The following is a 142,979-nucleotide window of genomic DNA, read 5'->3' on the forward strand; positions in this document are numbered from 1 at the left end:
CTGGAAGGCTAATTTGCCCTTAACTGACACAAAATCAGAGAATTAACATCCCAGCCGCTCTACGCCAATAGCAGATGCATTATTTCATTGCACAGCAGGGTTTTTAACTAAACTCTTAACTGTAGAAATATTGATCTATTCTTCTGTGAAATGATGAAATTGGAATTTTTTAAAAGGACGTCTTAAATTATGGCGGCGGCAGTGACATTTGCTTTCACATTCCCATGCCTGCCTCCAGAGCAGATGTAGCCAAAGAAGTTTCGGCAGGCTCCTACCTGCATCTTTGGGACCTGACTCAGAGCGAGAGGAAAGAAGACTTATCTGGAGAGCAAATGCTGGCATGAAACCAACCGTGTGAAAATGAGAACTTGTCTTTGTGGACCCATATTTCTTAAACATCCAGCCCACAAATCCATTTACTTTGCAGGCTAGTTAGTGCTCCCAATTCGCTTTGAGTACACCATCACCCCTAACCAGTGGTATTCTTAAATTTCAAGTACAAAGTAAGCAATGACAGGTAGCATAGGAAGATATTGAAAGGCCTAGAGATCCTTACAAGAGACAAGTATAAAGTGAGAGACACTGTACAACTCGGTTTTGGTGTAATCAATCCATCTCTTGATTCAACCTATATTTATTTACTGAGTATCTGCAGAGTGGAATGAACCACACTGTGCTGTAGTGGCTAATTATTGTTTCCATCAAATAATGTAATATGATAGTCGATTTCTTTAACCATCAAAATTTATCTTGCTCTGAAATACCCCCAATACACCTGTGCTAACTGTAGATACTTTGAAATGTCACAACTCAGGAATTAAGAAGAAAATCAAGCAATGTAGTGACAGACACAACTGACACCTCATGTGTATCTGTGTTTGACACTTTGTGTTAACGTCCTTGTGTGCATGCACATGTGCACTCATGCATGTACGTGCACACACACACACACACACACACACACACACACACACACACACACACACACACAGCAGCAGCAGCAGCAGCAGCAGCAGCAATAGCAGAAACAGCAGCAAAGTCAATTCTTTATGCCTGAGGAGACCAAACCCACTTAATTCAACAAGTCTATATTCTGTCACATGACCAAGGCCTGGTGTGGAAAATAAATAGATACATTTTGATCAGCCCAGAGGGCCAGTGGTTTCCAATCCTAACTGACAGTGAATGGCAGAGGGACACTCTTTCTTAACTGAATTGGGACAATCTATTTCTTTCTTTTTGTTTCGGTTCTAGAGCTTGGACTCAGGACTTCACAGTCTTGCTCGACTTTTCACTCACAGCTGGCACTCTACCACTTAAGCCACACCTCCAGTTCTTAGTATCACTATTTCTGTTTTTCTTTCTGGGTGAGGGGCAGGAGGGTGCTGGAGCTTGAAATCAGGGTACTGGAGCTTGAACTCAGGGCTTGGGCACTGTGCTTTAGCTTTTTTACTCAAGGCTAGTGCTCTACCACTTCAGCCATAGCTCCTCTTCAGCTTTTTGGTAGTTAATTGGTGATAAGAGTCTCACAGACTTTCTTACCAGGACTGGCTTTGAACTACAATGTTCAGATCTCAACCTCCTGAGCAGCTAGGGTTACAGGAGTAAGCAACTGGCTCCCAGCTTATTATCATTCCTGGGGTTTGTTCATTTGTTTGTTTTGGTTGTAAGGCTTGAACTCAGAGCCTGGGCACTGTCCTTGAGCTTTTATGCTAAAGGCTAATGCTATATTAACTGGAGACAAGAGTCTTATGGACTTTCCTGCCAGAACTGGCTTTGAACAACCATCCTCAGATTTCAGCTTCCTGAGTAGTTAGGATTACAGGCATGAGCCACCAGCACCCAGCTATCATTTCTTAAAGTCAGCCTAAGTGACTATAAGCTTGAAGACCACTGCTGTGGACACATACAATAAAACAAGTTTCACAGCCTATGCTCAGAACTGGAGGCTCTGATGATGGCCTGCTGATTCGTATCTGAACAGAAGCCAGCACAGAGGGTTGGTGGTAGACAGTTTTCACAAAAGAACAAGAATCAGACACCTTGAAAATTGTATACAATAAATTCCATCCCCTGCCCTGAGTGGAGGAGCTTAATCCACCACATGTAAACCCAATAAACATCTCATCTTCTCTTCAGTTTTTTTAAGGATTTTTTTTTTTTGTCGGTTATGGGCCTTAAACTCTGGGCCTGGGCGCTGTCCCTCAGCTCTTCAGCTCAAGGTGAGCGCTCTACCACTTGAGCCACAGCATCACTTCCAGTTTTCTGGTGGTTAATTGGAGATAAGAGTCTCACGGACTTTCCTGCTGGGCTGGCTTTGAACTGAGATCTGCTCAGATCTTAGCCTCCTGAGTAGCTAGGATTACAGGCATGAGCCACAGGCACCCGGCTTAAGGATTTTTTTTTTAAAGATGCATGTCTCTATATTGTTAATTATAAAAAGGATACATATTCATTTACTCTAGAAAAATTGGAAGACACTTAATATGGTTAAAAAAATAAAAAGTACTGTGATTTTTTTTCAAACTGATGTTATTTTAAAGGAATACAAGAATTGATCTATTTCAGAACATCCTAAAATTGGTTGCTGAAGCATGTCTGAAGATCTTCTCTTTTGAAAAAGTGAGTTTAGTAAAGAAGAAGGGAAGCTTCTTATTTTCATTTTCAATTCTGCTATTACTAGTGAAGGTTTCTGGTTTGTCATGAGTTTGGCCCCTTCTACTTGGGATGTCTGTACCACATACTAATATCTTTTCCTCGTTTAATTTTGGAAGGTATTCCTTACTGATTTGTAAAAGTGTATGAAAAATATTCACTTTGTCAATTACACAGAGCAAACATTTTCCCTTTGTTTTTCTTGTTTTGTTTATAGTACATTTTGACAGAAAGAAGCTTCTCATTTGTATGCACACACACACACACACACACACACACACACACACACACACACACACACACACACACACACACACACACACAATTTTCAAAATTGCCTCATGTAAGTCTTCCCAACCCTTGAGGTAACAGCTGGAGATAGCCAGGGTCAGATGACCCACACACACTCACAAGCTGTGGCATTTAGAGGAAAGCCATTTTCTGCTTTTCCCCCTCTATATGGCAACTTTGGTCAAGATGAAATTCATGCCACACTATAATGCAAGGACTTTGCTATATTACTCTCTGATGTTTCTGTACACCCTACTACAGAACTTTGTATCCATAACAACCAATAAATACCTGTTGAATGAGTGACCAAACAGTTAGCCTGGACCAGTGTCTAAAGCAGAAAATCAGTACGTTAGCTGAACCTCACTGCCCTCCACAACAAGCCCAGGCTAGCAGTCTTCTTGGGTCAGAAGTTCTCTCAGTCCTGCGGCTTACACTGCTCCCATCCGCCCAATAGACTGAGTGTGCTGCGGGAGCCCAGCCCTGTGCTCAGCACCCATGATGGAGAAGAGAGCTAGTGCCCAGACCTTGCCCTTCACCTAGTAATGGCCTTTCATCAAACAGGGCTTTGTTACACATACAACAGAATTGAAAGAAGAAATGAGCCAGGAGTGGCAGTGTACACCTGCAATGCTAGCACTTGGGAGGCAGAGGCTTGAGGCTCACCAGTTTTAGGCCATCCTGGATTATAAATTCCAAGCCAACCTGAGATACAGAGTAAAAGACTCATCTCAAAAAAAAAAAAAAAAAAAAAAAAAGCCAGGTGCCAGTGACTCACCCTGTAATCCTAGCTACTCAGGAGGCTGAGATCTGAGGATTGCAGTTCAAAGCCACCCCAGGCAGGAAAGTCTGCAAGACTCCTATCTCCAACTAACCACCAGAAAACTAGAAGTGGAGCTGTGGCTCAAAGTGGTAGACCACAAGCCTTGAGTGTAAAAGCTCAGGGACAGCAGCCAGACTCAGAGTTCAAGCACCACAACCAACAATAAATAAATAAATAGTCAGGTGCCAGTGGCTCACATCTATAATCCTACTTACTCAGGAAGCTGAGATCTCAGGATTTTCCAGATCTCAGGTTTGTCAGTCCAAGTGGACAAATCTGAGAGACTCTTACCTATAATTAACCAGCAAAATGCTAGACTAGAAGAATGTCTCAAGTGGTAGAGTGACAGTCTTAAACAAGAAAGCTGAAGGAAAGTGATAGGCCCTGAGTTCAAGTCCTGGTGTTAGCACAAAAGAAATGAGGGCCATCTTACTAAGAAGTGAGATGAGAAAGGAAAAAGTGGAGCCAGGGGTCAGAGTCATAAAAGACTGACTCCAGTGGTAGAATACTGGAAACATGTCAGATATATGAAGGAGATTGGCAAGCCACACAGGAAACACATCACCTAGGTTTGCTTTTCTCCTACACTACTGTTTAATGTCCTACTTGACCACAAGGCAGTTATGTAGTATGATCATGGTTTCTTTCACCCAAGCTATTTCACTTGCTCATTGACACTTGTGCCATATGCTAATGTATGAGTTTCAAGAAAAGCTCTCCTTTTATAGTTTTTACATACATAAGGGGCAGAATTGGAAACCCTGGGGAAAAGTGTGAGATCCAGAACATGCAGCCAAATCCAATTTTGAATTTCTATTCTAAATAAGGCTCCTTAAATGGCTTATGTTCAAATTCCCTGGTTCCTCACCTTTTTGGATGCAGAGAAAGTTCACTTTCCCTCTGTCCAGTTGGCACATATAATAGTGCCCACAAACTCCAGAGCTCTCAGAAACTCTGGACACCATCCATTGACTCTTCAGCTTACTTGACGAACCCCTTGCCTTAGAAGCTTGTTGGCCTGAAAAGTATCCAGAAAACCTCAAGACATCAAATCCAGTACTCATAATCTCCTTGCCCTGAGAAACTGGTTTGTGTGTTTGTGTTGTGTTTTACCACTTGTCACAGACACCATTATCTTTCAGGCTCATTTCTCCACAAAGATTTTTTTTCTCTCTCACTACAGGCCTGAGGTCACACATGACCCACAGTGTATAGAACATGGAGCTGTGTGTGTGTTTGTGTGTGTTATGATAAGACTCGCTGCTATAACAAATAAAACTCAGAAGCTCAAAGACTCACCATCAGAGATATCCCTGTACACATCAGACCAAGGCAAGTGCTTCCAGTCAGTGGATGAGATCCACAATGTGATCCAAGAATCCAGAGACCTTCTATGTCAAAATCACTATGCTCACCTGCAACACTCTGGCTGGAGGGAGAGAGTGTGGAGGACCATGCTGGGTATTTACTCAGACACTATTGCTAGAACTTGGGCAGTCATCCTTGATTTCAAGGGAGGTTGGAAATGTAATCCTTGTGCTAAAGAAGAAAAGAAAGTTGGTCTGACAACCAGGTGTCTGACTTTTGGTGGTAAAGCTACTCTCTGAGTTGTTCAGTCTTCAAGTAGCCATTCTCCTTATTTTGTAGATTCAGCCTGCTTCTTTTCTCACCAAGAAGCAGAAGACCTTGGCTCAGACAGATACGACTTCAAATCCAGTCTTTGCCAATAAAACTGGAAATATGCTCTCCTAGGTTTCCCCTCCTTGGTGCCTCCCTTGTCTCATCTGTAAAATGAACCCCAATAAAAGCTCCAATCTCATACCATTAAGTGGATGAGAAGGCACCAATAAAGATCTTAGGGAAAAACCCATGAGTTGTAAACATTCAAACACTAGTACTACTTATGCTGTTATTACCATTATAAATTGGCTATGATTTGTGTGTACACATGCATGCACACTCATGCATATGCACTGCTACTGAGGCTTGAACTCAGGACTTCACACTCTAGCTTGGCTTTTTTGATCAAGGATGGCTAATCTACCTCTGAGCCAACACATCTACTTCTTTTTTCTTTTTTTCAGCACTAAAAATTGAGCCCAGAAACTTTGACTTGCTAGGCAGGTATTCTAACACTTGAGTTATTTCCTCCAGCTCTTTTGTTTACATTTTGTTTTTGTAACAGGTTCCTACTATGTTTCTCCCCTGGGTGACTTCAAACTCCAGATCCTCCTGCCTGTATCTCTGAAGTAACTGGGATTATAGGTGTGCATTAACCATACCTGGATTAGATTTTTTTTTTAAAGAATCTAAGGTAAACAAGCATTGAGACTCCTACAAGAATTAAGAAAATGATAATGGCATAGACTGAGGGGGAGTAAAAATAATACAAGCAGTTTTTCAACAATTATCTTGGTCTAAAAAAGAATCAAGAAGTTGGGTGCTGGTAGCTCACATCTGTGAGCTACTCAGGAGGCTGAGATCTGAGGATTGCAGTTTGAAACCAGCTCAGGCAGGAAAGTTCAGGAGACTCTTATCTCCAATAAAAACTATGCACAAAAAGCTGGAAATAGCACTGTGTCCCAAGTGGTAGAGTGCTAGCCTTGAGCATAAAAAGCTCAGGGACATTATCCAGACCCTTAGTTCAAGCACCAGGACTGACACCAAAGAAAAAAAAAGAATCAAGAATAATTCATTTGACTTAATACCATGAACACAGACAGTCAAGGTCCTAGATCTCTAGTTTGAAGGTCTTTCAAGGTCATCAATAATCCTAGGCAAAATTAAGGTATGTTATTCATTATCCCATAAATCTCTGTACTGCATTTCAAAGGTAAGCATTTCATCCTATCGACTTGGATTGCTTCTTCTCTGCAAAGCTCATTCTAACCTTTCTCTCAGCTGTCTCCCTCCACTGCTTAACCACAGCCCTTCCTAAGGCTTACTTTTGCCCATTCCAACTTCAAAGCTCAGTTTGCATATAGTGCTTACCTGGTCTCCAACTCAGCCTCCTTTTCCTCCAACTAGCCTCATCACTTCACTTGTCACAGGACACTCCTGCTAGGATCAAGGGAACCGAGTCTCTAAAAGTGATTCCTCTTACAAAATAGCCTGCTTTTCTCAACAATCAAATCCATGCAAAGACTATCACAGTGAATGCAGTGTAGCAGAGAGTGCTACAATGGAGCATAACATCATCTCCATGCTTGGAAAGAGCCAACAGCTCCATTTCCAAAGTCAAGACAAATATCAGAGACTATAGGCTCATTTCTCAATCCATCTTCTAAAGCTGTAGAGCCAGTGCCTTTTCTGGAACCAAGCCTGAAAGAAGAGAATTCCAACACTGTTTTTTTGAATAAGATAATCCAACAAATTAACATTCCCTTCTCAGCTGGCTCATTACCTGGAACACAAAGTTTGCATGGCAACTTGAATAGAGACAAGAAAGTAGATAGGGGAAGGATGAGATATGTGCAATTTACTGTGTGCCAGCACCTACTTGTTTTTGAAAGAAAAGCAGAAAGCATATTGTAGAAGATTAAATCTTTAAAGCCCACCCTTCCTTTGTTTCTGCAGGTTAGGGTAATAAACCAAATTAATCATCTCCCATGTGCCTTCTGGTATGTGGTCAGTCTAGTTCAAAAGATGCTTTATAAAGTGGTAAGCATCTTTAGGCAGACATCGCAACACCTTGAGTGTAATGATTAGGCACTTTGTTTTTTTGGGTTTTTGTTGTTGTTCCGGTTGTGGGGCCTGAACTCTGGGCCTGGGCGCTGTCCCTCAGCTCTTCAGCTCAAGGTTAGCGCTCTACCACTTGAGCCACAGTGCCACTTCCGGCTTTTTTCCTTTTTGCTTATGTGGTGCTGAGGAATCGAACCCAGGGCCTCATGCATGCGAGGCAAGCGCTCTACCACTGAGCCATCTTCCCAGCCCTGATTAGGCACTTTGAAATGGGAAAAAGAACGGTTTCCTGTTATTCAGTCTCTTATACTAATAGCCACTTGCCATTTTCCCAGTTACGTATTAAACAAGCCTGAAAATGCATTGGTGTATCTATTCCCTCTGACGTTAATTTGCCTTTGCAGAACAAAGGTAGTTAAGGATTGGAGAGCCATGATGTGGCTCTAGAAGAAAAGCCAATACTATGGAAGGGACCTAGTGCCGCAGCCTTCTGTGTATCCTACTTCTTAACCCAGAGTGAAATAGTTGTACCAAACTTCACTTAAGACAAACCAAAGTGAACAAAGCCACTATTCTTGTTTAAATATGCAGTATTTCCTTCTACGGCAGTCTGTAAGGCGCACGTGCACACACACACACCCCTTAGAGAGCAAGAAGTTCTGCCTGCTATTGGGATGTGAATGGAGCCTGTCTTCTTACCATCCCTTTGGAACTCCATATAGTAAATGGTGATATGATTTTTACCCTAGCAACTCCTTGCTAAAAAGAGAAAACAGCCAACTGCTCCTCTTCTATTTAAATGTTTCAAATCACTGCTGAATATCATCCCAGAGGAAATAACTTCAGAAATTCTTTGTACCTCTCAGGTGTGCACTTGATAGTACCTACGATCCCAACTTTCAGAACGCAGAAGACAGAAAGCTGCAATACATAATACAACACCGCCACCTAGAGGCAAAAAGTTAAGAAACAGGACACCACAGATGAGACAATGCTGCCCGGACCAACAAGGCACCTCCTTTCTTTCTTTTCTTTTTCCAGTACTGAAGTTTGAGCTCACAGCCTTCCACTTACTAAATAGGTTCTTTACTGCTTGATAAAATCCCAAGGCCTTTTGCTCCTTAGCCATTCACATTTTTACCCAGGGCCAGCCTTGAATTACAAACCTATACCCCATGCAGACTTATTTGTTGGGACAGGATCTCACTAACTTTTTACCTGGGCTAAACTTAACCTTCAACTATGCGTCCTGGGTAGCTGATAATACAAACTACCATACTCTGCACTTGCTACCAAAACCTAATTACATAATCTGGGGTTTTTTGTTTGTTTTTTGTCGTGGGGCTTGAACTTCAGGCCTGGATGTTGTCCCTCAGCTCTTCAGCTCAAGGCGAGCACTCTACCACTTGAGCAACAGTGCCACTTCTGGTTTTCTAAGTGGTTTATTGGAGATAAGAGTCTTACAGACTTTCCTGCTTGGGCTGGCATTTATTGGGCCTTATGTACCAGCTGGATTATTATTGATCTTTTTTGGAGAGATGCAGGGGCAGAGTAGGGGGATGTGGACAAGGTTAGCCTTATTCTTGGGCTCTAGTAAACCTCCTGCCTTAGCCTTCCATGTAGCTATGATTATAGTCATATAGCACAGCACCTATACTATACATGACTTTAAGTAACATCTCCATTTAACCAATGGAGGCCTGAAGCCAGATGTGAGGAAAGCCAGCACAAAGCTGCCAGATCTGGAGTACAAATTCGTTTTTTAAAATTTTTTGTGCCAGCCCTGGGGCTTGAATTTAGGGCTTGAAAGCTGTCCCTGAACATTTTTGCTCAAGGCTATTGCTCTAGTACTTGGGTTCCACTTCTGCCTTTTTGGAAGTTAAGCAGAGATACAAGTTTCACAGACTTTATTGCCGAGACTGGCTTCAACCCATGATCCTCAGATTTCAGCTTCTTGAGTAGCTAGGATTTTAAGCATTAGCCAGTACTGGGCCAAATCCAATTTTGCCACTAGCCATACCCATGACTAGCTTAACCACCCTTGGCTTACCTGGGATAGTGTCAGTTTGTACTTGCTGTTCAGGAATAACAGCATCCCTTCCACTCTCCAGTACCCTGACTTGGATTTTACACCAAACACCAACCAGCCTATCTACAGCCCTCAGAAGAGCTCTTACTTCTCTAGACTTGTTTCTATCACATTAAAAAGGATTCTTTTTGGAGAGGGGGGGGGGGGGGGCTGGTCGTGGGGCCTGAACTCTGGGCCTGGGTGCTGTCCCTCAGCTTTTCAGCTCAAGGCTAGCGCTCTACCACTTGAGCCACAGTGCCACTTCCAGCTTTTTTCTTTTTGCTTATGTGGTGCTGAGGAATCGAACCCAGGAGCTCATGCATGCAAGGCAAGCGCTCTACCACTGAGCCACCTTCCCAGCCCCTATCGCATTAAAAAGGATACAGAATCAAGAGGCTGAGATCTGAGGATCGTAGTTCAAATTCAGCCTAAGCAGGAAAAATCTCAAGGCTCTTATCTCCAACTACCTACACCCATTAAATAAATAAATAAATAAATAAATAAATAAATAAATAAATAAATAAATAAATAAAGCTGGAAGTCCAACTGTGGCTCAAAGTGGTACAGCACCAGCCTTGAGCAAAAACAGCTCAGGATAGCACACAGGCCCTAAGTTCAAGCCCCAGGAAAAGCACCAAAAAAAGGATATTTATCTTATTTAAGGAGGTTTTTTTCACATTGATTTTGTGATGTCCATTTCAAGAGTTTTAAATTTTAGCTTCTAAAGCAGTCCCAATGATTTAACTAAATAACTTTCAAACTCTACCTCCTAGATGATAAACTAGTGAAGACATTTCACCTATCAACTTAGATGCCAACCACCAACGTATTTCCATAAACATTTAAAGATTAACAAACACAACCAAACTGGAATTGGTACTCTCTACTTAGTCCTGTTCTACTTATCTTCTTACTCCTTAGCTTAGACACATCAGCCATGCTAGGCTTTGACATTCCCCATCCAGGAATGAAGACTCTTGATAACAAACACTGAGCCAAAACACATTTTCACCTGGGCAAGGGAAGATGTCTACACACAAGACCATGGAACTGCCAGGCACCAGTGGCTCACGCCTATAATCCTTGCTACTCAAGAGGCTGAGATATGAGGATCAAGGTTCAAAACCAGCCAGGGCAGGAAAAGTCCATGAGATTCTTATCTCCAATAAATCACTCAGAAAACCAGAAGTGGCACTGTGGCTCTAGTGGTAGAGCACTAGCCTTGAGCTGAAGAGCTGAGGGACAGCACCCAGGCCCAGAGTTCAAGCCCCATGACTGACCAAAAAAAAAAAAAAAAAAAAGACCATGGGATTCTCAGAACCTTAAAGTCCTGAAACAGAAATATTGTTAACCACACAAGGTAGCAAAAGAACAGGAAATGGAAAACGAAAGTGAGACAACCCAATATTCTATCATGTCACCCTCCCATATTAGGCAAGGATGAAAACTGATTTTGGAGTAAATACATTTATTGATACCCATTTTATATATAGTTCAATGAAATAATCTATAAATATAAAAGCATTTTCTTTTGGATATCACTATGGTCCATGTAAATACTCAACAGTCAGAGTCATTTGCAGGAAGCACTCCAAGTCACACTGTTAGGTTACAGACCTGAATATATAGATCTCATTCAACAGTGGCACTTATGTACTCAAGTGGTCCAGTGGCTTTGGAATATACATGACTGAGCAGGTGGAATAAAAATAATGTGTTTAAGTTTAAATCAATGGAGGGGGTATCAACCATCAACAAAAAGGAACAGTTATTGAATTCAAACTCTAGGCAAACAAAGTACCACAGTTGTTGACACGTGGTGTCAAAATACTGGAGACAAAGTGTAAAACAACACAAGTTGTGGCACCACACTCTCTCCAACCCCAGTGGACAGTCCACCAGTGCCATAGGGCCATTCCTGGTCAACAAACAGCAGTTCTTAAAAGAATCTAGATAGCTCACAATGAAGGGATGCAGAAGTTGCTATCAAGGTTAAAAGAAAATGGGCTGAATATTTCAGGGACATGAGTTTCTCCCCTATAAGAGGACTGTGGGAAAACTACTTTGTCTTAAATTCCCTTTGTTTACATTGTGAATGGTCACTTATCAAGTGCAGGAGAACCCACACATCTGGTACCCAAAACACAGGTGCAAAAATTTTCTTGTTTCAAAGTTTTTTCTCAACACTTCCAGGAGAACCAATGCAGCCAGTGCTGAGCCTTGCTCTCCACCCGATGCGGCACAGAAATCTCCTCTCATTCCTTCCTCACAAATACAGGAATGTCCTTTGCTTCAGACGACGCATCTTCTGAGTGAGCAAGTGAATGAATTTAAAAGGTCTTACATATACAATTCCCAAACTGAGATCTGAGAGGCAGTGTTAGAAGGTAAGCAAAGCAGGGTTTTTAGAAACTAATTAAATGAAAAAACTTAAGGGAAGCACATAAAATTCAGGGTTTTTTTCTATTATTTTCAGCTGGAATTGACAGCAGTATTCCCTGAAAAGGATAGGTAACTGGTGTTATCTCCAGGTCCAAAATATCCAATTACTTGAAGTAGGACCAAAAAAAGAAAGACCTATTTGAGTTCTGAGGCCTCAAAAAATAAAAAACTAAAAAATTTTTTAAAAGAAGGAAAGAAAGGAAGGAAGGAAAGAAGGAAGGAAGGAAAGAAGGAAGGAAGGAAGGAACGAAGGAAGGAACGAAGGAACGAAGGAACGAAGGAAGGAAGGAAGAGTAGCTTCAGTTAGTACACTGCCGACTGAAAAAAGGTTTTCATCCAAATAAGACACTCTATGCCTCGTCTCTAGTGAGACCGGCATTAGGCTCCCACAAGCAGCAGCTCCCATGTCCTGTAGCATGTGGCATCTGAACCTGGAGTGAGGAGTAAGCTGGCACCAAGCCTCAGCTGCTGAGATTCAGACTAGATGGCATTCCGTGGTGTGCCATTGTGTGCCAATGCTTTCAGGCTGGGGACACTGCTCTGGTGAACACAGCTCCTGTGAGAAGTCACACCCACTTCAAAAACCTCATGAATAGCTTTTCGGAAGCAGTGGAAGTTGTAATCTATCAGACCTGCAAGAGGAAGAAAAAAAAAAAAAAATCACCCGTCTTGAATGTAGACTGTGAACACATCCACCAGGAAATAAATATTCAGTGACAGAAAAGACATACACCCACACCTGAGGAATTCTCTACACTGGGAAAATTATAAAGCACATAGAAAATTATTAAAACTGTTTTTTGTTTTTTGGGGGGGTTTTTTTGTCAGTTGTGGGGCCTGAACTCTGGGCCTGAGAGCTTAAGCTCAAGACTAGTGATCTACCACTTGAGCCACAGTGCCGCTTCCAGCTTTTTCTGCTTATGTGGTGCTGAGGAATCAAACCCAGGGCCTCATGCATGCAAGGCAAGTGCTCTACCACTGGCCAACCTTCCCAGTCCCTAAAACTGGTTTCTTTAGGGCCTCAGGGTGTACATGGAGGACAATTAATCTAACAGAGCTACTAAAAAGGTAAATATACTAAGTTTACAATAAACCCCAGAGTCAAAGAAAAATACTTTTTGAATTATAAACTCCCTTTTACCACTCTTCAGGCAGCCATTAAAGGACTGAAAAAAACAAGCAGTCAACCTAGCAAAACTGCTGAGTAGTGGTAAGCAGCAGAGACTGTCAGAGTTCTAAGTGGCCTGCAATGCCTCTTCAGGAAGGGCAGTTTATCAGTTCTGTGTAAGGTTTTTTTGTTTTGTTTTTGTTGTTGTTGGTCTGAGAGCTTGAACTCTGGGCCTGGGTGCTGTCCCTCAGCTCGTCAGCTCAAGGCAAGCACTCTACCACTTCAGCCACAGCACTACTTCCAGTTTTCTGGTGGTTTACTGGAGACAAGAGTCTCACATGGGCTGGGAAGGTGGCTCAGTGGTAGAGCGCTTGCCTTGCATGCATGAGGCCCTGGGTTCGATTCCTCAGCACCACATAAGCAAAAAGAAAAAAGTCGGAAGTGGCGCTGTGGCTCAAGTGGTAGAGCACTAGCCTTGAGCTGAAGAGCTGAGGGATAGCGCCCAGGCCCAGAGTTCAGGCCCCACGACCGGACCCCAAAAAAAAAGTCTCACAGACTTTCCTGCCCAGGCTGGCTTTCAACCATGATCCTCAGATCTCAGCCTCCTGAGTAGCTAGGATTACAGGTGTGAGCCACCAGCGCCCGGCTCCATGTCAGGTTTTTGATGGACAAGTGTTAATTTGAGACAAAAATAGCTTAGCTGCCTACCAACTCTAACTCTATCTCCTTTCTTCTCTTAGAAGCAGAACCCTAATTTTGAATGAACATACTGGTGCCAAGCTAAAATGCAATTCCCAGCCTTCCGTGCACTTTGTAATTAAGTACAGCCAAATGGCCAATTATGGCCACTGCAGTAAGTATAAATTTTATAGGTCATCTGTGAACTCTCTGTAAGGGGAAAAGGATGCATTCATTCCTTTTTCCACCTCTATTCTTCTTTCTTAAAGTCTAGAATAGGGGTAATATGGCTGGAGCTCCTTTCTGGAACAGGGTGACATTTCATTATGCTAAGAAGGGCAAGACAGGAAGAGAAGTTGCCTAGCTGCACTAGACTGTCAATCTCCAAGCTTCTTTAAAGGTGAAAGAGACATAAACTTCCATTTTATTTAAGCCTCCATTACTTGGATTTGCAGCCAAGGTTAATAAAATGTTAGCAATTCTTAAACTCCCAAAGTAGAGCTGTGGCTCAAAGTGGTACAGTGCTAGCCTTGAGCAAAAAAATCTCAGAGACAGCACCCAGGACCTGAGTTCAAGCCCTGTGACTGACAAAAAAAAGACAAACAAAAATATAAATACTTTGCCAGGTGCCAGTGGCTAACGCCTATAATCCTACCTACTTAGGAGGCTGAGATCTGAGGATCATAGTTTGAAGTCAGCTAAATCAGAAAAGTCCATATGAGACTCTTATCACCAATTAACCACTCAAAAACCAGAAGTAGTGTTTGGCTTAAGTGGTAGAACACTAGTATTGAACACAAATGGGCTCAGGGACAGCGGCCAGGCCCTGAATTCAAGTCCCACAACCGACAAAAAAAAAAACTTACACTCCAACTAAGAGCTAGGTTGTCATGTATATCTACCATCACAGCATCCTTCTGTGTGAACCACAATGCGCAATCTGACTGCCACCTTGACCAAATTAACAGCCTTGTCATCAAACTTTCAAATCACAAAATTCATATTCAAAAAAAGTAAAATATAAAAATACATTGTGTGGTCTAAACACAGTGTGATCTTCCAATAATTTACATTCAATTTGATGAACGTCATTAAACACTGAACAGTATGACAGAGGGTACAATGTGTCAGAACCAGCAGATATGATCTAGCCTTCAAGGATGTGCTAGCTGCAGCATAAGGCCAACACATAAGAAACAAATCAAAACAATCTGGTGTCAATTAATCACAAATGTGAAAAACGTCCAATGAAGAGAGAGACAACTACAGGGCAAAGTTGTCAATGAAAGCTTCACAGCTTCACAGATCCCAACTCTGAACTGGCACCAAATATTCAAATCACTCAATTCACATTCAGAAAAAGTAAAATATGAAAATACATGGTATGACTAAACTTTTGAGTATACCAGCAAGACTTTAATTATGCAGAACAGGAAGAAAAATTCCAAGAAAACCACAGGGAAGCTGGGCACCGAACGCTCACACCTATAATCCTTGCTACTCAGGAGGCTGAGATCTGAGGACTTAGGATCTCAATTCAAAGCCAGCTCTGGCAGGAAAGTCCATCAGACTCTTATCTCCAATTAACCACCAGAAAACTGGAAGTGGCTCAAGTGGTAGAGCGCTGGCCTTGAGCTGAAGAGCTGAGGAAGGGTGCCCAGGGCCCACAGTTCAAGTCCTGGACAGACAGAAAAGGAAGGCAGGAAGGCAGGAAATAACAGGAGTTAGGCTCCGATAGCTCATGCATATAATCCGAGCTACTGAGGAAATAGAAATCTGAGGATAGCAATTCAAAGCCAACCTGGGCTCCAATCACCAAATCTCCAATTCACCACCAAAAAGCCAGAAGTGAAGGTATGGCTCAAGTAGTAGAGCACTAGCATTGAATGAAAAAGCTAAGGGAGGGTGGGAAGGTGGCTCAGTGGTAGAGTGCTTGCCTTGCATGCATGATGCCCTAGGTTCTATTCCTCAGCACCACATAAGCGGAAAAAGCCAGGAGTGGCGCTGTGGCTCAAGTGGTGGAGTGCTAGTCTTGAGCTGAAGAGCTGAGGGACAGCACCCAGGCCAGAGTTCAGGCCCCACAACTGACAACAAAAAAAAAAAAAAAAGAGAGAGAGAAAAGAAAAGAAAAAGCTAAAGGACAGTATCCAGGTCCTGAGGTTCAAGGCCCAGAACTGGCACACAAGAAAGGAAAGAAGGGGAGGGGGGAGGAGAAGAGAAGGGAGAGGAGGGGAGAAGAGAGGGGAAGAGGGAGAGAGGGAGAGGAGAGAGGGAGAGAGAAAGAGGAGAAAGGGAGAGAGGGAAGAAGGGAGGGAAAGAAAGAAAGAGGGAGAGAGAGAGAGGTAAAGAGAGGGAGGAAAGGAAGAAAAAAGGACACAAGAAAAATGGCTTAACTTGTGACAGAAGTTAGATGGCCAAATCATGAAATGTCATGAAACATCTGTCCACGTTTGCCACAGTGATCACCACACCAAATATTTAAATGAAGATGTCTTACTAATAGCTCCAAATACAGGAATGGAACATGAGCTCAAGGGAGAGCTGTAGATGTAAATTTTTTAGTCACAAACAGATTAACCCAAACCATGGACTAGAAAAACTGACCTCAGAAAAAGTAACAATTGGGGGACTGGGAAGTGGCTTAGTGGTAGAGTGCTTGCCTAGCACGCATGAGGCCCTGGGTTCAATTCCTCAGTACCATATAAACAGAAAAAGCCAGAAGTGGTGCTGTGGCTCAAGTGGTATAGTGCTAGCCTTGAGCAAACAAGCCGAGGGACAGTGCCGGGGCCCTCAGTCCAAGCCCTATTAACTGGCCAAAAGAAAAGATAAAATAACAACTGGGAAGATAACTCTGAAGAACATAGAACTAGGAGAAAAATAAAGCAGCTAGAGAAAAAGGAGAGACAGACAGAAATCCAAACACAAAATGATCCAGATAGATCAGTTTTAAGGAAACAGAGAGAAGAAAGTTTTGAAAAAGGAAGGACTTACAGGGCCACAATTGTCAGAAGACTGAGTGAATGAAGCATGAAAGGCACCACCTTTCAAGGAATAGCTTCAGTAGATTGGTTCAGCTAGAAACAAACTATAGTCAATCAACAGCTAATAAAAAGATTTGAAAAGTCAGGCATTAGTGTTCATGCTTGTAATCCTACCTACTCAGGAGGCTAGTCTTTGAGCATTGAGGTTAAAAGTCAGGCCAGCATGAAAACCCTGGAACTCTTATCTCCAATTAGCCACCAGAAAACCATAGTCGCACTATGGAGCACTATAGCCTTGAGCAAAAAGAACTCAGGGAGCTGGGCACTGGTGGCTACGCCTATGTAATGTTAGCTACTCAGGAGGCTGAGATCTGAGGATCCCAGTTCAAAGCCAGCCCAGTAGCCAGAAGTAGAACTGTTGCTCAAGTGGTCGAATGCTAGCCTTGAGCACAAGAAGCTCAGAGACAGAGCCTAGGCCCAGAGTTCAAGCTCCAGGACTAGCAAAAAAAAAAAAAAAAAAAAAAAAGAATTTTGAAGAAAGAAAAGGTCTAAAATAAAAACTTTTGTGGGTGAGATGGTGGGATGAGAGGGAAAAACTGGGAGAGAAAGAGGGGTGACTTTGTCAGTAAAGAAATGTACTCTTTACCTGATTTATGTAACCATAACCCCTCTATATATCACCTTTATCACCTTTAAAATAACAATATATAAATAACTTGACTTAAAATATCAAAGGAAGGAGAGTCTGGACTTCAGTCTGGAAGGGACAAAAGTATGAACTGAACCAGACACCAGTGGCTCATGCCTGTAATCCTAGCTACTCAGGGGCCTGAGACCTGAGGATTGTGGTCTGAAGCCAACCTGGGCAGAAAAAACAAAAAGACAACTCCAATTAATCAGTAAAAAGCTAGAAGTGGAGGCATGGCTCAAGTAGTAGAGCACAAAACATTACCAGAAAAAGCTAAGCGAAAGTATAAAGTTCAAGACCTAGCACCAGCACACAAACAAAAATCCCTATAAGCTCATTTATTTTTAAAGATAACCATTTGTCACCAGTATACAACTATAATCAGTTACACTCAGAAGGTTGAGATCTGAGGATCATGATTTGAAGCCAACCAGAGCAGACTCTATTTAACAAGAAAAGAAAAAAAAAGAAAAAGAAAGAAAGTGGAGGGGCTGGGAAGGTGGCTCAGTGGTAGAGCGCTTGCCTTGCATGCCTGAGGCCCTGGGTTCGATTCCTCACCACCACATAAGCAAAAAGAAAAAAGCCGGAAGTGGCGCTGTGGCTCAAGTGGTAGAGCACTAGTCTTGAGCTGAAGAGCTGAGGGACAGTGCCTGCCTAGGCCCAGAGTTCAGGCCCCACGACTGGACCAAAAAAAGAAAGAAAGAAAGAAAGAAAGAAAGTGGAGTGCGGGCTGGGAAGGTGGCTCAGTGGTAGAGTGCTTGCCTTGCATGCATGAGGCCCTGGGTTCGATTCCTCAGCACCATATAAGCAGAAAAAGCTGGAAATGGCGCTATAGCTCAAGTGGTAGAGCACTAGCCTTGAGCTGAAGAGCTGAGGGACAGCGCCCAGGCCCAGAGTTCAGGTCCCACAACTGGCAAAAAAAAAAAAAAAGAAAAAAGAAAAAAAAGTGGAGTGGTTCAAGTGAAAGAATACCAGCCACAAGGAGAAAAAGCTAAGCCAGAGCTTGAGGTCCTGACTTTATGCCCTAATATTGGTACAAAATAAACAAATAAATAAAGCCATGTATTTATGTGTTCAATATTACAACCTTGCAATATTACTTTCTATTGTTTTCAAGGACCTGAAAAAGTGACAAACACATGAAAACAGTTTTTGAAAATGCCATTACCTTTTCGTTCAAAGCTCTCTTCCCTAAGAATGCAGACCAGTGCCAAAAATTTAGTCACTTCCTTTAAATAAAGGACAGTTGTATTATTCAGCTTGATAATTGCCATGGATTCCTTGTCATAAGCACTTCCACTTCCATCTTCTTTTAGCCTATTTTAAAAAGAAAGTACCACTCATTAACATTGCCCAACTTGTTATTTTGTCACATTTAATTTGCAGTTACAAGTTTATCCACCCATATTCCCAAATGTCTATGAGAAAAAATGGTACTGGCTTATCTATATGTATATATCACAACAGAGTTGCCATTTCAATATAGGATTCCCAAGCAGAATCTTAGAATCAATAATTTTTGTTCTAAACAGAAAGCTCTATGCATATCCATTACTTACTAAAATGAAACATTTGGAGAAAACAGTAAAAATACATGCAGATCTTGACCAAAAAAGGACAACATTTCCAATACCATGCCAGATGGGGCTACTAGTACCTGCTCAGATCATGGTGTGCAGGCTCAGCTGAGCTACCTTCTCTCTTCCCTCAAAGAACAGAGCCCCCATGGGACCTACCACCATCTTAACAAGCTACTTCAAAACATACTTTACATGCCAAGCCAATCATGTCTTTTCTCAGAATTTTCTTCCTCACAAAAACAAGAAAATTCTTAGATTATACAAGAACACTCCTACCTAGAGACCTACAGGAATTACACTGAAACCAACCACTTTATTTTGTTTTGGTCAGTTGTGGGGCTTTAACTCAGAGCCTCTTTGTGCTCAAGGATAGTGCTCTACCACTTGAGCTACAGATCCACTTCTGGTTTTTGAATGGTTAACTGGAGATAAGAATCTCATGGGGGTTATTCTGCAGAGGCTGGTTTCAAATCACAATCCTCAGATTTTCGCCTCTCGAATAGCTAGGATTACAGGTGTGAGCCATCCGCACCTGGCCCAACAATTTTTAAGTAGATTCTCAGAGTCCTTTCTTCTGTATCTGCTCAGCAAAACTCTATTGGTTATCTAGTTTCCAACAGAAAGAGTTATCAAAATTGCCTTTTTAAAAGATATATTTGCCACCACATTTTTTTAAAAAGTTTATGTGTTCAGGGAGGAGGTTAGCAATATACAGCTGTAATTCCAGGATAAAGGAGGCTGAGGTAGCATGATGGAAAGTTCAAAGCCAGGTCTAAGATACATAGCAAGACACTGCCTAAAAGGGGAAAGGGGAAAGAGAGGGTTGCTTTTTACAAAAAAAGGAAATATACTAAAAAGAAATGTTACCAGCAGTTGTCTTTGGTAGTAGAACAATGCCTGTTCTTTTTCTGTTTTTACTTCTCTATTCTTCATAAGCTGAATTTTACTGAAAAGGGACTGATTTTTAATTTTACTGAAAAGGGGCTGATTTAAAACTATACTGAAACTTAAGTTTACTTATTTTTTGGGGGGTGGGGAGGAAGGCGATACTGAGATTTGAACTCAGGACGTTAGATTTGCTAAGCACGCTATCTATCCAGTTTACTTTTCTTTTCTTTCTTTTTTTTTTTGGGGGGGGGGGGTCCGGTCATGGGTCTGAACTCTGAGCCTGGGCACTGTCCCTCAGCTCTTCAGCTCAAGGCTAGCGCTCTACCACTTGAGCCACAGCACCACTTTCAGCTTTTTTTTTTCTTTTTGCTTATGTGGTGATGAGGAATCGAACCCAGGGCCTCAGGCATGCAGGCTAAGCACTCTACCACTAAGCCACCTTCCCAGCCCTCCAGTTTACTTTTCATAAGTTATCTTATTGTTATTTACAATAAACTGGAGAACAGAATTACTGCTACAGTCCTATTTCTGGAAAAATTCAAAGTAAACTAAATTAAGACAATAAGAGGACTGTGCTCATTTTAAACCTGCAATAATAGAAGCTCATTAAAGGTAAAATGACCTGGGCAAAGTCAGAACTCAAATTTATTTAACTCAATCCCACAGTTTCTAATACCTTTTATAAAGCTGACTTGGCCAGGCAAAGTAAGGAAGGAAAGTTAAGTTTCATCTGTTTTAACAATATGAAAGAAAACTACTTCCTCCTGACTAGAGAAGAGGAAGTTGTGTTACATATTCTTAGCTTAAGAGTTAGATGTCAAGTAGATCCTTTTCTGTGCCACATGGAAAATGTGAACAGGTACTAACTCTGAAACAGGCCAACAACAAACATGCCTGGCAAAAAGTCCCTAAGCTACATCTATCCAGAGGAAGCTGCTGTAAGAAGCTGCAATGCTTCTAATACTGAGCCAGCACATGATCCTGAATCACCCTTACTTGCCTACCATAGGTCTGACTTGACTCCAAGCATACTGGGCAAGCACATGCAGACACAGACACACACACACAATAAAGTCTGAAGATTAATTTTATTTTAGTGATTAATGAAGTTAAAATTTTAAATATGCTAGTTAGTTTTTTTTAAGGCTTGCTCTATTGCTCCAAAATATTTTGGGAGGGTCTTTTGTTTCTATGTTTTGTGCTGGTCCTGGGGCTTGAATTCAGGGCCTGGGCACAATCTCTTGAGTTGGTTTTTTTTTCACACAAGGCTAGCATTCTACCACAAGAGCCAAGATCTACTTCCAGAGTTTTCTGGCAGTTATGAGTTGGAGATAACATTCTCACAGACTTTCCTGCCCAGGACGGCTTTGAACCATAATCTTCAGATATCAGCTTCCTGAGTAGGATTACATGCATGAGCCACCTGCACCCAACTGTTTCAGTATTTTGTTTTCTTGTGCCTGTCCTAGGGATTTAACTGGGGAGCTGAGTGCTGTCCCCGAGTATCTTTGCTCAAGGGTAGTGCTCTACCACGTGGACCAGAGCTCCACTATGACTTTTTCTGGCAGTTAATGGAGTTAAAGAGTCTCACAGACCTTCTTGCCAGGATTGGCTCTGAACCTTGATCCTCAGATTTCAGTTTCCTGAGTAGCTAAATTTCAGGCATGTGCCACTGGCACTTGGCTGTTTTGGTCGTTTTTAAGGCTTTTAAGCAAGTATATTTATCTGAATTTTATTTTAAAATATGTCCAGGCAGACGTAGAAAAGGTTTGGTCAAAAGGAGCAGACTTTGAAGCAGCCTACTCTGGACTGCAGATGAAAGGAGAAAGAACTTAGTACTGAATAAACTGAAGAGCAAGACAGCAAGGATAAAAAGCTCATCAGTGTCAACAACAGACACTTCCTCTCTAAAAATGCAGTGTTCACTCACACTATCTTGTTTACATGGACTATACCTGGCTTCAAATCTTCCCTCAGATTAATCTGTACTGACAAGTCTACAAATGAAAGATCTTAAATATGAAGATTGCTACAAGTAAAAAAATATGAATATAAAAACTAGAATAGTCTACTAAATATCTTATAGAATCTTAATACAAAGTGAATTTTACAAGCTAAAAACTACAATAAATTATATACAGTCTCTTCCAAAAAAACATAAAACAATAGTCAAGTAAGAAGTAAATTACAAGAACATTATCAAACTGCATATATAATGTTGGGAATAGTGAAATAATGGTCTCATTTTAAAAACTCTACAGTATGGGCTGGGAAGGTGGCTCAGTGGTAGAGTGCTTGCCTTGCATGCATGAGGCCCTGGGTTCGATTCCTCAGCACCACATAAGCAAAAAGAAAAAAGCCGGAAGTGGTGCTATGGCTCAAGTGGTAGAGCACTAACCTTGAGCTGAAGAGCTGAGGGGCAGTGCCCAGGCCCAGAGTTCAGGCCCACGGCCAGATCAAAAAAAAAAAAAACTCTACAGTATATGCAATTTATCATCAATCTTACAGTAAAAATAATTTTATAATTTGATTTTTTTTTTTTGGGTCAGTTATGAGGCTTGAACTCTGGGCTTGGGCACTGTCCCAGTGCTCTTCAGCTCAAGGCAAGTGCTCCACCACTTGAGCCATAGCACCACTTCCAGTTTTCTAGTGGTTTATTGGAGATAAGAGTCTCACAGACTTTCCTGCCCGGGCTGGCTTTGAACGGTGATCCTCAGATCTCAGCCTCCTGAGTAGCTAGGATTACAGGCATGAGCCACCGGCACCCGTCCAAATTTGATTTTTAAATTATGAAAAAGGTTGTTTATGAAATCTTGATTTGTTTTAAAGAAAAAGCAAATGTTCTACTCATATATTTTTAGAAATGGGGAACATGAAACTTTCCTGAGTAATATAACAGTCTTGTCTCATTTTCATTATGGAAAAAAATAAAAGGAGAACATGTGATCATAAAAGTGAAAAAGGAATAAACTGAAATGAGACAGGTCCAGAAATGGTAAGACAAATGCCTTCTCCTTTTCAGAGGCAGCCAGGAAAAGCTAAGTATGGAGATCAAGCTAACAGGTAGGATCAGAGGTGAAGCAGAACAGAGGACACAGATATTAGAAAGTAAGAGAGGCTAAAAAACACCTTGGGAGTTCTGACATTAACTATGTGAATATGGATTATCAGAGGTACAAAGAATGTTATCAGTAAATTCTTCCAAAGTTGTTTTGTTTTTTGGTTTTTACTTTTTGTACCAGTCCTAGGGCTTGGACTCAGGGCCTGGGTACTATCCATCCTGTTGCTGTTAGCTCAAGACTAGTGCTCTACCACTTAGCCACAACTCCAATTCAGCTTTTTTTGCGGGCAAGGGCATAGTTTATTGGCTTACAGTTGTGAGTCAACAGTGCCAAGTCAAAAGCTGTTTTATGTTTTGTTTTGGGTTTTTGGGTTTGGGGTTTGTTTGTTTTTTTTTTTTTTGCCAGTCTGGAGGCTTGAACTCTGAGCCTGGGCACTATCCCTGAGCTCCTTTTTTGCTCAAGGCTAGCACTCTACCATTTGAGCCACAGTGCCACGTCCAGTTTCAGATGGTTAATTGGAGATACGAGTCTCATAGACTTTCTGCCCAGGCTAGTTTTGAACCAAGATCCTCAGATCTCAGTCTCCTCAAGAGCTAGGACTACAGACATGAGCCACTGGCACCCAGCCCAAAAGTTTTATTTTCTACAAAATCACTTATTTGCTCTCTTTTCTTCTATACAGAGTACAGGAGACCTCACATTTTAGAGATTTTATTCTGGAAAGTCAGATGTATGAGTTAAATGTCCTGTCTAAGTCCTTTTAACAAATAAAATTCTGATTACCTTGTTTCTTTGTACTCTGAAACAGATTTAGAATCCCTGTTCTACAAAGCCTGAGGTTAAATGAGGAACCAGCACTTATTTTCTTTTCTTTTTTTTTGGGGGGGGAGTCCGGTCCTGGAGCCTGAACTCTGGGCATGGGCACTGTCCCTCAGCTTTTCAGCTCAAGGCTAGCGCTCTACCACTTGAGCCACAGCACCACTTCTGGCTTTTTTCTTTTTGCTTATGTGGTGCTGAGGAATCGAACCAGGGCCTCATGCATGCAAGGCAAGCGCTCTACCACTGAGCCACCTTCCCAGCCCCAGCACTTGTTTTCTTATTCATACAACTTAAAATAAATTAATCTAGCTTTTCAATCTACCTAAGTCACATTAAGAGAAGATAACAATACAAACTCTACAAATTGAGGCAAGAAAAATTTTTAGTGATAAATAAATCCAACACCATTCACTTCCCAAGTGCTCTTTGCCATCCTCTCTGAAATTAAGAACCAGCAATGTTTACAGAGAAATCATGCTCCAAGTTGAATCACTGTGGTCAAAATAGTAGTCTTTATTCGGTACTTACCAGGGGGATCTGAAATTAGTCCTCTGAACAAATAATACTGGTGTTTTGCTACTTGTCTGAGATCTTACAGAAATATGTATAGAACTTACCCGTATATACAAGACACATCAATTACAACATCAATCATATCACAGCAAAGTTCATAAGACTGCATATCCACAGGAGAACTGTCGGTTGCGATGTAGATTTTGCTGACAACATCAAAGAGAAAGGCTTTTTCAATACCTGAATTCTTGGAAAAACAAAATTGGGGAAGTGTTCAGTTACTTTTTTGGGGGGAGGGGCATTCAGTTACTTTTATGTGCATGGGTGCACATACATGTGCACACCAGTACTAGGGATTTTACTCAAGGAGTTTCTGTGCTCAAGACTACCATTCTACCATTTAAACCACAGCTTTTTTTTTGGTGATTAGCTGGAGATGAGAGGATCATGGACTTTCCTGCTGGGCTAGCTTCAAACCACTATCCTCAGATCTCAGCCTTCTGAGCTGCTAGAATTATAGGCGTAAGCCACTGGTATCTAGCCTCAGATCCTTTTTTTTTTTTTTTTTTTGGGGGGGGGGTCCGGTCATGGGGCCTGAACTCTGGGCCTAAGTGCTGTCCCTCAGCTCTTCAGCTCAAGAATAGCACTCTACCACTTGAGCCACAGCACCACTTCCAGCTTTTTTCTTTTTGCTTATGTGGTGCTGAGGAATTGAACCCAGGGCCTCATGCATGCAAGGCAAGCGCTCTTCCACTGAGCCACCTTCCTAGCCCCTTCAGAAACTTTTGTTGTTGTTGTTGGACAAGGGGATTGACCTCAGGGTCTGGGAGCTGTCCCTGAGCTCTTTTGCTCAAGGCTAGCACTCTACCACTTTGAGCCACAGCATTACTTCCAGGTTTTTTGTTGTTGTTTTGTTTTTCATTTTGGGTTTTTTTGTTTTGTTTTGTTTTCTAGTTCTGGGGTTTAAATTCAGGGCCTAGACACAGTCCCTGAGCTTCTTTTGCTCAAGGCTAGCACTCTACCACTTGAGCCACAGAGCAACTTCTGGCTTTTTCTGTTTATGTGGTACTGAGGAATGGATCCCAGGGCTTCATGCACGCCAGGCAAGCACTCTACCACTAAGCCACATTCCCAGCCCCAACTTCCAGTTTTTTTGAATAATTAATTGGAGATAAGAGTCTCTCGGGGACTCTTCTGCCCAGGCTGGCTTCAAACCAAGATCCTCATAACTCAGCCTCCTGAGTAGCTAGGATTACAGGCGTGAGCAACCAGTGCCCAGCCATTAGTTAGTTGTAAGAATCACAATTTGTAACTTATCAAAGACATTGAATTATTGAAAAACACTTTTAATTATACATTAAAGGTCATTTTTCTTACTTTTTTTTATGGTGATAAGGATCAAACCCAGGGCCTTTCACATACTAAGCAAACGCTGTTTTACTACATATATGCAACCCCCACCTGTTATTTTTAATTACACAACCAATACCAAAAAATAAATAATAATTGATTATAAGACCTGTTTTTAAACAAAGACTCATTACATAGTCCAGAGTAGCCTCAAAGTTTGATCCTCAACTTCCCAAGTGCTAAGATTATAACCATGCACCACCATGCTCAGACTGCAAGATAATTCTCTTTAAAAAATAAAAGTGGAATTATCTGCTTTGATTTACTGACATACGTCCATCTTTTTCTTCTTTCTCTTAAGTGAATTATTTTCTAAAACACCAACAAACTTGAATAACAAAGAATTTCTCAAGCTGCCAGTATAGTTCTGTGATAGAAAGCTTGCCTAACAGTGCCATATCCCCAACAAAAAATAACCTCCTCAGACAGAACTATTCTATATTGTCAATAATCCTGCCCTATTATAATCAATCTATTTTGAGTAACCTATCAAAGCCTTTATATGAGCAATTAGCCAAACATAAAAGAATTAGTTTGATGCCAACATCTAGCTCAGCCAAAAAGCTAGAAAGAGTCACAGTGAGGAATATCACACACTGAGTCCTTTCAAAATAATGTTTAGAAAATAAGTATTCAATTTATTTATGTTAGTCTTTTTTTCCTTAAGATGAATGCTCAAAAGAAGAATATAAAATATGGGCTGGGAATGTGGCTTAGTGGTAGAGTGATTGCCTAACATGCATGAAACCCTGGGTTCGATTCTTCAGTACCACATAAACAAAAAGAGCCAGAAGTGGCGCTGTGGCTCAAGCAGTAGAATGCTAGCTTTGAGCAAAAGAAGCTCAGGGACAGTGCCTAGGCCCTGATTTTAAGCCCCAGGACTAGCACCAAAAAAATAAATAAATAAAGTAAAATATGATACTAAAATTATAATTATCAAGGAAAGAAAAGTATTTCTAAATGTCATCTCCAATGAAGCAAAGATTAAAATTAAATTGAGTCACATTCCCAACACCCAATTTTTTCCAGTCTTTACTCTTTCTTAAGGATACAGATATTATGAAGATGAAGGGATTTTTTGTTTGTTTTTTCATTTTCTCTTGAAACAGGGTCTCATTCTGCAGGCCAGACTGATCTGAAACTTGCTATGTAGAGCAGTTTGGCCTCAAATTTATATGCCTTCACCTCCTAAGTGCTGGGATAACAGATGTGAACCATCACGTCTAACAAAGAATTTTGTTTTGTATTTGTGGTTCTGGGGATTGAGTCCAGGGCCTTGTGCATACTAGGAAAGGGCTCTACCACAAGGCAACATTTCCAGCTCCCAAACCCTTATGAAGATGTTTATAATTACGAAAGCATGGGGGAAATTTTAGTAGTTCATTGGAAAATACAGAAGGGTATTTCAAGCTCTATTTCTGGAGAAAACCTGAAAACACAAATATATTTAACAAAAATGAAATTGGCAATTAGACTGAATTAAATAGCTCACTTACTGATATGAAGATATTTAATAGGTTTTCCAAGGTTGGCAGTTGTGGAATGAGCTTCTGCACCACCTTGCTGAAGGCTTCAAATATTGAGTGGTCATAGATACTAGTCAAATAAAAGCTGTAAAAACACAACATGGGAAGATTAATTTGGAAATTACCAGAAAAACAATAATAACTACCATAATATGTAATATTTAATGTTTCTTAACATTTGCTCCCAGTAATTTAAAAAGATGTTTACCATCCCCATTATTAAAGATAAGACTATTTTTCCAACCTGACCTATTATAGGATCACTCATTTTACTGCATTTACTAGAGAGCAACTAAGGGAACCCATACTGGAAAGCATTTCCAGATGCAGAAACTTGAACACTCTCCTATGTCTTTGCAATCTAACCCATAAAACTTGGTTTAAGTATATAACTAAGTCAAAACACCAAGAGAAATCTAGATTTGTAATATTTACACTAAATAACAATTCACGTTTCTACTATAATGCCACCTCCTGACCAATCTACCTAAAACAGTAATCCTGAACCTTTCTATCTTTTGCACTAATCATTTTATCTTCATAGCACTAAGTACTCAATTTGTAAAAGCTTTGAGCTATTATTCATTCAACTGTAAGCTCTATGAGGAAAGAGACTTTTGTTAGTCTTGGGCACTAAGTATTTGCTTAGTAAATAAGTCTACTGCCACTCCACCCTGGTTTCATCTGAATAAACAAAAATATACAACTGGCATTTAGATTTAGACACATAGCATAAGAAGAAAGGATGTAGGAGTCCAGAAAACAAGAGCTTAAAGGCCTGAAAAAAGATGTATGAGTAGAAAAGTAATACTTGTAAATATGAAACATAAGTTTGAAAGAGAGAGGCCTTTAACAATTTAAGTACTGTGGACAATTCTGCCTGATTTTTCACTCAAGAGTACACCTATCACCACATGATTCTATCAAGCTCAGAAATACAGAACTGTGTTTACCGCTCTATGGCTACTTTAAAGACACAAGGAACTAACCTAAGAACCTAATCCTATGAAAGAAGGGGCTTTACTCTAGCTATAAGAACACTAGAGCCGATCTGAGAATTGCAGTTCAAAGCCAGCCCAGGCAGGAAAGTCTGTGAGACTCTTTTCTCTAATGAACCACCAGAAAACCAGAAGTGGCACTATGGCTCAAGTAGTGGAGCGCTAGATCTTGAGCTGAGGAGCTGAGGGGCAGTGCCCAGGCCCAGAGTTCAAGCCCCACAACCGACACAGACAGACACACACACACAGACATACACACAGACACACACACATACACATACACAAAGAGCACTAGGGCATGTAATAACAAATGATCTCATAAGCAGGAAGGAAAAGAATTTTAATTGCCGGCACCGGTGGCTCACACCTGTAATCCTAGCTACTCGGGAAGCTGAGATCTGAGGATCACACTTCGAAGCCAGCCTGGGCAGGAAAGTCCATGAAACACTTAAATCCAATAAACCACTAGAAAACCAGAAGTGGCGCTGTGGCTCAAGCCGTAGAGTGCTCACCTGGAACTGAAGAGCTTAGGGACAGTGCTCAAGCCCAGAGTTCAAGCCCCAAGACTGACCAAAAAAAAGAATTTTAAGTCTTTCTTTTAGGCACAGAGATTAGCAAAGTGAGGATCCTCCAGGGTTTGAAAGAGTTGGAAGTGAATGGAGACAGGGAAAACCTGAAAGCCAGAGTATGTTCATAAGTTGAGAAACCAGAAATCAAATAGAGCCTTATCCTTAGGCCGGTCAATTTTAAATATAAGCTCGATGCAGGCTAAGAGCATATTTCAGTAGTAGAGCTCTTGCCTAGTATGCACAATGTTCTGTTTAGTCCCTAGCAAATAAAAATTAAAAATGAAAGCTTACTGAAAATTCTACTGAAACTAATAAGCCCTACTTACTACAGCTCTACTGGATACATGCAGAAGGATAATGTATACCAATAGGATGCACAGATAATTTAGGGGAATCATATTCCCCAGGAGCAGTAGAGAACAGATAAACAAGGGTTAACACCCCCCCTCCATAAAAAACAGTAGACTGCCAAAAATAAAAATAAGGGAGCAGGGCTGGGAAGGTGGCTCAGTGGTAGAGCACTTGCCTTGCAATGCATGAGGCTCTGGATTCGATTCCTCAGCACCACATAATCAGAAAAAGCCAGAAGTGGCCCTGTGACTCAAGTGGTAGAGCGCTTGCCTTGAGCTAAAGAGCTGAGGGACAGTGCCAAGGCCCAGTGTTCAGGTCCCACAACCGGCAAAAAAAAAAAAAAAAATAAGGGAGCAGACTATCATTGGCTCACTCCTATTATCCTAACTACTCTGGAGGCTGAGACCTGAAAATCAAAGACCAAAGCCAGCCCAGGTAGACAAACCTGAGAATCTTATCTCCAATTAACCATCAAAAAGCCTGAACTAGCTGGGTGCTGGTGGCTCACACCTACAATCCTAGTTACTCAAGAGGCTGAGATCTGAGGATCCTAGTTGAAAGCCAGCTGAGGCAGAAAAATCCCAGGAGACTTTTTTTTTTTTTTGGTAGGTTGTGGGGCTTGAACTCGGCCTGGACACTGTCCCTCAACCCTTCAGCTCAAGGCAAGTGCTCTACAACTTGAACTACAGCGCCACTTCTGGTTTTCTGGTACTTTGTTGGAAATAAGAGTCTCACAGACTTTCCTGCCCAGGCTGGCTTTGAACCTCGATCCTCAGATCCGACCCTCCTAAGTAGCTAGGATTACAGCCACCCATGCCAGAATCCCTAGAGATTTATCTCCAATAAACTACTCAAAAAAGCCAGAAGTGGCACTGAGGCTCAAGAGGTAGAGTTCAAGCCTTAAATACAAACAGGCTCAAGGACAGCACCCAAACCCTGAGTTTAAGCCCCAGGACAGGCAAAAAAAAAAAAAAAAAAAAGGATTTTACTTCTGAAGCTATAATTTCACCTGTTTTTAATTTTTAAGGGCTGAAGGAATGGCTCAAATACTAGAAAACCTGCCTAGCAAGCACTAGAGCATGAGTTCAAGCCCTAGTATCACCAAAAAAGAGGGGGTGGGAGAAATGTAGGTAAACTAGAGGTGAGACTCTTCTACAAAGTTTGCTAGAAGTTTGGAAGATTTTGAAGCCTAAGGCAAGGTAGGTGTAGGAATAGATTTGGCTTAAGCCTAATGGAAGTCTTTATAGTGGCCCAAGGATAAGGAAATTACTACACCTGTCTCTCCTATGCTTTACCCCTTTAGGCTGTTAATATCAAGACAACATTTTCAGCTGGATGCTAGTGGCTCATGCCACCTAGCTACTCAGGAGGCTGAGCTCTGAGGATTGTGGTTCAAAGCCAGATGAAGCACGAAAATCAGTGCGACTCCTATCTCTAATTAAATACCAAAAAAATGGAAGTGGAGGTACAGCTCAAGTGGTAGAGTACTAGTGGCTAAGATAGAGTGCAGGCCCTGAGTCAAAGCCCCAGGACCAGCACAAAACAGGAACATTTTCACAGGCACTTTTTTAAAAAGTTATTTTTACCTTTATCACTAAAAAAGATAAAGTACCAAAATAAGTCTTCTTATACTTTCAAAATGCAAATACACAATCCTAATTAAGTGTTAAATTTATAGGATCAATTCACTTAACCCAAAGTTCAGAATTTTACAAAAGTACTATTGTAAGAACTAGGATACATGCTGGGCGCCAATAGCTCATACCTGTAATCCTAGCCACTGAAGAGGTTGAGATCTGAAGATAACAGTTCAAAACCAACCCAAGCATGAAAGTCCATGAGCCTCTTATCTCCAATTAATCACCAAAAAGCTAGAAGTGAAACTGTGGCTCAAGTGGCAGAATACCAGCTTTGAGTAAAAAAAAACTAAGGGATACGGCCATGCCTCAGTAGTTGCAAAGAAAAGAACCTAAGATACATTAGAACCTATGCTTTAAAATGTACTTCCTTTAAAAGGCTCTTCCTATTGAGAAAGATGCTATCTGGATCCAAGTCTAACTCTGACAACAAATGTGACCAAGAGTTCTTGAATTTGGCAATGAAAGAAAAATGATGAAACCAAGAGGAAATGTCCTGAAGCAGATTTCTGCCATGAGGAAACAGCCTGACTCCAGTCTCTGGAGATCAATTTGCAAAAGCACCAATGATTTCACATGACTTTCAATCACCAGGAAAATGCAAAAACAGGGAAAAGCAACTTCTCAGTAATATCAGACTCCCAAAACAGACTAGAACTCAACAGAGATGAGATCAAAATCTTCTATACTTGGAAAAGGGAATACCAGTGATAGTAAGCTAAGGGGTCTGTAATGACAGAGATGGGAATACATATCAAGCACACAGGTTTTTTTTCAGGGCTCTCATATCAAGCACACATGTTGTTACCTAAGGTGGAGTTTTTCTAGCCCAGCATCAGCAAGGTCATCATTGGCCCTTTGATGTATGTCCCTCTGTGTTTCTATTTTGTGATCATCAGACAGACCATCAACTTTGTGAATAAAAACCTCAAAATTCATATCTGGGTTAACTTTGTAGGCTTTAGAAACAGTTATGTGAAGTCTTGTTAAAGCCTCCATGTAGTCATCCTGTAAGTCAGAACAAAATATTTTTTAAGAAATCATACAAAAAGCAAGTAATGAGTTATGCCTCAAACCACCCCAATTACAGAAAATGTATCAACCTAATCATAAATATTCAAATACTCAAATACACCAACCTATAGTAATAAATAGCTCTGCATTTTCTTTAGAAATTCAAAACCTAAGCCTGTTATTTGAATACAGTAATATTAAGGAAAAGGGAAACAAACATCTCTCCCACATAGAATTTTTAAAGTAATCCCAGCTCTGCCATTAATCAAGCACATGGCTTTAGGCAAGTTGCTTAAATTCTGATCTCAGCTCACTCATCTGAAAAACTGGAATTATAATACCTACCCTCACAAAATTGTGTAGATTGGCTTATGTATATGAAAGCACCTAACACTTGGAAAGCATTCCTAACTGGCATATTTAAGCTTACATAAAGTAAGCTCTTTAAGAACAGGGATTCATCTGACTAATTGCCACATGGTAGGCCTTAAGAAGTGCTTGTTGAACTAAATTCAATTCAAACAATTTAAGTAAATTACTCATTCTAATATATACTGACTTGGGCTGGGAAGGTGGTTCAGCGGTAGAGGCCCTGGGTTTGATTCCTCAGCACCACATAAGCAGAAAAAGCTGGAAGTGGCACTGTGGCTCAAGTGGTAGAATGCTAGCCTTGAGCTGAAGAGCTCAAGGACAGCGCCCAGGCCCAGAGTTCTTTTCAGTGAGTATATCACTATTATAATAAAGTACAGAAATACCTACTATTAACCAATAAAAGTAGGAAACCAGAGTCAAATGCTTATTAACTAGGACTCAAAGATACCAATCACGTCTAACCACCTGATACTCTAAAACTGCACAGTAACAAGCCTGCTCCCCAAAAAACACTCTGCAGCTGTACCTCTTCTACTATCAGGGAACCTAGCAACAAAGTAAAAAGTTATGAGTATATGACAAAAGAAGAACAAATAGACATCATTATTCCTCACTACCTGTGCATCAATGACATATATCAATGCTCCTGTTCCCCTGAAGATCATTTCATAATCAAAGGTTGGGTCAAAAAAGTCCATCTGCCCAGGAAAATCCCAAATCTGGAAATTCACAAAGGAGCTATTGGAAATGTCGTCTTTATAAATCTTGTTGGTACTTTCCAAAAAAAGAGTCTCATTGGGTGACATCTTATGAAACACCACCTGTTAAAAAAGAATGACAATTTTACGACTGCATAAGCTCAGAATTTAACCATGAGTTACAAGTACATTCAAAATGCTACCCTGGATTAACACTGAAAATTTTAAACCTGTAGCAGAAAAGAAGGAAAGAAAATTAAGGTAAAAATTGAATGTTGAATCTATTGCTACTATTCTTATTTCTGACAAAAGATAGCAAATTAATTCCCATTTTCAATCTATTTTGAAGCTGAAAGTTTTCTGCTATTTTAATAGTACCATTAGAGTACTACTAGTAGTCACTTGCCTACATTGTTTGTTTTGGTTTTGATTTACTTTGACATTGTCTCACTATGCCTGTCAGATTGGCTTCAAAAGATTTACCAACATCAATCTCCCCAATGCTGGGATTAGAGGAATGCAACACACAAAAGATTCAAGTTTTTGTCATTTGTGGTTGTTTTTGTTTGTTTTGTTTTTCTGACAAGCATTTAAAGTTCTCAAAATCCATTTAGGAGATCATGGAAGTTTAAGAAACTGGGTCTTTTTTTTTTTTACAGGGGGGGAGAAGAAGGGGTAAGTCTTGAACTCTGGTCCCAGGTGCTATCTCTGAGCTCTTTTGCTCAAGTCTAGAGCTCTATCACTAGACCTACAGTGCCACTTCTGGTTTTCTACTAGTTAATTGGAGATAAGAGTCAGGGACTTTTCCTGTCGGGGCTGGCTTCAAACCCTGATCCTCAGGTCTCAGCCTTCTTAGAGGCATAAGCCACCAGCGCCAGGCTTAGTTTAAGTTTTGTTCATCCAAAGTCATTCAATTGTAGCTACTCAGGAAACTCAGATCAGAGGATCTAGGTTCAAAGCTAGCCTGGGCAAACACATCTCTATCCAGCAAAAAGCTGGAAGTAGGTGTGGCTTCAGTGCTGTAGGACCAGCTTTTTTTTTTTTTTTTTGGGGGGGGGGGGAGGAAGGGGAAAGAGGCTCAGAGGCCCAGAGTTCAAGGCACAGGACCAGTTACTCAAATGCCTACTTTAACTAGTTCTGGAATAAAAAATGAAACATTGGATACTGGCCTGGCTAAGTTCGCAGTCTAAGTAGAAAGTGAAAATATCCAAAGGAGGAAGGCCTATGGAAGTAGGGAATAGGCAGCTCCCATAACACAAGAAAGGGTAAAGTCAACTCATGACTGGGGATGTATCACTGGTAGAGGTTAGCCTACTAACTCTAGGCTCAAAAAAAAAAACCTCAATACTAAGTAATACTTTGGCTCTCACTGTTACTTTTATCTTTTATAAAGATAAAAAGTTACTTGAAGTTACTTGCACAATTTTGTCGGTAACAAGTCTTTATAAAGATAAAAAGTTACTTGAAGTTACTTGCACAATTTTGTCGGTAACAAGTCGAATAAAAATCACTTTGCTGAAAACATCAACACAGGCAAGTCTTGCTGGAGATGAAAAACAAAACACAGAAATGCAGAAAATTCGAAAGAGAGCTTCTCTATGAAAAAACAAAACATCGCGAGGTTTACTTTTAAGATAGACCTTCCCAACAGAGTGGAATGGGGGAAAGCAAGGGATCTAGGATATAAATTGTTAGAAGCTCGCTGTGTGTCTAACAGAGATGGCAGGCTGAAAAAAACAGACGCAGAGTTCTGCCTCTATTTGCCCTTTAATTTAAAAAAAAAAAAAAAAAAAAGTATGCCTGGGCTGGGAAGGTGGCTCAGTGGTAGAGCGCTTGCCTTGCATGCCTGAGGCCCTGGGTTCGATTCCTCAGCACCACATAAGCAGAAAAAAAAGCCGGAAGTGGCGCTATGGCTCAAGTGGTAGAGCGCTAGCCTTGAGCTGAAGAGCTGAGGGACAGCGCCCAGGCCCAGAGTTCAGGCCCCACGACAGAACCGAAAAAGAAAAAGTATGCCCTCACCTTTCCTTCTTAATCCAATGTTAAAATAAATGGCCTGATGTTGAGGTGTAATAATCCCAGCATTCCCAAGAAGGAAGCAGGACGATCTTGAGTTCAAGGGTGGCCTGGGCTACACAGAGAATGACTGTCGCCAAACAGAAAGACTCCTAAGGTTTTTATAACTACACACCTACCAGACAAGTATCACTTGTAACTACACTTAGATCACAGGTACTCAGATACGTACAGTAACAGCACCCGCTCTAATAATGTCTCAGCGAAGTCTTCAAGACTTCAGCACAAGAACTCAGGTGCCCCGGAGCCTTAGTGCAGGACAGGGAGTCTCCCAGGCTCTCTCCACGTGAGAACCGTCGCGTCCCGGCGTCAGGGACTGGGTGCCAAGGGGCGGCGATGTGGGGCGGGGCCCGGGACACCTACCTCTCTCCAGTCAGTTTCGCCTCCCGAACTCTACCCGGCCCCCGCCGACTCCGGGGTCCCCGCGCGGGCGGCGCCTCAGCTCTGCACTCGCAGCAGTAGAGGAGAAAGTGCCGCGCTGGAGCCCAGGCCAGGCCGGCTCGGCCGCCGCCCTCCCTCTCCGTCCCCCCACCCCCGCGCCCGGCCACCGGAGCCCTCGCCAGGCGAGGGGAGGGGGCGGGCGGAGGACCCCACGCCTTTCCATTCACCTTCTGGATGGAGGACTTGCCGCTGCGCCTCAGCCCCATAAGCAGTATCCTCGGCTTGGAGCTCTCCGCGCCCCCCGGGCCACAGCCGCCGCCAGCCCCCGCCCCGACGCCGCCGCCCGCCGCCGCCGCCTCCTCTTCCTCTTCTTCCACGCCGTAGCCGAAGTCCTTAGGGAACGAATCCGCCGCGCCGTAACTGCCGGCGAGGGGCGGCTCTTCTGCCCCGTACTGCAGGGACATGGTGCTGGACCGCCGCCGCCCGCGCCCTGACAGGCCAGGCCAGGCCAGGCCGCCGCCTCCCCAGCCGCTGCCACTGCCGCTGCCGCCGCCCCCGGCCGCTACCGCCGTCCTGCCCGCCCCCAAGCCGGGCAGTGATAGGCTCCGAGCTGGGACCCAGCCCCTCATTGGCTCCCCGAGACGCCACTCGGAAGCAGCAAGGTTGGTGGTGTACATCACGTGCTCAGAATCACCTGACTCGCGGCCGCCGAGGGGCGGGGGAGGAGTCACGAGGAGGGCGGCCCCGCCGCGCCTCTGGTCCAGCTAGTAAGCTTCGGCCCGTCCCTGGGCTCCCCAGTTCCCCTTCGCGCTGTCTGCCAGCCTTCTGGCACCGATAACACCGCCAGAGATGTTCTGGGAATTCGGGGAAAGAGTCTATTGTCCTCCTCCTACGTTTGTATTCACTCAGCTAATACTGATGTCTGCGATATCCTGGATGCCTAAAGGGGGACTTGAAACTGAAACCGACTCGGGCCCGGCCTGTCCTCGAGTTGAAGACTAAGCGAGATTGGACCTCTGCGTAAGTAACCTCGGTGTGAGATGTTATGTAGGAAGGCCACGGGCACGGATGAAATGCTCGAGAACTGGGTGAGAGAGACTAGACTCTAAGCACGTGTAGATGAATGAATAAGGTTGGGATAAGGTAAAGGAAGTCAGCGAGCAAAACTCAACCTAGGGTAGTTAGGTAGGGGTCAGAGTGATCACTTTTTCTTGCAGGTACCTAGACCAGACAGGAAAGCAAATGCAACCAAGCTGGAACATCTTTTTGCAGTAGATGGCTGAGTGACTACTGCTACCACCTCAAACTCAGGACTCAGCTGCTTCTCCCCAAGACAGTCAAGTCTGCCCCTCTAGTAATTGTTTCTATAGAATGTTGTTAACTTCCACATCGCCTTCAGATTAGAGACTAAAATGACTAATGAAAAGCAAATGCATTACCAAATGTTTGAGAAAGCTAAAGGAAATTTCATGGTTCCATATGTAGAGTTGAAAATTAAGACTCAAAGCATGGCCCCTATACATTTAAAAAAGGCAATGTAGTGGACTTGATCTCTCAAGCAGACTGTTGTAATACTGGGGATGAAACCCTGGTCCTCTGTGCATGTTAAACCAATGGTCTACCACTGGATATGCCCAGAGACTGACTTCTTGATGGGAGAGTATGTTTCCTCACCAGTTATACAGGAACCTAGAATTTAAAGGTAGGAAAAACCAGTAAACATCTAGTCCAAACTTGCACCTAAAATCAACTCTATAGTATCTTGACAGACATGCAGAATGTACCTAGACTCGGTTTTCATGGGGGATTACTTCCCCCGTGGATTATACCTCCCAATTCTATTAACTGATTAAAGTATGATCAAGTTCCTTATATAAAATGCCTTAGTATTTGCATACAACCCATACACCTCTTCCCATATAATCTTTACACTACTTAAAAATAATCTAGTAGGGCTAGACACTGGTGGCTCACATCTGTAATTCTAGTGACTCAGGAGGCTGAGATCTGAGGATCATGGGTTCCAAGCCAGCCCAGGCAGGAAAAGTTTGTGAGAGACTTATTTTCAATTAACCATCAGAAAACCAGAAATGGTGCTCTGGCTCAAAGTGGTAGAGCACTGGCCTTGAGCGAAAAAGGCCAGGGACAAGTGCCCAGGCCCTCTTTTCAAGCCCCACAACCAACCAAAATAATAATAATAATACAACACTGGAAATAGTATGGAGTTATATTACTTAGGGAATAAAAACAAGAAGAGACTGTTCTGTACAGAAATTTTTTTCAAATATTCTCAATTCACGACTTGTTGAATCCACAGACACAGAACTCATGGATAGAGGGCTATAGTTCAAATGGATAGCTAACTCAAAAGAGCCAATTCCACCATTAGCAGTTTTGTCTAAAAACATATTCAAGTCACACTTCCTAAGTCTATAATGTAAATAGAAGAGGTCTTCATGTTTTTTATAGCAACCCCTCAAATACTAAATTGCAGTCATTTTTACCCACCAAGACAGTTGTCTCTGTCCTCCTTGAACATTTACAGTTCGTTCAATCATTCCTTCTATGATGGTGTTCAATAAAACTTTCTGTGGTGACAGAAATGTTTTATGTCTATTTTATTCAGTCTAATAGCCACTAGCCACATATGGAATGCCCACTAGAATTGTTGCTAGTGTGAATTAGGAACTGAATTCTTTTTTATTTGCCACATGTAGCTGATAGTTACTATGTTGGAAAAACACAGCCTTATAGGTGGTAGTTACCATGTTGGAAAAAAAAAGCCTTATATTTTCAAGTCTTCCAAATCAGGAGTGGGGAACCTTCTTCCTGACAAACATATTTATAATGTCACTCAGGGGCCATAAAAGATTGTGAATATAGGCTACAGGCAGCTGACAATGTACCATTCTGTAACAAATGATTCCTTGGGCCTTATATGGCCTGTCAAGTAGAGAACAAAAAGGAGATGTATATAGCCTTCAGGATAATAGCACCTGGACAATATTTCTATTAATGTTTTTTCAGTAATCATAGTGTACAAGGGGTTCACACTGGCAATCATTTATAGTACTATGTCAGTAATCTTACTAACTAAACTTGTATAACTGCATTTTTGAATTTAAATCTAAGACTTGATATTTTAAACTTTTTCATTTAGGCCTGGCAGTTTGGGTGTCCCAGATTACCATTTAAAAACTTGTTCCAGCTTGCTCTTCTAATTCAGTGGCACTTACAATTTAGCACTACTACCACCTGGTCTATATGTAGGCCTTCACAGTGTGCAAAGCACTTCTGTATCCATTATATTTGATCCTTACAACAACTTTATGAGGTAGGCAAGATGTGAAATTTATGTTTTATAGATAAGGCAGCTAAAGTGTAACTGAACTGGTGTGATCTATCTTCAGTTCCACTGATCATCTTCTTGTAGACAGTCTTCATTCAAATCCTTCACAGGAATGTTATAAAAAATAGCCTGGCACCAGTGGCTCACACTTGTAATCCTGGCTACTCACGAGGCTGAGATCTGAAGCTGAGATCTGAGGATTGTGGTTCAAAGCCAACCCTTGACAGGAAAGTCCATATGACTCTTAATGTCCAATTAAACACACACACACATACACACACACATGCCCAAAGGACTGTGGCTCAGAGCTAACCAAAAGAAAAACTAGCTCAGAGTCAATGCCCAGGCCTTGACTGGCACAAAAAACAAACAAAAACAAAAAACAAAAAAAAAAACCCTCTAGGCAAGGCTAACCCATATTACTAACTTGTAGTGCAGTTTGAATAGGGTAGTTCCACCTGAAAGTGTGATTATCCATCCCATTCTGTCCAAAAGGATGGTACAGAATGTGTTTAACTTACTGACATAAATAGCAACACTAGCCCCATGAGAAAAAAGCAAACAATGGTTGGCTTTCAGAAATAAAACTATTAGTTGGTTGCTGCTGGCTCACACCTGTAATCCTAGCTTACTAAGGAGACTTAAACCTAGAAAATGTTGTGGTTTGAAGCCAGTCCCAGCAGAAAAGTCATTGAGAATCCATCACCATTTAACCAGCAAAAATTGGGAGAAAAAAAAAAAACCTGGACTGGAGATGTGGCTCAAGTGGTAGCATAGCAGCCATGAACAGGCAGGCCAAACAAGCATGAGACTCAAGCCTCAGTACCAAACAACCAAAAAAACAAGCCTCTTTCCACAAGGGAATGATCATAATTACTTGAGGAAGCCTTCAAAGGGACATCTTAGCAAATCCTAAGCCATCTTTTATGTATCATAATCAACTTCCAGTCATCCATCTTCACCATAACCAGCACTTAGCTCAAAATTGCTATCCAGCTGGGCATGGTGGCACACGCCTATAATCCTAGCTACTCAGGAGGCTGATATCTGAGGATCACTGTTCAAAGCCAGCACAGACAGAAAAGGCCATGAAACTCTTAGCTCCAATAAACCACTCAGAAAACTGTAAGTGGTGCTACGGCTCAAGTGGTAGAGCACTAGCCTTGAGCTAAAGAGCTGAGGGACAGCACCCAAGCCCAGAGCACAAGCCCCATGACCAAAAAAAAAAAAAAAAAAAGAAACCTGCTATCCATGTAGTCGCACTCACATTAGTAAAAGAGGAAGAAATCTATCCAAGTGAATGTTCTTCCATCAGTATCTGGCATCACTCCCAAAACAAACTTGTGACAGGAGGAAACATACACCATAGCCACTTTTAAGCCAACTTGAGATTATAATGCCGTTATCTTTAGTTTGTTCATTTTCGAGAAGATGCCAGTGCCTTTGCTAATTAAACCAGCTTTCATTGGATGTGCATTCTGACCAAAAACTAAGGTAGTCTTTCTAATTACAAGGATAGAGTACAAGAAACAGGAGCACTTCTAAGTGTTAGTCTACCAGTGAAGAAAATAAGTGATTGACAAAACATCTGACCCTTAAGTCTTCAAAAAGACAGGAAAAAAGACTAACAAACAGGAATATAGTGCTTTACCATTTACAGATCTTGCACATACATTCTCATCTGACCCTCACAACAACCCTGTGAGGTAGGCAGTACAGATAGTCTTTCTCACTTAACAGTTAAGGAAAGTAAATCTGAGTGGCTAACCAATATGCCCAAAGTTAGAAACTAATTTGTATTAAGTATCAGTCTTTGGCCTAAAATTTCAATAGACCAATCTCCTCATTCTTGCCCTACCTACTTCACAGGGATAACGAAGATAAAATGAGTTGAAGGCTAGAAAAATATTTTGAGAGAGGAAAAAACCACTACAGAATTAAATTCACAAACTATAATTTTCCATCATATATGGCTCATTTCCCTTTCCATCCCAGCTTGTGCCGGGGCCCACAATTATATTAACTTCATTTTGTGCTCAACTTAGCAGTTAGGTAAGGCAGCATATCATTGTGATCCTGTTTAGAGTTATGTAAACTGCAATCGTGGTAACTGCATTATTAAGCAAACCGAAAACAAGGCTAGTATACAGGTAGGACTCACTAAAGCACAGAGCAAAGGCAACATATGTGACAGGGCATGATTGCATAGAAGGGAAACATGTCAAAGTTCACACTGACACATACAGTTCTCTAAGGCAAAGTGGTGGCAAAGAAGAGTTATTTGTTCTGCATTATATAAACAGCAGAAGACTCCTAGAAACTCGTGCAAAAGCATCTTATGTCACACATCTTTCCAGCTGCCTAAAGGAATATAACTACTGTCATCAACATTGTAAAGAATGACTGTATCTATGCTCATATCCTGAACCAAACAAACCAAGAAATACAATTCTGTGCTAAAATTCCTTGGCTAAACCACAACCAGTACCATCATTCTCAACCAGACTAATAAAACAGTGTCCTTTAAGGTAATTAATTGGTTGACGGTTTAGATTTCCTTCAGAATTTCCTTTGGATTCTCCTGCTTTAAGACCCAATGAATGTAATATTAATTTTTATTAGTGATTCTAAATATATGTGTTTAATAACAAACTGTGATAAGTGAACTTAACATATTAAAAGAGTTTTATAGCATCTGTCCAGAAAAGATTATATACTATACAAACTATTCAAGTCATACAAAACCATTTTTCAGTGTCTTTTCAACTGAGAAGAATCCTATTCAGCACGCTTCTCCTCTTGAGGTGGTTCATACTGAGCAAGCTATGGGGCAAAGACAGAGTAGTTTAAGTAAATTTTATTCTAAGGTAAAAAAAACATAGTAACAAAAAAGAGTTTGGATAATTATATCCCATTTAGTTAATCATTAACTACAATATATACCTATACTAATGAAAGCCCTTTTCTGTAAACTTTTACTATTACTGAAAAACTGATATTTAATTTCAGTTCTTTAATGAACATTTGATATTTGCATATCAAAGATTTTATATGCAATCAATTACATCTTCCCAAACATGCTATAAGGATCTGTCATCCTAGCCACCAAGTTTGTTGAAATTTCCCCCTAGAGGAAAAGTGTTTCGTAACATATTGATTTGGTCAGTCAATGAACAGTCAGTGAGGTCTTTGACTTAGAAGGTTAACTAGCAATTGTACAATGTGAAAACTTAAGATAATTGAAGATACTGTGGGTTTTTTTGTTTGGTTGTTTTTTTGATCGGTTGTGGGGCCTGAATTCTGGGCCTGGGCACTGTCCCTCAGCTTTTCAGCTCAAGGTTAGTGCTCTACCACTTGAGCCACAGCACCACTTCTGACTTTTCCTGCTTTTGGGGTGCTGAGGGATCGAACTCAGGGTCTCATGCATGCAAGGCAAAAACTCTACCACTGAGCCACCTTCCCAGCCCTGTTTTTGTTTTTTTTTTTTTGTCGGTCATGGGGCTTTGAACCCTGGACCTAGGCACTGTCCCTCAGTTCTTCAGCTCAAGGCTAGTGTTCTACCACTTAAGCTACAGCACCACTTTCTGGTTTTTCTGGTGGTTAACTGGAGATAAAAGAGTTTCACGGACTTTCCTCCCAAGTTAGCTTTGAACTGTGATCCTCAGATCTCAGCCTCCTTAGCTGCTAGGATTACAGGCGTGAGCCACCGGCACCTGGCCCTAGGTTTTCTTTTACACTAAATTGTGGTTCCTTGAAACAACACATAAAGTTCTTCCAACTAGCTGTCAGAATGAAAAGTTTATTATGCTTCAAATGCCTCATATACCTATTTTACTACTTCATACTATGAGAAATACCTAGAGGAACATAAAATGCATTATATGATTTAGAATGTAGTAAAACCTCAAAGGTTTATAGTAGATCTTGAAGTGTATGAAGTTTCATGGGAGTTTGAACAAAGAAAAAAACTTTAAAGCTAGATAAAATTAAGGGCAGTTCAGTTCTCTAAATTTACTCAACCTAGGCCACTAGACAGGATAGTGCAAACTGTGCACTGCACAACTCTAAAAGGCACTGTTCACAAAGCAGTAGCCTTATCCTGACCTTAACTAAGAATCTTAGAATTATGCATTTATTTAGACACAGCATTAACCAGTATTCCCATCTTTTTGCTGAACAAGTTCCAAAGAACCTCTTCATGACCACAGTTTGCTTGTCCTGTTTAGTTTGTAATGTGTGAAGCCTAAGTTTGCCCTGCATTTGATTCAGCTTGATTTTTACCTTCCTCTTTCCCTGACTGCTCATTTTAGTGAAATTTTGTTTTGGTTTGGCTTTTAGAGTGCTAACGGTTGAACCCATTGCCTTGCTCATGCTAGGCAAATTACCACTGAACTATATCCCTAGCCTGTTAGTGAAGTTTTCATCAGATAATTAAAAGTAAAAAGTTAAACATAAATTCCTTTCAAAATTTTACCTTTGCTTTCAGTTTTTTATTTTCTTCTACAGTAGCTTCATATTTTTCTTTCATTTCTGCCAATTCTAGGCGAAGCAGCTCTATTTCTGCATTTTCTGGGGTGGCAGCTCCTAAGTGATGCTTTAAAAAACTAACATCAATGTTAAAGAAATTACTTCGTAGTGTTGAGTAAATTTAATGAAATGTTAAAGAGTAGCATAAACATCCCTGACCAGAATTACCCACCAGACCATCAATATTTACCCAGAAATCACCATCTAAAAACTCAAATGTGGGGCTGGGAAGGTGGCTCAGTGGTAGAGCACTTGCCTTGCATGCATGAGGCCCTGGGTTCGATTCCTCAGCACCACATAAGCAAAAAGAAAACAGCCGGAAGTGGCGCTGTGGCTCAAGTGGTAGAGCGCTAGCCTTGAGCTGAAGAGCTGAGGGACAGCACCCAGGCCCAGAGTTCAGGCCCTACGACCAGACCCAAAAAAAAAAAAAACCTCAAACGTTTTTAATAAGCAAAAATATTTTAAAGGTTGTTTTTTGTCGTTTTGTTGGTCGTAAGTCTTGAGCTAACTCTGGGCTTGGACGCTGTCCCTCAGCTCTTCAACTCAAGGCTAGTGCTCTACCACTTGAGCTACAGTGCCACTTCCAGTTTTCTGGTAGCTAACTGGAGATAAAAGAGTCTCATGAGCCGGGCGCAGGTGGCTCACGCCTATAATCCTATCTACTCAGGAGCCTGAGATCTGAGGATAGAGGTTCAAAGCCAGCCTGGGCAGGAAAGTTCGTGAGACTCTTATCTCCAATAAACCGCTAGAAAACCAGAAGTGGTTCTGTGGCTCAAGCGGTAGAGTGCTCTCCTTGAGCTGAAGAGCACAAGGACAGCGCCCAAGCCCAGAGTTCAAGCCCCACGACCAACAAAAAAAAAAAGTCTCATGGACTTTCCTGCCCAGGCTGGTTTTAAACAGCAATCCTCAGATCTCAGCCTCCTGAGTAGTTAGGATTACAGGCATGAGCCACCAGTGCCTGGCAAGTTTTTATCTAATGTGAAAAAAAATTAAGAATTTCAAAAATAAGGTGCCTTTTTCTGACTCCAAAAATGAAAAGGATACTCCAAAGCACTATTAGGTTTCTCTGGTTCTTCATATAAGGCTACCAACACTGCAAATCAGAAAGCAAGAAAAAAGCAACAATTAAAGTCTTAAATTTGAATGGCTGAAATGCTTTATAATTCACTAAGTGTAACAACAATTACATGCCAAGACTATCCACACAGTTGCGGACACATCAAACAAGGTACCCCCTTAAAACTTAGAATCCATTGCATAAGATAAGCAAAAAATTGAATAGAATAACAAGTAGCAGCACTGGAATGATTGTTACAGAGCACAAGGCTCCAGAAAGGGAAAAGAAGACAGAGACCTGGCATTAAGTGGTTTAGACAAGGGAAGGCTTAGGAGACAAAAGAACAAGAACAACAACAAAAAAAAAAGAACAAGAACAATTCCAGTATGGCTAGGTGGAGTTATGGGTTATGTGAATGGAAAGATCTGGATCCAAACTAGGGAAGGACATATAAGTTTGGTTGGACTTTATACCTAAGAACAACAAGCATATAATTAAACCTTTTTAAGCAGAGGAGTGACAGAGTCACTCCAGACTGCTTATTGGCAGGCACTTTCTTAAGTGCAAGGATAATGAATAAGAAGCTAATGTGGCAACCCAGGTTAAAAAGACAGTGATAGAGATCATGATGTATAGTTTTTTATTTTTTATTTTTTGGTCAGTCATGGGGCTTGAACTCTGGGCTTAGGCATTGTCCCTCAGCTCTTCAGCTCAAGGCTAGAGCTTAAGCCATAGTGCCACTTCCCCTTTCCTGGTAGTTAATTGGAGATAAGAGTCTTGTGGGGACTTTCTTGCCTGGGCTGGCTTTGAACCAGATCCTCAGATCTCAGCCTCCTAAGTAGCTAGGACTGGAGGAGTGAGCCACTGGTGCCCGGCTGATTTTAATGGCAGCAGTTTCTATGCAGTAGACCAAAAGATTTTGATGAACTGTTTAATTTTTACAAGTTGCATAATTTGTTTTCTTGCAAAATAAAAATGTAATATAAATGCTTTCACCTAAAAAAAAAAAAAAAGACAATGACAGAGATGAGACAAAGTGGAGAAACATTTTAGGAGAAAAGCAATAGGGCTGAGAAGAATCTTTTGATTCAAAATGTCCAGACTGAAGGGAATTTTTTTTGTATCAGTAGTTGACCTTGAACTCCAGACTGGGCACTGCCCTAGAGCTTTTTTAAAAACTCAAAGCTAGTAATCTACTACTTGAGCCAAAGCTCTACTTATGGCCTTTTTGGTGGTTAATTGGAGATTAAATTTTTAAAAAAATCTCAGGGGCTTTCCTGACTGGACTGACTTTGAACCATGATCCTCAGATCTCATCATGAGTAGTTAGGATTACAGGCATGAGCTATAGGTACCAGGCTAAGATTGAAGTTTTGATACAGCATACTAAATAATCACCAACCAAAGACCAGTTATCAATGTTCTCAGATCAGCTTTAAAATATATATTAGAGCCAGGTACCAGTGGCTCACGCCTGTAATCCTAGCTACTCAGCAGGCTGAGATCTGAGGATTGTAGTTCAAAGCCAGCTCCGGCAGGAAAGTCCATGAGATTCTTATCTCCAACTAACCACCAAAAACCAGAAGTCCATGAGACTCTTATCTCCAACTAACTGCCAAAAAACCAGAAGTGGTACAGTGGCTCAAGTGAGAACACTAGCCTTGAGCTGAAGAGCTAAGGGACAACACCGAGGCCCAGAGTTCAAGCCCCATGACCGACAAAAAAAAAAAAAAAATATATATATATATATATATATATATACACACACATATATATATAATATGCAGTAATATATATAACAGCTCCTGTGAGCACTAACTTATCTATTGATAAGCAAATGCCTCCTAGAATTTATTAATGTCTTAAAGCAGTAGCTAACAGTTTAGAGCATGAAACTCTGAAGTCTGACAAAAAGCAAAAAATACATACCTCTACAAAAAAATGCATATGTACAGCTCAAGAAGTCCTGTGCTAAACCAATTCATGTGTCCCTTTTATCTTTTTATAACTTAAAATAATAAAGACAATATGAAAAATCGAACTGGCAACTACTTTTACCTTCAGCTACTAAATCTGTCAGTGGAACTTACAAGGTTAGTAACTGCAGAATGTAAATATTAAGATTCCTGTGCTTGTCTATGGATGAATACACTTCCTTTAATCAGATAAAGAAAGCTTTGTACCAAATCATGTTCCCCTTTTTGCTTTAGAAGCCAGGATTCTTTTTTTTGGGGGGGTGGGGTCCGGTCGTGGGGCCTGAACTCTGGGCCTGGGTGCTGTCCCTTCAGCTCTTCAGCTCAAGGCTAACGCTCTACCACTTGAGCCATAGCGCCACTTCCGGCTTTTTTCTTTTTGCTTATGTGGTGCTGAGGAATCCAACCCAGGGCCTCAGGCATGCAAGGCAAGCGCTCTACCACTGAGCCATCTTCCCAGCCCAGAAGCCAGGATTCTTAGAGGTTGGCACTGTCCCTAGAAGTTTTCCATTCAAAGTATTCTAAGAATGAAGTTTCATATACAGCATGCTAAATAAGCACCAACTAAAAACTATTAGTACACTCAGATCAGCAATAAAATATACTGCCATATTTTCATATCTAATAATTCACATGAGTACTATTTTGTACATTCATTGAATAAACTCAAATTTTTAGTACCCATATAAAAATAACTAAAATGTCTCTTCTTCCAAAGGATTTGTGTATGCTGGTCCTGGGGCTTGAACTCAGGGCCTGGGGGATGTCCTGGAGCTTTTGTGTTCAAGTCTGATATAAGAAGCTAATATAGAAACCCAGTTTAAAAAGACAGTGATGGGGGAGGGGGGAGGCTGGGAAGGGAGGTGAAGGGTAAACAAAGGAGGAGGCTGCAATGCTTGGTAAGAAATGTATGCATTATCCTGCCCATGTAATTGTAACCCCTCTGTACAGTATGTTCACAAATAAAATTTTTTAAAAAAAGGAAAAAAAAACACCAAAAAAAAAAAAAAGACAGTGATAGAGATGATAATACTGTTTGTTTGTTTGTTTTTTTGGTCATGGGGCTTGAACTCTGGGCCTGAGCATTGTCCCTCAGCTCTTCAGCTCAAGGCAGCACTCTACCACTTGAGCCACAGTGCCACGTCCAGTTTTCTCGTAGTTAATTGGAGATCATAGTCTCAAGGGCTTTCCTGCAGGAGCTGGCTTTGAATCACAATCCTCAGGTCTCAGCTTCCAGAGTACCAAGGATTACAAGCATGAGCCACCAATGTCGAACTGACCCATCTTTACCCTTTCTCTTACAGTGTTCTAATGTTAGAAGCAATTTCAAATCCTCCTTAAATAGCTGGTAAAAATAACGTAAATTAAATCTGTACAAAGCATATATGTTTAAAGCTCAAAACCAATAGATTCTGTTATCTGGTGTTACTCAGGAGACTGGAAATCTAAGAGACTGAGGGCTTAGATTCTTTTTTTTTTTTTTTTTTTTTGTCTTTTCTTTTTTGGTACTGGGGATCGAACCCAGGACGTTGCACTTGCTAGGCAAGCGCTTTGCCACTGAGCTACATCCCAGCCCTGAGGGCTTAGATTCTTGTGTACAAGTATGCAAAGGAAATGAAATCTCCAGGTTTCCATCACTAATGAAGGAAAATCCTTGAATAGCTATAACCTGTGCATATTCTGTGCATTCAGTTTTTTCCAAACTGTCACTTTTCTGCCTTTTACTAGACTGTTTTTATTTAACTCCATCTAGCCACCTTGGCCTTCTTTTTTTTTGGGGGGGGGGCGGGGGGGTCCGGTCATGGGACCTGAACTCTGGGCCTGGATGCTGTCCCTCAGCTCTTCAGCTCAAGGCTAGCACTCTACCACTTGAGCCACAGCGCCACTCCCAGCTTTTTTCTTTTTTTGCTTATGTGGTGCTGAGGAATCGAACCCAGGGCCTCAGGCATGCAAGGCAAACGCTCTCTACCACTGAGCCACCTTCTCAGCCCCACCTTGGCCTTCTTATCTTGGCTCAGTATCCCTTATCCAAAATGCTTGGAACCAAAAATATTTCCAGCTTTTTTTCAGATTTTGGAATGCTTGCACATACATGAGATATCTTGGGGATAGAATCAAAGAGTAAACATGAGATCCTTTTGTTTCAAATACACTTTATATACAAAGCCTAAAGGTAATTTTACACTGTTGTATTTCAGCTGACATGTTACATACAGTTAGGTCATGTCAACAGTGGCTCACACCTGTAATACTAGCTATTCCAGAGGCTAAGACCTGAAGATTGACATTTGAAACCAGCACAATCAGACAAATCAAAGACTATCTCTAATTCACTAGCAAAAGTAGAGCTGTAGCTCTAGAGGGAGAACACCATCTTTGAGCAAAAAAGGCAAGCAAGAATGTGTGGCTCTACTACATACACAAAAAAAAAAAAAAAAAAATGGGGGGGAGGAGGCATTTTGGATTACAGATCAGTTTAGGGATGCCTGACCTGTTATTTCCAAGAGTTCTTGACATCATACATTGTTTCATTTAAATCTCTGCTCAGTTATCTTATAAGCAAGGCTGTCCCCAGTACTCTATGTAACTTTATTCCCTTAACTATGTACCAAGACTTTAGTCTGAACATTTACGGCTATCTGGCAAAGCTATACGTTTCTTTGCAGATCATCTGTCTCCCTAATTTCCATACAAACTCATAAGAACTAGGCTTTACTTCACCACTGTATCCACTAAAAGAAAGGAACATATTTCTTGAGAGAATGTCACTCCAAGCATCTGTGACACTACCAGAGACAACATAGCACAGTGTTTTTATGAAGTAGTTTCTTAGTATTTGCTAGTTTATTTGTAAAGACAGAGAAATCTACCTGCACCAAAGTTGGTAGCTATTCAAAATTGCTAACCCATCCAGGTATGAGAACTAAAAGCCCTGCTTCTTGCTAAAATTTGTCCATTCTCCCAATTTTCCCCTAGCCTTTGTTTCCCCCATAAGATAACCAAATTATTTTGCTTTCTAATCTTCCTATTCTCATATGGACCATGGTCCTCATCCACCAAGCAATTCACTTAACTCTAGAAAAATCCTACCCAGTGCACTGAGATGATACAAGGCCTTCAAATTACTTACTGCTCAGCTAATAAAGAAAGCAATATTATACAATCTTGGAATCCTCAGGTTTCAAGCACCTTACCTACTCAAACTCAGGACATCAGAGATACAGAATAACAGAATGCTTCCATTAAAAAAAAAATGTCAGCAATAGCTGGGCATCCACTGTGGCTCATGCCTGAAATCCTAGCTACAAAGGAGGCTGAGATCTTAGAAGCGCTTCGAAGCCAGCCCAGGCAGGAAAAGTCCATCAGATTCTTACTCCAGTTAACACCAAAAAAACCTGGAAGTGGAACTGTGGCTCAAGTGGTAGAGTGCTAGCCTGGAGAGAAAAAAAAATTTTAAACCTCCAATAACAGCGGAGTTCAAGCCCAGGACCAGCGCGCATGGCACACGTGCACGCACACACACACTCAACAATATCATCTTCAGAGTGCTCTCAAGCTCCTTAAACTGTAATTCTACTTTAGTTATGAAATCTACACAAAAGAGCTGCTGTAGAAGTCTTAAGGAATAGAAGTTGAAAAGCCTGTGGATAGCCAAGTTGTCTACGAGTTGCCCATTTAGGGAATTTAAACCCACTGAATCACTTTATAGCCTACTTTCAAATCTGGTCGTTTTTCCAGGAGCTCTTGGTTCGAGGAAAAATGTTAAGATTCTTAAGACTCCGCCAAGTGTGCGAGGGCGGAAGGGATTGGGGTTTCAAGGTCTTTAGCAAACACGTCCACTGTAACTGCTCGAGGCAAAGCAACGGAAGTTGGAGAGACTTTGCAACAGCTGCAAGAGTTTCACTCCTCGCGGCGAGCGGTGGCAGGAGCGAGGCTCGAGGGCCGGGCCGGACTGGGCGACATCCGGCGGCGGCGTGCGCCGGGCTCGCTGGGCCGCCGCGCCCCCCGGGCTCACCTCTCCGGATCCCAGGCTGCACGGGCCCCACCTGTTCCCCTCGGGTCCCCACGCCCCAGCCCCTCGGGAGCCGCACTGAAGAGCACCAGGAGCCCTATCCTGGCCCACGCTCACCCTTGGTCAGTGTGTCCAGCACCCCCGACTTCTCCAAGTATCTCCGGAACTGCTCACGCTTCGAGTCGGCGGCCTGAGGAGACACCGCGGGGTAGTGACCCGAGCCCGGGGGCCGGAGCAGGAAGAAGGCGCTGGGAGTCCGGCCACCCCGCCTCGCCTCGCCTCGCCACCTCGAGCCCCTAAAACCTGCACGCGCGCCCCAGCTCCCACCCGGAGCCGACCAGCGGCTGGCAACCGCCCGCACGCCCCCAGCCACGCCGCGCCCCCCTCACTTTGTAATGGGCCATAGTGACAGCGGCGTCGCTGGCGCCGAGACTCGGGCTGGCGGGCTCAGAGGAGCACTGCTCATGCGCGCAGGGGGCTGCGCGCCTGCGCTGTGACCAGACTCGGGCCCGGGTGGCCGGGGCGGGGCCTGTTTTCATGGCGACCAGGACGCCGTGCCTCTGCCATGGCAGTCGGAGCCCAGGGAGGCTGCGTACGCCCGCCCCTGCGGCTGGCCTTTCCTTCCCCCTAGCCTTCCTCTTCCGGTCCCCCGGCGCGGCGGTTGCTGAGCGGAGAGGCCTGGGCTCGGGAACTCGTCGCAAGTGTCCAGGTGGGGCCCCAGGTGGGCGTGGTGCCGGGGCGGGGCCGGAGCGCGGGCCCGCGGCTTGGGGAGGGTTGGCCCTGGGGGGTGGGGAGGTGGAGGACGCCCCTTCTTGACCTGGGCCTTGGGAGTCGTGGCGGCCTATCTGTTTGTGCCGGGCTTCTTGGCTTTCGTCCGAAAAAAGAGAAGGGGGAACAAAACGCGCTGGACGCACGCAGGGGGCTCGGGCGCTCGTGACTGGAGCAGGGAGTGTTTGGTTAGATCGAGTTTGAAGCCCGGCTTTTCCTGTGAAAAGCTGTTTTTGTGGCTGACTTCCAGGGGCCTCTGGAAAAGCCGTGTGCTAACAAGCTACGCTTTTGAGCTAGAATTGTGTGTCGGTCCGCGTTCTAAACAGTTTTCGTTTTAATCCTCACACCACCCATGTAGGACAAGTAGTAAATGGGCCAGGTTGCAGGAGTAGAGCCGAAACAGACTCCAATCCCGGAAGTAAATCCCCAGGCTGCAAAACCTGTGAAAGCCAGCCTGGGCCCCTTTTAACATTTTTATTTGCCAGGTAGCATTGTGATTGTACTTAACACCCGTCAGTTTGCAAGTGTTAGTTCAACAGCAAGTCTCTAAGTTTTCTAATACAAGAGCAAACAAAATCAATTTCGTGTCCAAAGGAAAAAAATTAACTAAAAGGAAAAACTATACAGATCAAGAAAAAATTAACAAAGCCACAAGAAAACTTGATCCCAAACCATTTAGCCCCTGTTTGGAGCATGTGGTTTTTTTTTTTTTCCTCTAAATAAGTTTTTCACATATTTTGAAGAGAGGATAAAGAAATCCTGGTTTAGTTATCCTATGTTTTTTAATTTGGAATTTTCAAAATTAGAGCTGTTTCAGTTTCTGAAGGAAACTAGCAGTTGTCTGTCTAACAGCTATCTACTTCCTCCTCCTCCACCACTAGGCAACTTCTGTGGTGGGAATAATATATAGAATGTCCAAAAGACAGCATGTGTTCAGATCTGAAGGTCTGTGGAAACCCGCCTACCAATGAAGTTGTTCCTCAGGGACACTGACTTACTGGGAGGATTATTGTAGGTTCTAACAGACTTTGGCTCAAAGGATAACTGTCCTAAAGAATCAGGAGTGTCAACTGGTTGGGAATCTCCTCCTTGTTTCCTTAAATTCTTACCACTAACCTCTTTTCCAGATACTTTATGAGTGCCTTTGTTACCTAAGTCTATAGGATGAAGGACCCTACAGCTGGTACTAAGGGTACACATCCCATTATTTTCCTCTTCATCCAAAATGTGACTGTTAGGAGCTGCCTGAAACACAGAAAATGAATTTAAACTCTGGTGTACTGCTGTGTGTGTTGGTTTTTCCACCAACAAGTTGTCATCAGATACAGAAGAGAATCTCTTCAGTGAATTTGTTGGTGTGCCCTGATATTTGGCTACGTTTAACTTTGACTTGTTTGCATGGTATTGATTATGTTTATACTTTGATTTATATTGTCCCCAAAGCCCTCTTTTAATCTTTTTAAAACCAAGGTGGAAAATTTCTAGAATGTTTAAGAAAAGTGAAACTGTGGCTATGAACTGCATAAATAATAGGAATATTGTCTTTTCTGTTGGTCTTGAGATAAAACAATCAATTATATTTGGACATGGGTGGCCATGGCATTTAAATAGAGGATCTAAGTGAAATCCATATAGGAAGTACTGTCCAGTCATGAACCCAACTTCAAACACAGAGCGAGTGAAAATGTGTATCACATAAGTGCAAAGCAAGCTTCCTCTAAGTGGAGCTTTATTTGGTTTCCTTTTCCCCTCCAGCTGGCAAAGCTCTTGTTCCAGTCTTCTTTGATCCTCAGGCATTTTAAACTCTACTTCCTCCAGTTCTTTTTTCAATTGAGCTTTTAACCGCTGCCTCTCTTTCTGTAGAGCTCTCAGTCGATATAAAGCATGGCCCATGTAGACCAGAGATGGTGAAGACACAAATATTACTTGTAGAACCCAGTATCTAATGAGGGAGATAGGAAAAGCCTGGTCATAGCACACATTTCTGCAACCTGGTTGTTCTGTATTGCAGATGAAGTCAGACTGTTCATCATTCCAGACATCTTCAGCTGCTATCCCCAGAACAAGCATGCGAAATATGAACAAGATGGTGAGCCAGATCTTTCCAATCATGGTAGAGTGAATATGGACTTCCTCCAGAACACCTCCAAGAAGGTTCCAGTCCCCCATATTTGTTTATTCAGCCATTGTAGCTCTGAATCATAGCAAATAGGAGGCAGATAAAATCTTCCATTATGAAGAGAGCGGTAGTTCTTAAACCTATAGCCAAAATATGCACAAATAATCTTTTTTTCATGTGTTAATTGTTTCACATTTACTACAAATAGCAGTAATAATCTATAACAGAACATATTTCAGGTTTAAGAGATTTAAAATCACATGTACGAGTACAAAAAAGATGATACATAGTATATCTTGTCTATTAAGAATAGAATTATTAATTGGGTGCTGGTGGCTCATACATATCTATAATCCTAACTACTCAGGAAGCTGAGATCTAAAAAAATCATGGTTTCAAGCCAACCCAGGCAGGAAAGTCTATGAGATTGTTATCCCCAATTAACAACCAAAAAAACTGAAGTGGAGCTGTGGCTAACATGGTAGAGCACTAGCATTGAGCGAAACAGCTCAAGGACAGGGGCCAGGCTCTGAGTTCAAGATGCAGGACCAATACAAAAAAATAAGAATAGAATTGTTGTGGTGGGGTATGGTTCAGTGGTGGAGTATATGCGTATTGTGCTTGAAGTACGGGGTTCACTCCTCAGCAGCAAAAATGAAAGTTATAGGATTCCCTATCAGAAGTAATTTTATTTAGCTGAAGATTATGGTTGATTTCCTTAATCTACAAACAGGTTCCTAAAATTATTGATTTGATCTTACAAACCTATTAAGTTTGTTTTATAGAAAAAGTTGTAACTGCTCCATAACTTTCTGAGTCTTCCTTTCTGACACTACCCTACTCACTTTCCTCTTTTGACTACTGAGAGGTGTCCCAACTGGCCTATCCTCCATTGCTCTTGTGAACTTCACTGACCCCTGGGTCCAAGAGGAAGATACTAAGTACCACAGAGGCCAAAAATGGAGTCTGTGAGCTTTGAGGATGTAGCTGTGAACTTCACCTCAGAGGAGTGGGCTTTACTGGATCCTTCCCAGAAGAAACTCTATAGAGATGTGATGTGGGAAATCCTCAGGAACCTGACTTCTTTAGGAAAAACACAGGAAGACCAGAACACTGAAGATGACTACAGAAATTTCAGAAGAAGTGTAAGAAGTCAAGTGCTCAGGAGACTCTGTGAACATAGTGAAGAAGGTGAAGAAGTCTTTAGCCAGATTGCAGATCCTGTTGTGAATGATACTCCTGCTGGAGTAAAGTGGTTTGAAAGCCAGGTGTGTGGTGATGTCTTCATTGGTCCTTCACTCCTAAGTATGCCTATCACTGTTCAAACTGGACATGAGCCTTATGAATATCAGGACTGTGGAGAGAATCTGTATAAATGCAGGGAATATGGGAAAGCTGTTAGTTATCCTGAATGCTTTGTGAAGCATGAACCAACTCATACTGAAGAGAAACCCTTTGAACATACAGAATGTGAGAAAGCCCTCAGGAGTCATAATTATAGTCAAATACATGAAAAAAATGACAAAGAGAAAACAAATGTGTATAACCAAAGTGGTGAAGCCTTGTCTTGTTCCAGTGGCCCTCAATACCAGGAAGGAATTCACACTGGAGAAAAACCCTATGTGTGTAAGCAGTGTGGGAAAGCCTTTTCTTTTTTGAGTAGTATTCGAAGGCATGAACGAGCACACACAGGAGAGAAACCCTATGTGTGTAAGCAATGTGGGAAAGCCTTCAGTCACTTGACTAATTTTCAGCAACATGAACGAACTCACACAGGAGAGAAACCTTATGTGTGTAAGCAATGTGGGAAAGCCTTCACCTATTACAATTCCTTTCAAACACATAAAAGAAATCACACCGGAGAGAAACCCTATTTATGTAAACTGTGTGATAAAGCCTTCACTAGTCGCACTTCCCTTCGATATCATGAGAGCATTCACAGTGGAGAGAAACCCTATGTGTGTGAGCAATGTGGGAAAGCATTCCCTTGTACAAGTTCCATTCGAAGACATGAAAGGACTCACACTGGAGAGAAACCCTTTCTGTGTAAGCAATGTGGGAAAGGTTTCAGCTCTTCCAGTTCCTTTAGAATACATGAACGAACTCACACTGGAGAAAAACCTTATAAATGCAAGGAGTGTGGTAAGGCCTTCACTGGTCACAGTTCCCTTCGTTGCCATGAAAAAATCCATAGTGGAGAGAAACCTTACAAATGTAAGCAATGTGGAAAAGCTTTTTCTTCTTTGAGTAATTTTAGAAGACATGAACAAATTCACACTGGTGAGAAACCCTATGTGTGTAAGCAATGTGGGAAAGCCTTCACTTGTTCTGGTTCCCTTCAGAAACATGAAAGGACTCACAAGGTAGAGAATTCTAAAATAGAATGTGAGAATGCCTCATTGTTACATGACCTTTCTAACAAACATGACAGTACAGAGGAAAGAGAATTAGAATCAGTGTAAAGTGTTAAGGATGTCTGTAATCATCTCACAGAATTCACAAATGAAAAATGGCCCACTGTGGTAAGAAGAAATGTGCAAAAGTCTTTTGTCATCCCATAACTAAGAGCTTACCTAGGACAAAAAAAAAAATCTTGTGAACATTAAAAACAACGTTCTGGCAAATTCCTCCTGTGATGGAATCCTACAAAAAAGTTTTATGAAGAGCTTGATGCAAAGTCATTTCTATAGACTGCTCTAGAAATTGCTCAAACTGAAAAAGATTTTCTGAAAGTTACAAGTATATTATGTTTACTAGTGAGTCATTCTTAAAATAGACCTCTGGACTATGGATTGTTTTATTTCATTAGGATTTGAACTTAGACTATATTTCCAATTTTCACCTTCTAAAAGAAGTGTTGAAGTAACCTCTAAGGTTCAAGTAATAGGACATGAGGTAGTGTCCTTTTTAGTCATTGGGTAGTAACTTTTATCTTTTTTTTTATTTTTAACTATTTTGGTTCCTTGCATAAATCAAGATGTAGTTCTAATAAGCCAGGAGACTTAATTTTAAATATCTTTAAAGTAATGTGGTTAATGTGCCACTAAAAATTAATTTGTTAGTTGCTAGTATTTTCCTACTAGACATTTGTGGAAGATTCTTATATATTTATATAGCTTCTTTGTTACCATTCTTTTTTCATCACTGTGACTGAATACATGAGAGAAACAACTTGGGGAACAATTATTTTGCTCATGATTTCAGAGGTGTCTGTTCATCATGGTGAAACAAGCCGTTTACATGGCAAATAGGAGCAAAGGAGTGCCTATAAAGAAGAGGCCAGGGCAAGACAAAGCCCCTTAGGGCATCCCTTCCCTACTCCTTCAACATAGGCTCCTACCTCCTAGTGATGTCACCGTATTATAAACTCATCAAGGCATGAGTCCATTCATTGGATCAAGAGCCCTCTTGTTCTAATCATCTCTGGAAATGGTAATACAGACACCATGAAGTGTGCTTTACCAGACTTAGGTATCTTTAAGTCCAGTCAAGTTTACAATGAAAATCATCATAGTCTTTTTTTTCAGATCAACTGATGTTTATTATGTGGATTTTGTACCATTTACTTTTTTATGTATATTTTCTTGAGGATTTTTGTACATATTTTTAGGAAGTTTCTGAAGTGTTTTAACCAATGTTGTCTTTTTCATTAGTGAGAAAGTATCTGCAAATATTCCCTACCATGTTTATAAATTAGATCAAGTTTGCCAAACATTTCCTTTCATGTTGAGAGTGATTATTATACTATATGCTGACAACTAATAATGTTTTTTTCTTTATGCAAGTTTTACTTTATGTTTATATTGTTATAGCTTCATTTTGATAATAGTTTGTTGTTCATCAGAAGAAAAGATGTCATGCTGTTATTAGTGTCCTTCTGCTAGAGACATGAAACACATAAATTTGTCAAGTAATATGTAATAATTTATACTAATAAATCTGTCCACAAACCATTAAAAAAATAGCCAAAGTCAATAGGGTTTTGTTGTTGTTCTAGTACTGGGGCTTGAACTTCACTTCTTGTGCTCTCACTTAGTTTTTTTACCTCACATCTAGCATTCTACCACTTGAGTCCCACACTACCTGGCATTTTTTTTAAACAGATTGCAATCTTTTAAAATTTATTTTCTATTGTTATTATAAAGGTGATATACAAAGGGGTTATAGTTATGTAAGTCAGATAAAGAGCACATTTCCTTTTTTTTTGTTTTGTTTTGTTTTAGTTTTTTGTCAGTCATGGGGCTTGAACTCTGGGCCTGGGCGCTGTCCCTCAGCTCTTTAGCTCAAGGCTAGCACTCTACCACTTGAGCCACAGAGCCCACTTCCAGCTTTTTTATTGTCTATGTGATGCTGAGGAATTGAAACCCAGGGCCTCATGCATGTGAGCAAGCACCCTACCACTGAGCCACCTTCCCAGCCCACTATCTGGCATTTTGTTGGTTTTTGGACTTTTCTGCCAGGGCTTTAAACCTTGATTCTCTAGGTCTCAGCCTTCTTTCATCACAAGAGGGAGATGCAAGGTGGCTTATGCCTATAATCCTAACTACTCAGGAAACAAAGATCTAGAATGGTTGCGGTTTGAGTCCATTCTTGGCAAAAACTTCATATGACCCTATTATAGCCAATAAAAACTGAGCAAGGTGGTATACATTTATCATCTCATTCTGGAAGTATAAATAGGAGGATTATGGTTCAATCTAACCTGATCATAAATGTAAGACCCTTTGAAAGCATAAAAGCTACAGTATAGCCTAAGTAGTAGGGTATCTAACATGCACAGGACTCTGAGTTCAAACCCTAGTACCACAAAAAAAAAAAGTAAAAAAAAAATGTAGCGTTTAACTAAACCAGAGGAATTAGATGTGACTCTTAATAAAGAAATATAGATAGCTTGTTTTTTTGTCAGTGATGGGACTTAAAACTCAGGGCCTGGTCACTGTCTCTGAGCTCTTTTTACTCAGGGTTAGCACTCTATCACTGTGAATCACAGCACTACTTAACAGTTTTCTGGTAGTTAATTGGGGATAGGAGTCTCACAGAGCCAGGCATTGGTGACACTATAATCCTAGCTACTCAAGAGGCTGGGATTTAAGTATCATGGTTCAAAGCCAGCGTGGGCAGGAAAGTCTTTGAGACTCTTATTTCTGGTTAATAGCCAGAAAACTGGAAGTAGAGCTACAGCTCAAAGTGGTAGAGTGTTAGCCTTGGGCAAAAAAGAGCTCAAGGACAGCACCAAGGTCTTCAGTTCAAGTCCTACAACTGACAAAAATAAGCCTCATGGACTTTCCTGTGCAGGCTGGCTTTGAACTAGGATCCTCAGATCTCAGCTTCCTGAGTAGCTAGAGTTACAGGTGTGAGCCCTCAGCACCCAGCTTGGTTTTCAAATATAGATTCCACATTAGGCATATTCTGGTTTCTTTCTGGCAGTTGTAAATTTTGTGTGTGTGTGTGTGTGTGTCATGGGGCTTGAACTCTGGGCTTGGGCGCTGTCCTTGCGCTCTTCAGCTCAAGGCGAGCACTCTACCGTTTGAGCCACAGCGCTACTTCTGGTTTCCAGTGGTTTATTGGAGATAAGAGTCTCATGGACTTTCCTGCCCAGGCTGGCTTTGAACCCCAATCCTCAGATCTCAGCCTCCTGAGTAGCTAGGATTACAGGCGTGAGCCACCGGCGCCCGGCAAGTTGTAAATTTTTATCCTGTTAAAATGAACTCCAGCTGGACACCAGTGGCTGACACCTGTAATCCTAGCTACTCAGAAAGCTAAGATCTGATTATTGTGATTTGAAGCCAGCCTAGGCAGTAAAATACAGGAGACTCTTACCTACAATTAACCACTGAAAAACTGGAAGTGGCACCGTGGCTCAAAGTGGTAGAGCTCTAGCTTACCACTGTCCCTGAGCAAAAAAGCTCAGGGATAGTACCCAGGCCATGAGTTCAAGCCCCATGACCAACAGTAACAAAAAAAAAATCTCCAGAAATTCTTAATTATTTTATGGAACTAGAATGTCATTAGATATAATTTTAAGCAAATCAATCATTGATGTAGTGGGAGGATTTTAGAAGTTTTCCTTATAGCAATACTTCACCTATTTAAGATACTCAGTCTGCTTTGTAGAATGGAACTCTGGGGCAAATTATAATTTGTCTGCTTAGATCATTACCCAGGAAATCTCATATTAAGTTTAGTAACTGTCTGTTAATAGTGTCTCATGCCTACAATCCTAGCTACTCAGGAATCTGAGATCTGAGGTTCGAAGCCAGTCCAAACAGAAAAGCCTTAGAGACTCCAATTAACAAGCAAAAAACTAGACTGGAGGGGCTGGGAAGGTGGCTCAGTGGTAGAGCGCTTGCCTTGCATGCATAAGGCCCTGGGTTCGATTCCCCAGCACCACATAAGCAAAAAGAAAAAAAAGCTGAAGTGGCTCTGTGGCTCAAGTGGTAGAGCGCTAGCCTTGAGCTGAAGAGCTGAGGGACAGCGCCCAGGCCCAGAGTTCAGGCCCCATGACTGGACCCCAAAAAAAAAACTAGACTGGAGATATGGCTCAAGTGGTAGAGCACTAGGAAGAGGGAGTTGCCCTGAGTTCAAGCCCTGTACCAGCACCACACAAACACACACCACATACAGTAGACATCCTAGGTTATCTCAGAGGAAAAATACTCCAAAAGGAAAATAATATTTTCATTCATTTCATTTAAAATGTATATCCTATATCATTTGCCTATGGGAAATGTTACACAAGGGAAAGAACTACTATAGCATACTGTAATTACAGAATATCTTCATTGGTTGTTCACCAAATCTCACTGATGCTGAAACTGAAGTACAACTTATGAGCCCACAATAACACAGAGTTGAAGCTAGTGTTCAGACTCAATACTGTGGCTCCACAGTCAGCTCTTAACTGTATTAACTATATCCTTTTTTCTCCTCTAAACAAATGAAATATCCATAAAAGAAACATCAAGAGCTCATTTATTTTCTCTTAAAAATTTATTTAGGGCTGGGAAGGTGGCTCAGTGGTAGAGCGCTTGCCTTGCATGCATGAGGCCCTGGGTTCAATTCCCCAGCACCACATAAGCAAAAGGAAAAAAAGCCAGAAGTGGCGCTGTGGCTCAAGTGGTAGAGCGCTAGCCTAGAGCTGAGGGACAGCGCCCAGGCCCAGAGTTCAGATCCCATGACCGGACCCAAAAAAAAAATTTTTTTTTTTTTAAACTTAGGAATGGCTGGGTGCCAGTGGCTCACACCTGTAATCCTAACTACTCAGGAGGCTAAGATCTAAGGATCATGGTTCCAAGACAGCCTAGGCAGGAAACCTGTGAGACTTTTATCCTCAATAAATTACTCAAAAAAATCAGAAGTGGCACTGTGGCTCAAGTGGTAGAGCACTTGCCTAGAGCAAAAGCAGCTCAGGGGTAGTGCCCAGGCCCAGAGTTCAAGAAAAAAATTAGGAATGACCAATAGTAATAGTTTGGGCTTTTTTAATAACTGGTTTTAGAGTCCTTGGTTTTTTAAAGTTCTTTTTTTTTTTTTTGGTCTGGTCGTGGGGCCTGAACTCTGGGCCTGGGCGCTGTCCCTCAACTCTTCAGCTCAAGGCTAGCGCTCTACCACTTGAGCCACAGAGCCACTTCCAGCTTTTTTCTTTTTGCTTATGTGGTGCTGAGGAATCGAACCCAGGGCCTTATGCATGCAAGGCAAGCGCTCTACCACTGAGCCACCTTCCCAGCCCCAGGTTTTTTAAAAGTTCTTGAACGTGTGTGTGTGTGTGTGTGTGTGTGTGTGTGTGTGTGTGTGTGTGTGTGTGTGTGTGTGTGTGTGTGTGTGTGTGTGTGTGTGTGTGTGTGTGTGTGTGTGTGTGTGTGTGTGTGTGTGTGTGTGTGTGTGTGTGTGTGTGTGTGTGTGTGTGTGTGTAGCTTGAACTCAGAGCCTGGGGCTGTCCTTGAACTCTTTCACTTAAGGCTAATGCTCTGATATTTTGGGCTACAGCTCCACTTCTTGTTTTCAGAAAGTAGTTAATTGGAGAGGAGAGTGTCCTAGACTTTTCCAGCCCAGACTGGCTTCAAATTGTGATCCTCAGATCTGTCTCTTGAGTAGCTAGGATTATAGGCATGAGCCACCAGTGCCCTTAAGTTATTGGATCTTTGTTTTGCTTTTTATACAATTATAAGACTTGCAAAGCATCTCCCATCTAAGATTTAATTGTATTCCTGATAGAAAAAAATCTGTTGGCTTTATCATATTAATAATTGCATCCTTTGACCCAAGAAACCAGGCACTTTAAAATGTAAGCAAGGATTACTCATGTTGTGATTTATAATAGTCATGAATTGGAAGCATCCATAATAACTAACAACACTAGAAAGACTAAATAATTCTACATCCTCCAGTGTGATTCTGTGCACCAGTAGAAATGTTAAATTTATACTAATGTAAAACAATGTGATTTAGGTTGTAAAATAGCAGAGTCCCTCTGTAAATTTATATATAGAAATGCATGCAAAACTTCTGGAAGGATATTCATCAAAATTCAATCTCTAGGTAGTAGCATTATAATTAACCTAATTTTTAAATAACTATATGAGTTTTATTTTCCCATCACTCTTGTAATCACAAAAAGAAAGGATTTTCTCCTACAAGACAAGAATGTTAAAGTATTTCCTAAAAGAAGGAGCAATATATTCTTTACAAATTAAATCCTCTTTAGCAAATGCCATGAAAACTAAGCATACATAAGATTTTTTAGAAGCAGAAGATACATGGATACAAAAACAAAAGATAAAATCATTTATAACAATACTTTCTTAGCTAGCTAAAAATTAGCTCATACCTGTTTTAGGTTAGGTGAACCTGAGGCAAATCATGCTTAGAAGTTACACCATGGCCATCTTCAACTTCTTTAGATTTGTTTCTTTGAGATGTTGGGTAGGTCCAGTGCAGTTCAGCACAATGGATAGTTAGCCATCAACTAAATCACCTCCCTTCAGCTCATTTTCTTCTATACCACTGTCCAATAGAACTGCTTCTGCAACACTGGAAAGAGTCTCTGTGCTTGGTCCAATAAGGTAGTAAGCTGCTACATGCAGCAATTGAACACTTGCAATCTAGCTGTGTGTGAGTGCAGCTGAATTATTTAACAGGCATCTAAAAAACTGCTTGTGCCCATGGCTACGTTATTGGAAAGCACACAGAATGCTTCCAGTACTCTTAAGAACACATGCAGACTAAAAGAAAAAAGCAGTGAGCCCTAGATCACACTAGTAAATGACCCCTCTAACTCAAGATGCCCAATTTAAGACATCAGAAGATATATGCTTTTATTACAATTTTTGCCAGTAAAATATTACTGTTTAGGGGCTGGGAAGGTGGCTCAGTGGTAGAGTGCTTGCCCTGCATGCATGAGGCCCTCGGCACCACATAAGCAGAAAAAGCTGGAAGTGGCACTGTGGCTCAAGTGGTAGAGCACTAGCCTTGAGCTGAAGAGCTGAGGGACAGCACCCAGGCCCAGAGTTCAGGTCCCATGACTGACCCAAAAAAAAGAAAAATTACTGTTTAGGGTGACACATGTTTCTTTTTTTTTCTGTTTTTGTTTTTGTTTTTGTTCTTTACTTTCTTTCTTTGCTAGCCCTGGGGCTTTAACTCTGGGCCTGGGCACTGTCCCTGAGCTGCTTTTGCTCAAGGCAAGCTCTCTACCACTTGAGCCACAGCACCACTTCTGGTTTTTTTGAGTAGTTTATTAGAAATAAGAGCCTCACAGAGTTTCCTGCCCAGCTGGCTTCCAACCACAATCCTCAGATCTCAGCCTCCTGAGTTGCTAGGATTACAGGCGTGAGCCACCATCCCCAGCCCATGTTTCTTTATTTTGATTTTACTCATTTTTTAAAATAATCCAGGTTTGAGTTCAGGATGGACCTCAATATCATCATCCTGCCTCCAACTCCATGAATGCTGGAATTACAGGCCTGTACTACTACTTAAAAAATATTTCATATTCAATGGAAAAAAAATGTAACAGTGGTACTCACTAGACACTATGCTGTAAATTATTGATACAACTTGTGAATGGGGAGGAGATAAAAAAAATCTTGGAGAAGGCAAGGAAGAGTGACATTGTTCAAAAAGAAGTGTACTCATTACTTGACTTATGTAACTGTAACCCATCTGTACATTAACTTTATAATAGCAATTAAAAAAAGAGAGAGAGTTTGGCAATGCTAAAAGATAAAGGGAAATATATGATATTTAAAAGATTAAAAAAAAATATTTCATATTAAATAACTTTGTAGTCATCAGCCTTTCAAATCAATAGGTCATGCCCGATTTCACAGTTAGACAAATTTTAACCCCTATGTAGTTTTCTATTTTTAACAATTACATTGTACTTCAGGCCATTAACGTTCTCTTCATAACTGGTGATCTGGCCATGTCAGATGAATATTTCTTCCCTTTTCTCCTTTTTTAATTAATAGCCACTTTTAAAATTAAACACAAAAATCTCATTAGAGAAAAATATGTGTACATATTTATGTTTATTATGAAGACTGCACATTGTGTATAATATAGTAATTGCTAATAAAATTTAAAAATACCCTTAAGTTTTTAGAAATTTAAGTGAGTTATATTTTAACTGTCAAAATGTAAAAGTTTCAAAATTTATAATATCTTCTTTTGGAAAAGTTGATATTTTGTGCACTATAATAAATCGTATATCAAGTAGATTATATAATCTACTTGAAAGTTATTGCCAGGCACTGATGGCTCTCTCTTGTAATCCTACCTATTCAGGAGGCTGAAATCTGAGGGTCATAATTCAAAGTCAGCCTGAGCAGGAAAGTCCATGAAATTCATCTCCAATTAACCAACAAAAAGCTAAAGGTTGGTCTATGGCTTACGTGATAGAACACTACACTAGCCTTGAGCAAAAAAACTAAGTAACAACACCTAGGCCCTGACTTCAAGCCACAGTACTAGCACAAAAGTGATTATCAAGATTCTGACAGGCATATAAAAGGTTTTATTATCAACATAATACAGTACTCATGGAATTCTATCAAGCAACCTCCAATATAAACCCTTGTTCTCCAAGGAGAACAAGTCTTTGATAGGATATAAACACATATACTATATGCCAGGGAATGACCTTCCCTCTCATTCAGAAGCCCCTTTCTCAAATCCTAAGGTCCTTCTGTAAACAGCCCTTAGACTGATGAGTGCAGTATTGCCATCTTTATAAAACATTAGTATTTGCTGGGACATCTCTGTTTCATCAGAGTTTTCTATTCTTCCCCAACACCCCTCCACTCCCCACATCTGACTCATAGTAGAGTCAGATCAGTTTGCTGGGGATAGGAAAATATTGAAAAGGACAGCAAATAAGACACAAGCTAAATAAGCAGCAATTGCTATCCAAAATCTGGGATCTTTCAGCAGTGCTTTATCAAAGCAACTAAACACAGTGTAACCTATGGACATTCCAGCCAATCCTCCTGCAAAGTGAGCTGCAAAGGACACCTGTGCAGAAAAGGGAGGAAGATAGAAATTAGTCAACCAAGCACTAGTTTCATATTTCATTTGCATCCCTCTTACATAAATACAAATAACTAAGAGTCTGAAGAAGTAGAGGCTAAAAGGAGACACAAATTCCATGTGCAGAGAGGTTCCAAAAACATTCAAAGCTAAAAATGTCATTTACATATACTCTGAAACCATTGTTTCTCATTCTCCTCCATCACCTTTGCATTGAGAATGGATCTATAGAATGTCAACAAGAGAACAGGAATTCAGTGACAATGGGAGACCCCTACTAGGGAAACCTCATAGAAATGAACTAAGAAGACACAAATTGTAATACTCATCCAGGTGCCAGTGGCTCACACCTGTAATCCTAGCTACTCAGAAGGCTGAGAGCTGAGTATTGTGATCAGCTGGGGCAGGAAAGTCCATGAGATTCTTAATCACAGAAAAAGCCAGAAGTGGTACTTTGGCTCAAGTGGTGCTAGCCTTGAGCAAAAGGAGCTTAGGAACAGGGTCCAGGCCCAGAGTTCAAGGCTTAGGACCAGAAAAAAAAAAAAAGTAACACTCAAACTACCAAATTCAAAGATTAATCCCAGCACAACTGAAAATGTGTTTTTATTGGTTTTCTTTGTATTATACATTTAGAAGGCCCCTATTTTCATTGCTTTATTCAAGTCCACTTTTAAATCTTCTCCCCTGTTTGGGAATGGCTACCAACATGGCAGGTGCAACAATGAGATTGCTGAGCGAGGAGAACAATCTGGTCTGATTTCCTTAGGTATTTTCTTCCAAGTTGCTATTTCTTTTTGTGTGTGTGTCCAAGAGCAGTGCTCAAACTCCTACCTGATGCTTGCTTTGCTCATTGGCTGATGCTCTATCGTTTGAGCTTTGCCTTCAGCCCTTAAGGGTTGGCTATTTCTTTTTTTCCCTTCAAGTGGATATTTGACTGCCTTACATCAGAGAGTTGTAACCCCTACTTGATTATCCTTTTTGATGAATAAACAAATGTTTATTAAAAAAAAAAAAAAGGCTAAGCACAGTTGGCTTACACCTGTAATCTTAGCTACTCAGGAGGCTGAGATCTGTGGATTGTGGTTTGAAGCCAGCCCAGGCAGAAAATCCATGAGACTTTTATTTCCAATTAACCAGCAAAAAGCTGTAAGTAGTGCTTTGGCTCAAGTGGTAGAGTACTCGCCTTGAGCTCAAGAGCTCAGGGACAGTGCCCAGGCCCAGAGTTCAAGCCCCACAACCAACAAAAAAAAAAAAAGCTAAGAGACCAGCACCCAGGCCCCTGAGTTCAAGCCCCAATGCCAGCACAAAAAAAGAAGAAAAAGAAAAAAGGAAGAAAGTAAACTCACCGGAGACCCATTTGCAGGGACAAAGAATCTTCTGTAGAGAGCAAATCCCATGTCCGACCCAACTAGAAGGAAAAACATCCTGATGAGGCCCCAGAATGTCTACACCAGTGCACCAAATACTTTTGATTCCCCTAGTAAAAATCATATCCAGTCTTACTGGGTGCCTGGTACTATGCTTAGAGTGCTTCGTACGTTAACGTGTAATCCAACTGTATGTGGTAGATAGTATTGTTTAATGATGAGTAGACAGCAATGGAATAGTTGATATAAAACAATCAGCTGCCCACATAATCCCCACCTCCTGTGCTGATGAGGTAAAGGTTAGCAAGGAGCAAACAAGTAAAACCCAGTATGTCAAATAGTACTATGGAGGAAGTGCAGAAAGAGGAAGGAGAACTGAGAATGCTGGGAGTAGAGTGTATTTTTAATGGGAGAGTCAGGAAAGATCTGTCTTTGAGAATCTGACAGTAGATAGAAATGAGAGGAGCAAGGCATGCTGATATATGGGTCTTCCAGGCAGAGGAAGAATCCACTTAGACAGGAGTGGGGCTGGAATGTTTGAGAAGTGTGCCAATCAGTTGATTTGGCTGGCTCAGTGATTTTCAAAGTGTGGTTCTCTCCAACACCAGAAACAACATCACCTGGGTACTTCCTATAGCCCAGAACTAGGAACCAGAAGTTAGAGATGAAGCTCAACATTCTGTATTTTAACAAGATCTCCAGGTGGTTTCACACTAGAAGTAATGATAAAGTTGTAGGCAATAAGATCTAACAGGTAGCAGGGGATAAATTACGTAGTGGCCTTCTGAGGCCCTATACCGAATAACTAACTCGATGTCACAAGCCTCTGAAAACCTTAGAGCACAAAAGAGTGACCTCATCTGGCTTGTGCTTGCTTGTTCTTGCTTGCTTGCTTGCTTGGCTGTTTTTGTTGTTGTTGTTTGTTTGTTTGTTTGTTTGTTTGTTTGTTTGATCTAGTCGTGGGGCCTGAACTCTGGGCCTGGGTGCTGTCCCTCAGCTCTTCAGCTCAAGGCTAGCCCTCTACCACTTGAGCCACAGCGCCACTTCCAGCTTTTTTCTTTTTGCTTATGTGGTATTGAGGAATCGAACCCAGGGCTTCAGGCATGCAAGGCAAGCACTCTACCACTGAGCCACTTACCCAGCCCCTTGGATGGTTTTTATAGTGCTGGCTTTGATTTATGTTTTTAAAAAGTCATTCTGGCAGCTGGATGCTGGTAGCTCACACGATAATCCTAGCTACTCAGGAGGCTGAGATGTGAGAATCACAGTTCAAAGCCAGCTTGGGCAGGAAAGTCCATAAGACTCTTTATCTCCAATTAACCACTAGAAAACCAGAAGTGGAGCTATGGCTCAGAGTGGTAGAGCACTATCCTTGAGCAAAAGAGCTCAGGCACAGGCCCCGACTTCAAGCCCCATGACCTACCAAAAAAAAAAGTCAAGCCAGGAACCAATGGCTCACCCCTATAATCCTAGCTACTCAGGAGGCTGAGATCTGAGGATCATGGTTCAAAGCCAGTCTGGGCAGGAAAGTCTGTGGGACTCTTATCTCCAATTAACCACCAGAAAACTGGAAGTGGCACTGTGGTTCAAGTGGTAGAGTGCCTGCCTTGAGCTGAGGGACAGCGCCCAGACCCAGAGTTCAAGCCCTAGGACCAGAAAAAAAAAAAAAATTCTGTCAACTCTATAGGAAATAGACTATCAGGGAGCAAGAACAAAAGCAGGGAAGCCAGCTAGTGGCTGGCTTGTAGCAACTGAAATGAGGGGTGCTGGTGGCATTATATACATTAAGAAGCCAAGACATCAAGGCTCTGCTCTCATCCACCCCACTAACTGCCTCTGTCTACCATCAGGTATATTGAAAACAGGCCATGAAATGAAACAAGTCCACATTCTACAATACAATGTGAGCCAGAATTTAGAGAAGTTAGGCTTGTTCCAGATGTGTGCTGCCAAATGAACTTTGGGCTACTTGGCCTCAAGGAAAACCTTCCCAGAATGCACTAATAATATTCAATATACATATGTAAAATAGAACTAGGTAAACTGAAGAGCTGGGGAGATAAGGAAGAACGATCAAAAGGAGTAACATTGATCAAGATGCACAATGCATGTACTCACATACTTGACATGTTGAATTGAAACCCCTTTGTGCAAGTACTTAAATAAAAAATAATATAAGCCAGGCGCTGTTGACTCACACCTATAATCCTACCTACTCAGGAGGCTGAGTTCTGAGAATCACAGTTCAAAGACAGCCGGGGCCTGAAGTCCATGAGACTCTTATCTCCATTTTACCACTAGAAAACTGGAAGTAATGGTGTGGCTTAGGTGGTAGAGCACTAGCCTTGAGCTGAAGATTTCAGGGACAGGGCCCAGGCCCAGAGTTTAAGCCCCATGACTGGAATAATAATAATAATAATAATAATAATAATAATAATAATAATAATAATAATAATAATAATAATAATGGAAAAGAATAAGGAAACCTATTACAATAGCTTATCAACTTCTTTAAAAATAATAAAAGAAGTGGCACTGTGGCCCAAGTGGTAGAGTGATAGCCTTGAGCTAAATTTCTGAAGGACAGTGCCTAGGCCCTGAGTTCAACCTCATGACTGACCAAAAAACAAACTAAAAAAGCCAGGCGCCGGTGGCTCACACCTATAATCCTAGCTACTCAGGACGCTGAGATGTGAGATATTGGTTCAAAGCCAGCCCAGGCAGGAAAGTCCATGAGACTTATCTCCAATAAATCACTAGAAAAATGGAAGTGGCTCTATGGCTCTGGCTCAAGTGGTAGAGCACTAGCCTTGAGCTGAAGAGCTCAGGGACAGCACCCAGGCCTAGAGTTCAAGCCCCACGACTGAAAAAAAATTAATAATAATAATAAAGAACCCTGCCTACTGGGCTGGGCCATAGCTCAAGCTCAAAGTGGTAGTGTGCTACCAACCTCCATGTTTTAGATTCATTTTCCAGTGGCTGGGGGGTGGGGGGTTGGACCCTGCTGTGTGTGCCATGCTTAGAAACTTGAAAACATCTCTCCCAACAGCCAGGTTCCATACCCACCCTTCAATTTCCTGCGCTCTGTTTAGTGAGCCACTGTGTCCTAGGTGATGCGGAAAAAAAAAGTCCTTGCCTTTGGGAAAATAGCATCAGGACCATGTGTTCAATACTATATCGATGCTGAAGTCACTGAACAGAAAATTGAAGTTGAGAAAATAGCCAATGGGAATTTAATTGCCAATGACTATTCTACAAAGTGCTATTAAATAGGACAGACTCAGACTTTCACTCATCATTGCACTTCCTGATCCAGTGTGAACAACACAGATAGAACTGTGAAAAAACTAAGGAAACAGCTATCAGAGAGCAGGGCAGCAACTGGAAGATTTAAGTGGTCCAGTATTCCATGTAGGAGGCCTTCTCTCAGAAAGTCTTGTAAACATAAGGATTTGATTTCTCCATCCCATTTACCTTTTTTTTTACCCCCTCCCCACATCTGTCTGCTTTTTCTGCTTCTGAGTTACTGTAGCCTTTACACTAAGACATGTCTTCCCATCTGAAAGACAATCTCATATATCAATAAACTAAGTCCTTGTACTTGTGAAAATCTGGACCTGCAGTGAAAGAGTTGCATTTGTGTGGATTATCTAAAAGGATGAGCATGTGAGATTTGCTCATTTTCCCAAAGGGAAGCTCAGTTGCTTAGTTAGAAAACACATCCCACAAATAATGTTTGATGAAGAAAGGTCCTTAAGACCAGTTACCCTTCACAATTAAGAATAATGTTTAGCACTTAAATCTCAGCACTCTTGAGACTGAGGCTTTTGCTTGGGCTACATAGCAAGACCCTGTCTAAATGAATGAATGAATAAATAAATAAATAAATAAATAATACATATATATATGGAAATGTATTTATATTAATTAGTATTTTATTAATTTGGTGGGGAGTTGGGGGCACAGGGGACACTGGAGTTTGAACTCAGGGTTTCATGATTACTTGGCAGGAAGGGGTTCTATCACTTGGGCCATACCCCCAAATCACCCCTGGTATATATTTAACTGTTCTCCTTCTTGGGTCAAGGAATGTGGAAATGACATATGCCAGGAATTGAAGAAGGTTAGCATTAGCATAGCCTATGAAGTCCCTGAGGTTTCTGTAGGGCATAATAAAGAGCATCATAGGGCTGGGAAGGTGGCTCAGTGGTAGAGCGCTTGCCTTGCATGCTTGAGGCCCTGGGTTCAATTCCTCAGCACCACATAAGCCGGAAAAAAAAGCCGGAAGTGATGCTGTGGCTCAAGTGGTAGAATGCTAGCCTTGAGCTGAAGAGCTGAGGGACAGCGCCCAGGCCCACAACCGGACCCGCCCCCCAAAAGAAGTAATAAAGAGCATCATTCAGTGATTTTAGTACTTGTCTTAATGACGTAATAATATATAAACATTTTGTCAATACCTTGTGCTTGAGGAAAGGGCTTTTACTCCAATCATTTCCCCACTAAAGATGCAATGCATTCCAGGCACTGGTGGCTCATACCTGTAATCCTAGCTACTCAGGAGGCTGAGAACTGAGGATCAGGGTTAGATACCAGCCTGGGCAGGAAAGTCCATGAGACTCTCATCTCCAGTTAACTACCAGAAAACCAGAAGTAGAGCTGTGGCTCAAAGTGGTAGAGCACCAGCCTCGAGCACAAAAGCTCAGACAATGCCCAGGCCCTGAGTTCAAGCTCTATGACCTATAAAATAGAAAGAGAGGGACTGGAAATATGGTTTAGTGGTAGAGTGCTTGCCTAGCATGCATGAAGCCTTGGGTTCGATTCCTCAGTACCACATAACACAGGAAAAGCCGGAAGGGGCACTGTGACTCAAGTGTTTGAGTGTTAGCCTTGAGTAAAAGAAGCTCAAGGACAGTGCCCAAGACCTGAGTTCAGGCCCCAGGACTGGTGAAACATAGAGAGAGAGAGAGGAGAGAGAGAGATGCAACACTTATCCTACCAGGCTAAGACCAGTCTCAGGTAACATATGACCATATTTTTTTGTGGTCCTTGGTTCTGGTTGTGGAAGTGCTGAGGACCTTTCCCAGGTCCTGTCACATGTTGAACAAGTTCTATTACTGAGCAATGACTGACCCAATCCCCAGAACTGGTTGTGACTCTCAATAACTCATGCTCTCCTTTCTCTGCTGACAATTTTCCTTTGCCTTCTTGATTTCTTTGGGGGAAGGGGTGTGAATGATCCACAGTATGTTATAAACTATAAATGAATGAGTTATTTTATCTCAGAATAAATTTAGTGCCTTTACCATTAATTGCCTCTTCCCACTTGGCTCTGTTTCAGTAATGTTGGATAATTAAACTCTATAATTAAACCAAGAATCTTAGGTTTTACCAAGTGTGATGGCTACCTTGACTCTCAAGTCTGATCCAGGATCTGTCTTCCTCTCCAAACTTCCCAAGCTACAAAATTATATTCTAAAGCCCCAGAGAGCCCACACCCAGGACCAACCATTGACAGATGGCCTTAGATCCCATGAAGCATACTCCCAAAAACCAGAAAGGGCCAGCCACTGCTTCAACATCAAACCATTTGTGGAGATCTCAGGTTTGCATCATCTAGTAATTCACCCTGTTGAATAAAATTCCCAACCCTGAGAGCTTCCATACAGTCATGTAACTCACCATCTTACCTAAATTTGGTATCCAGGAACCAAAGAACATCTGGAACCCCAGAAACAGATATAGTTTCACCTAAAGATGGTCCCTAAACCCAAGTTACCACCCAAGTCTTTGCCCTTGTTTTTTTTCCACATCGTATGGCTTGCTATCACTTCTGTTTCCTTTCAGACTTGGCCACATTTCCAGCTCCTCTCCAGATGGAACATTCTTCCTGAACACCCAAAGCAGATAATTCTTGAATTCTTGGAGATTTTAAAACCCATGTTAGGCTGGGTACTAGTGGCTCATGCCTATAATCCTAACTACTCAGAAGGCTGAGATCTGAGGATCATGGTTCAACACCAGCCCAGGCAGGACAGTCCGTGAGACTCTTAGTTCCAATTAACCACCAAAAAAACAGGAGTGGCACTGTGGCTCAAGTGGTAGAGCACTTGTCTTAAACTGAAGAGCTCAAGGATAGCACCCCGGCCAAGTTAAGTCCTTGGCCGACAAAAGCCATGTTAGGACCAGGTACTGCTGACTCCTATCTGAAATTTTGGCTACTCAGGAACATGAGATCTAAGATCATGGTTAAAAGCCAGCCCAGTCATAAAAGGCCATAAGACATTTTTTTGTCTGAAACCAAGACTTGAACACATAGTATCTGATGCTTTCTATCATTGGCTGGTGTTCTACCAGCTGAGCCATGCCTCCAACCCCCCATGAGACTCTTTCTCTCTAACCAGCAAAAAACCAAGAAATAGAGCTGTGGCTCACATGGTAGAATGCCAGTCTTGAGCAAAAAGCTAAGCAAGAGCATAAGATTTTGAGTTCAAGCACAGCACTGGTATTCTCCCCCCACACACACACACACACCCATGTTAGCCACACTCTTCCTTTTGGGCCTTTGTGTTCTTTGACTTGCTTCTCCAATCTGTAGCTACTCATATCTGTATCAGTTCTTTTTCATCTAAAAATTTAGAAATGGAGAGATTATCTCAGCAGTTGCTAAGCTTTCCCTTTGCAGATAAAATCATATACAGCTCCTAATATCTGAAAGAGCAAGTCTGGTACATAAAACATATGTGAAGCTAAGGTTGAAGTGGGGAGCTCTGCAGTCCTGGCCTTTTCCATTACAGAAACAAAAGAGACAAGGGGCTGGCTCAGTGATAGAGTGCTTGCCTCAGTGCTTGCATGAGGCCCTGGTTTTAATTCCTCAACACCACATAAACAGAAAAGGCCAGAAGTGGCACTGTGGCTCAAGTGGTAGAGTGCTAGTCTTGAGCTGAAGAGCTGAGGGACAGCGCCCAGGCCCAGAGTTCAAGCCCCAGGACCAAAAAAAAAAAGAAACCAGAGAAGGACTGGGAAGGTGGCTCAGTGGTAGAATGCTTGCCTTGCATGCATGAGGCCCTGTGTTCAATTCCTCAGCAGCACATGAGCAGAAAAAGCTGGAAGTGGTGCTGTGGCTCAAGGGGTAGAGCTCTAGCCTTCAACTGAAGAACTGAGTGATAGCGCCCAGGCCCAGAGTTCAGGCCCCATGACTGGCAAAAAAAAGAAATCAGAGAAGCCAGGCACTAGTAGCTCACACCTGTAATCCTAGCTCCTCAGGATGCTGAGATCTGAGGATCACGGTTCAAAGCCAGCCCAGACAGGACTCCTCTCCAATTAACCACCAGAAAACCAGAAGTGGTTCTGTGGCTCAAATGGTTGAGTACTTGCTTTGAGCTGAAGAGCTCAGGGATAGCACCCAGGCCACGTTCAAGCCCCAGGACCAACCAAAAAAAAAAAAAAGGAGGGAAAAAGAAAAGAAAGAAATCAGGGCTGGGAAGGTGGCTCAATGGTAGACTGCCTGCCTTGCATGCATGAGGCCCTGGATTCAATTCTTCAGTACCACATAAGCAGAAAAAGCCAGAAGTGGCGCTGTAGCTCAAGTGGTAGAGCACTAGCCTTGAGCTGAAGAGCTGAGGGACAGTGCCCAGGCCCAGAGTTCAGGCCCCACGACCGGAAGGAGGAGAAGGAGGAGGAGGAGGAAGAGGAGGAGGAGGAGGAGGAGGAGGAGGAGGATCACAGAGGTACATGTAAAAACCTCACCTGAGGGTCCATGAAACTCTGAATGGATAAAATCAAAGATGTAAAGGATTCAAAAAAACTCACTTATAAGGATGATGATGATGAGTCTGACAATCCCAAAGGCAGGAATCATTTCTCGAAAATTCTTGCAAAGAGATAAATGAGAATATAAGCTACTACCCATTAGCAAATGAAACCCTAACTCTACTCCTTCCTCACCTGCTTTTTTTTTTTTTTTTTGGGTCCAGTCGTGGGGCCTGAACTCTGGGCCTGGGTGCTGTCCCTCAGCTCTTCAGTTCAAGGCTAGCACTCTACCACTTGAGCCACAGCACCACTTCTGGCTTTTTTCTTTTTTTCTTTTTGCTTATATGGTGCTGAGGAATCGAACCCAGGGCCTCGAGCATGCAAGGCAAGTGCTCTACCACTGAGCCACCTTCCCAGCCCACACCTGCTTTTTTTTATTTAGCACAATTTTTTCAATGTCAAGTATTTAAAAACAGTTGGGCTTAAACAGCTTCAAAGGTGGGTAGGAAGTATGTAAAGTGATGGTGCATTTAGACAACAAGTAAAACCTGACGTTTAGGTCTGTAGTATGAATGACCCAATGCCAAGCACAGTGACTGGTGCCTATAATCCTACTCAGGAAACTGAAACTTGAGAATCACAGTTCAAATCCAGCCTATGCAGGAAAGCTCCTGAGACTTTTTTTTTTTTTTTTTTTTTTTTTTTTTTTTGTCGGTTGTGGGCCTGAACTCTGGGCCTGGGCACTGTCCCTCAGCTCTTCAGCTCAAGGCTTGCGCTCTACCACTTGAGCCATAGCACCACTTCCGGCTTTTTCTGCTTATGTTGTGCTGAGGAATTGAACCCAGGGCCTCATGCATGCAAGGCAAGCACTCTACCACTGAGCCACCTTCCCAGCCCAGCTCCTGAGACTCTTATCTCCAATTAACTATCAAAAAAAGTGGAGCTGTGGGCTGGGAATGTGCCTTAGTGGTAGACTGCTTGCCATGAAGCCCTGGGTTTGACTCCTCAGTACCACATAAACAGAAAAACCTGAAAGTTGTGCTGTGGTAAAAGTGGTAGAGTGCTAGCCTTGAGCAAAAGAAGCTCAGGCACAGTGCCTAGGCCCTGAGTTCAAGCCCCAAGACTGGCAAAAATAAAAAGGGGGGCTGGGAAGTTGGCTCAGTGGTAGAGCGCTTGCCTTGCATGCCTGAGGCCCTGAGTTCGATTCCCAGTACCACATAAGCGAAAAGAAAAAAGCCGGAAGTGGCGCTGTGGCTCAAGTGATAGAGCACTAGCCTTGAGCTGAAGAGCTGAGGGACAGTGCCCAGGCCCAGAGTTCAGGCCCCACGACCGGACCCAAAAAAAAAAAAAATATGAATGGTAAGCTCTGGTTATACATTTCTCAGAAGGTGAATGGTGCCAGTTGCTAGTGACCCACACCTATAATCTTAGCTGCTCAGGAAACTCAGATCTAAGGATCACGGTTTGAAGTGAGGCCAGCAGACAACTTCAAAAGACTCATCTCCAATTGACCACCAAAAAACTGGAAGTGGGTCAAATAGTAGAGAGCTAGTCTTGCAGAAAAAAAATGAAAAAAAGAAAAACTAAGCAAGAATATGAGGCCCAGAATTCTAAGAACCAACAACAAAAGGGGGGAGAGAGGGAGGGAAGGAGGGAGGGGAGGGAGGGAGGAAAAAAGGAAGGATGGTCAATAAATATTGATAGGTTAAGAGTTCTTACCACTAGAACATTCATGAAATATCCCCCCATCAGGGCATAGACTCCTCCTGAAGCACCCACAAGAGACTTAAGGGGATCAAAAATGGAGCTTGCAAGGGAACCTAAGAAATAAAATACAAAAGAGTCAGCCAGGACTATATGAGCAAGATATGGTTCCAATGTAGGGTACAAATTTGGGAAGTCAGATCACTTTCATTTTCACAAATAAATCCACTCTGTCCTTTGTGTACTATAGAAAAAAAATTATTATTCTGCAACATACGATGTTCCTTAAGAAAGCAACACCACAGAGACAAGAGCACAGACATTGGAGCCAGAATTACCCAGTGTGTGACTTGAGGATTTATTAACCTGTCTGTACCTTCATTTTCCTGTCTACAAGCTAGAAATATTAATAAAACTGCCATATATATACATGGCATACCAAAACACTGACACACGTATTATATCCTGACCAGCTATTTTAAAATATCCTGCACATTTAGAAAAACTATCCAAATGCCTAAGACACTCTGACAACTCATTATATAATAGCCACCTTTCTCGTGAGGCCAGGAATGTGGCCTCCAAATCCTTCTCCCCATAACATTCAGTCAGACTCCCCAGCAAAATGAGACCTGTTCCCATACTAGGCTTGCCAACTCTAAGATTGTCTTTTGTACTGTTAATTCAGATACTTTGGTACCTTCTTTTCAAGGTACTCTTTCATCCCTTGGGATACAATATAATATCTACTTTGTCCCAGGAAAAGTGATTCAGGCACTGGTGGCTCACATCTATAATTCTAGCTGCTCAAAAGGCTGAGATCGGGGCTGGGAAGGTGGCTCAGTGGTAGAGCGCTTGCCTTGCATGCATGAGGCCCTGGGTTCCATTCCTCAGCACCACATAAACAGAGAAAAAAAAAGCTGGAAGTGGCGCTGTGGCTCAAGTGGTAGAGCGCTAGCCTTGAGCTGAAGAGCTGAGGGACAGTGCCCAGGCCCAGAGTTCAGGTCTATGACCGGACCCCCCCCCCAAAAAAAAAATTTTTTTTAAAAAGGCTGAGATCTAAGGATCCCAATTCAAAGCCAGCCTGGACAGAAAAGTCTGTGGGAATCTTATCTCTAACCAGCAAAAAGCCAGAAATGTAATTGTGGCTAAGGTGGTAGAGGGTTAGCCCTTAAAAAAAAAAAAAAAAAGCTAAGGAGCAGCCTCCAGGCCTGAGTACAAGCCACACAACACAAATTAAGAAAAAAAAAAAAATAGATGGAGGCTGTGACAAGTGATTTCCATTCTCCTTGGGCCACGTGTTCTGTAATGGGGGTTCAAATCAAGTTGTGGGCAAAAAAAGGCTGTCAATAGTAGAGCCAGGCAAGTCCTAGCCATTGCAAATGGTCTTTAAGGGCAGGAAAAGAGAGGTGCATGCAAAAACAGAAGGGCAAGGAAGGAAAACAGGAGCCAAAAGAGAGGGGAAGTAGGCTAGAGAGTGCCTCAATTCAACCTCACTCCTCTAGCTCATGATTCTTCCCTACTGACTACCCACTGCCTGTGAACCCTGCAAGATCCAAGGCCCTCAGAGAGCCATTAGTGAAAAACGTTATAAACACTACATGGCTGAATTGTATCTCCCAAAACAAGCGTGAAGTCTCTGCTACTTTATTAGGAAATAGGTGATCTTACTTGAAAATTTGGTTGAGTACAGGTAATTGGCTACATGGGTCTTATTGAAATAGCTGGAACTTTCAACCAATAAAACTTTGTGCTTTTCTCTTTTCTTTCTCTTTCTCTCTTTTTTCTTTTTTTGGTCCCAGTACCTGTGTTTGAACTTAAGACCTCAAGCTCAACTTATTTGCTCAAAGCTGATACTCTACCATTTGAGCCACATCTTTACTATTTATAGCTTTTTGCTGATTAATTTGGAGATAAGAGCCTCCAGATTTATTTGCCTGGGATGGCTTTGAACCAAAATCTTCATATCTCAATTTCCTGAATTGCTAGAATTACAGATATGAGCCATCAACATCCAGCAAGACCAGTGTACTTATAAGAAGAAGAAAAGAGGCTGAGAGAGAGTAGCTCAGAGGTATAGTGGACATTTAGCATGCCCAGGTCCTGGGTTCAGTCCCCAGCACTCCCCACATACCAAGGGAGGGAGAAGAAACAACCAGATGAAAAGATTCATACCCTGCAGCTGCCAGGCAAGGGATACCATGGATAGATAACTAGCAAAAGCTGGGGAAGGGGGAGGAAAGATCTTTCTCTACAGCCTTCAGAAGGGGCACAGCCCTTCTGACACCTTGATTTCACACTTCCAGTCTCCAGAACTGTGAGATGAAACATTTCTCTTGGAGCTGGGAATGTGGCTTAGTGGTAGAGTGCTTGCCTAGCACGCATGAAGCCCTGGGTTCGATTCCTCAGTACCACATAAGCAGAAAAATCTGGAAGGGGCACTGCTCATGTGGTAGAATGCTAGCCTTGAGCCCCAAGAAGTTCAGGGACAGTGCCCAGGCCCTGAGTTCAAGTCCCAGGACCGGCAAAAAAAAGGGGGGCAGGGGGACTGGGAATGTGGTTTAGTGGTAGAGTGCTTGTCTAGCATGCATGAAGCCCTGGGTTCAATTCTTCAATACCTTGGGTCCAGTCATGGGGCCTGAACTCTGGGCCTGGGCGCTGTCCCTCAGCTCTTTAGCTCAAGGCTAGTGCTCTACCACTTGAGCCACAGCGCCACTTGCGGCTTTTTTTTTCTTTTTGCTTATGTGGTGCTGAGGAATCGAACCCAGGGCCTCATGCATGCAAGGCAAGCGCTCTGCCACTGAGCCACCTTCTCAGCCCCGTCGATTCCTCAATACCAAATAAACAGAAAAAGCTGGAAGTGGAGCTGTGGTTCAAGTAGTAGAGTGCTAGCCTTGAGCAAAAGAAGCTCAGGGACAGTGCCCAGGCCCTGAGTTCAAGCCCCAGGACTGGAAAAAATAATAATAACTATCTTTTTGTAAGCACCCAGTTTATAGTACTTTATTGGGACAGGGAGGAAACTAATACACTACTCAATGAAGTACAGGCCTACTACATATTTATAAATTACAAAACACTAAGGTTTTATACAACGTAAGAAATGGAGGGGCCGGGAAGATGGCTCAGTCGTAGAGTGCTTGCCTTGCATACAAAAGGCCCTGGGTTCAATTCCTCAGCATCACATAAATAGAAAAAACTGGAAGTGCCGGGCACTGGTGGCTCACGCCTGTAATCCTAGCTAATCAGGAGGCTGAGATCTGAGGATCACGGTTCAAAGCCAGCCCAGGCAGGAGAGACCGTGAGACTCCTATCTCCAATAAACCACCAGAAAACCGGAAGTGGCGCTGTAGCTCAAGTGGTAGAGCGCTCACCTTGAGCTGAAGAGCTGAGGGACAGCGCCCAGGCCCAGAGTTCAAGCCCCACTACCGACAAAAAAAAAAGAAAAAACTGGAAGTGGCACTGTGGCTCAAGTGGTAGAGTACTAGCCTTGAGCTGAAGAGCCAAGGGACAATGCCCAGGCCCAGAGATCAAGCCTAACAAATGGATTTTTTTTTTTTGTGGGGGGTGCCTGAGGGGGCATCGGTCATGGAGCTTGAACTCTGGGCCTGGGCACTGTCCCTCAAGCTCTTCAGCTCAATTTGAGTGCCGTACCACTTAAGCCACAGGCCACTTCTGGTTTTTTGGAGGTAAGAGTCTCACAGACTTTCCTGCCCTGGCTGGCTTTAAACCCAGGTCCTCAGATCTCAGCCTCTTGAGTAACTAGGATTACAGGCTTGAGCCACTGGCACCCAGATAAGAAATGAAATTTTAAAAGAAAAATTAAGAACTGGGTGTTGGTGGTTCATGGGTGTAATCCCAGCCACTAAGAAGACCGAAATCTGAAGATTGGGGTTCAAAGCCAGCCTAGGAAGGAAAGACCATGAGACTCCTTTTGTTTTGTTTTGTTTTTATTGGGCTTAGGGCTTAAACTCTGGTCCTGGGCGCTGTCCCTTAGCTCTTCAGCTCAAGGTGAGTACTCTACCACTTGAGCCACAGTATCACTTCTGGTTTTCTGGTGCTTAATTGCAGATAAGAGTCTCACAGACTTTCCTGCCCAGGCTGGCTTTGAACTGTGATCCTCAGATCTCAGCCTCCTGAGTAGCTAGGATTATAGGTATAAGCCACTGGCACTAGCTCCATGAGATTCTTATCTCCAATTAATCACCAGAAAACCAGAAGTAGAGCTGTGGCTCAGAGTGGTAGAACACTAGCCTTGAGCAAAGAGCCCAGGCCTTGAGTTCAAGCCCCAGGATGGACAAAAAAAATCTGGGAGATAAGGGGCTGGAGGTATGGGTCAAGTGGTAGAGCACCAACCACGAGCAAGCAAACTTGTTCATATATATATTTGAGACAGGATCTTACTATGTACCCTAGATTGCCCAAGAACTTGTAATCTTTCCTAATGCTGGAGTACAAGCATGCACCACCACACCTGACTGTAATTAAACATTTTTAACTATTTTTTACTTCATTAATGGTATCCAAAACCTTTCCATGAGCAGTGTTAAGCTTTGTTTGTTTTGAATATCTTGGTTAAAAATCATGACCCAGGGGCTGGGAAGGTGGCTCAGTGGTAGAGCGCTTGCCTTGCATGCTTGAGTCTCTGGGTTCGATTCCTCAGCACCACATAAGCAAAAAGAAAAAAGCCGGAAGTGGTGCTGTGGCTCAAGTGGTAGAGTGCTAGCCTTGAGCTGAAGAGCTGAGGCACAGCACCCAGGCCCAGAGTTCAGGCCCAATGACCGGACCCAAAAAAAAAAAAAAAAAAAAAAAAAAAATCATGACCCAGGAGGAGGAGACAACAATGCTCAATAGAAAACCTATGTACTCATTACCTTGCTCATGTAACTGTAATCCCTCTGTACAGTATTTTTACAATAAAAGATGTACAAAACCAATCATGACCCAGAAGCTGGGCTCTGGCGGTTCACACCTATAATCCTAGCTACTTGGAAGGCTGAAAAAGGGAATATGACAGTTCCAAATCAGCACAGAAAGTAAAATCCATAAGACTCTGCTTCCATGGAAGGGAAGCTAGACTTGGGGCCCATGTCTGTGATCCCAGCAAGGACTGGAAACCTAACATAGGTGGATCACTGCTCAAGTGCATGCCTGGGCAGAAAATGAGATATTAGCCTAAAAATAACCAGTGAAAACAGGGCAAGAGGCAAAATTCAGCTGTATCATTCCAGTTTAGCAAGCATGAGACCCTGAGTTTAAATCCCAGTTCCACCTTAAAAACAAACAAACAAACAAACTTCAGCATCTAGAAATGCAAGAGGTGTAATCCTAACTTTACTTTTATGTCTATAGAAATTGCTGTCATCGGGCTGGGAAGGTCGTTCAGTGGTGCAGTGCTTGCCTTGTAAGCATGAGGCCCTGGGTTTGATTCCTCAGCACCACATAAGCAGAAGTGGCGCTGTGGCTCAAGTGGTAGAGCACTAGCCTTGAGTGAAGAGCTGAGGGACAGCGCCCAGACCCAGAGTTCAGGCCCCACAACAGGACCCCCCCCCAAAAAAAAAAAGAAAAGAAAGAAAGAAATTGCTGTCATTGACAGGGAACTGTGAGTCATGTCTGTAATCCTAGCCACTTAGGAGGCTATCTGAGGATGGAGGTTCAAAACCCACACAGGCAGGAAAGTTCTTTTTTTTTTTTTTTGGTCTGTTGTGGGGCTTGAACTCTGAGCCTGGCCACTGTCCCTCAGCTCTTCAGCTCAAGGCTAGCATTCTACCACTTGAGCCACAGAGCCATTTCCAGTTTTCTGGTGGTTAATTGGAGATAAGAATCTCACAGATTTTCCTGCCCAGACTGGCTTTGAACCTCAATCCTCAGATCTCAGCCTCCTGAGTAGCTAGGATTACAAGCATGAACTACCAGTGCACAGCTTGAGACTCTTTTTTTTTTTTTCTTTTCTTTTCTTTTTGCCAGTCCTGGGGCTTGAACTCAAGGCCTGGGCTGCTTTTGCTAAAGCTAGCTCTCTACCACGTGAGCCACAGTATCACTTGCTGCTTTTTCTGTTTATGTGGTACTGAGGAATCGAACCCAGGGCTTCATCCTTCCTAGGCAAGCACTCTACCACTAAGTCACATTCCTATCCTTCTTGAGACTTATTTCCAACTAACCACTAAAAAGCAGGAAGTGGAGCTGTGATTCAAATGGTAAAATACTAACCTTGAATTAAAGAAGAAGAAGAAAAAAAAAAGCTCAGGGAATTGTGAGTCATGTCTGTAATCCTAGCCACTTAGGAGGCTATCTGAGGATGGAGGTTCAAAGCCCACACAGGCAGGAAAGTTCTTTTTTTTTTTTTGGTCTGTTGTGGGGCTTGAACTCTGGGACTGGGTGCTGTCCCTCAGCTCTTAAACCCAAGGCTAGCACTCTACCACTTGAGCCACAGTACCACTTCCGGCTTTTTTCTTTTTGCTTATGTGGTGCTGAGGAATCGAACCCAGGACCTCATGCACGCAAGGCAAGTGCTCTACCACTGAGCCACCTTCCCAACCCCAGATCTCAGCCTCTTGAGTAGCTAGGATTACAGGCGTGAGCCACCAGTGCCCGGCTTACCTTTGCTTTTAATCCTAAGAGCCCACAGTGTACCTCCAGAACACTGACCTGCAAGCACTCCAGCCAGGTACACCAGCCCCACCCGGAGACCTTTGTGGACCATTTCCAAGGGGATCCCCAACACAAGCTGCATGAAAAGATTCCCCACGATGTGCTGCACTCTGCAGAAACAAACACAGTTATCAAATCTCTGAATTATTTCCTGGGAAATACTGGTGATTGTTTTTATGTAAGAACTTGCTACAATGCCATTTTCTTTTTCTTTCTTTTTCTTTTTTCTTTTTTTCCTGGTCTTGGAACTCAAAGCTTGGGCATTATTCTTTTTTTTTGGGGGGGGGGGGTCCAGTTGTGGGGCCTGAACTCTGGGCCTGGGCGCTGTCCCTCAGCTCTTCAGCTCAAGGCTAGCACTCTACCACTTGAGCCACAGCACCACTTCCGGCTTTTTTCTTTGTGCTTATGTGGTGCTGAGGAATCGAACCCAGGGCCTCATGCATGCAAGGCAAGCACTCTACCACTGAGCCACCTTCCCAGTTGGGCATTATTCTTGAGCCTCTTTATTGCTCAAAGCTAGCTCTCTACCACTTGAGCCACAATGCCACTCCAGCTTTTTCTGTGTACGTGGTACTAAGGAATCAAACGCAGGGCTTCATGCATGCTAGGCAAGCACTCTACCACTAAGCCACATTCCCAGCCCTTTCTCATTTTTTTTGTGGGTCATGAGGCCTGAACTCTGGGCCTGGGCGCTGTCCCTCAGCTCTTCTGCTCAAGGCTAGCGCTCTACCACTTGAGCCACAGCACCACTTCTGGCTTTTTCTGCTTATGTGGTGCTGAGGAATCAAACCCAGGGCCTCATGCATGCAAGGCAATTGAACCCAGGGCCTCATGCATGCAAGGCAAGCACTCAACCACTGGGCCACCTTCCCAGCCCCCAGCCCAAAATTTTAACTTTTTTTTTTTTGGTAGGTATTGGAGCTTGAACTCTGGGCCTGGGTGCTGTCCCTTAGTCTTCAGCTCAAAGTGAGAGTTCTACCACTTGAGCCACAGCAACACTTCTGGTTTTCTGGTGGTTAATTGGAGATAAGAGTCTCATGGCTTTCCTGCCCAGCCTGGCTTTGAACTACAACCGGCAGATCTCAGCTTCCTGAGTAGCTAGGATTACAGGTGTGAGCTACCATAAAAAAAAAAAAGAGAGAGAATTTTAGAAATATAAATAAGCTACTCAGGAGGCTGAGATCTGAGGATCATGATTCAAAGCTAGTAAGAGCAGAAAAGTCCATGAGACACTTATCTCCAATTAAACAGCAAGAAGTCAGAAGTGGAGCCCAGGTCTCAAGTACTAAAGTAATAACCTTGGGCAAAAAGGCTCAAGGACAGTACTTAGGACTTAGGAGTTCAAGCCCCAGAACCAAGCACAAAAATAACTAAAACAAACACATAAATAAATAAAAATGAAAAATAAAAATGTAACTAGAGTGCTTGTCTATCATGCAGAAGTCCATGGATTTGATTCCCCAGCAGCACAAAAAAAAAAAATTTTTTTAAGTTACTTTTCACAGCAGCTGTAGTTGGTATCTCATCTCCTCTCAGATACTATAGTTTAGCATGTAATACATTTGAATGTGTGAGGTTTTTTTTTTTTTTTTTTTTTTGCCAATCCTTGGTCTTGAACTAAGGACCTGGGCACTGTCCCTGAGCTTCTTTTGCTCAAGGCTAGCACTCTATCACTTGAGCCATGGCACCACTTCCAGCCTTTTCTGTTTATGTGGTACTGAGGAATTGAACCCAGGGCTTCATGAATGCTAGGCAAGCACTCTACCACTAAGCTACCTTCCCAGCCTGTGTATGGATTTTTAATTACAGTTTTTATATATGTAAATATATTTGTATGAGTGTACACATACAAATGTGTGTGTGTGTTGTGTGTTTCTGTGGTGGTGGGGATGGAATCCAGGCTGTATGGCATGCTTGGCAGATGATCTACCACTGTGTTATATCTCCAGTCCAGTAAAATACATACATACATACATACATACATAATTTTGCAGGTACAGGGCCTTGACATAGTACTTCTACTTGGCTTCTTTTTACTCAAGGCTGACACTCCAGCACTTGAGCTGCACCTCCAGTTCTTTTTTTTTTTTCTGGTTAATTGGAGATAAGATTCTCTTAGATTTGGGCCTAATGTCAGTGGTTCACGCCTGTAATCCTAGCTACTCAGGAGGCTGAGATCTGAGGATTGCAGTTCAAAGCCAGCCTGGACAAGAAAGTCTGTGAGCTGGGTGCTGGTGGCTCACGCCTGTAATCCTAGCTACTCAGGAGGCTGAGATCTGAGAATCGCAGTTCAAAGCCAGCCCAGGCAGGAGAGACCGTGAGACTCCTATCTCCAATAAAAACCACCAGAAAACCGGAAGTGGCGCTGTAGCTCAAGTGGTAGAGAGCTCGCCTTGAGCTGAAGAGCTGAGGGACAGCGCCCAGGCCCAGAGTTCAAGCCCCATGACCGACAAAAAAAAAAAAAAAAAAAAAGAAAATCTGTGAGATTCTTATCTCCAATGTCAGAAAACCGGAAGTGGCGCTGTGGCTCAAATACTAGAGCACTGGTCTTGAGCTGAAGAGCAGAGGGACAGCACCCAGGCCCAGAGTTCAAGCCCCATGACTGACAAAAAAAGAATCTGATTTATCTAGGCTGGCTTCAAACCATAATTATCAGCCTCCTGAGTAGCTAGGATTACAGGAATGAGCCACCAGCACCAAGCTTCCAAGTGGTAGAGCTGAAGATCTCAGGGACAGAGCCCAGGCCCAGAGTTCCAGCCCCACAACTGACAAAAGAAGAAGAAGAGGAGGAGGAGAAGGAGGAGGAAGGGGGGGAGGGGGAGGAGGAGGGGGGGGGAGAAGAGGAGGAGGGGGGAGGGGGAGGAGGGGGGAGGGGGAGGAGAGGGAGGGGGAGGAGGGGGGGGAGGAGGAGGAGGAGGAGGGAGAGGAGGGGGAGGGGGGAGGAGGAAGCAGCTCTGGAACAGTGCTCAGGCCTTGAGTTCAAGCACCAGGATCGGCACACACACACACACACACACACACACACACACACACACACACACACACACACACACACACACACACACACACACACACACACACACACACACACACACACGCTCAAAGTCAAAATAGATGTCAGAGAATTGTCCACACTCTAAAAGCTTTCACACACACACACACACACACACACACACACACACACACACACACACACACACACACACACACACACACACACACACGCTCAAAGTCAAAATAGATGTCAGAGAATTGTCCACACTCTAAAAGCTTTTACCTTAGCTTTAGAGCGTAGTAAGTATCTAGCAGGTCACTGCAGAGTTCTCAAGGCACACCCTGCAGAATGGGTCACTCATCCCCTGTGGCCTTGTGTGCACCCAACCACAATGTCAGTGTCCAAGACACTGAAGAGGATGTGGAGTGGAACTCACACCTGTAACCCTAGCAACTTGGAGGCTGAGAACGGGAAGATCATCATTTGAGACCAGGCAGGACAGAAAAGTCCTTAAGACTCTTTTTCAGGTAATAGTTGGGCAACGTGGCCTGTACCTGTCATACTGTTATATGGGAGGCTGAGATTGGGAGGATCTTGGTGCCTAGCCAGTCTAGATAGAAAAATCTAACAGACTCCTACCCCCCACAGAAAGATGCTGGGTGAGGTTGCATGTACCTCTCGTTACAACTATGATGGGAATCCTAAAACAGAAGAACTGAGGTTTAGGTGCAAGCCTGGCAGAAGGTGAGATTCTATCTCAAAAATAACTAACATGCTGTCCTAGCAAGCATGAGGCCCTAGTTCAATCCCCAGCACAAAAAAATCATAATACTCAACACAAAAAAGGGCTAGAAGGGCTGGGAAGGTGGCTCAGTGGTAGAGCGCTTGCCTTGCATGCCTGAGGCCCTGGGTTCGATTCCTTAGCACTACATAAGAAAAAAGAAAAAAGCCGAAAGTGGTGCTGTGGCTCAAGTGGTAGAGTGCTAGCCTTGAGCTGAAAAGCTGAGGGACAGCACCCAGGCCCAGAGTTCAGGCCCCACGACTGGACCCAAAAATAAAAAAAAAAAAGGCTAGAAGCATGACTTGGCAGTAGAACACCTGCCCATCAAGTGGAAGGCCCTGAGTTTAAATCCCAATACTACAAAAAACACACAAAAAAACAGAAACAACATGTATGTCTATCATGGAAAGACATACTAGTTTGATGGAGACCTAAAACATAAAGAAGATTAGAAAGATAATCTAGCCTAGCACCAACGTCAAGCCTATAATCCTAGCTCAGGAGATGAGATCTTGAAGACTATGATTTGAGACCAGGATGGGCCCAGCACTGGCACTAAACAATAAATGACATGAAAGTGCTAGAACATGTGAGGGTAACAATGATTGATAATCACCTGTGACATCAGTGACTGAACTACCCCTCCTTACCCAGCATGAACCAGCATGTATGAGAGAAACCTCCAGGCTTCCTCCCTCTTCTCAGGACGGTAGGTAAAGGGACTTTCCAGTATGCCAGTGTCCAAGGTGATCCACTGTTTCTGAGGCTTCCACACCGCATAGTAAATAAACACTGCCAGCTGTGAGGGAGGAGCAGGCATGAATGTTAACCACACCTTGCCCATTAAAGCACACAGCAGTGGGGTATTGAAGTGATTAGCCACAACACAGACTGGGCTTACAAGATGAACACAACTAGATTTCTCCACCCACTGTGACCACAGCCTCCTTTCTCCCTGATTGGGAGCATCAATAGATCATAATGTAAAAAAAAAAAAGGGGGGGTGGAAATGTGGCTTGATGGTAGAGTGCTTGCCTTGCATGCATGAAGCCCTGGTTTCAATTCCTCAGTACCACATAAACTGAAAAAACTAGAAGTGGTGCTGTGACTCAAGTAGCAGAGTGCTAGCTAGCCTTGAGCAAAAGAAGCTCAGGGACAGTGCCTAGGCCCTGAGTTCAAGCCTCAGGACTGGCAAAAAAAAAAAAAAAAACCTGAATCAGGCACAGGTGGCTTACACCTATAATCTTAGCTACTCAGAAGGTTGAGCCAGCCTTAGCGAGAATGTCTCTTGGCAAGAAAATCTCTGAGACTCATCTCCAATTAACCACTGAAAAGCCAAAAGTGGGAATTATGGCTCAAATGGTAGAGTACCAGCTTCGAGAGAAAAAGCACTCAAACCCTGAGTACAAATCCCAATACTAGCACCAAAATAAATAAAAATAAAAGCCTTGAATGAATCACCTCTCCTGCTCTTTGATACCTTTTTCTTTTTTTGGGGGGGGGGTCCGGTTGTGGGGCCTGAACTCTGGGCCTGGGCGCTGTCCCTCAGCTCTTCAGCTCAAGGCTAGCGCTCTACCACTTGAGCCACAGCGCCACTTCCAGCTTTTTTCTTTTTGTGTATGTGGTGCTGAGGAATGGAACCCAGGGCCTCATGCATGCAAGGCAAGTACTCTACCACTGAGCCACCTTCCCAGCCCCTGCTCTTTGATACCTTGCTGTCTAGCACTGGCTTCTCTATCACCCTCCTCCTGCACTCACACTCACACTCACACAGAAAAGTGGCAACACTCCCATAACCAAATGATGTCCAATGTTCCAAAGACGACATCAGACATCCTTCACTCAGTGATACAGTAAGATGTGCACTTCACCAGTGCTGTCCTTGCCCTGAACCCTTAACTCCAATCTGATTATGAGAAAAAGACATGGGATAAACTCAGACTGGGAGACATTCTCCAGATACCTGGGCCTCATAACCTCCAAGGCTGGGAAAATCCACTGAGAAGTGGTCATTAGTCAGAGGAGGTTGGGGAGACAGGACAACTAGATGTAGCATGAAACTCTGGATTTGAGAGAACCGGAGGAAGAGAAAGAGGACACTAGTGGGAAAAGTGGTAAAATCCAAGTAGTCTTTTTAGTTAATAACCCGGGTTAGAGCTGGAGGCATGGTTCAAATGGTAAAGGGTCTACCTAACAAGCTTGAAGTTCTGAATTCAAACCCATGACCTTCAGAGACAGACAGAGAAAAAAGGGGGGAAAAAAAGAAATGTTTCCATTAAGAAAAGAGAATTTTACCAGCAGATAACCTTAGTGTAGATCTGCCACTCTTTCTACCAACTTGCCTTATAGATTTTTGACTTAGAAACCTATATAAATCATTGGAGCTCCTTCATTCACACCCTATTGTTTTTTTTGTTGTTTTTTTTTGGTCCGGTCGTGGGGCCTGAACTCTGGGTCTGGGCACTATCCCTCAGCTCTTCAGCTCAAGGCTAGCGCTCTGCCACTTGAGCCACAGCGCCACTCCCGGCTTTTTTCTTCTTGCTTATACCACATAAGAATCTAACGCAGGGCCTCAGGCCTGCAAGGAAAGCGCTCTACCCCTGAGCCACCTTTCCAGCCCCTCACACCCTATTGTTTCTGAGTTTCTAGAGAACTCTGCTAATATTATCCCTGATAAGGAAGCTCCTAAAACCATACCTCACAGTTAGGCACACACTGCCAATTCCTCCCTAAGACCTCACCACATCGGAGGATGAGCTTGGTATCTGAGGAAGCTTGATGAATGCTAACACACTCCTTAAGGAGTAACTCTGGGGAGTCCTTTAATCTCCCTGAACCTTGCATTCTTTTCTGGAGCTCAAGTGAACTGAGCAGAAGCCAGGTGCTGGAGAATCATGCCTGCAATCTTAGCTACTCAAGAGGCTGAGATCTGACAATGATTGTTCAGAGCCAATTAAGAAAGTGAGACTTGCCGGGCGCTGGTGGCTCACGCCTGTAATCCTAGCTACTCAGGAGGCTGAGATCTGAGGATCACGGTTCAAAGCCAGCCTGGGCAGGAAAGACCGTGAGACTCCTATCTCCAATAAACCACCAGAAAACCGGAAGTGGCGCTGTAGCTCAAGTGGTAGTGTGCTCGCCTTGAGCTGAAGAGCTGAGGGACAGCGCCCAGGCCCAAAGTTCAAGCCCCACGACCAACAAAAAAAAAAAAAGTGAGACTTTTTTTTTTTTTTGTCCATCATAGGGCTTGAACTCTGGGCCTAGGCGCTATCCCTGAGCACTTCAGCTCAAGGTGAGCACTCTACCACTTGAGCCACAATGCCACCTCTGGTTTTCTATTGGTTTATTGGAGAGAAGAGTCTCATGGACTTTTTTTTTTTTTTTTGGGGGGGGGGGTCTGGGCCTGAACTCTGAGCCTTGGTGCTGTCCCTCAGCTCTTCAGCTCAAGACTAGCGCTCTATGACTTGAGCCACAGAGCCACTTCCGGCTTTTTTTTTTTTTCCTGCTTATGTGGTGCTAAGGAATCAAACCCAGGGCCTCATGCATGCAAGGCAAGCGCTCTACCACTGAGCCACTTTCCCAGCCCTCATGGACTTTCTTGCCTGGGCTGGCTTTGAACCTTGATCCTCAGATCTCAGCCTCCTGAATAGCTAGGATTACAGGTGTGAGCCACCAGCGCCCAGCTTGAGAGTCTTATTTTCAAACAATCAGCAAAAAGCCAGAAGAAGAGACATGGCTCAAGTGGTAAAAAACAAAAAGCCAAAGAAGAATGTTAAGACCCTGAGTTAAACAAATCCCCATGTTGCCTGTTAGGTCCAAATAGCCAGGTGTCCTGAGCTTAAGACCCTAGGCCAGTGCCTTGACTTAAGATCACTCCCGCCTTACCCTCTCTCATTGCCTGGCTGTAACCCATTTGGCTGGCAACAGACCAGGGCTTTGACAGACACCCCTGTCTTCCTCCCTCCATCTCTTTGGTTGTGATCCATTATCCTGTTATCTATGTTCCACCATTGTTCCCTCCCTTCCTCCAGCAGCAACCCATTTCACAGGTTTCTATGTCTCACCATTAGTTACTTTTGTACCAAGCCCTACCAGAGAACTCCAGCATTCCCACAATCCCACTACAAAATGTCATAGCCAGTACATGGGGATGATGCTCTAGCTCTAGGTGGTCACTCCCCTCCACAGACTTTCTCCCAAAGAAACCTGTGCTGGTATTGAGGCATCTCGTTGTCTAGTCTCTGTGCCTTTTGAATCTAACATTGCCCAAAGTGGACATCCTTGGAGAATCCTACTTTTTCCCATCTGAAATTCAAGACAGCCTGTGACTGTTCTAAACATAAAGCTACAGTAACTTTACCAGTCAATCTAAGTTGGTTCACAAGATAAAGCCAATTTGCAACTCCAAGGTTCCATGATTTATTTTTTTTCTCTTTCTCTCTCGCCTTCCTTCCTTTCTTTCTTTTTCTTTCTTTCTCTCTCTTTCTCTCCCTCCCTCTGTCTCCCTTTCTTTCTTTCTTTTTCTTTTTTTCTTGTCAGTCGTGATGGCTGAACTCTAGGCCTGGGCACTGTCCCTCAGCTTTCAAGCTCAAGGCTTGAAAGCCCTACCACTTGAGCCACAGCACCACTTCTGGCTTTTTTTCTGCTTATGTGGTACTGAGGAATTGAACCCAGGACTGCATGCATACTAGGCAAGTGCTCTACCACTGAGCCAACCTCCCAGCCCACTCTTTCTTTTTCTTTCTGTTGTGTTTTCTGGGGTTTGAACTCATGGCCTGGGTTGTCTCTAAGCTTCTTTGCTCAAGGCCAGTGCTCTACCACTTGAGCCACAGTTCCACTTCCAGCTTCTTTTGGTGATTAATTGAATATTAAAGTCTCATGGACTTTCCTGGCCTGGCTGGATTCCAACTGTGATTCTTAGATCTATACCTCCTGAGTGGCTAGGATTACAAGCACAGGCCACAGGTGCTGGCAGGTTCTTTGGTGTCTAAGGACACTAAGGACCCTATCCGCTGAAATGAATCAAGGCCACTGAAATAATCACTGCTGAGTTTAGGAGCTTTGTATAAAGAATGAAGCCTAAGGCTTGGTTGACAATGACCAGAGAAAAGGAAGGGGTGGGGAGGAGGGTAGATGTGTTTTGAACTTATTCCTGTAGACCTTTATTTGTTGCCTATACTAGAGCTTTTTGTTGTTGTTGTTAGTCCTGGGGCTTGAACTCAGGGCCTGGGCTTCTTTTGCTCAAGGCTAACACTCTACCACTTGAACCACAGTGCCACTTCTGGACTTTTCTGTTTATGTGGTACTGAAGAATCGAACCCAGGGCTTCATGCACGCTAGGCAAGCACTCTACTCCTAAGCCACATTCCCAACCCCAATACTAGAGCTTTAACTCAGGGCCTTGAACTCTTGCTTGGCTTTTTCTGCTCACGGCTGGTACTCCACCACCTGAGCCACAGCTCTACTTCTGGCTTTTTGCTGGTTAATTGGAGATAAGAGCCTCAGGAACTTTTCTGCTTGGGCTGGCTTCAAACTGGAATGCTCAAATCTCAGCCTCTGGAGCAGCTAGGATGACAGGCATGAGCCAGCAGCCCCTGCTAGGAGCTCTCTCACATACCCAGTCTCTTCTCTGCCTTGGCCCCTCTTGTCCTTCTGCGCCCACTGCTTCCTGTTGGAATGTAGGCTAGTGCCTACTGCCAGTGTTTACCTCAGCCAAGCTGATGGAGATGATGAACAGTGGAGGTGGGAGGCAGTTGGCCCTCTCCAGGTAGGTTCTTCGGACATGTTCAGGAAGCATCCACTTGGAAACAATCCTATGGACCTTTCTGCTCTTGGGGAGATCTTTACCCCCCAGACCCTCTCTCATTTTCTCTTCCTCCAGCTCTTCTTTCCTTTCCCTCTCCATATTCAGAGTCACACTCTCCATCTCCAAATCCTGAGTAGCAGCCATGGCGCTGGGTTCTTCCTCCACCTGAAAAGCAAAAAGGGTTGGCACTTTGATCTGCAGGCAATGGTTCTTTCTTGAGTTCTCTAGCACGGAGAGGCCACTGCTGGGAGTCCATGTCTTTCCTGAGTGTAGATAGAAGGCAGATGAAGATGGAAAAAATCATATAAAACTCCTAATTGGCCTCAATTTGAGTTTTCCCTGTATTGTTTTACATTTTATAGCAGAGTCTGGACTAGTTTTTTTTTTTTCAATCATGGGGCTTGAATTCAGAGGAAAGGCATTGTCCCTGAGCTTTAGGCTAGTACCCTACCTCCTTGAGCCACAGCTTCTGGTTTTCAGGTAGTTAATTGGAGATAAGAGTCTCACGGACTTTCCTGTCCTGACTGGCTTTGAACCACAATCCCCAGATCTCAGCTTCCTGAGTAGCTAGGATTGCAGGCATAAGCCACCAGCATCCAACTTGGACTGTTTCAATTTTAAAAAATAAATTTTAGAAGCTGGGGAATGTGGCTTAGTGGTAGAGTGCTTGCCTAGCATGCATGAAGCCCTGGGTTCAATTCCTCAGGTAAACAGAAAAAGCTTGAAGTGGTGCTGTGGTTCAAATGATAGAATGCTAGCCCTGAGCAAAAGAAGCTCAGGGACAGTGCCCAGGCCCTGATTTTAAGCACAGGACTGATAAAAAAAAATAATAATTATATTATTGACATGTACAAAGTGGTTTCATTGTGGCATCTCTGTGCATGTGTGATTTATCCCATCACCCTCATTCCCTCAGTCTCTTTGCCCTCCTCCTTCCCAACACAATAGGCTTCATTGTTCCATTTTTCTTTTTTATTTTTCTTTTTGTTTATTTTTTTCAAGTCCTGAGGCTTGAACTCAGGGCCTGGTCACTGTCCCTGAGATTGTTTTGCTCAAGGCTAGCACTCTACAACTTGAGCCACAGCACCACTACTGGCTTTTTCTGTGTATGTGGTGCTGAGGAATCAAACCCAGAGCTTCATGCATGCTAGGCAAGCACTCTACCACTAAGCCTCATTCCCAGCACTCATTGTTCTATTTTTATACATGCATATAAGTACTTGAATCATAGTCACCCTCCAACACTCTCTCCCATCACCCTCCCTCTTGTAATTGTTTTTAAAAGCATGGAATCTAGTACTCCTATGTCTTAGGCATGTAATAAATTTTGTGTATTCTTTTCCCTAAGAAGTAAATTTAAAAAGGAAGTGTTAGGCATAGTGGTATACACTGTAATCCCAGAACTTGGCAGAAGAAGTAGAAGGATTGAAACTTTAAGGCTAGTCTGGGTTACATACATAATGAGACCCTGTCTCAAATAAATAATAATAAACAAAACTTTTAATGTAAAACTAAAAAGTAAAAAGCATGTGGTATGAAGCCAGGTGACTAGAATTAAAACACAGTACTAACCAGGCATAAAGGCCCTTCCTCTAGTTCTAGGAAACATTCAAAAACCTGCCCATCTGAAAACAACAAGACATTCAGACTGTCTGAGTCTCAAATTACCCCCTTTATATTAAGTATTAAACTAGGGCTTTACACTTGCTAGGTAGGTATATTACCATATGACTATGCCTACAGCCCCCTTTTTCACAGGCTTTAACTTTCCTACCTCTTCTCCAGGTGGCTGGGGATGCCAGACACATATACCACAGTGCCCAACCATTGATGGAAATGGATTCTCTCAAACTTTTATTCATTGCTGCCCTCAAACCTCAATCCTCCAATCCCTACATCCCAAGTAGCTACAATTGAGTATATTTGAGGCATCATACTCAGTTTCAAATTACTTTTCTTAAAAATTACAGTTAGGGCTGGGGAGATAGCTCAGTGGTAGAGCACTTGCCTTGCATGCATGAGGCCCTGGGTTCGATTCCTCAGCACCACATAAGCAAAAAGAAAAAAGCCGGAAGTGGCGCTGTGGCTCAAGTGGTAGAGCACTAGCCTTGAGCTGAAGAGCTGAGGGCAGTGCCCAGGCCCAGAGTTCAGGCCCACGACTGGACCCAAAAAAAAAAAGAAAAAAAAATTACAGTTAGCAGCCAGTGCCAGAGGCTCACGCCTATAATCCTAGCTATTCAGGAGACTGAGATCTGAGGATTGCAGTTCAAAGCCAGCCCAGGAAGGAAAGCCAGTGAGACTCTTATCTCCCATTAACCACCAGAAAACCAGAAGTGGCACTGTGGCTCAAGTGGCAGAGCACTCGCCTTGAGCTGAAGAGCTCAGTGACAGCACCCAGGCCCAGAGTTCAAGCCCCATGACTGATAAAAAAAAAAAATTATGGTAAAAACCAGGTGCTGGTGACTCATGTCTGTACAAATCCTAACTAGTTAGAAGGCTAGAATTTGAAGATTGAGGTTAATCAGAAAGCCAGAAATGGGGCCGTTGTTCAAATAGTAGAGTGCTAGCATTGACCAAAAATGCTCAGGGACATTAGGCCCTGAATTCAAGCTCCAGGAAAACACACACACACACACACACACACACACACACACACACACACACACACACACACTATAGTAAAATACAAAGAACATGAAATTGACCATTTTAACCATTTAAACTGCTAAATTCAGTGGCATTGTTTATATTTATTGTGTTGTATAACCGTTACTACAATCTAGTTCCAAACCTTTATCATCACCCTCCACATACCCCAGACATATAAATAGTCATCCCCCAAACCCTCTTCGTCATGCCTTGGCACTCACTAATCTGCTTCCTGTCTCTGTGGATTTATCTATTCTGGACATTACATATAAATGGAATTATATGACGTGTCTTTTGTGTCTGAAATCTCTCAGTTATAGTGTTTTCAGGCACTGATAGCTCATGCCTATAATTCTAACTATGTCAGAAGTAGAAATCAGGAGATTACATTTGGAGGCCAGCCTGGGCAAAAAAGTCCAGATCCTTTTCTCATTCTGCAGCTGGGCACAGAGGCAAGCGCCAACAGGTCCCAAACAACATGCAAGGCTGAGATTGGAGGATCACAGTGCCAGACCAGCCCAGGTAGAAAAGCCCAATCTCCAATACTCTCTCCATGGAAAGGAAGCTGGACACAGTAATATTTGTGTCTAATCCCAGCAATAACAGAAAGCCTAAAGAAGGAGGGTCATAGCTCAGGCACATATCCAAGGAAGAAGGAAGAGCCTATTTCAAAAGAGCTACTTTGTGGAAAATGAACTATACAATTTGTGCATGAGGATGAGAGGGAAAAACTGGGAGAGAGCGAGGGAAAGGGTGATATCCAAATAAAATCTATTCATTACCTGACTTATGAAACAGTAACCCCTCTGTATATACCTTTATAATAACAATTTTTGGGTCCGGTTGTGGGGCCTGAACTCTGGGCCTGGGTGCTGTCCCTCAGCTCTTCAGCTCAAGGCTAGCGCTCTACCACTTGAGGCACAGCGCCACTTCCGGCTTTTTTTCTCTTTTTGCTTATGTGGTGCTGAGGAATCGAACCCAGGGCCTCATGCATGCAAGGTAAGCGCTCTACCACTGAGCCACCTTCCCAGCTCCTTTTTTCTTTTTTTTGGGTCTGGTCATGGGGCCTGAACTCTGGGCCTGGGCGCTGTCCCTCAGCTCTTCAGCTCAAGGCTAGCACTCTACCACTTGAGCCACAGCGCCACTTCTGGCTTTTTTCTTTTTTTGCTTATGTGGTGCTGAGGAATCGAACCCAGGACCTCATGCATGCAAGGCAAGCACTCTACCACTGAGCCATCTTCCCAGCCCGCATTATAATAACAATTTTTAAATATTAAAAAGTAGCTACTGATAGGGCTGGGAATGTGGCTTAGTGTAGAGTGCTTGCCTAGCATACATGAAGCCCTGGGTTTGATTCCTCAGTCCACATAAACAGAAAAAGCCAGAAGTGCTGTGGCTCAAATGGTAAGAGTGCTAGCCTTGAGCAAAGGAAGCTCAGAGACAGTGTCCCAGCCCTGAGTTCAAGCCCCAGAACGGGCAAAAAAAAAAAAGAAAAGGAGCTAGTGATATAGGGCTGGAGATATGGCTCAAGTGGTAAGAGTGCTAGACTAACAAGCAAAACAGCTCTGAGTTCAAACCCTGGTAGCACAAAAAAGAAAAAAAAAGCATAATGTTTTCCAGGTTCATCTGTGTGGTAGCATAAATTAGAATTTCCTTCCTATTGCAGATGAACAATACTGTACTATATCAACACACCACATATTTTGTTTATCCAGGAATATTAGGTTGTTTCCACCTTTTGCTAATGTAAATAAGCAGCTATGAACATCACCATGCAAGTTGTTTTTGTTTGTTTGTTTGTCCATTGTGGGGCTTGAACTCAGGGCCTGGGCACTGCCCCTGGGCTCTTTTGCTCTAGGCTAACATTCTACCACTTTGAGCTACAGTGCCACTTCTGGTTTTCTGGTGGCTAATTAGAGACAAGGGTCGCACAGACTTTTCTGCCTGGGCTGGCTTCAAACTGTGATTCTCAGATCTCATCCTACTAGTAGTTAGGATTGCAGGTATGAGCCACCAGCACCTGGCTGCCATGCAAGTTTTTGTCTGAACACGTGCTTTCAGTTCTTCATGGCACATCCCCCTAAGTGGCATGGTTGGATCACATGGAAATCCTATGCTTATTGGGAAACCCTCAGATTCCATTTGAAAGAGAAGATGATGATAGTAGTCACCTCGTGGCATTGATGGGAAGATTGTTTGAGATAATGTATGTAAAACACTTGGAAGAACATCTCACAGTAAACACTGTAATTATTAGTCATCATTGGCAATGGACAGATGGGTGGGTGTGTAGATGGATTCATGGGGCGATGGAAGGATAGAGCTGAGCCCACAGCTCATTTTCACAGGCAAGGTATGGGGAGTCGGATCAAATCGAATTAATTTCCAATTAAAGCTCATTAGGCAAAGTTCCACACTGTCATAAGTTATATTCAATGAATTCAGGAAAAAGAATCCTTTTGCCGGGCGCTGGTGGCTCACGCCTGTAATCCTAGCTACTCAGGAGGCTGAGATCTGAGGATCGCGGTTCAAAGCCAGCCCAGGCAGGATAGACCATGAGACTCCTATCTCCAATAAACCACCAGAAAACCGGAAGTGGTGCTGTAGCTCAAGTGGTAGAGCGCTCGCCTTGAGCTGAAGAGCTGAGGGATAGCACCCAGGCCCAGAGTTCAAGCCCCACAACCGACAAAAAAAAAAAAAAAAAAAAAAAGAATCCTCTTATTTTTCTTTTCTACAGAAAAATTTTCAAAAACCAAACTCTTTTTTTCCACCCTCCCACTCACCCATGCACCACAGGCAGACATTAAACGAGTTCACATACAAGCTATTTTTTTTTTTTTTTTGTCGGCCGTGGGGCTTGAACTCTGGGCCTGGGCGCTGTCCCTCAGCTCTTCAGCTCAAGGCAAGCGCTCTACCACTTGAGCTACAGCGCCACTTCCGGTTTTCTGGTGGTTTATTGGAGATAGGAGTCTCACGGTCTCTCCTGCCCTGGCTGGCTTTGAACCGCGATCCTCAGATCTCAGCCTCCTGAGTAGCTAGGATTACAGGCGTGAGCCACCAGCGCCCGGCTCATACAAGCTATTTTTATAAATTCTTTGAATATTAACAATTGTTTCTCTCACTTTTGCCTTTTTTTTTTTTTAAGGCAGGGTCATGCAATGTAGCCATGTTTTCTGGGCTGGCCTTGAACTCACAACCCCTCTATTTATAATCCCTCTTCTTTTTTATTGTGAAAATACTGTACAGAGGGGTTACAATTACATGGGCAAGATAATGAGTACATTTCTTATCAAGCATTGTAGCCTCCTCCTTTGTTTCCCCTTCCCATCCCTTCCCACCTCCCCCACCCACCCCCCTATAATCCCTCTTCTTATCACTAACTATGAACCACAAAAAGCCAGAAGTGGAGGTGTGCCTCAAGTAGTAGAGTGCCAGCCTTGAGCAGAAAAAGCCAAATGTGAGGTAGAATGTGAGGTCCTGAGTTCACCAGTTCAGTACTGGTATAATAACTACATCCATGCATGCATACATGCTGCATGCATACAGGCTTGGAACGTAGCTCAGTGCTAGAGTACTAGCACATGGGAGGCTACAGTTCAATATCCAGCACTGCCAAAAAATAATAATAATAATTAAGGGCTGGGAAGGTGGCTCAATGGTAGAGTGCTTGCCTTGCACGCATGAGGCCCTGGGTTTGATTCCTCAGCATCACATAAGCAGAAGTGGCGCTGTGGCTCAAGTGGTAGAGCATTAGTCTTGAGCTGAAGAGCTGAGGGACAGCGCCCAGGCCCAGAGTTCAGGCCCCCAGGACCGACCAAAAAAAAAAAGTAAATTAAAAATAGTTCAGGCAGGGCTGGGAGGTTGACTCAGTGGTAGAGTGCTTGCCTTGCATGCATGAGGCCCTGGGTTCGATTCCTCAGTACCACATAAACAGAAAAAGCCGGAAGTGGCGCTGTGGCTCAAGAGGTAGAGCACTAGCCTTGAGCTGAAGAGCTGAGGGACAGTGCCCAGGCCCAGAGTTCAGGCCCCACAACCGACAAAAAAAAAAAAAAGTTCAGGCAGTTGTTGGTGGTTCACACCTGTAATCTTAGCTACTCAGGAGGCTGAGATCTGAGGTTAGCAGTTCAAAGCCAGTCCAGGCAGAAAGTCCCCACGAGACTCTTACCTCGAATAAACTACTCAAAAAAGCCAAAAGTGGTGTTGTGGCTCAAGTGGTAGAGCTCTAACCTTGAGCACAAAGAAGCTCAGAAACAGTACATAGATCCTGAGTTCAAGCCACAGGACCAGCCCCGCCCCCCCAAAAAAAATTAATCAGGAATGACTAACACTGTATGAATATGCCTCATTGTAAATGTAGATACCATACATGATCATCTTAAAAGAAATAGAGTTCCATATTGTTAGCAACGCGAGCTTACATTTCTTTTTTTTTTTTTTAACTGTATTTTTTTGTCTTGTCTTTTTTGGTACTGGGGATCAAACCTAGGACGTTGCACTTGCTAGGCAAGCGCTTTGCCACTGAGCTACATCCCAGCCCGTGAGCTTACATTTCTAACAGGAGCTAAAAATAAATAAATAAGAATTGTATGTTCTCCTAAGAATTTCTCTTCTTTCAGATTTCAAATTTTTCCAGAATTTTTACAACTTTAAGCTCAGCATTTTAGGTAAGTGCTTAAACATATTCTTTGTGCTGAAAAGCTATCCGGTTCCATATAGCCACAACATACTGTCTGCCTGCTTCCTCCTTCATATTGCTGTAAAGAGGTCTTCTATGTAGTTGTAGCTACATACCAGACCTGGGTACTAGTGATTTTCTGCATTTTGTTTTGTTTTGTTTTGTTTTTTGTGCCGGTCCTGGGCTCAGGGCTTGAGCACTGTCCCTTAGCACTTTTGTTTAAGGCTACTGTTCTACCACTTGAGCTACAGCTCCACTTCTGGCTTTTTGGTGGTTAATTGGAGATCAGAGTCTCAAAGACTTTCATGCCTAGTCTGGTTTTGAATTTTGATCCTCAGATTTTAGCCTCCGGAGTAGCTAGGATTACAGGGGTGAGCCACTGGTGCCTGGCAACTTCCTGTATTTTTATTTTCTCTTCAGCGACTATAGGACAACTTCCATACCTGCTTCCCCTATTCCCTGAGCACAAAGGCCTCCTTTTAACACATCAACAGCTGCCTAGGAGGGTGTTCCTTCCAATCTCTCACATTCCCCACCCCTCCCACACCTGTTTATCTTGTGACCCACACCTGAATTTCTGAGCTCAATTAACTTGTCTTGGGAATTTACCAATCAGATTGGAAATAGTGGAGAAGATTGATAATCTCCCCTATTTATTAGGTTGTGTGGAAATGGGCTGCAGAATATGAGGTACTTAGTGATGCAGCCTTTTGGAAGGCAACTGGGCCGGGCTGCAATTTAGCTCAATAGTAAAGTGACTGCTTCAGGAGCGCCAGCCCTTGGGTTCAATCCCCAGAACAAAAAGAAAAGACAGACAGACACGCACGTTCACGCACGCACATGCGCACAACACACACACACACACACACACACACACACACACACATATGGATATACCTTTTAGGAGAATAACCTGCTTCTTTTTTTTTTTTTTTTTTGTCGGTCGTGGGGCTTGAACTCTGGGCCTGGGCACTGTCCCTCAGCTCTTCAGCTCAAGGCGAGCGCTCTACCACTTGAGCTACAGCGCCACTTCCGGTTTTCTGGTGGTTTATTGGAGATAGGAGTCTCACGGTCTTTCCTGCCCGGGCTGGCTTTGAACCGCGATCCTCAGATCTCAACCTCCTGAGTAGCTAGGATTACAGGCGTGAGCCACCAGCGCCCGGCTTTAACCTGCTTCTTAAATTCTATCCAGCCAATGTATTTGAGCAAGGACACAAAGCTATGTTCCAGCCAGGAATGGTAGTGCATGCCTGTAATTACAACACTCACCGGTCAGAGGCATAAAAATCTCAAGTTTCAGGCTATACAGTGAGATCTTGTCTCAAAGAAAAAAATAACTGAGCACTGGTGCCTCATACCTGTAATCCTAGCTACTCAGGAAGCTGAGATTTGAGGGTCACATTTCAAAGCCAGCCTGAGCAGGAAAGTCCCTGAGATACTTATCTTCAATAAACCACTCAGGAAAACAGAAGTGGTACTGTGGCTCAAGTGGTAGAGTGCTAGACTTGAGCTGAAGAGCTCAGGGACAGTGCCCAGGCACAGAGTTCAAGCCCTATGACCAACAATAAGTAAATAAATTAAATTAAATAATAAAAAAAATTTTAATGGGGGACTGAGAATGTGGTTTAGTGATAAGAGAGAAGAAGAGGAGGGGGGGGGGGGGCGGCAGCAGCAGCAGCTCCAGAGGCTCATGCCTTTAGGTACTTCGGAGGCTGAGATTTGAAGTCAACCCAGGCAGACAAATCTGAGAGTCTTTGCTCCAATTAGCCACCAAAAAACTGGAAGTAGCCGAGTGGTAGTGGCACGCCTATAATCCTAGCTTCTCAGGAGGCTGAGATCTGAGGATCACAGTTCAAAGCCAGCCAGGGCAGGAACGTCTGTGAGACTCTTATTTCCAATTAACCACACAAAAAAAGGCCAGAAGTGGAACTTTGACTCCAAGTGGAAGAGCGTAAGTCTTTAGCTAAAAAAAAACTCAACCAAGAGTATAAAGCCATGAGTTCAGAGTTCAGTACCAGCACAAAAGGGAAGACTAGGATAAGGAAGGGAAAGGAAGGGGGGGGGGGGCTGAGAGTGTGGCTTAGTGGTAGAATACTTGCCTAGCATGCATGAAGCCTTGGGTTCGATTCTTCAGTACCACATAAACAGAAAAAGCCAGCATGGGCGCTGTGGCTCAAGTGGTAGAGTGCTAGCCTTGAGCAAAAGAAGCTTAGAGACAGTTCCTAGGCCCTGAGTTCAAGACCAGGACTGGCAAAAAGAAAAAGGAAAAGAGGAGAAGAAGAAAATGCTACCATTCTAATGGTGTAAACTGAAGCTCTTATTAGTGAAAAAATGTAAATAACCTAAATATGCTTGAGTGAAGATGTTGATAGGTCCAATTCTTATATTGTACTGACATTTTCTCACCAATGTGCCTGCCCCTGGGTCCAAAGTGTGCTCTCTAGGGCCTCACAAAGCAAGTCATTAATTTTGTCCTTGCTCGGGTGTGGCCTGCACATAAACTGCATAGATTCCATAGGTCAAGGTTGGGATACTGTTTCTGGAAACATTATAGATTACGTGCATTTTCAGAAGCCCAGCTGAACAAAACCTGGTTGCCCAGACAAGACTAGTGGCTATGATTCCAGCACAGGAGAGTCTCATGAGATATAAATGCACCCACACTCTTCTCGGTCGCAGGGTCACTCTCTGGGTGGATATTCACGGCCTCAACTGTGCTTTCTTACTCATTAAGCAAAGATCATGCAGGTTCCTTGAGCTTTCTGTGATGCTGGTATAATGCATTGCTTGCTGAGCAACGAGCCAGTGAGTAAGTTGCTACTACCTAGAGCCACACACATGCAAGATCAAAGCTGGGTGGCACTGCTCTCAAGGTACTTGCTCTACCTGTAGAAACAACTGAGATAGGTTGTCAGCCTTCTAGTTTAAAATTGAGTTGTTTCAGCTGGGTACTGATGGCTCATGTCTGCAATCCTAGCCACTCAGGAGGCTGAAATCTGAGCTGTAGCTCAAAGTGGGAGAATTCTAGCAGGGACAGTTCCCAGGCCCTGAGTTCAAGCCCTATGACCACCACCACCAACAACAACAAAAAATGGAGCTGTTTCTTAGCAAACCAAGAAACAACACAGGGTGGACCCACTGATCCCAGAAAGCCCAGGTACCACTTAACTATCAAGTGATTTGTTTTATAAATCTTTCCAACTCCCCAAACAAGAAACACTTTCATCACTGCTATTGCATAAAATGCATATTACATAAAGAATCATAAAGTGGAGAAACATCTAGGTAGAGTAAGTGCTGGCTCAGGAAAAGCCAGTTGTTCAACTCATTCATTCCCAGCCCCCCATTCCCCCCACCCCCTGGCCCTCACAGGCAGCCAAGAAAATGCTGAGAGAGAACAAGGTTCTCTCATGACATGGTTCAAAAAGAAATATACTTATTACCTGACTTAGGTAACTGCAATCCCTTTGTACATCACCTTTATAATAACAACAAAATATATTTTTTAAAAGACTGAAGCCAGGCCAGAAGCTGGTGGTTCACACCTGTAATCGTAGCTGAGATCTGAGGATCACAGTTCAAAGGCAGCCTGGGCAGGAAAGTCCATGAAACTCTTATCTCCAATAAATCACCAGAAAACAGGAAGTGGCGCTGTGGCCCCAGTGGTAGAGTGGCAGGCTTAAGCTGAAGAGCTCAGGGACAGTGCCCAGGCCCAGAGTTCTAGCCCCACAACAGACAAAAACAAAACAAAAAAACCTGCATGTGTTCAACCTGCAAATGTCAAGGTGTTCTAGAATATCCTATCAATAACATGTATGAAGTAGTTAATGGTAAATTCTTGGGTAATTTCTCACCTTATCTGGTTGGGCAGCAGGGACTTTTTCTTCTTTTTCTTTTTTTTTTTTTTTTTTGCCAATCCTGGGCTTAAACTCAGGGCCTTGGGCACTGTCCCTGAGCTTCTTTTGCTCAAGACTAGTACTCTACTACTTAAGCCACAGTGCCACTTCTGGATTTTTCTGTGTATGTGGTACTGAGGAATCGAACCCAGGATTTCATGCATGCATGCTAGGCAAGCACTCTACCACTGAGCCACATTCCCAACCAGGACTACCTTTTTTGTTGTTGTTGGTGGTGGTTGTGGGACCTGAACTCTGGGCCTAGGCACTATCTCTCAGCTCTTCAGCTCAAGGCTAGCACTCTACCACTTGAGCCACAGTGCTACTTCAGGCTTTTTCTGCTTATGTGGTGCTGAGGAATCGAACCCAGGGCCTCATGCACACAAGACAAGCACTCTACCACTGAGCCACCTTCCCAGCCCAAGAAGGTTAGACAACTGTTTTACAGAAAGTTAAAATCTCAGATAGAAGCCAGGTGCCAGTGGCTCACACTTGTAATCCTACTTACTCAGGAGGCTGAGACCGGAGGATCCCAGCTCAAAGCCAGCTGGGAAAGGAAAGTCTAAGGGACTCTTATCTCCAATTAACCACCAAAAAGCTGAAAGTAGAGCTGTGGCTCAAGTAGTAGAACACTAGCCTTGAGCAAAAAAGCTCAGGCCCCAGGACTGGCACCAAAAATAAATAAATAAATAGTTTTATTCAGGCACTAATAGCTCATGCCTATAATCCTAGGTACTCGGGAGGCTGAGATCAGGAGTGAGGTTTGAAGACAACCTGGGCAGAAAAGTCCAAGAGACAACATTTCCAATTAACATCAAAAAGTCAGGCTGGGGGCTGGGAAGGTGGCTCAGTGGTAGAGTGCTTGCCTTGCATGCATGAGGCCCTGGGTTCAATTCCTTAGCACCACATAAGCAGAAAAAGCCAGAAGTGGCACTGTGGCCTCAAGTGGTAGAGCGCTAACCTTGAGCTGAAGAGCTGAGGGACAACGTCCAGGCCCAGAGTTCAAGACCCAAAAAAGGCTAGAGGCCTGGCTCAAGTGGTAGAACAACAGCCAAGCAAATTCAAAGCACCGAGTCAAACAACACTGTGTAGGGGTTGAGGAGATAAAAAGAAAAGGAAAATAAACAAACAAACTGGAGTCTAGTTTCTTTTTTTTTTTTTTTGTCGGTCGTGGGGCTTGAACTCTGGGCCTGGGCGCTGTCCCTCAGCTCTTCAGCTCAAGGCGAGTGCTCTACCACTTGAGCTACAGCGCCACTTTCGGTTTTCTGGTGGTTTATTGGAGATAGGAGTCTCACGGTCTCTCCTGCCTGGGCTGGCTTTGAACCGCGATCCTCAGATCTCAGCCTCCTGAGTAGCTAGGATTACAGGCGTGAGCCACCAGCGCCCGGCTGGAGTCTAGTTTCTATTCACCACTGCCCTGGCACAAGCACCTTCGCCTTACTACCCTTAGGCCACAATCTTCGATGAGTAATATATTCTTTAGTTCTGTAGTGTTCTTCGTCACGCAGTTATGGAGCTTCTGAAGGACAGTGGCGATAGATCACTGCCTGGCACAGCATGACTTCCATGGGAACTGTGAGGAACTCATTACTGCCCAACTGTAAGAGACCTGCACACAGAAGTGTTGAACTGCAGTTTGAGGCAGCATTTTCTAAGAGTTCTGACCTATACAGCTAAAAGCCTAGTGTATTTGCTTTCTAGTATGACTGGGTGAAGAGCTGTTCTTTCTTGTGAGAAGGTTCATTTCCTTTCCCATTACTCCTAAATGTTCACCCAAAGCACGGAGCATTATATACAAGCACTTCAATATACAAGCACTCTACCACTGAGCTACCTTCCCAGCCTCCTGGTGACTGTTTCAAATCTTGTAAAATTTAAGTTTTATGAAGCACCTGGTTACTATCCTTGCTGTGCATTGTGTTGGAGGCCTTGGGACACTTCCAGTGCTGGTTGCTCTAGCAGTCATTGAAAGTGGAATGAAATATGGAGATGAAGCACAGCTTATGAGACAAAAACAGCATGAAGCTTTAACAGGAAGCAACTTTTATATACAAAGAAGTAACATTCTAAAATTCAGCTGTACTTCCAAGGTATCAATGGATATAAGTGTTGTAGGCTGGGAATGTAGCTTAGTGGTAGAGTGCTTGCCTAGCATGCATGAAGCCCTGGGTTCAATTCCTCAGTACCACATAAACAGAAAAGGCCAGAAGTGGCACTGTGATTCAAGTGGTAGAGCACTACCCTTAAGCACAGAGAGGCTCAGGGACAGAGCCCAGGCCCTGAGTTCAAGCCCCAGGACCAGCCAAAAAAATAAAAAATAAAAAGTAAATGTTGTAACCAATACAATCAGGGTACCTGATGCCATTGGTTTGCAAATGGAACTTGAGGCAAGTGGGTGCTGGGGGAGGAGCCTGGCCTATCTGACTCCAAAGGCCCTGCACATTCTACTGCCCCAGTGATTTCTCAGCACAAGTATTACACAAATATATACCTTCAATTTGATTTTTTTAAATCCCATCCCTTTCCTCTACCCTTACCTACTCTCTCTCTCTCTCTCTCTCTCTCTCTCTCTCTCTCTCTCTCTCTCTCTCTCTCTCTCTCTCTCTCTCTCTCTCTCTGTCTCTACTATTCTGGTCCTAGGGCTTACACTCAAGCCCGCTCCTTGCTTGGCATTTTCACTCAAGGTTAGCCACTCTACTATTTAAGTCACACTTCCACTTCTGGCTTTTTGCCAGTTCAATGGAGGTAAGATTCTCATTGATTTATCTGCCTGAGATGGCTTTGAACTGAAATCCTCAGATCTCAGCTACCTGAGTAGCTAGGATTATTACAGATATGCACCACTAGTGCTCAGCTCTTATCTCCCTCTTCTGGCTGCCCAAAGGGATCCAGACCAAACCCTGGGAACCCCCAGATGGAAGGGATAGAGGAGAAGTGGCAGGTCACTACTCCTGGGGAGAGTGAGGTTGGGAATCCCCAGACCTACCAAGTGGAATATAGATGGAGACAAGGACCCAGATTAGAAAAGGATTGCCTCGGGCTGGGAAGGTGGCTCAGTAGTAGAGCACTTGCCTTGCATGCCAGAGGCCCTGGGTTCGATTCCTCAGCACCACATAAGCAAAAAGAAAAAAGCCCTAAGTGGCGCTGTGGCTCAAGTGGTAGAGCGCTAGCCTTGAGCTGAAGAGCTGAGGGACAGCGCCCAGGCCCAGAGTTCAGGCCCCATGACCGGACCCAAAAAAAAAAAAAAAAAAAGGATTGCCTCTCCCAGAACCCAAAAGTCCAAATCAAGCTCAGCTTCCCTTCTTCACTGGCTCTGGAGGGAAGTGGTAAGACTGACACTCTCAGGCCAACTCTTTTTTGGTGGCAAACACTTTTGGTCATTTGCTTGTGCTATTTCCTAGTTGCCCTTAAGCAAGCAGGTTTTATTATTTTTTTTAATTTTTTTTTTTTTTTTTGCCAGTCATGGGCCTTGAACTCTGGGTCTGGGCGCTGTCCCTCAGCTCTTCAGCTCAAGGCTAGCGCTCTACTACTTGAGCCACAGCACCACTTCTGGCTTTTTTCTGCTTATGTGGTGCTGAGGAATCGAACGCAGGGCCTCATGCATGCAAGGCAAGCACTCTACCACTGAGCCACCTTCCCAGCCCAGCAAGCACGTTTTAAATGTCTACACTGCTCTCGCTTATGTGAGCTCTCTCTCTCTCTCTCTCTCTCCTTCCTTCCTTCCTTTCTTCCTTCCTTCTCTCCCTTCCTTCCTCCCTCCCTCCCTCCCCCCCTCTCTCTCTGTGCTTTGTTTTGTTTTGTTTTTTAAACAGCTGGCCCACCCACTCATTGGTACCAGGTAGGCCCCTGCCAGGACTAAATTCAGCCTTGATGTGGCCAGGGAACTCAGGAGACTGGACTATAGATTGGGCTGGGTGTACCCCACTGCGGTCCAGCTGAGCCTGGCTGGAGGCTTTTGGGTGGTTGTTGCTAGGCAATCTGGGTAATTGGCAAGGCAACAGATTGGGCTACTGGGCCTCCTTCATCACACTGCAGACTGTCATTATGCCTTGGTTCAGAGCCCACAGCAATCTCTCTGTGGTCATAGCCTGAAAGGATGCTTTTTTAGCTACAGAAATTTAAGAACTAGCTTTTCAATATTATAGGCTTGTGGTTTGGGTTGTTTTTCTTTTTGCTCCATTTCTGAAGACACATTTGGAATAAATAGGCAGGAGAATTTTTTTTCTTAATGCCTTCACAAACCCCAGCTCCCAAAAGTTTTCTTTTCTTCTAAAGCAAAACCCACTTGCCTTCCATATTGAGGGCAACTCAGGTAGAGACACTCACTCTCCTTTCTGACTGTTTTCCAGGCTCACTGGGAGTTAAAAGCTCCTTTCTAGCCAAGCACTGGTGGCTGATACCTGTAATCCCAGCTACTCAAAAAGCTGAGATCTGAGGATCAAAGTTGGCCTGAGCAGAAGACTCCATGAGATTCTTATCTCCAATTAACCACCAAGGAGCCAGAAGTGGAGTTGTAGCTCAAGCCTTAAGAGATAAAGATAAAGCCAGGTGCCAGTGGCTCATGCCTGTAATCCTAGCTATTCAGGAGACTGAGATCTGAGAATCAGGGTTCAAAGCCAGCCTGGGCAGCAAAGTCTGTGAGACTCTTTTTTTTTGGGGGGGGGGGTCCGGTCGTGGGGCCTGACTTCTGGGCCTGGGCGCTGTCCCTCAGCTCTTCAGCTCAAAGCTAGCGCTCTACCACTTGAGGCACAGCACCACTTCCAGCTTTTTTCTTTTTGCTTATGTGGTGCTGAGGAATCGAACCCAGAGCCTCAGGCATGCAAGGCAAGCACTCTACCACTGAGCCACCTTCCCAGCCCCTGTGAGACTCTTATCTGCAATTAACTACCAGAAAACCATAAGCGGTACGTACAGTGGCTCAAGTAGTAGAGCACTCACCTTGGAAGAGCTCAGGGACAGTGCCCAGGCCCAGAGTTCAAGCCCCACAACCAACAGAGAGAGAGAGAGAGAGAGAGAGAGAGAGAGAGAGAGAGAGAGAGAGAGAGAGAGAGAGGGAGGGAGGGAGGGAGGGAGGGAGGGAGGGAGAGGGAGAGGGAGAGGGAGAAAGAGAAAAGCTAAGGGACAGCACCCAGGTCCTGAGTTCAAGCCCTAGTACCAGCCTAAAAAGATAAAAGTTAAAGCTCCTTCCCTGAATTTCCACTGTTCTGCTGTGATTCAGAGTGGAAAGACCCAAGTTTCAAGTGGTGTGCAGCAGTTTCTTTCATGTCTCTCCTATTCAAATACCATCATAATTCTACCTCTCCCAGTACAGAACCTCTTTCATGTATGGTATTCACCCTGTGAGGACATCATGGTTATTCCCCATTTTCCAAATAAACAACGAAGGCAAAAAGACCACGATGGTTGCAAAGCAGGAGCACAAGTCCAGTTATCTAAGACCAGATTCTGGGGCTGGAGATGTAGCTCTGTAGTAAAACATGTGCCTAACAAGTACAAGGCTCTGAGTTCAAACCTTAGTACTGCCAGAAAGAGAGGAGTCAGGGGAGGGAGACAATATTCTAGGTCACTCCACTTGGAGCTATTAACACATTCCATAGATTTATGCATTACTCAGGGGCCTGATACCTGAAGGACCACAGTTCAAAACCAGCCTGGACAGAAAAGCCTGACTCCATTTCTAAATAATCAACAAAAAGCAGGGCTAGAGGTATGGCTCAAGAAGTAGGGCATCAGCTATGAATAAGTTAACAAGAGCCTGAGGCCCTGAGTTGGAGGTCTGATACCAATATAAAAAAATAAAGGTTTGTGCTTTTTTGGGGGGGGGTCGTCATGGGGATTGAACTCAGAGCATGGGCAACATTTCTGAGCTTTTGCACTCAAGGCCAGCACACTTCTAGTTTTCTGATGGTTAATTGGAGATAACTCTCTCACAGACTTTCCTGCCCCAACTGGCTTTGAACTGTAATCCTCAGACCTCAGCCTCCTGAGTAGGTAGGAGGTATGAGCCACCGGTACCTGGCAAAGGTTATTTTTCCTGCATGAAAAAAACAGAAAAAGAAAAGAAATATATTCTAGAAGAATCACCCAAAAGCAGACTATTTAAATGAGTAGATCTAGGGGAAACAAAGCAGGAGGTTACAATGCTTGATAATCATTATCTTACCTACGTAATTGTAACCCTTCTGTACAGTATTTTCACAATAAAAATATATTTTAAAAAATGAGTAGATCTATCTAACACAGCAAAGAATGGAGCTAAGAAAACCCCAAAAATGTTTTTCCTCCATGATTCAAAGGAATTACTTCTGATTAATATCCATCTATGGTCCTACTTCAGTCCTTGAAGTAAGGAGATAAAATCATTGCTTATATTAGAAACTTTCATTTTTTCCAAAAAGGCTTTCATTGCCTCATCTACAATGCTTCTAAAATAGTAGTCCTTTACTAATAACCAACTTTCACGGTTTGCCTAAGACTAGAAGTTTCTTAGGATATGTAATTTCCAGTGCTCAGGACCATCCTGGAAAAATTAAGAATGCTTGGTCACCCTGTCCTGGACCATCTGAGATGAAGGTGGAGGTCTACCCTGGGGTAGACCTCACAAGAGATTCATCTAATGATCCTGCTTGTCTTGGTTCACCCCAGATCACTGGGCTCAGCCTAGCTAGTGAGGGCCTGAATGCTGGGGCTGTTTAATAGCTAGCAGAGACTAAACACTTTTGCCCTAAAGATTTGGATTCAGAGGACCTGGGCTCCCATCTTGCCTAGCGATTAGCTCACGTTTTTTAAGAACTCTCCCAGGAAAGTCTTACATACACATTTTGATAAACCACCAAATTCTTATGTGATGCACATGCATTGGCTGTGCTTCACTGAATGTGTTGTATGTGTTAGGCTTCTGGAAAGAGATGGAAGCGTGGAAAAAGGCTATACACAATCCTATTCTGGGCGCCTCCTCAGCAAAGAATAATGACCTATAAGTTGTTCCAACATAGTATACTATGATTTAGATTAAAAAGTAGGTCAACACCATCACAGTGGTTATAGCTCTTCAGTTGCCAGAAGCCATGTGGTAGACTACAGATGGTGTACATTATTTTCGATTCCTCCCACTGAGACATGGGTTGGTTTCGTCTCCCCTTAAATTATAGGACTGGCCCTGTGACTGGGTCTAACCAACATAACATGGCAGAAGAAGTGCTGAGAACCTTCCAGGATTAGGTTCTTTAGAAATGCTCCCTCTTTGAAGCCTGACCTTAGATAAAAAAAATTGACTACCTGGGACCACCATGCTTTGAGGAAGCCCAACCCACCCACAGGGAGACAGAGGCTATGCAGAAGAGCACCAAGATGCCTGACCCACGAATGAAACTTCTTGGACCTCCCAACCAAGAGCACAGCCAAGTGATTGACCCTAGCTAAGAGCACATGGAGCAGAAGAGCTCAGCTGAACCCTTCCCAAATTCTTTACAAACTGGGTCATGGCAACATTACATGGTGGATATTTTAGGTCACTAGATTTCGGAGTGATTTGTTATATAGCAATAGCTACCAATACACCTCATCAGGACAGAATGTCATCTCACATCCTGCCTTGACATTAACCGCGGTCATCCTTGTGTCCCTCTATACAGAAGAGACTGCTAAGTCTCACCTGAAGCAGTCTCCCAAAGTAGTCTCTACCTCTACTTGAAAGCTTCCAAGGCTCACATCTGTAATCTTAGCTATTCAGGGGGCTAAGATCTGAGGATCACCGTTCAAAAAAAGCTCAAGTAGATAAATCCAAGAGACTCATATCTCCAACTAACTAGCAAAAAGTCAGAAGTGGAGCTATGGCTCACTTGGCAGAGCACCAGCTTTGAGTGGCAAAAGCTAAGGGACAGAGCCTAAGCATGGAGTTCAAGCCATAGTACTGGCACAAAAACAAACAAAAACACAATTCTAAAGGAATTCAAAGTATCTATACTAAACTCATTTGGTGCCACAGAACTCTCACAGTACTGGCACAAAAACAAACAAAAACACAATTCTAAAGGGATTCAAAGTATCTATACTAAACTCATTTGATCCCACAGGAAATAGTGAGAATCTACTTTGCAAATTTGGTATAGAAATAAATAAATTTATTTTTCAGTAAAACCCTTACAACAGTGTCTAGAACATAATTAGTATCAAATATATATTTTTATTTTATTTTATTTTGCTGGTCCTGGGGCTTGAACTCAGGGCCTGTTCACTGTCCCTGAGCCTTTTTGCTCAAGGCTAGTGCTCTACCACTTGAGCCACAGCTCCACTTCTGGTTTTTTGTGATTAATTGAAGATAAGAGCCTCATGGATTTTCCTGCCTGGGCTTAATTCAAAGTGATCCTCAGAAGTCAACCTTTTGAGTTAGCTAGGATTATAGGTGTGAGTCACTGGCACCAGGTTCAAATAAATATTTTTAAATAAATGCTATAAGTCTATAGTAAGCCACGGCCTCCTCTGTTTTAGCTTACCTAATCTCATTTGTTATTTCTTTGAACAAAGCATCTCCCATTTTCCTTTTGTACAGTTTGCCACAGAAAGACTAAGGATGGGCCCGGAATGTGTCTAAGTGATAGAGTGCTTGCCTAACATGCATGAAGCCCTCGGTTTGATTCCTCAGTACCACATAAACAGAAAAAGCCGGAAATGGCGCTGTGGCTCAAGTGGAAGGGTGCTAGCCTTGAGCAAAAAAAGCTCAGGGACAGGCCCTGAATTCAAGCCCCAGGAAAGGCCAAAAAAAAAAAGACTAAGGATGGAGAGAGGTATGCCTTCTTTCGTAAAGCCAAAGACAGACAATGAAAATTGAGCTCAAAGGAGAATTTACAAGGATCTTGACAAGCTGACTGCTTTTAGGAAACTACCTAGAAACAGGTTCCTTCAAAGCTTCACTTTCAGGACCACAGGCATAACACACAAACCCTGCCTGGCACCTACGAAAGTGGCTCTGATCCCTGGCAGCCCATCCACAACTCCATCTCTTCCTCCCTTACAAAGCACATGGGACTTTGCAAGCAGAATACAAATGTGAATTATTCCTTGCACTCACAGTTTTCTGTCCTCAGCCTCTCAAATGCTGTGATTATATCTCTCCAGGCCAGGGATACCTGGCCCAAGATAATGTGTTTCAAAGCCTTTCATAGTTCCTAGCACTTGCTTAGTTTGAGTGTGTAAACTGAGAAACAACTGAAGGTTTTAGACCCATGCTGGTCTAGTGCTTTTCCCTTCCATCTCCCTTTATCATCTCCTCCCCTTCCCTCAGCCCCCATAGTTTAGTTCTATGTTTATAAATCCACCTAGGTAAACTTAAAAAGATGCCTGAAAAAGATCAGGAGTTGCCCAATAATGTTGCCTATACCTCCTATCTTACTCAGGAGGTTGAAATCTGAGGACTGAAGTTCCAATTTCAAAGCCAGAACAGGAAAATCGATGAGATTCTTATCTCCAATTAATCTCTTTTCTCCAATGAATCACCAATTCTCCAATGAATCACCAAGAGTGGGAAGTAGAACTGTGGCTCAGGTGGTAGAGTGCCAGCCTTGAGCCAAAAAGCTCAGGGACAGCGCTTAGGCCTTGGGTTCAAGCTCTAGTGTTCACACACACCTGCACACACACACAAACACATATACACAGGCACACACACAAGTTGTAAGGCAAGGGAGGGGCCAATTAGAAAAGGGCTTGGCAGTGGGGGGGGCGGGGCAGGGAGGCAATCAAAGAAGGAGAGAGTACAGATGTTTAGCATCTGTGCCTGGCACCCGACTTTGGTGCTCTGCACATTTTATTTCTCATCATCTTCATAAAAGTACCATTTATTAGATCAGCAATCCGAGCCCCTGGTAAGTACACAGGAGATGTGTATGTAGGAATCTGACTCGATTCCAAAGTAATTTCCACCATGCCAAGCTTGTTGCCCACCAATTTATAGATTCCCCCTCCTTAGCTCAGTTCCCCAGACAATCCAAGTATATGCTCAAATAAAGAAAAAAAAATTGATGAATGGCTGGACTGTCTGCACCAGGAAGAAGGAAGCAGAGAAGTAAAACTGGAAGACAGCATGCTGCCTCCTGGCAGTGCCCAGCGGGGGACGGAGGTTGGCAGAACACAAGGGCTATAAAAGCTGACACAATGGCACGAAGAAAAAATTAGGAGTACTGCTGGGGATGTACTCAGAAGACTAAGTCCTAAATTCCACCCCTTGCATTTCCTGCCCCCCAAAGACTGGGAATTAAAGGAATCCAAAACATGATCGAGAAACAGAAAACCAGTGAAGGGGAACGGAATTCCCAGTCATCTCCCCCATCCCCGTTTCCCTGGGGAAGATAGTCCCCGACTCCAGGCCCCGCACACTGGCAACTTTTAAAATGAAAGTTGCATAAGACAAAGCAGCCGCTCCAGGTTACTCCGGAAGGGAGGGAGGTTACCCGGCGGCAGCCAGCTTTTACACTCTGGCTTTTCCGGACATCACCTCCTCCCTCTAATCCCAGCCTCCCCTTACAACTCCCCCCCACCCTCGCTGGGCATCTCACCTCGGGAGGCCGAGGCAGGGACCGCCCAGGCTGCACAGACTGGTCCCCGTCTTCCAGGTGTCCTGGGCCAATGGATCTCCCTGCTGCTCCAAGATCCCGCCCTGCTAGATGCCCCTCTGTCCCTCCCTGAACTAAAATCTTCCAGACAGGTTCCTAAAGTGGACAGGGCTTAGGAGAGAGCCTAAGGAAATCCCCTCCTTGCCTTGTGGCCAGGCCTGGGCTGGGCTGGGCTGGGCCAGCCTGCTCTGCAGTCTCACTCCTGGGCTGGCCCTGGATGAATGAGTCCTCCCTCTCTGCCTTGCTTGGGTCTGTGCCAAGGAGCCTGTGACAGCCTCCCTTGCACTTTCTCCTGGACACAGCTCTCTATGACTCCTCTACGCCCAGCCCTGCTTCCTGGTTGGGCCTCTGCCTCCCCCCTCCTCCTCAGCACTCTGGGAAAGGCCTCAACAGAATGGTCTCTGTCACTCTGCATGGTGCTCTGGTCTGGAGCCAACCCTAGTGCTGGGCACCAGGCACGGATGACTTAATAGCTCTGGGCAGAGGCTTAGTCACAAGCCCCCTGGGCTCTGTCCACCACATTGGTTGTACCTTGGTCCTTGCTTCAATATGGTTGCCAGTTTGGGATTCTTTATTCAATGGATCTGGGGAATGACCTTGCCTGAGCCAGGTCCTGAGAATGCAGAGGTGGTTGACATGTGCCTCTCCTCCGGTTCCACTGGCATAACGAAGAGTGAAGCATCTAGTACAACTTGCCCAAGCAGGCAACACAGGCCAGGGAGGACTTCCTTGTGTGGGAGGGTTCTAGAAAAACTCTTAGAAGAGATGACATACAAGATGAACAACTTGAAGTTTAGCACATTGGGCCAGGAAGGCCTTGAGTGTGACTTGCTAAAGAAAAAATTTTAACCAGGCACCAGTGGCTCATACCTACAATCCCAGCTACTCAAGAGACTGAGATCTGAGGATCGCAGTTCAAAGCAGGAAAGTGCAAGCAAAAGCAAGAAGAAAGGCCAAATGCCAGAGCAGATGAGAACTGGTGGAGAGCTAAACACAAAGGAATATCCTCAGGGGACTGAGGCAGGAGGAGTATACATGAGTCCCAGGACAGTCTCCACTTCATAGCAAGACCCTGCATCAAATCAAACAAACAAAACTAAGTAAGAACTGAGGGAGGAAGACTAGGCAGCTGCAGGGAAGCCCAAAGAATTCCATGGAACAAATAGAGAAGGCCAACAGGGATTTATATAGATGTCCTGGTCACTTGCTGGAGTTAAAGAGACTGGGTGAAGATGAGAGGGAAATTGCTGAGTGGAGAAAAGAGTGAGCAATACAACGAAGAAGCTCACTGAGAGATTCTGGGAACCTGAGCACATCACACAGATCAACAAAGAGGCAGCAATGAGGGGCTCAGCAGTGAGGAACTTGGGAAATCATGTCCTGCCCTGAGTTTCTGTGTCCCCAAGATCAATACACGTGGGTGAGGGCCAAGGAAATGCCACCTGGCTGCTGGGCTATTATATAAGATGAAAAATGTATATGAGTATGGTGGTACACACTTGTAATCCTAGCTACTCAAGAGGCTGAGGTAGGAGGATCTTTATTTAAGGTCAGACCAACAAAAGTTGAAGACACTTCCCCTGGAGCTGATGGCTCAGGTGTGTAATCCTAGCTACTCAGAAGGCTAAGATCTGAGACCTAAAGTTGGAAATCAACCTAGACAGACAAATCTTCTAAACGCTGAAAGCAGAGGTGTGACTTAAGTGTTAGAGCACCAGCTTTGAGTAAAAAAAGCCAAACAAGAGTATGAGGCCCTGAGTTCAAGCCCAGCACAAGTACTCCCCGCCCCCCAAATAGACAATATCTGAAAAAAAAATTCAAAAAAGGGCTAGAGGCATAGCCCAAGTGGTCAAGGGTTAGGGTGCTTGCTTAGCAAGCTTGAGCCACAGTTCAAATTCTTGTACCATAAAATTAGAGAATGATCATGCACAACGCTGAATTCAATGTTATAATTTCTCTTGGCGGGGGAAAGGTTCTATAGATCAGTCTTTTCCTTTGCTTCCTTGTCCATCTAACTAACATGGACTGAGGGTCTTTCCACATTGAAGTTTCTACAAATTATTTTTCTTTCTCTTGCAGCTAGACCACAGACAGGATGGTTAGACTAACAGGTCTGGGTGCCTCAGAAAAGCAAAAGCAACTGGATATCAGTGGCTCATGCCTATAACCTTAGCTATTCAGAAGGTTGAGACCTGGAGGATCATGGTTTGAAGCCAGCTAGAGCAGAAAGATCCATGAGACTTCATCTCCAAGATAATCAGCAAAAACTCAGGCTACAGGCATGGCTCAAAGGGTAGAACACCAGTCAGGCACCAAGGACTTACCTCTGTAATTTTAGGTACTCAGGAGGCTGAGGTCTGAGGATCAAAGTTTCATGAAAGTCCATGAAATTCTTTTTTTTTTTTTTTTTCTTTGGGTCCAGTCGTGGGGCCTGAACTCTGGGCCTGGGCGCTGTCCCTCAGCTCTTCAGCTCAAGGCTAGCACTCTACCACTTGAGCCACAGCGCCACTTCCGGCTTTTATCTTTTTGCTTATGTGGTGCTGAAGAATCGAACCCAGGGCCTCAGGCATGCAAGGCAAGCGCTCTACCACTGAGCCACCTTCCCAGCCCAAAGTCCATGAAACTCTTATCTCCAGTTAACCACCCAAAACCCAGAAGTGGAACTGTGGCTCAAGTAGTAGAGAACCAATCCTGGGCAAAAAAGCTAAGGGATAGCACACAGGTCCTGAGTTCAAGCTCTAGTATTGGCACAAAAGAAGATAAAAGGGTAGTGCACCAACCAACTAAGCTAAATAAAGTCAACACATGAACTAACATGTTAAACAGTATTTCCAGATGATCTGCTGCTAACAGCCCTGCATTGGTCTGAACAGTTCTGTGACTGAGTTTAAATTAGTATCTAACTCCCTACAATGACTCTGTATTGGTATCAGCCCTTTCTGCCTTCTCCCTTAGTAATGCCTCACAGAGCCCTACAGCCACTGTAATCCTTTCTTAGCCATTCTATAAACTTAAAATATTATTTAAACTGTAATGTATAAGCTGAGAGTAATTAATAGGAGCAAATGAGACTGGGATGGAATAAAAGACTCTGACTAAATGGTTTTCAGCAAAATCAAGAAAACTAAAAAAAGAGAACTTAGTTACTTAAACCTAGCAAATAGATGTATCTGGTGAATTCATCATTATTTAATAAATTCTGACATATGGGGCTGGGAAGGTGGCTCAGTGGTAGAGCGCTTGCCTTGCATGCCTGAGGCCTTGGGTTCGATTCCCCAGCACCACATAAGCAAAAAGAAAAAAGCCAGAAGTGGAGCTATGGCTCAAGTGGTAGAGTGCTAGCCTTGAGCTGAAGAGCTGAGGGACAGCGTGCAGGCCCAGAGTTCAGACCCCACAACCAGACCCAAAAATAAATAAATAAATAAATTTTGATATATGTAGAAACATAAATGTGATAAGTGTGTGCATCTGTATTAATGGTGTTTACATTATGCAAGGCATTACTGTAAGTAGTTACTTTTATTTTTTTTTTTTTTTTATTTTTTTTTTTTTTTGGGTCCGGTCGTGGGGCCTGAACTATGGGCCTGGGCGCTGTCCCTCAGCTCTTCAGCTCAAGGCTAGCGCTCTACCGCTTGAGCCACAGCGCCACTTCCGGCTTTTTTCTTTTTGCTTATGTGGTGCTGAGGAATGGAACCCAGGGCCTCATGCATGCAAGGCAAGCACTCTACCACTGAGCCACCTTCCCAGCCCAAGTAGTTACTTTTATTAACACATTAAGGTATAGTAATTAAGCCAGGAGTGGTGGTATATCCCTGTAATCACAGTGCTCCAGCAGTGGAGTCAGGAGGATTATAAATTTCATACCAGCCTGAGATACACAAGACTTTTGAGAGAGAGAGAGAGAAAGAGAGAGAGAGAGAGAGAGCGCGTGCATTAAGGGATGTCTAAGGTTGGCTTTAGGAAGGTTTCAAACAATGTCAAGTTGGCTTTGAACTCTTGATCTTCCTGCCACAGCCTCATAAGTGCGAAGACTGCAAGCCACCATATCTAGTGTCTATGACAGGCCGTGTTTGGTAGAATTAACCATAGCCACAGAACCAGGAGATGGAAGTTGGTAATGAATAGGATGAAGATGGAGGGCTTTTTTTTTTCTTTTACCTCGAATCTGTCAGATTCAGCATGTGTGTGTGTGTGTGTGTGTGTATGTGTGTGTATGTGTGTGTGCATGCGCACGCGTGTGCCAATATTGGGGCTTGAACTCAAGGTCTCAAGCTCTCCTTTGAGTTTTCTACTCAAGGATCCTTCCTTCCTTCCTTCCTTCCTTCCTTCCCTCTTCCTTCCTTCCTTCCTTCCCTCCTCTTTCTTCTTTCTCTCTACTTGCTCTTCTTTCTCTCTTTCTTTCTTCCTTTCTTCCTTTCTTTCTTATTCCATCGTAGGAATTTTTTTGGGGGGGAGGGGTCTGGTGGTGGGGCCTGAACTCTGGGCCTGGGCGCTGTCCCTCAGCTCTTCAGCTCAAGGCTAACGCTCTACCACTTGAGCCACAGCGCCACTTCCAGCTTTTTTCTTTTTGCTTATGTGGTGCTGAGGAATCGAACCCAAGGCCTCAGGCATGCAAGGCAAGTGCTCTACCACTGAGCCACCTTCCCAGCCCCTCCATGGTAGGAATTAAATCTTGGGTCTCAGGAATGCTAGACAATATTCTCCCACTAAGCAATACCCCCAACCCTAAACTTTTGTAGCTACAAAAAAAAAGAAAGTCACAAATCAATGGCTTTGATAAATACATTGATGAAAGAAGGCATTAGGTAGCAGAGTTACAGCAACCTGGAGAATCTTTCCTCTAGACATCAGAGGCTCTGTAAGCCTTCTAAAGTTTTAAGGTTGTGCTGGGAAGATGGCTCAGTGGTAGAGTGCTTGCCTTGTATGCATGAGGCCAGGGGTTCTATTCCTCAGTACCACTAAGCAGAAAAAGCCAGAAGTGGCACTATGGCTTAAGTGATAGAGTAGCCTTGAGCTGAAGAGCTGAGGGACAGCACCCAAGGCCCAGAGTTCAAGTCCCACGACCAGCAAAATAATAATGATAATAATCATTATTATCATTATTATTTTTAAAAATAAAGTTTTAAGGTCGGCCAGCTAGGCTTAAGCATACATTCCAAGCATTTTACTTAGTAGTCATGAGATGTTAGGTCAGATATAGAGGTTGAAAGTAAATGGCTATTAAAGAGACTAACGTAGACCAAATGATTTTGCTTCTTAACCCATAGCATTACATCTCTCCAGAGTCACGTTGTTCCAGAAAGCCAAGGTCCTTAATATAGATGTGGCTTCTACAAGAACTTCAGCTTTCTCATACTATTAAGAAAAGAATGACATTGCCCCATTTGTTAGGAAATGGAAAGGCTTGGAAAAAATTATATTAAGTGAAGTAAGCCAGGCCCAAAGAAACATAGGCCCCATGGTTTCCCTTATTTGCAATAACGAGTATATGTCTGAGACAAGCAGAAAAGGTCAGATAAGTTGATGTTAGGCGAAATGAACCCCAAGATAAGTATTCAAATGTTTTTTTTCTTTCATGTGATTGTTTTTAACATATTTATAAGATGATTTCTTTGTTGCTTTGCATGTCCCTCCCCCATGATATAACACCTGCTTTCACTGTATTTGATGTTGGTATAATTTGTGGAGGAGAAGGGAAAAAACAAATCGTTTAAATAGGGATACAGGTGGACCCATTGCAACAACAAGATGTACAAGTCATTATGTTGAAAAACAAACTTTACAAATTTGGCGGGGGGGGGGGTGGGGGGATCAAAGGAGGGGGACAATGGGGGTGGGGGGGAGATGGGAAGGAATAGGAAGGGGAAACAAAGGAGAAGGCAACAATGCTTGATAAGAAATGTACTCATGGGGCTGGGAAGGTGGCTCAGTGGTAGAGTGCTTGCCTTGCATGCCTGAGGCACTGGGTTCGATTCCTCAGCACCACATAAGCAAAAAGAAAAAATCCGGAAGTGGCGCTGTGGCTCAAGTGGTAGAGCACTAGCCTTGAGCTGAAGAGCTGAGGGACAGTGCCCAGGCCCAGAGTTCAGGCCCCACGACTGGACCAAAAAAAAAAAAAAAGAAATGTACTCATTATCTTGCCCATGTAATTGTAACTCCTCTGTACGGTATTTTCACAATAAAAAAAAAGAAAAAGAAAAAGAAAAAATGCTGGGCACCAGTGGCTCACACCTGTAATCCTAGCTACTCAGAAGATTGAAATCTGAGGATCACAGTTCAAAGCCAGCCTAAGTAGGAAAGTCTGTGAGACTCCTATCTCTAATTCACCACTAGGACACTGGAAATGGCTTTGTAGCTCAATTGGTAGAGCACTATCCTTGAGCTGAAGATCTCAGGGACAGTACCTAGGCCCAGAGTTCAAGCCCCATGACCAACAAGAAAGAAAGAAAGGAGGGAGGGAGGGAGGGAGAGAGGGTTGGTGGGAGTGAGGGAGGGTGGGTGGGAGAGAAGGGAGGGAGGGAGGGAAGGAAGATAAGGAAGGAAGGAAGATAAGGAAGGAAGGAAGGAAGGAAGGAAAGAAGGAAGGAAGGAAGGAAGGAAGGAAGGAAGGAAGGAAGATAAGGAAGGAAGGAAGATAAGGAAGGAAGGAAGGAAGGAAGACATTAAACCATATCAAAATTAACATTAACATCTTTCAGTCTTTGGTCTGGGCTTAGAAGGCCCAGGGATAATCAGCACTCAAGAGGCAGAGGCAAGAGAAGAGCTCAGAAGACTGAGACTATCTTGTGCAAGAGAGTGAGGTCTCATGGGCTGGGAATGTGGCTTAGTGGTAGAGTGCTTGCCTAGCATGCATGAAGCCCTGGGTTCAATTCCTCAGTACCACACAGACAGAAAAAGCCAGAAATGGTGCTGTGGCTCAAGTGGTAGAGTGCTAGCCTTGAGCACAGAGAGGCTCAGGAACAGTGCACAGGCCCTGAAATCAAGCTCCAATATTATTGAGAGAGAGAGAGAGGGCCCCCTATTACAAAGTAAAATAATAACATAAAACATAAAATTTCTGGCCTAGTAGAGTGATTGCCTAGACCATTTGTCAGGCCCTGTATTCAATCCTCAGCTAAGGATAAATATTAAGTAATATCTTTTTATCAAAACATATCAAAGGGAATAAAAAGACAGTCAAATAGAGAAATGAGCAAACATATTCTAAGAAAACCTCAATGACCAATAAGTACACATAAAAAGATGTCTAACTTCATCATTCTTAAGAAAGAACCTAAAGCTCTGAAGAGATTCTATTGTTTAATTTTATTTATTTAGTTTTGAGATGGAGTCTTCTTGTTTTGCCCAGGCTGAGCTCAAACTCCAGAGCACAAGCAATTGTCCCAGCTCAGCCTCCCTAGTACATTTTCCCAAATGATATACATATTTTATAGATCTAGGAGGTACCAGGTATCAGATACACACACACACACACACACACACACACACACACACACACACACACACACACACACACACACACACACACACACACACCAGTGCATTGTTCAGATCCCAGTCATTCTCCATTCTCTATATTGAAAGCATTAAAAGTCTGAGCATATTAGGGGTTGAGAAGAGTGCAGAATATTTACAGCATTTGTACTGGGTGAGAGTGTAAACTAGTGAAACACTTTGAAAAACAACTGGAATTCACCTCATAAAGTTAAACAGATTATACCTTAGATCTCAACCATTTAATTCCAGAATGCCCTAAAGAAGCTCATCACCTGTATCTATCTATAAACCAGGACAGGCTCAAGAATTATATGATAATATCTGCCAGGCATTGGTGGATCACACCTGTAGTCCTAGCTACTCAGGAAGCTGAGATCTGAAGATCATGGTTTGAAGCCAACCTGAGCAGAAAAGTCTGTGATATTCTTTTTTTTTCCAGTCGTGGGACTTGAACTCAGGGCTTATGCACTGTCCCTGAGCTTCTTTTGCTCAAGGCTACCACTCTACCAATTGAGCCACAGCACCACTTGCATATTTTTCTGTTTATGTGGTACTGAGGAATCGAACCCAGGGCTTCATGCATGCTAGGCAAGCACTCTACCACTAAACCACATTCCCAGCCAAGTCTGTGAGTTTCTTATCTCCATCTAACCACCAAAAAGCTGGAAGTAGAGCTGTGGCTCAAGTGGTAGAACACTAGCCTTGATCAAAAAAGCTGAGGGACAGCACCAAGGATCTGAGTTCAATAATAATAATAATAATAATAATAATAATAATAATAATGTTAGTATTATATGACAACATTCTTCATAATAGAAATGTTATGACTAAAAATGAATAAATTGTCATATATTCATATAATGGGTTTCTAAACAACAATGAAATTAATTGAACTCTACAACAAGAATAATCTCCAAAATATACCACTGGACAAAACAATGTGACAAATGAATACATACAGTATGAAATTCATAGTCATGAAATGCTATACAATATACCGCTCAGGTTGGGGCCGGGAAAGTGGCCTTAGTGGTAGAGTGCTTGCATAAAGACCTGGGTTCGATTCCTAACTATCACATAAACAGAAAAAGCCGGAAGTGACACTGTGGCTCCAGTGGTAGAATACAAGCCTTGAACAAAAGAAGCTCAGAGACAGTGCCCAGGCCCTGATTTCAAGCTCTAGGACTGACAAAACAAAATAAAACACAACAAAACAAAACAAAAAAATACACTGGGAAGTGGCGCTGTGGCTCAAGCGGTAGAGCACTCGCCTTGACCTGAAGAGCACAGGGACAGCACCCAAGCCCAGAGATCAAGCCCCACGACCAGGGGAAAAAAAAAACCCAAAACCACTGCTCAGGGATTTTCAATACTGTACAAACATATACATATCTGCATATATATATATATATATATATATACATAACACATACACGTATAATATATGTACCTATAGTCATAAAGGGAATGGTTACGCAAAAAAAAAATCACAATGACAGTAATCGTCTGGGGTGAGATAAGAGCAGCTACAAAGTGATCATTAATTATTAGTCACATGCTTAATGACTGTTTTATTTCTAATATTTTACCATTACAGGAAGGTTTATAGTAAATATTTCTCCAGATTTCACTCTCTCCCAAATCACAAGTTGAAACCCTAACTCCAGTGTGACTGAATTTGGAGATAAGGTCTGTAAAGAGGTAATTAAAGGCTGGGTGCTAGTGGCTCCCACTTGTAATCCTAGTTACTCAAGAGGCTGGGATATGAGGATCACAGTACAAAGGCCAGCCCAGAAAGGAAAGTCTGTGAGATTCTTATCTCTAAGTTGCTAGCAAAAACCAGAAGTGGAGCTGTGGCTAAAGTTATACAGTGCTAGACTTGAGCAAAAGAAGCTCAAAGACAGCATCCAGGCTTGGAGTTCAAGTCTCAGAATCAACACAAAAACAAAAACACAAAAAGGAGATTATTAAAGGGAAATGAAACCAAGAGCAAGTGGCTCCCACCTATAATCCTGGCAATTCAGAAGGCTGAGATCTGAGGATCCTGGTTTAAAGCCAGCCTGGACAAACAGATTCTTGAGACTATCTCCAATTAACCAGCAAAAACCCTGACAGCTCAAGTGACAGAGAAAAAGCTAAAAAAAAGTGAGGGAAAAAGCTAAACAAGAGCACGAGGCTCTGAGTTCAAGCCCTAATACTTGCCCCCAAAATTAAAGGTAAATGAAGCCCCAAAGGTGGGGCCCTAGGACTGCCAACCTTAGAAGAGGAGGAGAGCCTGGTGCTCACACCTATAATCCTAGCTACTGACAAGGCCATGATCTGATGATTGTGGTTCAGAACCAGCCTGGGCAGAAAAGTCCATGAGACTTTTTGTTGTTGTTGGTTGTGGGGCTTGAACTCTGAGGCTGGGCACTGTCCCTCAGCTCTTCAGCTCAAGTCTAGCACTCTGACACTTGAGCCACAGCACCACCTCCGGTTTTCTGGCGGGTTAATTGGAGATTAAGAGTTTCAAGGATGTTCCTGCTGGGGCCGGCCTGGCTTTGAACCATGATCCTCAGATCTCAGCCTCCTGAGTAGCTAGGATTAAAGGTGTGAGACACTGGTACCTAGCCCTGACTCCTTTAAAAAAAAATTAAGGGGGGGGCGGGGGATTGTGAACTAGGGCCATGGCATTGCCCCTGAGCTTTTTCCTCAAGGCTGGTGCTTTACCATTTGAGCCATTGCTCCACTTTTAGCTTTTTGGTGCTTAATTACAGGTAAGAGTCTCATAGACTTTCCTGCCCTGACTGGCTTTGAGCTGCAATCCTCAGATCTCAGCCTCCTGAGTAGGTAGCTAGGATTACAGGCATGAGGGACTGCTGTCTGCTTTTTGGTTTTGTCTTGTTTTTTGTGACAGTACTAAGAGGTTTGAACTAAGGATGTGGGCACTGTTCCTTAGCTTTTTTGCTCAAGGCTAGTGCTCTACCACTTGAGCCACACACAGTTCCACTTCTAGCTTTTTTTTTTTTTTGGGGGGGGGGTCCGGTCATGGGGCCTGAACTCAGCCTGGGCGCTGTCCCTTAGCTCTTCAGCTCAAGGCTAGCGCTCTACCACTTGAGCCACAATGCCACTTCCAGCTTTTTTTCTTTTTGCTTATGTGGTGCTGGGGAATCGAACCCAGGGCTTCATGCATGCAAGGCAAGCGCTCTACCACTGAGCCACGTTCCCAGCCCCCACTTCTAGCTTTTTGAGTGGTTAATTGAAAATAAACATCTCAGACTTTCTTGTCACAGCTGTCTCTTAACTATAATCCTCAGATCTCAGCCTCCTGAGTAACTAGGATTACAGGTATGAGTCATCAGAGCATGGTGATTTATTTATTTTTATTTTTGTTTGGTTGGTTTTTGCCAGTTCTGGGACTTGAACTCAAGGCCTGGGTACTGTCCCTAAGCTTCTTTTGCTCAAGGCTAACACTCTACCACTTGAGCCACAGCACCACTTCCAGCTTTCCCTGTGTACATGTACTGAGGAATCAGACCCAGAGTTTCATGCATGCGAGGCAAGCACTCTACCACTAAGCCACATTCCCAGTCCCTGGTAATTTATTTTTTAAGCTATGTTCTCTCTCTATAACCCAGTCTGGACTCAAAATCACAATCTTCCAGGCTTAATCTCCAAAGTGCTGGGATTTCAGGTATGTGCCAAGAAGCCCAGTGATTATCTGTTGTTTTCTTACAAGTTTTCATGATCTTGCAAAGATTATTATCTCTGACTAAGATTGCTGAGAATATTGTGCTCTGTGAGTCACCGCTCTCTGGTCAAGTAACCCAAGTATATTCACAAACTTCTGTCTGTCTCACAAGATTATTTCTGACACAGAATTTCTTGCTTGAGTAAGTTTGAGAAAGGCTTCATATCACAGCCCTCTTTTAAAGTCACTACAGATGCCAATGCACCCTGATGGCTCTATGAAGTCCTGCCACAAACAAGTCAGTTCAACTTTGCTTCACCCAGCACTTCTCAACCTTGTCTGACCTCTTCCCTGTAATTCTTGCTGCCATGCCAATCCACATGCTTATCCTAAAATACTGGCAATGAATGCCCCCTGGACATAGTTTATGCACTAAATAGAATAATTCTTGCTCAATTTACTTATAAAATAAATGTACAGGTTCATGCCTGTAATCCTATCTTAGCTATTCAGGAAGCTGAGATCTGAGGATCACTATTCCACGTCAGCTTAGGCCAGATAGGTTTGTGAGACTCTTATCTGCAATTAATCACCAAAAAGCTGGAAGTGAAGCTATGGCTCAGTGGTAGAGCACTATCCTTCAGTTAAAAAAAAAAAAAAAAGCGGGCTGGGAAGGTGGCTCAGTGATAGAGCGCTTGCCTTGCATGCCTGAGGCCTTGGTTCGATTCTTCAGCACCACATAAGCAAAAAGAAAAAAAGCCGGAAGTGGCGCTGTGGCTCAAGTGGTAGAGTGCTAGCCTTGAGCTGAAGAGCTGAGGGACAGCGCCCAGGCCCAGAGTTCAAGCCCCACTACTGGACCCCCCCCCCAAAAAAAAAAAAAAAAGCTCAGGGACAGCACCCAGGCACTGAGTTCAAGGCCCAGGACCAGCCAAAAATAAATAGATAAATAAATGTGTGGCTTAATAAAACCATACCAGATAAATTTGGAGAAGACCATTCAGACATATTGCCAGCCCAATACAGGCCATATTATAGTTTCTTTTTCCTTGCTTGTTATTCTTCTTTGGTTCTGTTTTTTGTCAATTGTGGGGGTTGAACTCTGGGCCTGGGTACTGTCCCACATCCAGTTTTCTGGTGGTTAATTGGAGATAAGAATCTCATGGACTTTCCTGCCCAGGCTAGCTTTGAACCACAATCCTCAGATCTCAGCATACTGAGTAGCTAGGATTAAAGGTGTGAGATACTGGCATGGGCTATTCTTTAAAATATAGATGGCTGGGAATGTGGCTTAGTGGTAGAGTGATTGTCTAGCATGCATGAAGCCCTGGGTTTGATTCCTCTACATACACAGAAAAAGCCAGAAGTGGTGCTGTGGCTCAAGTGGTAGAGAGCTAGCCTTGAGCAAAAGAAGCTCAGGGACAATGTCCAGGCCTTGCGTTCCAGCCCCAAAACTGACAAAATATATATATATAATATAATAAAATATAACCTAGGGGTGGAATGTGGCTTAGTGTTAGAGTGTTTGCCTAGCATTCATGAAGCCCAGGGTTTAATTCCTGGACATGTTAGCACATACCTGAAATCCCAGCACTTTGGAGATTAAGCCTGGAGGATTGTGATTTTGAGGCCAGACTGGGTTATAGAGAGAGAATATAGCTTAAAAAATAAATTACCAGGAACTGGGAAAGTGGCTTAGTGGTAGAGTGCTTGCCTAGCATGCATGAAGCCCTAGGTCTGATTCCTCAGTACCACATAAACAGAAAAAGCACAATGGCTCCAGTGGTAGACTGCTAGCCTTGAGCAAAACAAGCTCAGGGACAGTGATCAGGCTCTGAGTTCAAGCCCCAAGATTGGCAGAAATAAAATAAAATATAGTTATAGCTGGTCATCAGTGGCTTATGCCTATAATTCTAGCTACTCAGGAGGCTGAGAATCACACTTCAAAACCAGCCTGGGTAGAAAAGACCATAAGACTTTTATTTCCAATTAACCACCAAGTGGTGGGAGACAGCCAGCTTTGAACAAAAAAAAGCTAAGCAAAGCCGGGCGCTGGTGGCTCACGCCTGTAATCCTAGCTACTCAGGAGGCTGAGATCTGAGGATCGCGGTTCAAAGCCAGCCCGGGCAGGAGAGACCGTGAGACTCCTATCTCCAATAAACCACCAGAAAACCGGAAGTGGCGCTGTAGCTCAAGTGGTAGAGCGCTCGCTTTGAGCTGAAGAGCTGAGGGACAGCACCCAGGCCCAGAGTTCAAGCCCCACGACCGACAAAAAAAAAAAAAAAAAAAAAAAAAAAAAAAGCTAAGCAAGATCTTGAAGCTCTGAGTTCAAGTCCCAGGACCAGCATGCACACACACTCACATGCACATGACATATAACATTTATATAGTATATGTTATGGATATTAGTCTTGAGCTTGCAATAAAGGTGCTACATCACTTAAAGAATGTCTCCAGCTCCTTTTTTTTTCCCCAAGCATATGATCACTTTTATTTTTATTTTTATTTTTGCCAAGCTTCTTTTGCTCAAGGCTAGCACTCTACCACTTGAGCCACAGAGCAACTTCTGGCTTTTTCTGTTTATGTGGTACTGAGGAATCGAACCCAGGACTTCATGCATGCTAGGCAAACACTCCACCACTAAGCCACATCCCCAGCCCCTTTTATTCTTTTTTTTTTTTTTTTTTTTTGGTCAGTCATGGGGCTTGACCTCTGGGCCTAGGCACTGTCCCTGAGCTCTTCAGCTCAAAGCTAGCACTCTACCACTTGAGCCACAGTGCCACTTCCAGTTTTCTGGTGGTTAATTGGAGATAAGAGTCTTAAGGACTTTCCTGTCCAGGCTGGCTTTGAACCATGATCCTCAGATCTCGGCCTCCTGAGTAGTGAGGATTACAGTCATGAGCATCCAACACCCAGCTCCCATTTTTATTCTTTTAGTTATTATAAAGGTGATATACAGAGGGGTTACAATTATGGTTATTTTTGAAGTGAGTTCACACTTTATACCCAGATCAATGGGTTATGAGCCTCCTACTTGTCTCTGGGGTGACAGACACATGCCATTGCATCCACCCATTGTATCCCCTGTAGCAGAGATAACCATGCTCAGCCATTGAGTGAGATGGATTCTTGCAAACTTTCATGCCTGGACTAGCCTTGAACCAAGATCCCCCTGACTGCTGCCTCCTACATGTTTAAGCCAACATACCAGTTCTTTTAATTAAAAAAAAAAAAAAAAAAAAAAAAAAGACAAGACAAGATCTTGCTATGGTGTTCAGTCTAGCCTCAAATTTCCAGGCTCAGGTAAACCTCCTGTCTCAGCCTCCAATGTAGCTAAACCACAGATGTGTATAACCACACTGGCTTTTTAATCTAATTCTTTCCAGACTACATAAAGGCACAATTTACCCCCTCAAGTACTTAGGAATTCTAATATATGTGGTTTTTCTTTGTTTGTTTTGTTTTTGCCAGCCCTGGGGCTTGAACTCAGGACCTGGGCACTGTTCATGAGCTTCTTTTGCTTAAGGCTAGTACTCAACCACTGGAGCCACAGCGCCACTTCCAGTTTTTTTCTGCTTATGTGGTACTGAGGAATCAAACCCAGGGCTTCATGTATGTTAGGCAAGCACACTAACAGTAAGCCACATTCCCAGCTCCTGACATATGGTTTTTAAACTGTTACAGTTCTAGCTGGGGAGTCCTTTCTATTAGTACTAGTGACTTCAGTCAAGGTCCTATCTAGGAGACAACTTAAAAGATACTTGTGCTGGGTCTGTGAATTAAATCAAAGCTGGGAACTCAGGCCTCTCACTTTACCTCTGGGCTCTTTGAACGGAACTGTTACCAGCTGCAGTCACTTTACAATCACCTTGAGGTCTAGAAGAGATGGGATTCACAGATAAGCTCAGCATCTTGGGTAAAAGGCAAATTGCCCATCATCTGGCAAAGCTTTCTTATCATCCTGAAGAGAACAGCCAAAAATTCAGGAGACCACCCAGCACACAACTAGTTCCCATTCCTCCTCAGCAGCCACTAACAACCCCCAGGACAAGGACTGAGATAATAGCCAGCCTGGCCACAGCTGTGATGCCAGGCTTTTTGAACTGTGCAGACCTTATCACCTCCAGCCCCTAATTCTCCCTGTTTAACCTGAGGTGGATTTATTAACTAGCCTTGACTGGTCATAAGTCAACACTGATTTCCATCAGTTCTGGCCTGCTCTACATGTTCCAACCATTTTATCATAACATGGTTGATACAAATTAGTTGCACTTGAGCCCTACATCAGGGCAGACCTAACAGAATTGGGAGTTTTTATTGGAAAGACAACAAATGCAGGTAGACTATTGTCACAAAGACCTGGAGTCTTTGAAACACATTTAACACCATTAGAAAACTGAGCCATGAGAGAACAGAAAGAGCAGAAAAACAATACCAACAAACCAGATCAACTCCAATGGAAAGCTGAAGGGGGATGCCATGATGACCAAAAGCCAGGAGACACAGGAGACAAGAGGCATAATGACGCCTAAGCTGGTCTGCGCCTAAATAGTGTTGTAAGGTATATTAAATAGGTAGGTTTCATTAGGCACTCGATGAAGAGAACACCATGCGCTATTCAGGCAGGAAGTTTATTTTTTTTGGGGGGGGGGGTCCGGTCGTGAAGCCTGAACTCTGGGTCTGGGCGCTGTCCCTCAGCTCTTCAGCTCAAGGCTAGCACTCTACCACTTGAGCCACAGCGCCACTTCCGGCTTTTTTCTTTTTTGCTTATGTGGTGCTAAGGAATCGAACCCAGGGCCTCAGGCGTGCAAGGCAAGCGCTCTACCACTGAGCCACCTTCCCAGCCTAGGAAAAGAAGTTTATTTACCGAACTGCTGCCCCTGCCATGCACGGTGAAGAAGCCTGGCTAAAAAAGAAAGGGGGTACCTCTGGGCCAGGACTTATCTAGGCCAGGGTCAGGAAGAGGTGTGGCCATGTGGAGGAAAAGGTGTGGCCACACTGAATCTGGATGTGACCTCAGGGTCTGGGACCCTCCTAAGATCACATGGGAGGCATGTGACCCGAGGTGGCCCAGGATGTGACCTAGCAGGAGGGGAAGGTGACTGCTTCCAGGTCAGCCAGTTACCTAGGTAACGGATAGTGGGTAGAAACTTAGCCAAAAGGGAGGGAGGTGTCCCTGTACAAGTGTCACAATCAGGGGGCAGGGTCACAGGAAACTCCAGAATCTCCCAAGTTCAAGGCACAGGACTGACAGGTCCAGTAACCCATCATCCAAGTCCCTGCCCCTGTTTCTTAGAATTCAGAAACACCCCTTTCCTGGGAGGTGGGACTTCACCTTCCTCCAGCTCAAAGACAAAAGGGGGTGCAAGTTAAGCCCAATTCCCTATCCACCACATGGCCAAGTTGACGCAGGCTAGACCCAGCCTTCCTATTTCAAAGTCTCCATTGTCTCCTGTCCTGAAACAAGGATATTGGGTCTAACTGGCGTCATTTTGGCCACATGGTGGATGATCAGAAATGGAGTCTATCAAGTCCTATCTTGATTTGGTGGATGAAGGTGAAATTCCATCCCCAGGTGATGAATTCCTAGAGGTGGTGGTGGGGAATTGGACCTGCTAGTCCTGTGCCTTGAACTTGCAAGACTCTTGGGCTCCCTGTCATTTTGCTCCCTGACCATGACCCTATTTAGGCCAGGACCAGTTCAGCCACCATTTTACTGTTAGCATTATGCCCATGTTTGGTCCTCAGCTCCACCTATACTTGAGCTCCTCCTGCCTTGGAGTTCCCACCATACTACTGGCCTCTCTCTCTGTCCAGACCCACCTGAGCAGGCACCCACCTTGCTTCTGGCCCCCCAGGCTCTCCTGCTATCTGGATAGGGACAGATGCCATGTGGCTCTCTCGTCTTTGGGGAAATATGGCTCCTCTAATAAACCTTGTAGTTACCTTTCTCCTGTGCCTGCTTGCCTCAGGGTGGTCCCCTGGGATGGATAAGAAGGATCCTTTCATTTACATCATACCTTATTGTAAGGTCTACACAGGGACACCTCCCTCCCTCTTGGCTAAATTTCTGCCCAGTATCTGTTACCTAGGTAACTGGCACACCTGGAAGCCGTCACCTTCCTCTCCTGCTAGGTCACATCCTGGGCACCTCTGGTCACATGCCTCCCGTATAATCCCAGACACTGAGGTCAAATAGAATAAGTAGAGCTTACCTGGTCCTTATCAAGAATTGACCAACAAATATTCTACAATGACAAAACTTGTTAGATGTGATGAGAATTTTAGCACAGATACAGTATTGATTTCTTTCTAGTGACCCTAACAGTGCTTAAGTTAACCAAAGTTACAGAAAGAGCCTTAGCTTTTGCAAATCCAAAGCAATCTTTCACCAGGAAATCAGCAGTGTGTGGTAGAGCCAAGCGAGACTCCAGTCTACTTTACCATGTGGAGATAGTCAGGATGGTCTAGGCAGGAGTGAGGCCTGTCGTCCAGATTGGAAGAGATGGAGTGGATCTGGACTGCATGTAGACTGGCTGGCACTGAACTATAAATCTAAACTGAACAAACTTCAGGAATCTTAGACCAATTAAGCCAAATAACTTGATCACAATGCCAGATAACAAGTTTACACAGACACACACACACACACACACACACACACACACACACACACACACACACTGTGCACATTAAGTATTACAGCATCCAAAAATTAATAAAGGCTGTAGACTCTTAGAATTCCAGCAATAAGATGACACTATTTTGCCCAATATTTAGAACCACGTGGTCAGTGGTAGAATACACAACACCAAAAAAAAAAAAAAAAAAAAAAAGGCAAAACTCAAAACCTGAAATTTTTGACAACAATGTTTAGACATCTTTACTAACAAAGCACATCAGGTGGTCGGGTCTCAGTTTCCAGGGCCTGTGAAGAGGCAGCAACTTGCTAGCAAGTCACATTAAAATAAATGGGTGGAGCCGGGCGCTGGTGGCTCACGCCTGTAATCCTAGCTACTCAGGAGGCTGAGATCTGAGGATCACGGTTCAAAGCCAACCCCGGGCACGAGAGACCGTGAGACTCCTATCTCCAATAAACCACCAGAAAACCGGAAGTGGTGCTGTAGCTCAAGTGGTAGAGCGCTTGCCTTGAGCTGAAGAGCTGAGGGACAGCGCCCAGGCCCAGAGTTCAAGCCCCACGGCCGACCAAAAAATAAAAATAAAAATAAAATAAATGGGTGGAGTAGTAAGCTTGATGGAAAGTTATGGGTCAGATAAGACCAAACCCTTAACCCACCATGTGGCCAAGATGGCGAACTGCAAAGAAAACCTGAACAAATGGACAATGTTTGAACAATGTTTAAACCTAGAGTGGCTAGCCTTTGAGAGGGAATCTACACGGGGCGGGGGTCCCCAGGACCCAGCCTGCATCACACTCTTCAGGGTGCAAGCTGAAATGTTGTAGAAAAGAGAAAGGGAGAGGTAGGGAAAGTTAAACATGATTGGCAGAGAGAGAGAAAGCAAAGAGAGCCTGAAAGTAAACAGACTTCTGACCATTTACCATTGCAGTGGCAAAAACTGTCTAAATCTGAGAATGACATAAAAATTAGGCACTCTGGCTTTCCAGGGAGTACAGAAGGCATTTCAAAGGGGTGGGTTTGGGCATGACTCGCAGCACCCCATTAAATGTGTAGGAGAATCAGTCTGGTGAGTGAAGGAGCTGACCAGCAGAAGCGGCGTCCTGACTTCCCCCACAGCACTCTAGAGAGAAATGGCCAAGCCCCTGAAACCAAGCGTCCTCAGCTCTGTAGGTGACCGGCCTTTCGGCTAAAGGCTGTAGGAGCTCTCTGGCATGGCGCCACATCTGGACAGAGACTGAGCAACAGAGAACCATAGAGAGTAGTTTCACTCACCAGAGTAGAGGAGTGGTGTGGATGTGGATGTGAAGGCCAGCAGTGGTATTGGTGAAAAGTCTCATGTGGTGTCTCAAGGCAGTTCAGATCGCAGAAAAGGGGTGGTTAGGAAATTCTAACACTTAAACATTCTTCAGATCTCAATGGTGTCCCTCTTCAGCTCTCCATTAGAGTTGATCTGGTTTGTTGACATTGCTTTGCTACTCTGCTTTTAATTTTTTCATACTCTTCTTTACTCTCCTATCCTCATGGCTCAATTTTCTACCAGTATTAAGTGTATTTGAGGCTGCAAGTTTTGGGAGGACATGTGTCTGCCTGCAGTTGCTGGCCTATTTCAAAATGTGGCTTCCCAAGCTGGGAAGTTGGCTTAGTGGCAGAGTGCTTGTCTTACGTCCATGAGGCCCTGGGTTCGATTCCTCAGCACCACATAAGCAGAAAAAAGCCAAAAATGGTGCTGTGGCTCAAGTGGTAGAGTGCTAGCCTTGAGCTGAAGAGCTGAGCGACAGCACCCAGGCCCAGGGTTCAACCCCCATGACCGACAAAAACAAAAACAAAAAACTGACTTCTGGGTCTCATGATTGAATTCCCATATAACAGTTCCTCTGGGAGCTAGGAAGGTGGCTCAGTGGTAGAGCGCTTGCCTTGCAGGCATGAGGCCCGGGGTTCAATTCCTCAGCACCACATAAGCAGAAAAAGCTGGAAGTGGTGCTGTGGCTCAAGTGGTAGAGCACTAGCCTTGACCTGAAGAGCTGAGAGACAGCACCCAGGCCCAGAGTTCAAGTCCCATGACCGACAAAAAAAAAACAAAGAACAACAAAACAAAAACAAAAACAAAAAAACAAAACAGTTTCTCTGAATGTCCTGCTTGCCCCTTTTACTCCCACAAAGGTTCTATATAGATGATTTGTTTTTGTTTTTGTTTTTTTGTTTTTTTTGGGGGGGTCCGGTCGTGGGGCCTGAACTCTGGGCCTGAACTCTGTCCCTCAGCTCTTCAGCTCAAGGCTAGCGCTCTACCACTTGAGCCACAGCGCCAGTTCCAGCTTTTTTCTTTTTGCTTATGTGGTGCTGAGGAATCAAACCCAGTGCCTCTGGCATGCAAGGCAAGCGCTCTACCACTGAGCCACCTTCCCAGCCCTAGATGATTTGTTGTATCAGCCCTCCAGCTTCTAATTCAACATTGATTAAAATGATCATGTCTTAACTGGTGGCACATGCCTGTAATCTTGGCTACTCAGGAACTGAAATCTGAGGATTGCAGTTCAAAGCCCGAGGAAGGAAAGTCCATGAGACTCTTATCCCCAATAAACCACTAGAAAACTGGATGTGGTGCTGTGGTTCAAGTGGTAGAGCACTTGCCTTGAACTGAAGAGCTCAGGGACAATGCCCAAGCCCCAGACTTCAAGCCTCATGACCAACCAACCAAAAAAAAAAGATCATGTCTTTCTGGTCACCCAGTACTCTTGAGATTCTTGTTGCTATTTATTTTGCTAGTACCAGGGTTTGAATTCAGAGCCTTGTGTTTGCTCAGCTGGTGATCCCTCTTTTTAAAAACCTAACACATCACTAGAACCACACCTCTAGCCCAAATTTTTGTTGGTTATTTTGGAGGCAGAATCTGAATCTCAGCCTCTAGAGTATCTAAGATTACTTGTATAAGCCACTCCAGTGGCCTTTGTAATGTTTTAAATTAATTGCCATAGGGCTGGGAAGGTGGCTTGGTGGTAGAGTGTTTGCCTTGCATGCGTGAGGCCCTATTTTCAATTCCTCAGCACATAAGCAGAAAAAGCTGAAGTGATGCTGTGGCTCAAGTGGTAGAACACTAGCCTTGAGCTGAAGAGCTGAGGGACAGCGCCCAGGCCCAGAGTTCAGGCCCCACAATGGCAAAAAGAAAAGAAAAGAAAAGAAAAGAAAGAAAGAAAGAGAGAAAGAAAGAGAGAGGAAGAAAGACAGAAAGAAAGAAAGAAAGAAAGAAAGAAAGAAAGAAAGAAAGAAAGAAAGAAAGAAAGAAAGAAAGAAAGAAAGAAGAAAGGAAGAAAGGAAAGAGAAATGAAAAGTTAACCCAATAGCACATTAAAATTAAAAAGTATGCATAGCTTTTAGTTACTCAGGAGGTTGAGATCTGAGGATTGTGGTTGAAGCCAGCCCAGGCAGGAAAGTTCTGGAGACTCTTACTACCAATGAACAATACCAAAAAGCCAGAAGTGGAGCTGTAGCTCAATTGATAGAGCAGTAGCTTTGAGCAAAAAAGCTCAAGAACTTCACCCAGTGCCTAGAGTTAAGACCTAAAAAAAAGTAAAAATCAACTGGGGATGGAGTGGGGAGAAAAGCTAATGGTGGTGGGGGGAGGGAAGGAATGTCAAATTTTTCTGGGAAAGAGTGGGAATTTTCCAGGAATTCACACTCCACCTATTTTTGTTTCTTTAATTGATCTTTCAAATTGGCACCACCACAATTGTCAACTGTCTGACACTGAAGCGTGTGTCATTTAGCATGCCTGAGGCACTATAAAAAAAGGTTTGGCTAGCTGTCTAACAGCCTTCCTAGATTCAACTCATTTTGGCCAGCCCATCTGAAGAAGTGCTTCTACCCTCAAAGATAAACAGGATTCAGGTAGGTAGAAATTCAGGCAGATCATTTAGGCAGTACTCTTTTTTTTTTTTTTTTTTGGCCAGTCATAGGGCTAGAACTCAGGGCCTGGGCACTGTCCCTGAGCTTCTTTTGCTCACTGTACCACTTGAGCCATAGCACCACTCCCAGCTTTTTCTGTATGTGTGGTACTGAGGAATCAAACCCAGAGCTTCATGTATGCGAGGCAAGCACTCAACCACTAGGCACATTCTCAGCCCTTTAGGCAGTACTCTTGATGAGAGTTTTGCCCATGAATGGCAGAACTTGAACCCAAGTATTCAGATACCAGATTTCAGCCTTTCCTTGGCAAGTGTTGGTCTAGGTTTTCCAGATTTTTTTTTTTAGAAAGGTCTCTTTCGTTTTATTTGTTTTGTTTTGTTCTTTGTTTTTGTCAGTCATGGGCCTGAACTGTGGGCCTGGGCACTGTCCCTCAGCTCTTCAGCTCAAGGCTAGCACTCTACCACTTGAGCCACAGTGCCACTTCCAGCCTTTGCTGCTTATGTGGTGCTGAGGAATTGAACCCAGGGCCTCATGCATGCAAGGCAAGCACTCTACTACTGAGCCACCTTCCCAGCCCTCCAGATGTTTTAAATAAGAAGCACTGGAGGCCTGGGAATCTGGCTTGGTAGAATACTTGCCTAGCATGCATGAAGCCCTGGGTTCGATTCCTCAGTACCACATAAACAGAAAAGGCTGGAAGTAACACTGTGGCTCAAGTGGTAGAGTGCTAGCCTTGAGCAAAAGAAGCTCAGAGACAGTGCTCAGGCTCTGAGTTCAAGCCCCAGGACTGGAAAAAAGAAAAGAAAACATGATTATCCTACTTCCATGCTTGAGTAGCTGAGATTAAAGACATGTAATATCACAGTTGAGCTACTAATTTCTATCTCAAACACATACAATCACACTTTTTTTTTTTGCCAGTCCTGGGATTAGAACTCAGGGCTTATGCACTGTCCCTGAGCTTCTTTTTGCTCAAGGCTAGGGCTCTACCACTTGAGCCATACCACCACTTCCAGCTTTTTCTGTGTTTGTAGTACTGAGGAATGGACTTCATGCATGCAAGGAAAGCACTCTACTACTGAGCCACATTCCCAGCATATCACAGTCACACTTTTTATTGAATATATTACAAAGAGGTTTAGTCAAAAAGACAAAAGCCACCAGGTCCCAGTGGCTTATGCCTATGATTCTAGCTACTCCTGAGATCTGATCATCACACTTGGCACTTGGCTTTTTCACTCAAGGCTGGCTCTCTACCACTTGAGCCATATTTCCACTTCTGATTCTTTGCTGGTCAATTGAAAATAAGAGTCTCTTGGACTTGTCTGTGTAGGTTAGCCTCAAACCAGGATCCTCAGATCTCAACCTTCTGAATAGTTAGGATTATAGGCATGAGTCACTGGCACCTGAACCAATTTAGAATACTAGAAGCCAGGCGCAGTTGACTCACACCTGTAATCCTAGCTACTCAAGAGGCTGAGATCTGAGGATCACGGTTCAAAGCCAGCCTGGGCAGGAACGTCTGTGAGACTATTATCTCCAATAAACCATTAGAAGGCCAGAAGTGGTGCTGTGGCTTAGGAGGTAGAGTACTAACCTTGGGCTGAAGAGCTGAGGGACAGTACCCAGGCCCATGACCAGCGAAAAGAAAAAGAAAGAAACAAAGGAAGGAAGGAAGGAAGGAAGAAAGAAACAGAGGAAGGAAGGAAGGAAGAAAGAAAGAAAGAAAGAAAGAAAGAAAGAAAGAAAGAAAGAAAGAAAGAAAGAAAGAAAGAAAGAAAGAAAGAGAACATAGTGTAGTTGGATAATAAAGAGAAATCCAGTCTTCGTTTTCAGAAAACCTTTTTATTTTTCTTTTGTTGTTTAAATAGTACAAACACATTGAAAGTAACATATGAAAGCCTACCTCAAATCCATTTCTCAAGTGTAACTATGGCTGGACACCAGATGCTTATACCTATAATCCTAGGTACTCGTGTGGTTGAGACCTTGAAGCCTAGTAGAAAAATCTAGGATGCCTGCTCTTATTCCATAGGCTGGAGGTACTACTAGAAGATCTGCATTTGAGATCTCTCTCACTCTATTTGTGTCTGGCTTCTTTTTTTTTTTTTTTTTGGTCCGTTGTGGGGCTTGAACTCTGGGCCTGGGCGCTGTCTCTCAGCTCTTCAGCTTAAGGCTAGCACTCTACCACTTGAGCCACAGCCACCACTTCCAGTTTTCTGAGTGGTATATTGATATAAGAGTGTCAAGTCCTTTCCTGCCCTGGCTGGTTTTGAACTATAGTCCTCAGATCTCAGCCTCCTGAGTAGCTAGGATTATAGGCATGAACCACCACACCCAGCTTGTCTCTGGCTCTAATTTAACTGGTCTTGTGTCCTTCATAATAAGATTAACTGTAAGCACATCATTTTATTTTTGTTAGTTATTCTAGTGAATTACCAACCTGAGGAAGTTTGGGAACCCCCAAATTGATAACTAATAGATGGCCCCGGGATGCCTGAGTGTGACTGGAATCTGAGTAAGAGCAATCTAGTTGGAACCAGGCCCTATAATTTGTGGACTTTGTGTTAACTTTGTGTTAACCAGGAGGCTGGTGCTAGAATTTTTATTACAGTATACCAGTTGGTGTCAGGATCAAAAGATGTAATTAAATTAAGGATGGGTTTCTTTGGGGGAGGAATGTGTGCATGGGCGCGCGTGCGGGCGCACACACACACACACACACACACACACACACACACACACACACACACACGCCAGTCTTGAGGCTTTAACTCAGAGGCTAGGCACCATCCTTGAGCTTTTTTTTCTCAAGGCTAGCACTCTATCTTGGGGACATAGCTCCACTTCTGGCTTTTTTTGCTGGTTAATTAAACTTGTGTCTCTCATACTTTAATGCCAGGAATGGTGTCAAAATGGGATCCTCAGGTTTTAGCCCCCTGAGTGGCTAGGATTATAGGCATGAGCCACTGACATCTGACTGTTCTTATTTTGTACCGCTTCTGGTTTTCTAGTGGTTTTATTGGAGATGAGTCCCTCAGACTTTCCTGCCTGGGCTGGCTTTGAACTGTGATCCTCAAATCTCAGCCTCCTGAGTAGCTAGGATTGCAGGCGTGAGCCACCAGCGCCCGGCTTGTTCTTGTGTTTTTGAGACTGAGTCTCAACTATGTGGCCAAGACTAGTCTGAAACTCAAAATCATCCTGCCTCAGCCTCCTGAGTACTGCAATTACTAGTATGTATACCACACCTGGCTATAAGTTAAAGATGTTGAGATGAGAAGTTTACTCTTTACTACTCAGGTGAGAGCTAAATATAACAACATGTGGGTTTCTATTTTTTGTTGGTGGTATAGCTAAGATTATAGGTGTGAGCCACAAGTACCCAGTTGCATATAGCATATTTTAATCTTCTTCATCCCTCAGTATCCTTTCCTGATTCCCCTAGGCAGTCTCTTCTTTTGTTGTTGTTGGTCATGAGGCCTGAACTCTGGGTCTGGGTGCTGTCTGTCCCTTAGCTCTTCAGTTCAAGGCTAGCGCTCTACCACTTGAGCCACAGCACCACTTCTGGTTTTGTGATGGTTAATCGGAGATAAGAGTGTCATAGAGTTTCCTGCTGGGGCAGGCTTTGAACTGTAATCCTCAGATCTCAACCTCCCAAGTAGCTAGGATTACAGGTATGAGCCACCAATGCCTGGCACTAGACAGTCTCGTTTTAAATTTATTTCCCAGGGCTGGGAAGGTGGCTCAGTGGTAGAGCGCTTGCCTTGCATGCCTGAGGCCCTGGGTTCCATTCCTCAGCACCACATAGGCAAAAAGAAAAAAAGCCGGAAGTGGCACTGTGGCTCAAGCGGTAGAGTGCTAGCCTTGGGCTGAAGAGCTGAGGGACAGCGCCCAGGCCCAGAGTTCAGGCCCCACGACTGGACCCCAAAAAAAAAAAATCAAATAAATTTATTTCCCATTATAATCACCATCATCATTTTAGGTCTAGATTTTTTTTTTTTGAGTCCAGTTGTGGGGCCTGAACTCTGGGCCTGGGCGCTGTCCTTCAGCTCTTCAGCTCAAGCTAGCACTCTACCACTTGAGCCACAACGCCACTTCCGGCTTTTTTCTTTTTGCTTATGTGGTGCTGAGGAATGGAACCCAGGGCCTCATGCATGCAAGGCAAGCGCTCTACCACTGAGCCACCTTCCCAGCCTCTAGGTTTAGATTTTATATATGACCAAAATTATTCCAGATTTGGCCTTTTGACTGACTTACCTCAGTCAACATGATGATTTCTAGTTCCATCCATTTTCTTGCAAATGACAGAATTTCATTCTTCTCCGTGGCTTCTCCATTGAGTAGATAGATAGATAGATAGATATAGATATAGATCACATTTTCTTTATCCATTCATTAGTTGCTTAGCATCAGGTTAACCCATAGCTTGGGTGTTGAAAACACTACAGCAATAAAAATGGTATGCAGGAACAAACTTTCCTTCCTTCCTTCCTTCCTTCCTTCCTTCCTTCCTTTCCTCGCTCCCTCCCTCCCTCCTTCCCTTTCTCCTCCCTCTCTCTTTTCTTTCTTTCCTTTCTTCCTCCCTCCCTCTCTCTCTCTCTTTCTTTCTTTTTCTTTCTTTCTTCTTTCTTTCCTTCCTTCCTTCCTTCCTTCCTTCCTTCCTTCCTTCCTTCCTTCCTTTCTTTCTTTCTTTCTTTCTTTCTTTCTTTCTTTCTTTCTTTCTTTCTTTCTTTCTTTCTTTCTTTCTTTCTTTGCCAGTCCTGGGGATAGCCTAGGCTCTATCCCTGAGCTTCTTTTGCTTAAGGCTAGCACTCTACCACATAGCCACAGCTCTACTTTTGGCTTTTTGGTGGTTAATGGAGACTTTACTGCCAGGGCTGGCTTCAAACTGTGATCTGCAAATCTCAGCCTTCTTAGTAGCTAGAATACAGGCATGAGCCACCAGTGTCCAACTATAGGAACCTATCTGCAATAGGATCATAAAGTAGATCTGTTTTTAGGTTTTCCTTTTTTCTTTCTTTTTCCCCCCACCTTCCTGGGGCTTGAACTCAGGGCCTAAGTTCTGCCCCTGCACCTCTCTGTGCTCTAGGCTAGTGCTCTACCACACAAGCTACAGTGTTACTTCCAGTTTTTTCTGTTTATGTGGTACTGAAGAATCAAACCCAGGGCTTCCATGCATGTTAGGCAAGCACTCTACCACTAAGTGACATTCCCAGCCCCTGTTTTTAGTTTTTTGAGGAACCTCCATACTTATTTCCTTAGTAGTTGCACTAGTTTCCATTCCTACCAACAGTATATGAGAATTCTTTTTTTTAATTGTTTTTTATTGTAAAAATACTGTACAGAGGGGTTACAATTACATGAATAGGGTAATGAGTACATTTCCTATAGAGCATTGTTACATCCTCCTTTGTTTTTCCCTTACCATCCCTTCCCTTACCACCTCCCCAACCCTTCCCTCCCCACTGTATAAGAATTCTTTAGCCTCCCACATCCTTGCCAGCATTTGTTGTTTTCTTGGTAATTGCCATTCTGACTGGGGCATGATGGAATCTCAGTATAGTGTAGATTCAATGTTTGCTAAGGATGTTGAACATTTCTTCAGGCATTAATTAGATATTTTTGTTGTTGTTGTTGGTCATGGGGCTTGAACTCTGGGCTTGGGTGCTGTCCCTCAGCTCTTCAGCTCAAGGCCAGCGCTCTACCACTTGAGTGACAACGCCACTTCTGTTTTTTTCCTTTTTTGCTTATGTGGTGCTGAGGAATCGAACCCAGGGCCTCAGGCATGCAAGGCAAGTGCTCTACCACTGAGCCACCTTCCCAACCCTAGTAATTGGATTGTTTGTTCTTTTGCAGTTTATTTTCTTTTTTCTTTTTTTCTTTTTTTGGTCAGTCAGGCAACTTGAACTCTGGGCCTGGGTGCTGTCCCTCAGCTCTTTAGCTCAAGGCAAGTGCTCTATCACTTAAGCCATAGCACCACTTCTGGTTTTCTAGTGGTTAATTGGAGAGAAGAGTCTCCTGGACTTTGGCTGGCTTTGAACCATGATCCTCAGATCTCAGCCTCCTGAGTAGCTAGGATTAGAGGCATGAGCCACCAGTACCTGCCTTTGCAGTTTAATTTTTTTTTCTCCAGTCCTGGGGCCTGAACTCAGGGCTTGGGCACTGAGCCTCTCTGTGCTCAAGGCTAGCGCCCTACTACTTGAGCCACAGGGCCCCTTCTGGCTTTTTGTGTTATATGGTACTGAGGAATCGAACCCAAAGCCTCATGCATGCAAGATAAAAACTCTACCACTGAGCCACCTTCCCAGCCCTGCAGTTTAATTTTTAAAATTCCTTCTACATCGTAGATATTAATCTTTTACCCATTAAAAAGCTGGCAAAGATTTTCCTCTCATCCTGTCATTTCCTTTGTGTGAAGGAGCTATTTGATGAATATTAAAAAATAGTTGCATTAAATGTAACACAGGGGCTGGGAAAGTGGCTCAGTGGCAGAGTGCTTGCCTTGCATGCCTGAGGCCCTGGGTTCGATTCCTCAGCACCACATAAGCAAAAAGAAAAAAGCCAGAAGTGGCACTGTGGCTCAAGTGGTAGAGCATTAGCCTTGAGCTGAAGAGCTGAGGGACAGCGCCCAGGCCCAGAGTTCAGGCCCCACGACCAGACCCCCCCCCCCCCCCAAAAAAAAAAATCTAACACAGGGCTGGGAAGGTGGCTCAGTGGTAGAGTGCTTGCCTTGCATTCATGAGGCCCTGGGTTTGATTCCTCAGCACCACATAAGCAAAAAGAAAAAAGCCGGAAGTGGCGCTGTGGCTCAAGTTGTAGAGCGCTAACCTTGAAGTGAAGAGCTGAGGGACAGCGCCCAGGCCCAGAGTTCAGGCCCCATGACCGGACCCCCCAAAAAAACAAATATATATATAGGGGCTGAGAAGGTGGCTCAGTGGTAGAGCACTTGCCTTTCATGCCTGAGGCCCTGGGTTTGATTCCTCAGCACCACATAAGCAAAAAGAAAAAAGCTGGAAGTAGCACTGTGGCTCAAGTGGTAGAGCGCTAGCCTTGAGCTCAGAAGATCTGAGGGACAGCGGTCAGGCCTAGAGTTCAGGCCCCATGACCGGACCCAAAAAAAAAAAGTAACACAATTTATTGGATTACGGCTTGAATTGTAAATATTCTTTTTAGTTTCAGTGTTCAACCACTATGAACAATGCCACAACAAATATTCTTGCAGCTATACTTCTGTACTTTTATTTATTTCTGCCAGTTGTAGAGCTTGAACTCAGGGCCTGGGGGCTGTACCTCAGCTCTTTTGCTCAAGGCTAACACTCTACCACTTTGAGCCACAGCACTACTTCTGGTTTTCTGGAAGTTAACTGGAGAGAAGAGTCTCATGGCCTTTCCCACCTGGACTGGCTTTGAACCATGATCCTCACATCTAAGCCTCCTGAGTTGCTAGGATTACAGGCATGAGCCACAAGTGCCCAGCTCTTCTGTGCTTTTATAATATGCCTACAGTGAAGTGGGATTTTATTTTTAGATGAAAGGATATGTATTAGTTATTTATTTTTGCAAGTGCTACAGTTGGAAATCAAGACTTTATGCTTGCTAGTCAGGTGCTCTACCACCTGAGTCATGTCCCCAGCTCTGTATTTTTAACATAACTTTCCAAAAGGCTGTTAGAATTCACAGAAATATATAACAACTTCTCTTTTTCAGTAATATGTTTTTAAGCTTTTACAACCTGACAGGTGAAAGTAACATGGGATTGGTACTTCCTG

At 43.4% G+C, this 142,979-nt stretch overlaps 4 protein-coding genes and 1 pseudogene across 5 annotated transcripts; 1 reads left to right on the top strand and 4 right to left on the bottom strand.

Moving 5' to 3' along the window:
• Positions 1–10,969: 10,969 nt before the first annotated feature.
• Rragc (Ras related GTP binding C) lies at positions 10,970–35,876 on the bottom strand. Its single transcript, XM_070008865.1, has 7 exons — positions 35,534–35,876; positions 32,772–32,975; positions 31,577–31,776; positions 27,184–27,298; positions 24,382–24,524; positions 18,584–18,732; positions 10,970–12,592 (listed from the first exon to the last, which is right to left on the bottom strand). The coding sequence occupies exons 1-7, from the start codon at positions 35,768–35,770 to the stop codon at positions 12,441–12,443; spliced, it is 1,200 nt and encodes a 399-aa protein (XP_069864966.1). The 5' UTR covers positions 35,771–35,876; the 3' UTR covers positions 10,970–12,440.
• Positions 35,877–40,295: 4,419 nt separating this feature from the next.
• On the bottom strand, positions 40,296–50,722 carry Mycbp (MYC binding protein). The gene is made up of 5 exons (XM_070008869.1): positions 50,614–50,722; positions 50,342–50,414; positions 44,227–44,275; positions 43,130–43,259; positions 40,296–41,478 (listed from the first exon to the last, which is right to left on the bottom strand). Exons 1-5 carry the CDS (start codon positions 50,626–50,628, stop codon positions 41,434–41,436), a joined length of 312 nt encoding a protein of 103 aa, XP_069864970.1. The 5' UTR covers positions 50,629–50,722; the 3' UTR covers positions 40,296–41,433.
• A 129-nt stretch (positions 50,723–50,851) lies between these two features.
• On the bottom strand, positions 50,852–53,161 carry Gja9 (gap junction protein alpha 9). The gene is made up of 2 exons (XM_070008774.1): positions 52,109–53,161; positions 50,852–51,004 (listed from the first exon to the last, which is right to left on the bottom strand). Exons 1-2 carry the CDS (start codon positions 53,159–53,161, stop codon positions 50,852–50,854), a joined length of 1,206 nt encoding a protein of 401 aa, XP_069864875.1.
• LOC138818036 (zinc finger protein 627 pseudogene) lies at positions 53,005–57,305 on the top strand (annotated as a pseudogene).
• Positions 57,306–63,399: 6,094 nt separating this feature from the next.
• Rhbdl2 (rhomboid like 2) lies at positions 63,400–113,739 on the bottom strand. Of its 2 annotated transcripts, XM_070008867.1 has the most exons (8): positions 113,449–113,739; positions 91,580–91,843; positions 86,526–86,674; positions 82,097–82,209; positions 75,467–75,567; positions 73,808–73,868; positions 65,978–66,039; positions 63,400–64,616 (listed from the first exon to the last, which is right to left on the bottom strand). In XM_070008867.1, the coding sequence occupies exons 2-8, from the start codon at positions 91,820–91,822 to the stop codon at positions 64,437–64,439; spliced, it is 909 nt and encodes a 302-aa protein (XP_069864968.1). In that variant the 5' UTR covers positions 91,823–91,843; positions 113,449–113,739; the 3' UTR covers positions 63,400–64,436. The 2 variants fall into 2 exon arrangements, with proteins under 2 accessions (XP_069864968.1, XP_069864969.1); XM_070008868.1 differs by lacking the exons at positions 73,808–73,868; positions 75,467–75,567.
• Positions 113,740–142,979: the final 29,240 nt, after the last annotated feature.

The sequence above is a fragment of the Dipodomys merriami genome, unplaced genomic scaffold (assembly GCF_024711535.1).
Source record: "Dipodomys merriami isolate MVZ:Mamm:240054 unplaced genomic scaffold, mDipMer1.0.p SCAF_71, whole genome shotgun sequence".
Classification (NCBI taxonomy): domain Eukaryota; kingdom Metazoa; phylum Chordata; class Mammalia; order Rodentia; family Heteromyidae; genus Dipodomys; species Dipodomys merriami.

Coding starts and splice junctions, on each gene's coding strand:
- Rragc (XM_070008865.1), bottom strand. CDS start 35,770: ATGTCCCTGCAGTACGGGGCAGAAGAGCCGCCCCTCGCCGGCAGTTAC. Junction 27,299..31,576: donor CTAGAAAAACTCCACCTTAG/GTAACAACATGT, acceptor GTGTTTTTACAG/CTTTTATTTGACTAGTATCT. Junction 12,593..18,583: donor AGAGAGCTTTGAACGAAAAG/GTAATGGCATTT, acceptor TTCCTCTTGCAG/GTCTGATAGATTACAACTTC.
- Mycbp (XM_070008869.1), bottom strand. Junction 44,276..50,341: donor GCTGGACACACTGACCAAGG/GTGAGCGTGGGC, acceptor TCTGATTTGCAG/TGTTGGTAGCCTTATATGAA. Junction 41,479..43,129: donor ATAAAAAACTGAAAGCAAAG/GTAAAATTTTGA, acceptor TTTGCCCCATAG/CTTGCTCAGTATGAACCACC.
- Gja9 (XM_070008774.1), bottom strand. CDS start 53,161: ATGGGGGACTGGAACCTTCTTGGAGGTGTTCTGGAGGAAGTCCATATT. Junction 51,005..52,108: donor ATAAAGTATCTGGAAAAGAG/GTTAGTGGTAAG, acceptor CCCACCCCCCAG/GGCCAACCCTCCCCAAGCCG.
- Rhbdl2 (XM_070008867.1), bottom strand. CDS start 91,822: ATGGCTGCTACTCAGGATTTGGAGATGGAGAGTGTGACTCTGAATATG. Junction 73,869..75,466: donor ATTTCATGAATGTTCTAGTG/GTAAGAACTCTT, acceptor TCTCTTTGCAAG/AATTTTCGAGAAATGATTCC. Junction 64,617..65,977: donor TCCCTGCAAATGGGTCTCCG/GTGAGTTTACTT, acceptor TTTTCTGCACAG/GTGTCCTTTGCAGCTCACTT.